Source organism: Hippoglossus hippoglossus, chromosome 19 (assembly GCF_009819705.1).
Source record: "Hippoglossus hippoglossus isolate fHipHip1 chromosome 19, fHipHip1.pri, whole genome shotgun sequence".
Taxonomy (NCBI): domain Eukaryota; kingdom Metazoa; phylum Chordata; class Actinopteri; order Pleuronectiformes; family Pleuronectidae; genus Hippoglossus; species Hippoglossus hippoglossus.
This window is the reverse complement of record NC_047169.1, coordinates 6,862,280-6,991,296: the sequence shown is the minus strand read 5'-3', so window position 1 is coordinate 6,991,296 and position 129,017 is coordinate 6,862,280. Positions and strand designations below refer to the sequence as shown.

The 129,017-nt window shown below is 41.7% G+C and overlaps 9 protein-coding genes across 21 annotated transcripts; 5 read left to right on the top strand and 4 right to left on the bottom strand.

Moving 5' to 3' along the window:
• Positions 1–8,700: 8,700 nt before the first annotated feature.
• LOC117752513 (zinc finger protein 385C-like) lies at positions 8,701–42,971 on the top strand. 4 transcript variants are annotated; one of them, XM_034569869.1, is made up of 9 exons: positions 8,701–8,977; positions 33,163–33,317; positions 34,706–34,813; positions 38,471–38,651; positions 40,152–40,520; positions 40,618–40,823; positions 41,004–41,102; positions 41,655–41,924; positions 42,000–42,971. In XM_034569869.1, the coding sequence occupies exons 1-8, from the start codon at positions 8,701–8,703 to the stop codon at positions 41,883–41,885; spliced, it is 1,626 nt and encodes a 541-aa protein (XP_034425760.1). In that variant the 3' UTR covers positions 41,886–41,924; positions 42,000–42,971. The 4 variants fall into 4 exon arrangements, with proteins under 4 accessions (XP_034425760.1, XP_034425759.1, XP_034425758.1 ...); XM_034569868.1 differs by having other exon boundaries at positions 41,655–41,927; positions 42,003–42,971; XM_034569867.1 differs by having other exon boundaries at positions 41,655–42,971.
• Positions 42,972–44,039: 1,068 nt separating this feature from the next.
• Positions 44,040–52,214, top strand: LOC117752514 (dnaJ homolog subfamily C member 7-like). Of its 4 annotated transcripts, XM_034569871.1 has the most exons (16): positions 44,051–44,148; positions 45,348–45,365; positions 46,829–46,912; positions 47,018–47,106; positions 47,483–47,607; positions 47,695–47,808; positions 48,131–48,205; positions 48,422–48,540; positions 48,661–48,814; positions 49,090–49,254; positions 49,440–49,531; positions 49,618–49,691; positions 49,781–49,927; positions 50,006–50,164; positions 50,638–50,712; positions 50,825–52,214. In XM_034569871.1, exons 1-16 carry the CDS (start codon positions 44,078–44,080, stop codon positions 50,860–50,862), a joined length of 1,599 nt encoding a protein of 532 aa, XP_034425762.1. In that variant the 5' UTR covers positions 44,051–44,077; the 3' UTR covers positions 50,863–52,214. The 4 variants fall into 4 exon arrangements, with proteins under 4 accessions (XP_034425763.1, XP_034425762.1, XP_034425764.1 ...); XM_034569872.1 differs by lacking the exon at positions 45,348–45,365 and having other exon boundaries at positions 44,040–44,148; XM_034569873.1 differs by lacking the exon at positions 46,829–46,912.
• Positions 52,215–53,426: 1,212 nt separating this feature from the next.
• On the top strand, positions 53,427–70,354 carry aclyb (ATP citrate lyase b). 3 transcript variants are annotated; one of them, XM_034569863.1, is made up of 30 exons: positions 53,434–53,598; positions 56,600–56,781; positions 56,923–57,045; positions 58,024–58,086; positions 58,442–58,632; positions 59,153–59,232; positions 59,449–59,579; positions 59,747–59,865; positions 59,980–60,116; positions 60,425–60,486; positions 60,789–60,906; positions 61,055–61,209; positions 61,527–61,620; positions 61,872–61,928; positions 63,087–63,116; positions 64,481–64,622; positions 65,130–65,298; positions 65,384–65,488; positions 65,657–65,853; positions 65,988–66,069; positions 66,163–66,273; positions 66,363–66,490; positions 66,584–66,677; positions 66,945–67,099; positions 67,216–67,366; positions 67,564–67,707; positions 67,804–67,917; positions 68,196–68,278; positions 68,786–68,862; positions 68,952–70,354. In XM_034569863.1, exons 2-30 carry the CDS (start codon positions 56,623–56,625, stop codon positions 69,044–69,046), a joined length of 3,366 nt encoding a protein of 1,121 aa, XP_034425754.1. In that variant the 5' UTR covers positions 53,434–53,598; positions 56,600–56,622; the 3' UTR covers positions 69,047–70,354. The 3 variants fall into 3 exon arrangements, with proteins under 3 accessions (XP_034425756.1, XP_034425754.1, XP_034425755.1); XM_034569864.1 differs by lacking the exon at positions 61,872–61,928 and having other exon boundaries at positions 53,435–53,598; positions 68,952–70,347; XM_034569865.1 differs by lacking the exons at positions 61,872–61,928; positions 63,087–63,116 and having other exon boundaries at positions 53,427–53,598; positions 68,952–70,352.
• A 704-nt stretch (positions 70,355–71,058) lies between these two features.
• Positions 71,059–75,531, top strand: klhl11 (kelch-like family member 11). Its single transcript, XM_034570051.1, has 2 exons — positions 71,059–71,903; positions 72,729–75,531. Exons 1-2 carry the CDS (start codon positions 71,314–71,316, stop codon positions 74,311–74,313), a joined length of 2,175 nt encoding a protein of 724 aa, XP_034425942.1. The 5' UTR covers positions 71,059–71,313; the 3' UTR covers positions 74,314–75,531.
• Positions 75,532–76,426: 895 nt separating this feature from the next.
• On the top strand, positions 76,427–81,055 carry LOC117752586 (7-methylguanosine phosphate-specific 5'-nucleotidase-like). 2 transcript variants are annotated; one of them, XR_004612105.1, is made up of 11 exons: positions 76,447–76,619; positions 77,128–77,202; positions 77,405–77,503; positions 77,611–77,680; positions 77,810–77,856; positions 77,986–78,071; positions 78,441–78,530; positions 78,963–79,125; positions 79,337–79,537; positions 79,642–80,365; positions 80,540–81,055. XR_004612105.1 is itself a non-coding variant. In XM_034570054.1 (10 exons), exons 1-10 carry the CDS (start codon positions 76,617–76,619, stop codon positions 79,756–79,758), a joined length of 951 nt encoding a protein of 316 aa, XP_034425945.1. In that variant the 5' UTR covers positions 76,427–76,616; the 3' UTR covers positions 79,759–81,055. The 2 variants fall into 2 exon arrangements, 1 of the variants encoding a protein (XP_034425945.1); XM_034570054.1 differs by having other exon boundaries at positions 76,427–76,619; positions 79,642–81,055.
• Positions 80,650–86,503, bottom strand: fkbp10b (FKBP prolyl isomerase 10b). Of its 2 annotated transcripts, XM_034570052.1 has the most exons (10): positions 86,043–86,503; positions 85,000–85,145; positions 84,181–84,370; positions 83,852–83,997; positions 83,351–83,540; positions 83,110–83,255; positions 82,635–82,824; positions 82,399–82,541; positions 82,005–82,168; positions 80,650–81,505 (listed from the first exon to the last, which is right to left on the bottom strand). In XM_034570052.1, the coding sequence occupies exons 1-10, from the start codon at positions 86,243–86,245 to the stop codon at positions 81,311–81,313; spliced, it is 1,713 nt and encodes a 570-aa protein (XP_034425943.1). In that variant the 5' UTR covers positions 86,246–86,503; the 3' UTR covers positions 80,650–81,310. The 2 variants fall into 2 exon arrangements, with proteins under 2 accessions (XP_034425943.1, XP_034425944.1); XM_034570053.1 differs by lacking the exons at positions 85,000–85,145; positions 86,043–86,503 and having other exon boundaries at positions 83,852–84,053; positions 84,181–84,320.
• A 2,272-nt stretch (positions 86,504–88,775) lies between these two features.
• adam11 (ADAM metallopeptidase domain 11) lies at positions 88,776–109,634 on the bottom strand. Of its 2 annotated transcripts, XM_034570682.1 has the most exons (27): positions 109,280–109,634; positions 108,936–109,057; positions 105,923–105,999; positions 105,217–105,283; positions 100,461–100,543; positions 100,151–100,208; positions 98,615–98,678; positions 97,750–97,889; positions 97,033–97,107; positions 96,848–96,919; positions 96,393–96,559; positions 95,690–95,774; positions 95,497–95,587; positions 95,226–95,277; positions 94,886–94,985; positions 94,630–94,701; positions 94,239–94,331; positions 94,025–94,105; positions 93,883–93,933; positions 93,718–93,781; positions 93,072–93,177; positions 92,865–92,984; positions 92,387–92,555; positions 92,160–92,274; positions 91,882–91,972; positions 90,826–90,843; positions 88,776–89,856 (listed from the first exon to the last, which is right to left on the bottom strand). In XM_034570682.1, the coding sequence occupies exons 1-27, from the start codon at positions 109,335–109,337 to the stop codon at positions 89,847–89,849; spliced, it is 2,301 nt and encodes a 766-aa protein (XP_034426573.1). In that variant the 5' UTR covers positions 109,338–109,634; the 3' UTR covers positions 88,776–89,846. The 2 variants fall into 2 exon arrangements, with proteins under 2 accessions (XP_034426573.1, XP_034426572.1); XM_034570681.1 differs by lacking the exon at positions 88,776–89,856 and having other exon boundaries at positions 90,419–90,843.
• A 1,593-nt stretch (positions 109,635–111,227) lies between these two features.
• Positions 111,228–117,299, bottom strand: dbf4b (DBF4 zinc finger B). 2 transcript variants are annotated; one of them, XM_034570744.1, is made up of 12 exons: positions 117,175–117,299; positions 116,457–116,651; positions 116,125–116,313; positions 115,904–115,954; positions 115,700–115,769; positions 115,388–115,452; positions 115,118–115,157; positions 114,959–115,004; positions 114,108–114,236; positions 113,780–113,918; positions 113,556–113,683; positions 111,228–113,438 (listed from the first exon to the last, which is right to left on the bottom strand). In XM_034570744.1, the coding sequence occupies exons 2-12, from the start codon at positions 116,598–116,600 to the stop codon at positions 112,046–112,048; spliced, it is 2,394 nt and encodes a 797-aa protein (XP_034426635.1). In that variant the 5' UTR covers positions 116,601–116,651; positions 117,175–117,299; the 3' UTR covers positions 111,228–112,045. The 2 variants fall into 2 exon arrangements, with proteins under 2 accessions (XP_034426635.1, XP_034426636.1); XM_034570745.1 differs by having other exon boundaries at positions 117,053–117,275.
• Positions 117,300–119,188: 1,889 nt separating this feature from the next.
• Positions 119,189–125,528, bottom strand: LOC117752985 (gap junction gamma-1 protein-like). Its single transcript, XM_034570746.1, has 3 exons — positions 125,232–125,528; positions 124,209–124,283; positions 119,189–120,848 (listed from the first exon to the last, which is right to left on the bottom strand). Exon 3 carries the CDS (start codon positions 120,800–120,802, stop codon positions 119,447–119,449), a length of 1,356 nt encoding a protein of 451 aa, XP_034426637.1. The 5' UTR covers positions 120,803–120,848; positions 124,209–124,283; positions 125,232–125,528; the 3' UTR covers positions 119,189–119,446.
• Positions 125,529–129,017: the final 3,489 nt, after the last annotated feature.

The window sequence follows — 129,017 nt, the reverse complement described above, 5'->3', positions numbered from 1 at the left end:
GTGTGTGTGTGTGTGTGTGTGTGTGTGTGTGTGTGTGTGTGTGTGTGTGTGTGTGTGTGTGTGTGTGTGTGTGTGTGTGTGTGTGTGTGTGTGTGTGTGTGTGTGTGTGTGTGTGTGTGTGTGTGTGTGTCCTCAGATAACAGTGGTCTAATTAAAGAGCCAGCATGTCAGAAACCTTCTCTGCCTCTTTGTTAAACATGGTACCTAATCTCCTGCTACATGGAGGTGTGTGTGTCTATGTTAGTATACGTGTGTGTGTTAGTGTGTCTATGTTAGTGTACGTGGGTGCATGTTATCTGGCGAAAGCAGCAAGGTGTCTAGAAGATGGATGCCAGACGAGAACAGACATTAGTTGGGAAACCAGCCAAGCTACCCCAGAGTGGTGGGTGGGTGGGTGTCTGTGTCTTTGTGTGTGTGTGTGTGTGCGCGTGTGTGTGTGTGCACTCACACACATGATTGTTGATTTTCACATGAATTATCAGTGCTACTGGGGCTTCACTGAGTTGCCAGAGTTATTGTTTACTAGATAATCTGAGTCTGAGTCAGCATCACGTTCTGTGCCACCAGATTTCTGTCGTACGGGAAAACTCTGATCATAACCTCTCAGTATTAATAATCAGTATTTTTCTTTTTAACAAAATAAACGAACACAGGTATTCCGCCTTAATTGTTATTTATTATTCCATCTTTATTGTTTTCAGCATTTCTGCATTATTTGATGGAGAGAGGGAGGATGACGAGCAGCAAAGCAGTGTGGGCTGAATTTAAACCCAGTCAGCCGCAGTGAGGACTCAGCCCTGCCATAGTGGTACGTGCTCTACCACATGAGCTACCAGGGCTGTCCTTTTATTTTCAATATAATCCTTGTAATAAATATAATTGGGCAAAATGACGCTTTCCCAAAAGTGAAGCCAAAGCATCTCAATTGCCCTCTGGTGGCTGGCTGCATATAGGTTATAAACCCCGCCCGCCACCTCCATGTTAGTGCCTGGGACATGGACCAAACTAAAACGTCAAAGTACATGTGAAATACATTTTTCTCATTGATATTTTAGATAGATCTTATCCAACTGATGTTTGTCCAGTACGCTTGGTTTTAATTGTCGAGTGTAAGTGTCAACAGGACCTCGCTCCTGCAGCCGTTTCCCACGATCACAGACTCTGGCTCCAAATGACGTCTTTGGCGTGTCCGTGATATTTTGCATTGTATAGTGGAATGAAATGGAGATACATGGTCCATCTTTAATCGCAGGCTACCACTGACGTTCAGAGGGTTTTCAACTGACCAGGTCAGACGTGTTTCATTATTAAAGAGTGGAGCCCTGAGTCGACTCAGAGCAAAGTAGAAGTCACTTCCTCCATCCTACATATAGTATGTGGACATATACAGTATCGTCTGTCGTTGCCCCATGTTCCCAGTACCAGATAAGAGCAAGGGAAATGTAGAGACTAAAAATATGCACCCTCTCAACAGCTCCCACTCACTTACCTAACAGAGTGAATCACCGCATTGTATGAGTGGAACATTTGCGAATGACCTTGTCATAGAGATCTGACACAACGGACACTCACGCTGTGGGATTACAGTTGTATCTATATGCTGTACACACAGTATATACAGTTTGTATATTGTGTTTGTGTTGCGTTCGGAGGGAAACAGTGTGTTTTTGAACGCTGCTGTCTTGAATCGAAGCCGTGGGTTTCTGCATTTATCCATAATTGAGCTTTCCAGGTGAGTCATGCTTCTCTTTGAGCCTCTTATCAAAGAGATCTTTGTCATCTTTACTTACACATGCACAACGGAGATAAACATCAATTCACTACCAAGAAAAGTTTTTATTTTACCACTTCCTGACAAGGCAAATTATACAAGGGTTTGTAAGTTGGTTATTTAATTACTGTTATTATTGACTAATTTATTACACAAAAACCTGCCTGCTTCTCATGGCCACATACACCAACCTCTCCACTCTGTCTACTGTGCTATAGATTGTTCTAATGATCTATTTCTATGCTGATTATTCAGATTTATTTTGTAAAATGTCAGGAAAATACAAAAGATTGTAAGTTTCACATTTTGTAATTTTTCATATTCAAATGATGTGTGTCAGACCAACACCCCCAGTCCACTGTCGTATAACAACTATAAGAAATAAATAAAACATCCTCATATTGGAGAAGGTGCAACCAGAGGATGTTTTGGTATTTTTGACTGAAATGATTAATCAATTATTGAAATATTTGCAGATTAATACAAAATGATTCCTCAGGTCTTGTCCTGTGCTTCCATATCGTAGAATACGGCTTCTTCCCCTGTTTGCCATCCCTCTAATTAACGATTCCTGCCTGCTCCCTATTACATTTTTATTTTTTTTGCCTCCCCTGACTGCTTCCCTGTTGTTGACCCCCTGCTGTGAATCAAGACAAAACCTTTTTCTGAGCCCACCTGCTCCACCGTTGCAGTCCTGTCTCTCACAGCACTTGGTCAAGGTTGGGGAAAAGGTCGTAGTCTTAAATCTTAAAAAGTCAAAACGCGACTTGGAACATCAGACGGCACTAGATAAACTTTTACACTTCCATACAAAACACAACAAACAAATGACTAGTATAGGACCCAGAGTTGTTTTTTGAGTTCCCATTACACAGTTGTCCATGATGCCTTCAGTCCCCAGAGCAACAACAGCAGGTTGAAATAATAACAGATTGTTTTGTATTGTTTGTTTTTCCACCTTCAGGGGAACAGACACACGTTCTGATGTTGCTACGACCGTAGTCATGTCTAATTACTGGAACCGGCACTAACAGTGTTACAGACCGTCAGCGACAAAAAAAAAAAACGTTGAGCATATGTGAACCTTGCTCCATGCAGCTCACCCATTGGGCTATTGTTCTGTCATCTAGCTCCTCAATGTCACAGAGAAGAATCAATACGTCATATGTCATCAGACCGTACTTCAGGGCTTCACTCACCTCCAGCTCTCTGCTGCAGACCTCACGCTGTGTGTGCTGCGCACGTTTCTGCAGCCACCGCTCTGTGAAATGTGTCTTTTTGTCCATTATTCCCCCTTTCCACACAAATTACAGCATAATTGAGCTGCAATTTATGTGGAAAAGGTTCAAATTACTCTTCACATGTGGATGTGCAGGGTTGCCTAGCGACACGGCTGTAATTGACTGGAAGACTAAAATGAATTGTGTAGGTGCTGGTGCTTTGTGTGTGGGGCATATAGTGGTTGTAAAAACAAAACGTGAAATTATTTTCTTTTTTTACATTTAGACACAGTTATTGCTTGATAAATACAGTCTATCCAGTATAAACAACAAGATTATTACTGATACTCCACCACTGCCCAGTTTTTTTCATGCCAGGCCAATCATGTAATCTGCGGCTGTCTGTTGTCGACGTAATGGAACAGTGATGACAGGTGTGGCAGCGGCGGAAACTCGTCTTGGCCTCGGCGTCTGGAGCGCAGCCATGTTTGAAAGAGCACGCGTCTTTGCCAAAAACATCCCATTAACAGGGGCCTTTCATGTAGGTGCCGCGGACCTCGGCGCACCTCTTGACACATCTGGATTAGACCAGTTCATTCCAGGACGCCACCTCGACAGAAAGTCCACAGGTTGAGGGGAATTAATAATGAGGGGAATTGAATTTTCTCCGTTTTTTAATTCATAAAGGCCAGTCTAAAAACAGGACCTGGTTCTTTGAAACATATTCTTAGGTCGTTGCCTGTGATTAATAATAACACAGCAGGCTTTAATTGTATAGAGACAGATGGCAGATTGTACAGTTAAAGAATATTACAAAAAAACCTTACATTGCACATAGCCTTTATAGTGTAATAGATAGCCTATAATGTAGCAGGGAATTAAGTGCAGTTATATATAGAGAAGTTCCATGGTGTAACGTGTCCCCTTGAGGAAATACAGGACAATAATCCACATGCTGACAAGTAATTTATCATACAATTAAGTGATTTTAAAATTGGATCGAGGTGTTTTCTTAAAAAACATGTATGTCAAAATGAAAAAGCTGTCCCTCAGCCTCAGAGTTCTTTTTGCAAACAGTTTCACACACGTGTTACTGGAGAACACGCCGATATTTTCAAAAAGCTCTCTGACAGCGTTGTTACTCCAGATAACTCTTTTCAGACGTCGCTGTGCCAAAGCTTTTCCAGCAGCAGCCCATCGTTTGTCAAAACTCGGCGATAAACAAGTTCGGGCCTCAGACGGGAAACAACAGCACATCAAGGCAGGCGGCAAATCGCTCAGATAGGCAACTTAAAGGGAAATGGGCGGAGCGTGTTTCCAGTTTTATCGCCTGCCTGTCAACTTACTGCCCACCTGGTGCTGCTGGTGGTGGTAGCTTTTATCATTTCATGCCAGATTAGCTTGAAGAAGAGCTTAATGGAAGCTTTTGAGAAGAATAATCACCTGAAAAAGTTACGAAACTACTGTATTTTGAAGTCAGCGATATAACTGAAACAACAGGTCAACATCTGTGGTTTTAAACTTTGTTCCCCTCCGAGATTTTCTTCTCGTCAAGACACCTAATCTGTGCACTACGCACTCAGGCTGGAGGTCGTCCTGGTCCTCTCTTCATTCACAGTATGTTGGACTTCACACTGTGAGGTCCCCTGGGATAAAGTACTGTTGAAGCTGACAGGTCATTTCCATGCAGCTGTGTGAGGCCGTAAAGAAAAGATGTGGAGCACGCTGTTGGCCTGAAGTTTAGAGTGATAAACAAAGACATGACACTTAAAGGCAGCTGAAAGGTTTATAGATATATAGATTTAATATCTGCTGTCTTGATTGGTCGGCTGAAGAATCATTAGTTAAAATATTTTTCGATGGCTTTTATGAGACGATCAAAAGCTAACCTCAGTATCTAGTGTTTCTTCGTTGTCCTAAGGTTTTTGGCGGTCGAGCCAACACCCGTCTCCTAGTATATGGTGTTTGTTTACGATTTCTACTTACAGTATAAAGGGCGTCAGGTCAGAGGGAGTATATAAAGCAGCCTTTACGACTTGTGCTCTATATTCTGGCTGATGAGTGCTGGTATTTAAAGAGCTGCTGTAAAACCATACACCAGCTTTCACTACCAAGACCACACCTCTACAGATATTGTGTGTAGAGATAAAGATGCTGAGTTTCTAATGCTTGAACTTTGTATAAATCTATATCTATGAATCCTCCAGTTAGCAAATGCATAGATATTAATACCAGTATATGTATACCTTCAAAATAAGATGTCCGAAACTCTTTGCAAAACATTACTTTGCACCTGCAGAACAAATTTACATTTGAACTATATTTATAAATAAGTGTAATGGGACTTAATGCAGCTTAATGAAATGAATGTTTATCACCAATGAAGGCAATTAACGGGTGATAATAATAATAATAACCTTATATAGAAACATATTACTTTTTCATATTGAGCCTTTAAACTCTGTGTGATAGCCTGGTATAATAAAAAGATCAACATGTTGATTGCAGATTAATGATAAATTCATGCAAAATGGTAACATTTGCCTTATTCAGTTCCATATAATCAAGAATTCTACTCAGTGTCGGTCACAGTGAAGGTAAACAGTTACAACCATGAGAGTTAATGACTCAGTGTTCGTTTCAACAACAACCTCTGATAAACCTCCCAGTATCATCATAGATTTAAAGGATCTGTGGTTAAGCTACACTTTGCAATACACCCTGTAGGGCTGATGAAAGGCTTTTAGTGTAGGTCCTAACTGAATGGACCCTCAGCTGCCGACTGCAGGTGCCACACTTCGCTCTGTTGGAGCACCAGTCACTTCAGCCATTTAGTCTGCAGCTCTGCAGCACAGGACTGGGTGCTGCTCCCAGCTGCCCACTCAGGTGCCAAACCGGCAGCGTAGCGCAGCGCTGGGCCGCGGTACAGAGCGCCACCAGAAACCAAACAGCTGCTGGCTGCCGGCAACCTGTTTAAAGTTGTTTGGTAATGGGTCTGTCAGCTGCCAACTCCAGCTGACCACATAAAGATGAGTAAGGGCAGCAGGACGGATGTTTCTAGTGGGATGGAGGGTTGTGGCACCGATGTACAGTTATTAGGCGTCGTCCAACAGGAGCATCTGAACAGTGCTCAACTTGGACTAAAAAACGATGGCAGAACTTTAAAGCAGCAGACTGAGGAGGATGCTACTCCCACTTCTATATGACCAACCTATTTATTTTAAGATTAATATCTGCAATTATTATCTGTATTTGTCAGAAAACCCTTCATACCCACATACACGCATGGTATGTGAGACATGTTTATTTTATAATGTATTCATGGCTGTAAACTGTCATGACTTCATTATTTTACCCCCTTAGACATTTGTGCTATATTTGATAATAATTAGCGTGTTTATTTTTGTTTCTTGGCCAAAAACGTTCATCATTGAGTATAAATGAACGTTCTCTTCCAAATTTTAAGAATTTCCTGAAACAAATCACATTCAGGAGTCTGCAATGACCTTTGACCTCCATTTCATCCTTGAGTCCACTTGGAGCTTTATTCCAAAATTTGAAGAAACTCCCTCACTGTGTTTCTTAGATATCACATTCACAACAATGGGACGGACTGAGGGACAACCCGACAACTCAATGCCTTCGGCTGAGACTGCTGCTGGCACGGAGGCACAAATATTAGTAAACCGACTTCTGGTGATTTTGTCTCCTTCCATCTCATCCCTGAAAAGAGGGAGCTTGTCGATGCAAACCGCTTCAAAGTGAGTGAGACGGCCCACACCTCGCTCTGACTGACCCCTGTCTCAACATCATCGCTGGTTTGATGGCAGACTTAACAGACTCAAGACTTTGGAGGCGAGAGAGAAAGTCTGAGCTGCTGCCAGACTGAACTGAGACATATTTGTACCTCAGACAGTCTGAGAGCAGCAGTGTATTTCTGCCTCTGCCCCGGGGCTTGTTTCTTTTTTTTACAGGAAAACAATCAATGTATCAGGATGAAAAATGGTTTCACTTGATGTATGGACTAGGAAGTGTATTGTGAAAATGCTTTGGTGACACACAGATATAAGAGGCAGTGAACTGGATGTACTAAAATGAAAAAAGCTTTGTAACAGCTCAAGTAGTAGCTGAAATAATATTTTGTTGAATGTGAATTTGTGTGTTTCAAGGTTTTTGTCTCTGTTTTACACCATTGTTGTTACAATCTTTTATTTCCTCCACCAAGGATGTTACGTTTTTATCTTATTTGTTTGGTAGTCAGCAGGATTATGTAAAAATCTACTGAACCGAGTTCCATTAAATTTTGTGGAAGGGTCCAAATAAAAAAATCCAGATCTAATAAATTTAAATGTGGTTTCATGAGGAGACTTTTTACTTAAACGTTCAATAAAAGGTTAAGTAGTTTAAATATTTTGTGACCTGCCAGATTTGTCAATTAACGATAGCCTGTTTTGCACAATTGTCTGTGTCAAACCATTTTTATAGTCAGATAAAATGAGGGCATCATTACAACCGTGTGACCCTGTAGCATTCGTGTGATTGGCTGCTACACAACGGTTGATTTCATGCCCCATTACTTCTCTGCATTTTGAAATTCAGATGAACAATTCTTCGGCACGTGTGTGTTGCGGTGAAGGTTAAGACTAACACCTGGTTGTGTTGAAAATGTTCTTCTTTCCTTCACCAGCAGTCACTCGCCCACTGTTAGACTTTACCCTCAAAAATCTGTGTTGATGGGCTGCTGCTTTGAAGTCCATGTTGCTGGTCGGAGGCTGATGGATTCCAGTGAGCACATTTCCATTACACTTTCATCTCCCCACCAGACAAATTGAATTTTTATAACAGAAAAGATTTTAAAAATAATGGCTTCTGTTGGCGGTGGTGGTGGTGGCGGCGGCGGCGGTGGTGGTGGCGGCGGTGGTGGTGGTGGGTACACTCAGCGAGGCGGAGGATAAAATGTGCAACACAATGAGGACTTAATTGATGCCATTATCATATGAACAGCACCAAAGCAACGAATTCGCTCAGACTTTCGGGGGTGACATTTCCACATTCACAGTGAAGCCCGTGCTGAGCTGCAGCTTGATTTATGCTGTCAGTCTGCCATAACCGCTCAGCCATTACAGGTATTAAGGCGGCGCGCTCTCACAAAGAAACATGTCTCTTTGTGTACCCCGGGAATCAGCTTTTATCGTCTGATTAACAGAGAGACACTGGAACAAGATACTTATCTGTTGTAACGCTGTGTTGTTTGCCTGAGAGACAGACCGCTCTCCTTTCAGCTAGTGGATGTTTTATTCGAGCCCCTTTTTTAATGGGATGTCAACGATTTTCAACACATGCGTTTGGACATGTTGAAATGTGTACGTGCAGATAAAGAACGCGGTGGCCGAAGGATAAATGAGTCCAAGTGATAAGCATCTATTTGTGTAGCTTTGAATTCTCAGTTTGCTTCAGTGAGAAATTCAGCTTTACTGTAGAAATGCATATTAAATTGCAATAAAGAAAAAGAGCAGTACTTCTCTTCTGCTGCTCTGTTGCCCCCCTGTGGAGGCATCGACAACATACACACCACACTTATAAGGGGGGGATTTATTCCTTCTATTCACATTAATTTTCAACTCTTATATTTACGTTTATTTACCCAGGTAGTCTCTTAATTAATCCTCTCTTTAATGACCTCCGTGACCTTTTTTTCTCCATCCAGATATGAAACGCCCCAAGAGCCCCGACAGTCTGGACAGCAGCCCCCCTCTCAAGAGTCAGGAGGTGCAGGAGGAGGAGGAGGAGGAGGAGGAGGAGGAGGAGGAAAAGAAGGTGGGTGCAGGGTACAGGGCCAAACGGGAGCGGCGACACAGCATCAGCAGCGCCACCATGTGTCAGGTGTGCAACATACAGCTCAACTCCAGTGCCCAGGCCCAGATCCACTACAGAGGGAAGACGCACCAGAGGAGGCTGCGGCGACTTGCAAAGGCCGTCAGCACAGGTAGGGATAAACTTGATGAGAAATAAGTCTGTCAACCAGCTAAAACTCAGGAGAGTCTTGATCATTAAACAAATTAAATCAAGTTATATATTAAAAATCAGGTTATAGGAGATGAGGCCCCACCAGTGAGACATCATCAGGACCCATGGATCATCTAAATGGGACGGGGCAGCCTTTTATTTTTATTAATTACACCTGCACCATTTGTCTGATGACAAGTTAAACTTAAACTTCTGTTGAATCCTGACAATGCAGCCTATTATTAGAGATGAACAAAGTGTTAGACCCTCACCAATGTAACTCATAACTTTGATATTTGCTGACCACACTACAAACTGCCTGAAAATGAGTTTAATCACCCACTCTGAACAAAAAGAGAACATCATGAAGTGCTTCAAATTGATGTTTACTGAGGGGCGGCTTTATCATCACTGCTTCTGTTATTTATTTTTTTATCCGCAGTGTTTTAATAAATTTTTCTTCATAGAATGTCTGTTTACGAGTGAAAGAAAGAGATTCTGTGAAATTGTTTTGTCTTCAGCATGTTCATGTGCTTTGACGTGGAAATGTCGAAAAAATCATGGACGCTGTCACCAAAATGTTTTATATATGTGTTTTTAGAACATTTGCATAATACTTGGATAGCTCCATCCAATATTTGCATAATAACTAAGAGCAAAGAAAAGGGACGAAAAAACCATAGGGACCTTTTGGTGACGTGCATTTTGACAGGGTCACATTAGAAGCTATTATTTATAATTGATTGTAGAATTATGTTAATTGGTTTATAAGTGATGACATCAGCTACTCTGCAAATTGTCGACCGTTTCCTCCGTGTTGTTGGGACTTGAGACGGCGTTCACGCGAATTTTGCCAGGGAACAAATTGTTCCAGATCATCCCGACAATATATGAACGCACAGTGACTCTCATGCTTCTTAACATCGAGACATTTTGCATATGCAGAAGATTTTACAACCTAATGATGCATAGAAAACAAAAAGATCCTAAGTTTGGAGACGAACCAAAACAGAAAAGCTGTTTCTTCCCTTTGGCATTTATTCTGCAATTTCAGTTTTTCTTCAGGCGTATTTTACAGCTATATACACAGACAAACTGCATATGACTAAAATTACAATATATCAACTTTTACCATCCAATGAAAAAATTGGACTTCTGTGTCCTCCCTGAAAACGAACACATCAGACCTACGAGCTTTCAGAAACATCTGACACCTGAGGTCTTGAATATCACGAGAGGCTGTGCTCACATGGACTCTTGGAACGCAGCATCACTCTAAACAGTTCATTCAGGTGTTTATCTATTTTGACTTGAAGCTCTCTCTCTCTCTCTCTCTCTCTCTCTCTCTCTCTCTCTCTCTCTCTCTCTCTCTCTCTCTAAGTCTCCTCAGCTGTGATCTTGTAAACGTGCACACTCGAGCAGGCGTTATGTGCTCAGAATACATTTGCCGCTCCACAACATCCCCCCCCCCCCTTCGCCGTTTCCGAGCATTTTCTGCACACCTGTTTGTACGAGAGGCCATAAATCACCTTCACTCTCCACCACCTGTCACTCTGCCGCAGTGACCAGCTTGATCAGGCAGCAAGAAAAAAAAAGCCTCTCATCAACAACCGGCCAATAAAACGACACGTTTAATGTTGATTTATGACTCTGTCCCCCTCGGTGGACTCGCCACACATATTTCCACCAGATTAGATTATTACTATATCCATTGTTTAATGTCTCCCTTATCTCGGGCCTCATTTTGTTATCGTCAGATTGTTATCGACTTCTTCGGTGTCAGATAATAGCCTGTGGGCATCATCATTCATACTTAAAAGTGCAAGGCTGATGATTTTGAACACACTTCAGTAGGAATCTGGGTCAGTGGCCGACTCCGTGGTGCAGGAACAGACACCTGTGGGAATGTTAACACTGTTCCTCCAGGTGGACGGAGGTGACTAGTGAGTGTGTGTGAGAGAGGAGACGTTTCTGAAATCACCTCACCAAGTGTTTTTCTAAAGTTATTTTACACTATTAAAGGTTTGTTGTATTCATATGATGTACACTAAGGCGGCACGCAGGCCTCACAGCGAGATGGTACCTGGTTCAAATCCCAGCTTTTCTACGTGGAGTTTCCATTTTTCTCCCCGTGTTCCCGTGGCTTTTTTTCCGGGTCTTCTTCCCACAGTCCACAGACGTGCAGACTGGGGTTAGGTCAACTGGAAACTGGAAATTGACCATAAGTATGGGAATTAATAGTTCCTCTATATGTTGGCCCTGTGATACACTGTTGACCCATTCAGGGTGTTGCCCTGGCTTTGCTTTAGCCGCGAACCTCGCAGTGTAAGCAGTATACATATATGTATTATGTTGATAATGTTATGTTAATCTTGATGAATTTTATATGTTTAGTTTGGTTATTGTCTAGTCTCACATTTTATTATATTATTCTAATGGTGTCCAATCTTCTTTCTGTTTTATTTTTTAGTTAAAAAAAATGTCCAGGTTCCAGTGACTCTTCAATCTGTCTGTCTGTCTGTCTGTCTGTCTGTCTGTCTGTCTGTCTGTCTGTCTGCAGGGTTTTGTTGTGTGCTGAATGATGTCAGTGTCTGACCGTGTCAAAACAAACTGAGAAAGAGTATATGTTTTTATTTTATTTTTCTAATGCGACCTCCATTTTGCTCCAGTTTGCTTGCAAGACAGCAGAAAGCGATTTGTTCTCTCAGATGAAACTCTGCCCAAATTTCTCTGAAACAAGGATTCTGCTGCAAACAAAGACATGTAGATATATTTGGACACAAGAAATTAACACCACCGCAACTATTTAAAATGTAGTTTTTGCAAAAAAAAGACGTCCAAATATTAGCTCTGCGTCGACATCATCATCGCTGTACACCCTCGACCTCCTGCAGGCCACAATGTCAAAGCCATCTCATCCACTAATTGATAGTTAAGATGGGACTGGCTCATTGGCAGCGAGTGTCGGTCCCTCGGGGGAAACGGCCTCTCATTTCCCCACACACGCCGGACACAGAGCGATTTTAACACCTGCCTTGTTTGAACCGGTTAAATGAACCATACAGGATTTGACCCATTTAGTTTGGGTCGTTGTGAACCTGACAATAGCTCAGACAAATTGAGCAGCAGAGCAAACAACTGGCCTGGACTTAAATTAGCCGTGCATTGGTTTATTTGGTGAAAAAATGCAACATGACCATAGACAGGACATAGAAAAAATTGCTTGTAAATTCTATTTTGAAGATTCTTCTGCCATATTCATGCTTCCAAATAAAACATTTTCAGTCCTCGAACGGGGTCTCACTAACTGGTTTCTCAGCGAGCCATTTTCCCGGTCGTCTATTTCACAGTGGAGAGGAGGAAAGGAGGACGAGCCAAGTCAATTAAGGTGACTGTTAATATAATGCAGACTGTGCTGCAGTGACACCAGCCTAATAATACCGGTTCCCTTCTCACAGCTGAACTAACTTTCCCTTTTATTTAGCTGCATGAAGTGATTGCTCAAATGAAAGTATATACGGTGGCTCTTCTGAAAAGAGAACGGGAGAAAAGCCCTTTGCTCCTCCTGCTCTCCGCACTAAGCGTCAGGACCACGGTACTGTTCAGTTCAGGGGTTGCGCTTTTTCTCGTTTTCTGTAAATTTGCTACAGTTCAGCTTCAATCGGTGACATGAAGCCAGATCCAGTGATTTATTTTCTCTGTCTTTAATATTCTCAACATTTTTATTGATTTCTCCGGGAATAATTCAGGGATTTACATTTTAAAATGAGACATATTTATGGGGACTGATATTTATGAATCTGCAGTTTGTGGATCTACAGAATTTTATTGTGGTCTCATGAGGAGACACTGCGGGCCTGGCGCTCTCCTTTATCTTCCATCATGTCCATTTCCTTTTGGAGAAACCACAACTGTCACTGGTTTGGTCATTGATAGATGGACAGATTATTCATCCTGTCGAAGACTAATAATGTGTCTTGGTATGTTCACTTCATATTTGCAGTTGTATGTGCCTGACATGGAGCAAGAGTGAGGGAAATGAGATTTGTCTTCCCTATACAGCTTTTTCTTTCCAGGCTTGGTAAAAAAAATTCAGGGGCTACTTTGCACAGTTAACACCACAGATGTTGGTGCAGACGCTCTGCCAAGAGGTGGATTAAATGACATAATTTAATCCACCTCCGGTTAAAAGTGTAACGTGACTGTACTCTGACTCGTCTTTGATTTGATTTTTCAAAGTTAGACTGCTCATACATCGGAAGTCAGAGAGTTGACCTACATTTCCTGTACCGTTTATAACAATTTCCTCTTTGAAAGAGAAAATTAAGCCTTTTTCTTCCTGCTCAAACGCTTCCCCCTCACAAATGGAAAATCTCTTGAATCTCCCGTTTACCAACATACTGTAGATGCATAGTTCCACAAAAAAAGCACCTGCAGTCGGAAATACAGTATTATTGTGTGAGCTGCAAAATAGGACATTTATCAGCTGGAGTTTGGTGCTTTCTTGACCTCGTTTCATTTGCTGTGACAGAGGCTGCAGAGAAAATGCAGCGATTTTTAAGATGTCACTCGATCTGTCATCAAGGATACGTCTGCACAGTGTGAAGTCCTGCAGAGAGAGAGAGAGAGAGCGTAATCTGGAGATGCAGACACTGGGGGGAAGGGAGGGGATGGTGGCTGGTTCTCCATTTCCAAATTTGTAATACTTCGTGGCTGCCAGGACTACAGCACCTAAATCCTGATCACCTTAAAGCACACGCCTGTTGTACAGTATTCCCAATGGCTGTGTCATCTAAACAGGTCACAGATTACTCAGGGAGCTGTACCTGGATCTTAGACTCGAGTGAAACCAGTAGAGTTCCTGCTCAGTATTCTAGATGACAGTGCGTTGGGGTTGTTTGTGAGTCATTACCCTGCATGAGAAGCAGAGTCACGTGGCCTGAGCAGTCGGTGAATGTATCTGAAGCCTTGAAAATGAACTCGAACAATGCTGGATTTATCTGGACTGGATTTTTTGAAATTGTATGTTTTTAGATGAAATAATGATTTTATAGTTGCATTCGTATCTGAAGTGTTGCTATATGCAAAGCTCTGCAGGGAGTGGACTTTGCAGAAACAGGCTTTTAAAATAATTTCCCTCTCGGTTTCTTTACTCTCTGTCTGTGATTTTCATAAGTAACTGTCATGTATTTACATGCAGAGTCTATGTTGGTGAATAGAGGTTCGCACAGCCAATGCTCAGTAGATCTGCAGCCATGATGACCGATGTGCTCGAGGCCGACTCCCTGCTCTTTCATTTGAATGCAGCAGCCGGAAATCAAGTGTAAAACTGTCAGGGTTCGTCAGTGTTGTGCTTCCACACCACACTTATTCAAGTGGACAAGGAGCCAGCTAGGAGCACACAGGGCAGACACAAGCCGTGAAACAGTGTGTGTGTGTGTGTGTGTGCGCGTGTATCTCCACAACACTTGTGACATTTAAGGCCTGGTTTTTCTATAGAGACTGTGAGAATAATTGTGTTTATTTGAAGTGATTATAGTGACTGTGGAGTGAATAACAATGCACTGAAGGCCTGGCCCCTCCCGTCGGCGGCGTTCAAGCCTCCGTGTTGCCTCCACAAATCAAAACCAATGTGCATCTGGAGCGAGTCGAGTTTTCAGATGCAGTTAAAATCGTCCTCTTCAAAAACTAAAAGCACAGCTGCCCATTTTGAAGCAAATGTCTCATGCAAATGTGAAATGACCTGAAAGCTGTAACAAGCTGCAAGAAATATAGATCATTTAAAGTAAAATTAATGTATTTATCCATGCTAAACTTAAATTATACTTATTGTATATTTATACCTTATACCTACTGTCACATTTCTGTTGAGTAGTTTTATTTTTTAGTATTTTTTTGCATAGTTCCCTTCCATGTTTACCATCTTGCAGTCTTCTCTTCTTTCCCGTCTGTGTTGGCGTTTTGCTGCGTTTCCTGGCACAGTGACGCCACCTGTTGATCAGCGGACTAGTGTGAAACCATTGGCAGGAGTATGTGTTGCATCACCTGCAGACTCATAAAAACTGCTCTATTGTACTAATATAGGACAAATACTCCCTTTGAATAGCTGGAATAGTTTTCAAACTGAAGTGAGTGGTGTAAAATTGCATTATTTCTCTTTGAAATTGAAAATGAAATGTACTTACCATAGTTTAAATACTTATTCACCTTTCATCACTGCCAACAGGATACAATGAAAGTATTGGTCCATTATGATGCATCACACCCTTTAAGCATTTCACTTATGAGCTGTGATTATCCCTGAACAATGTGTCATAGTTTGAGCTAAAGCTTTTAAAGCTGCCAGTTGTTGGACAACTGTTGCTAAGGCAGGTGTCTTTTTTTTCTGCTGCTGCATATGAATAAAAAACACAACCCCAAAACAAAATTGCTGCTGCACCAGTGAAAGAAATTATCTTGAAAGTCGAAGCTGCTGCAAATCGGCTCGAAATTCAGAATATTCTCCTCTGATCTTTTCCCAGTGGAAATGCAAAGACCATTTCTGTGCAAATTACAATGCATCTGGAGCCCTTCAAGGTAAATATGTTGCACAGAGCAGTAAAATGCTTTATTCATATATAAAAATGGCCTATTTGGATTGTGGCGGAGCGTGACGAGGAAACACGGATCCCAGACTGCAACTCCGCTCTGCAGCATCAACAGAGTAATCATGGACAGATTAGTCAGGAAAATGAGCAGACTATTAGGTGAACAATAATCTGCTCCATCTGCTCAGTTCACGGGGCAAAACAAATAAAAATACATAAATCTCTGGTGTCTCAACAATTACAACTATGATCTTAGACCTGAATAGATAACAATATGTATCTGTAGCAATGTAAATGGAAGTATATCAACAACCGACTGAATACAAACGTATATTTTGTGCGTAGTAATAAAACTGATCTGTCAAATTGAATTTATATTGTTGTGGTTTCTGTCGTCTCGTCTCATTTCACCTCATCGCGTTTCCGCTTATTTGACAACGTCCGTGAACGCTCCCTTGTTTTTTTTGTATTATCGTCCATTTCTCTTCGCAAACTTCCTCCAGACCTTTCATAACAACCCCCACACGCTGCCCCTTTAAATGTGTTCAACAAAACCTCTGAAAAACACATCTTTATACAAATGGTCTGATATGACCAGAGCTGTGTGATGACTAATGTTCAACAAATCTGAGGTGCTGTGTGTCAACTGCTGGCTTTTTAAATTCTGTCTCCATTGCTAAAAAATACTTTAAACAGTAGAATATTTTTGGCAGAAAACGAATATGTTGTCTACAAACATTTTACTGATATGTTCGGTGAAATATCTGTTAACATTTCCTCATTATATTATTAGAAAATACAGTTGTATAAACCAGTTGCCTTTTGTTTTACTTCACAACAAATTCATTTAGCAAATTTGTGGTAAGTTGATACAGTGGTGCAGCGGTTTTTGCAGGAACAAGGTTCTTGGTTCAAATCCTAGTTTATCCATGTGTGGGTTTTTTCTCAGACTACTTAAGATTTCTCCCACAGTCAAAGACATGCAGATTCATTAGACTCTAGATTTGACCATCAGAGTGAATGGGATGTTGTTTGTCTCTCTAATGGTTAGAAATGTGTGGAATATAAACGTGAATTCTATGGGACAATATTTCCTTTCTACCTCCTTCTATTGTTACACTTAACATTTACAATTAACCTCTCCTTGTCTCTGGAGGCCACAGTTTCCCTCGTGCAGGAGACGGTACACACTCACCTACTCACTTTGAATATTCAGATTTATCTTTCCCTCTTCTGGCACTGCATCCCAAAATACAACATTATAACCACTTCAGGCCCCCGCGCGAACTATTAGATATTATAAATATTTATAAATGTGGGGTGTGGAGGTCAAAATAATATGTCCTCTAAAAGTGTTATTACTAAAAAAATATTACATTTGGTTTGAACACTGAAACACATGCTGTTTGATGACGACAGCGATTATATCAGTCCCACTGAAGAAAAATTCATTTTCGCTGCAGAACTAATTATTTATAATCAAAGTGAACCTAACAATCAATGATCACAAACGCTTAACAACGCTCAATAACCTCAGTTCACGTGGCGTGTGTCATTTTAATGTGGATGGTTCACAGCTGCATTATGAGCACAAGTGTTTCAGAATGGAAACAGACTGATAAACGATGCCTATTGTTGTCATGACAGGAAGAAAATTACATTTGAGTGTCCTTAAGGGAGCAGGCAGGTGGGAACCCTGAATGGAGAAGAGTGCTGGTGGGAAAAAAAAGGAGAAGAAGTGGAAGATAAAGAAGAAGATGAAGAAGACGAAGAGGGGGAGATGTGGGATGTTCATATTGTTAATAGCCAGTCCTCTGCCAGCTCTCTCTCTCTCTCTCTCTTTCTCTCTCTCTCTCTCTCTCTCTCTCTCTCTCTCAGCTCTTCACCCTCTTTCCCTCACACTCTCTTGCTCTTTCTCTCTCTCTTAGCTCTTCACCCTCTTTCCCTCACACTCTCTTGCTCTTTCTCTCTCTCTTAGCTCTTCACCCTCTTTCCCTCACACTCTCTCTCTCTCTCTCTCGCTCTCTCTCTTTACATACGCAGAGGCATACACACGCTCGCAGCCTCTTTTCTTTCCCCGCTCCTTTTCGTGAAGGGCGCCGTGATCGGCGGAGCATGAGGCTTTTAATTGAAGCACATGTGTGTCATTCTTCAGCTGCGGCGGTTTGGTTCGCAGCCAGGATGTGTCATTGACTGAGGGAGGACTGAGGACTGAGTGCCGCTTCACCTCAAGAGTTAAAGAGAGTCAGAGTGCAAGGAGAGAGGATAGATCCAGAAGAGAGGGGGGGAGCAGGTTATGAGCGACGAGGCAGCTGCACTTTGTTGGTTTTTTTGTTGAACTTCTGTGATGGGAGATACGCAGGCAGGAGAAGCTTGATATCGGAAGAGAGCTGCAAGCGGAGGAATCACCAAACTCGTGGAGATGCTGTTCGGTAAGACTGATGTTTACTCTTACAGCATGTCAGCACCTCTTGTGTATGGGAATACAACAATAGCTGCCGTTTTGTCATCCATCTGCTTAAATGCATGCAAGTGTGTCACTGTGCGCTGTTGGACTTACCACATCTTTGCTCAAGGGCAGGTTCCGTCCTCCTGCCCATGCACCATCTGCCCCCTCTCGGTTCCCCTGCATCCTAAATGAGTCCCCGGCCTGTTTGTTTCTCTAATTGACCCCTTTATGATGGAGCCAAGTGTGGAGTTCATACAACGCCCCCCCCCCCCCCCCACCGTCCATCCCAGATGTGTCGAGCCATTTTTAAAGCCACTCAAGAACAGCCCTGATATCATTGTGTAGATTGCTGGCAATTATGTCTTTGCCTCCCGAGGGAAATATGCCCAGATTAGCTCGCATAATTGGAGCCTGTTAAAGATAAAGGCAGTGTGGGGATTTGTAGTCATTTGTAGGTTGTTGGGGTTGTTTTTTTTTTTCCAGTGAAAGGAACAAAAGGCTGATTGCATTTAGAGTTTTTTTTAATTTAGAACCACCTTAGTTTTTCCAAGTTAAACTCTTATTATATCAGCACACGTTGATGGTACGTGCAGAAGATCGACTTAGTTTGACCTCTGAATGGATACAAATTAAAGACCAAACAAGAGTTTAATCTTGATATATATGTGGAGTTAAAAACGATTAGTTAACAAAGACGAATCATCTTATTAAATATGATTTTTTTTTTCCTGCTTTATATCCTCTTTATCTAATAATTCCAGAAATCTCCTCTCTGTCTGGATGTGGAATGCATATATCTCTAGAACCATCTTATCAGCTTCACGCCTGGCAAGTGTATTGTTAAAGGCCCAAGCAGGTGCGGGGTCTAATTTGGTGCAATCTGGACACGAGATACATTCAACATTAATGGACTTTGAATAGACAGCGCTCTTTAGCAGCCACTGGGACGTGAGGTTGTCGATTTAGACAAAAGCATTTTCACGACAATGGCAAGTCTGGGGTTCTGCATACTGAGTCAGGTTTGAATGAACAGGTGAACAGCTTTTTGTGCAGCAGTGATGGTGCAGCTCCAGGGTTTTGTGGCCAGTCTTTTATTTGCCGTGCCTCAATTACTGCAGATACAGTTTCAGAAAGTAAGTTCCAACCGGCATCACCACAGGATAAACAAACAGTCCACTCCAAACAGACATGATTAGAACAGACACGGCCCTAGTGTCCTTAAATGTGAGCATGGAGGAATTTGCAGGTTGCAATGAGCAGTTTTTCCTATTTTCTGACATTTTATAGATGTTTATAGATGTTTTAGCCAAGAAAATAGTGACTATAATCCTCATTTACAGCCCAGTGTTTTGAATTTGAAATAAAAAGTAAAAATTGATTACTTATTCACTTCATTTCTAATCTTGTAGGCTCCTAATCTAAATCGCAGGTTTGAAGTACTATATGTGGTAAACATAAACATACTGATATACTTGAGAAGCTTATGGAAACACACACACAGACTCAGTGCAGCGTGAGCCTGGATAGAAATGCTAAGAAGTGTCTGTGCAGCAGCAGCAGCAGCAGCAGCTCTGGATGCTTTCTTCTTTAAATGGCAGATTAGGGAGATCAAAAGGAAACAGTTGGAGAGGAGATAACTGTAGAGTTTTGCCTGGTGGCCATGCAGCAGCTGTCCTCACCCCCCCTCACCCCTCGTCAAGGGCTCTGTTCAGGAGCTGTGCTGACAGACCATGTGCACTATTCCATTCTCTGTTCAGCATCATATGTACGAGATGTGACACCATGGGAAATGCCTTCAAAATACAAAAAAGAGAAAACTGAATTCTGAGCCATGAGGTCGACGCGTTTCTCTCTCTCTGAGTAAAAGAGGCAGTAGAAACTGGAGGCAGAAGGAAATTTCAAGAGCAGTCTACCGCGAAAAATTGGATAGAATCATCATAATGGATCACAACAGGAGCACAATAGTGCAATATATACACAGCGGGGGGCTTTGTTTGCATGTATCATAGCACATGCAGCAGTCAGCGATTGCAAAATAGAAGGCACCTACAGTACGACATGCTGAATGGTTTTAGTAATTACGTGATGCGAGGTACACAGAACAATTGCCCCTCGGTTGGAAATTAACTGCGTTCAGTGGTGTGAGACGCCGAAAATTGTGACTGCTGCCACGTCGTTGGCCCGAGTCTGGCTGGGGGTCTTTTGTAAAAAATATTTGTGTAGCGCTTTTTCAAAAAACATGAAACCCTGAATCACTCTATTGCCTGTGATGCAACAAAACACAGGATCGTAAAAAAAATGAAGAAATTAGATTTCGATTGAGACGAAACACTGATAAATATACTTGAAAGGGTAGACAAATAAACAGGGTTTGGAAAGTGAGTCTTAAACCAGGATTTAAAAACATCCACACATTAATTCATTCTGACGTTGCAGAATAATGTATTCCAAAGCTTTGGGGCACAATGTCTCCTTTAGTTTTGAGTTAAGTTGTCAGCTCCCTGTTCCCCCTCCTACATGTTTTCTGTTGCTCTCTATTCTCAACAAACAAATGCTGAAAGTATTACTTTTGATGGTAAGTTAATAGGCAGTGATTAAAATTTATATAATAACACTTATACCTCTTATACACAAAAATTAGTGGATATATGTAGTTTTTCTTTAAAATGTTTGGTTGGTACCGATAAAAAACTGCAGTTGACTTCTTTTGGAGGAATTTGCCTTTCGGATTTATTTTTTTCCCACAGTGCGTCATGTTCAATATCATGAATGAACCGAAAACTGAGAAGCTCTCATCTCGCTGCCTTGAAGCTGATGTTGCATTTTGCACGAGATAAAGTAAAAGTCGCTGTTGGTACGTTTTCCCCAAGATTTAAAAAGCATCAAGTACACAAACGAAAAGAAGCAGCATCAGCAGGAAGAAGAAAGTGGTCATCTGGGTGTCATGTTTCCATCACTGCTGATTGGAGCCGAAGCTGATAAAAACCAGTGTCTCCTGCAGAGTCATTTGAACTGGGAGTGAATGCTGTTTCTATCCATTCCCATTGAAGACAGAAGCCAGATGTTAGTGGGTGTAAGTGGGTTTTTTGACCAGGAGAAAAGTGGCTGTTTCATTCCCTTTTTGAAGCACGTGAATCTGCAGTGAACTAAAATCCTGATGGTGCTTGTGCTGAGCTCCGTTGTGTTTTGTAATAAACACAACATCCTGTAACGCAATTTGCCACCCACACGCAGAAATCATTTACTATATATCAGAGGTTAAAACACCAGGGACTCGCTTTAAATTGCAGCAAATGATCTTTGTGTGATCAGCTAAAAATAACCTGCTGCAGGTTACAGTTTACATCAGACACTTGCTTTCACAAAGCACAGTCGTGTTTCTCGTTGTTCTCAGTTTATCTACTGGTCTTCACTAAAATCTATCAAAAATATAATTTGACCATTTACCAAGAATCTTCCTATACTACGCACTAGAGGAAAGAAAACTGAAAAAGCAAAAATATGTCTCCTAAGTTTTTAGGGTGGCGAGAGATGATCCTTGTTTTCTTGTGACGTTATGGAAAATGTTTCTGGAGCCGGAAGTTCATGAGTCAGTTTAAAAGGGACCATTAATTCTCCTGTTGGGGCTCGTATTCACCATCCTCCAGCGTTAATGAGTCATTACTCTAATCAAAGGGTAATGAATATGGCACAGTATGGTTTTAATTGTAATACTGATACTGCAGATTATCTTTGAGAACAAATTTAATTAGTCTGCTGTACTTTGACTCTGCGCCGTGAGTCGGTGAGAGTATTTGAGTTTATTTGTCTCTGCGGTTGTCATCAAGTACATTCTGATGCGCCAACTTGACTTTGATTTACTTTTGTACACTTTTATATTTAAGTGAATGTACAAGCTTGTATGTAAATGACCACATATGCTCAGGAGCGCCATACTTCTGCTGGAAGGAGCCATTAGAGGATGTGGTCATAAAACGATAATCAGAGAGGCTGTGGCATTCAAACCATAATGGGCCCAAAGCGTGCCGAATAAACATTCCCACACCCTTCCCACCGCCACCGCCACCACCACCAGCCTGGACTGTTAACACAAGGGAGGCCAGGTCCATGAATTAATGCTGTCGATGCCAAATTGTGACCCTGCCATGTGCGAACCTCAGCAGAAACCCAGCCTCATGAGAACAGGCTACGTTTTTCCCGTCGTACGCCTCAAGGTTCGACGTGTTGTGCATTCGTTGATGCTTTCCTGCTCCCCACAGTTGTAAATAGTGGTTTTCTGAGTTACTGTGGCCTGTTTGTCAGCTTGAACCAGTCTCTCGTCTTCTGAGTCTTAGGATTTTCATTATTTTACTTATCTTATGTTTTATCCTATCCACAGATTTTATGTCTAACATTGTACTTCTTATGTCTTCATCCATGCTTGTGTTGTCCTCCTTTACCCTGATTGTAAAGCATTTCGGCTTAACTCGTGTTGTTTTGTGTTATGTGCTAAGTATAGACAAATCTGGTGTGAGTGGACTCGATGTGGAACTATAAACTGTGTAGTTTTGTGGTAGGGACATGTTTCCTGACCTTGTACTTAGAGCATCAAGACCAACTTATTTCACCAAACACTAGATAAATATGGCAGCTGATGTAATTTTGAGTGTGTTGTTCCAAATCTTGCATAAAACTGTTGCCCTCCTTAACCTCAGCCAGACTGACAGAGGCTGACAGCCCCAATCAGTCATTGTGAAGTGTTGACAGTGTGAGTTTGATTAGCCTCACTGGTAATGACTGTGGGGGACACACACACACACACACACACACACAAAAGCTCTGAGTGCTTACCCCCAGTATCCAAACCATGCAATACGCGCTGTGAACACCATCAGGAAAATGTCCTGAGCATTCAGAGCATGTAGGAGACAGATATAACGTCTTTGTTTAATCATAATCAGTGGAGTCTATGTGGCGACGTGATGTTATCTTACATCTAACTCCCCATGGTCATCTGTCTTCTACTCTTAATACTTAGAGTGCAACATAAGTGCCAGTACTTTCATTGGAGTGTGGCTACAGGGACGTGATGTGAGCTTTGAGAAGACTGAAGTTTGAATGGCACGATTGACGCTTTGCACTTATGATTCATCGCGACAGTAAAATCTGAATTAGAATCTTTAGAAAAACATTTGCTGTTTGACAAGCTTGGATCCCCACAGTTGTGTAATTGAGTTTAAAAGATCAAGCGCTGTTGAAAGTCGACGATCTGTGGAACAATATTTCTGTTCAAAATCATATCAAACTTCAGGCTGCACAAGTGACTGCATCGAAATGAGAGAGACATTTTTCCGAGTTTATCTTAGGACTGGAGCTGAAAGCCAAGACCCACCACGTCATTTTAACGATTTAGACACATGCCACGGATTTCTGTTATATTCTGGATTTGGCAAAAATTCCTGCAGCCTCAAGATATCGGGTGACCAGGGATCTGCTGCCATCCAGCATCAGAGTGTTCCCACCAGACTGTGAGAGGCTGATCTCAAAGACGACATTAAATGGTCCTTTAATGTGTTAGAGTTTACACCAACTGCTCAGGGGCTTTTGTGATTAAAGTGAAATCTGATTTCTTTATTTTTCCAAATAATAACCCCTGGGATAGGGGCTGGGAAAAACATTACAGAGAAATAATCTGATGGAGATGCAGAGTAGATAAGTGGCAATATTTCCCTGACTACGAGGAAAACACTGGAGAAAAGGCAGAATTGATCAAACTTTATCTTCGTTCACCGAGACACAATCTGTCCATCACTCAGAGGACATTCATATGGCCGGCGATGCCCCATGATTCATTTCCAACTGAGAGAGAAACTATTAACATGTGTCGAAGAGGTAAAAAATGTATGTGCAGCCCCACAAATACCTGGGGATGAAAATCAAATGTGACAGGTTTGACCATAGAGAAAAATAGATAATTGTGTAATGCTCTTGCATAATACCAGAATAAATTTTCAGCAACATCAATACGTCTTCACTTCCAACTAAACCTGGTCAATTTGCATCTGCTGCAGCTTTCTACAGACTTCCATAGAAAACGCACCGCTTCTAAAATTTGTTTTGCAAATGTTTCCGAACAGATAAAGTAAAGGTAGCACTTTCGGTGGTTAACACAAGATGAGCCTGCAGAGAAACAGAGGTAGAAACAGAAAGAAGAGGAAACTGAAGTCTCAACAACAGCTGTGGCCTCCACTAACTAGGAAAGTACCTGATTATTCTGCCTGCACTCTGCCCTATTCATCACAGGTCTAATTTAGTTTTTTTTATTTCTATTGTGTGCGTGTCTCCCTTTTAATTCTTTATGTATGAGTTGGTGGGTTGTGACTCATTGTCTGTATCATCACTGCAGCAGTGCACATGGAGTGATCGTTACTCCCTGATGTCGGTTCGTTGGTTTAACACTTGGGTCCAGAGGAAGAAGCAGCCGGACACATTGTCATTGACGTTCGGATGTTCACTGTACCCTGAACATTTTTACGTGACATACTGACTTTTTCTCAGCCACAATTTGCTCATGATTTCTCTGTAATCACTTTACTCCATAACTCGGAAACTAAAAGCTTTATTTCCTTGACATTTCCTGTGGATATTCACGGTCCACTAAGGCTTGAATCTGGACTCAATGAATCACCCGTCTAATGGGGAGATTGGAATAAGACGAGACATACCCAGGTTCTATGCGAATATAAGAAGTGAATCTGTATAGTTTTTACAGTTACCTGACAAGATCCAGTGTCCTTCTGGGGCCGAGTTCTGTCATAAAAAGAAAATATATTTGCTTCAGCTCAACTAAATCAGTCTAGATGGGATCCAGCCCTCTGTGGTAAAATGACTGTTTTAAATCACTACCACTGGGGAGTGGACAGTGACACCGATGCACCTTCAAACTGAAGTTGTTCACCTGTAGCTCTACCTCTGTCTGAACCCTGTAGCTACTCAAAAAACGTACCCTCTAAGTTTTGACATACGTGACATTGGATTTCCAAGTACATCCTGCGGGTCGCTGTGCCTGACCAGCTGCTGACCGAGCACATTTCCTGCGTTTTCCTAATCTCCCTCCGGAGTGGTGACAGACGATTGAAGTCAACTGTTACACGGTGGCTCAAGTGCTGCATGTGCTTCGGTTTAAGACCCAGACGTGAACGCAGGCTCGCTGAGACACAAACTGCTCGTTCTGTCAGCAAAATGCGTTCAGGTTTTGGTATTTTGCTGAAACGCTGACATAAATGAAAATGTCGTGCCTCCGATTCCGACGACGTGCCTTGAAAATCGAGCCGAAAATGCAAAACCTGCTGAAATATGCAGCTGCCAGGAGACATGACATCGCCCCCCCCCCCCCCCCCCAAAAAGTTGAATGTTGCAAATTCAAATGGACTCCATTAGGATTCAGTGCAACACACTGTCAAGGTGTGTGAGTATGATTATGTTAGCTGCAGTGAGGTATGTAAGATTGGAGTTGAGCGGTGGTGTTTGACTCTTGCACTCTATTTAGGATATTTTATATTATTAGAAGGCTCCAATCTTTCTCTGGTATGTTTTTATATGTTTCTCTTGAACTCCCAGATTAAATGGAGCAGCGTCATCAAAGGTCAAGGTTGGTTGTTTTTGAACATGTCAGATGCTAAGCTTTGATTGGACAGTTTTTTTGTTCCAGGATGCACTTTAGTAAACTCTGAAGTGACTAACTTTGAATCTTCATTTACCAGAATAATCGATTCGGAAAAACTTTGCTTATCTTAAACAAACAGGCCGAGCTCTTAAAAGCACAGTTTCTGTCCTGTTTGATAAATACACGGATGCTGGCGGCTCCTCTGTAATGTAGCCCTGATAAACATCTTTCGAGGTGCACCAGCAAATATCCTGCGACTCTCATCTCCGAGGCCACTAACGTAAGATGCTCAGCAGGCAGGAAGCCAGCCTCGCTGCAGCTCGGAGAGGAGCGCTGAGACAGAGAGCTGCTAATTACTAAGTTCATGAGGCGAATAAAGCCGCACACAGACTTCAAATATCAATAAGCGTGTGCTGCACATCTGCTGACTGCCATTCAGCAGGTCTGATTGGACTCCGTGCTTATCTCAATTCAAGCAGATGGCGGCAGTTTATTTTAAGTGGGATTGATACAGATGTGCAGGAAACACAACAAGCGCAGCTCTGTCTGAGTCGCAGTGATCGTGTATATATGCTCATTTCCCTGCAGATCGGTCTTATCTCTGTGTTTGTTTACGCACACGGTGAAAAAGATTCAGAATCGCTCCAAACAACCTTCGTGTGTTTACCAAATTTCATTTTCTGTTTACCTGCTTTCAAAAGATAACAACTTCTTTACATAATCAAGATGTGGAAATGATTGATCATTGTGAGATTAATCAAATGATGGTTGAAACATACAAAGGCTGTAACTTTCCAAATGGGGGCAGTTGTTGAATACACTGTAATTGGTGCATGTATTACTAGAAAGAATGTCTTGTGGAACCTGTGGAAATGATGTAAACAAACAGCGAGATGGCAGCCTCCTCTAAAGGTCAGGTTAATCAGATAGCATTACATTGTGTAGCTGATCTACTGTCGCACACTGGAGACCTGATGAATTTTCAATCTCTTAATTGTTTTTGGTGTAATCGTACCGTGGGGACATTAAAAGCTGCCGCTTGTGGTTTTTGAAGAGCAGACCCACACTCTTATTGACTTTATTCTTCTTTGACCAGGAGACACCTAGTCCTGGATTTCACATTGAACAAATTCAATAGAAGTTTATGGACCCTGGTGTGGAAAATGTTGAAAGTAGGACAGATTTCCGTGGGGAGCCTGATCTGGGCTGGATGGTGCCCTGCAGGTAGAAACTCTCTGGAAGCCGCCGGCTCTGCCAGCTGCAGCTGCACGAGTTTAAATAGACGCTGACAGCCAGTGGGAGAATTTGCCTGTTGGCTGCCAGTCGTGGCCTAAATGTACTTTGTCACAATAAAGATGATTTATTTAAAGACCACACAGTGCAAGGTGGGGGCAGTGTTTTTAAGCCATCATGGAAATTAGGCCTTCACTCTCCAGCCTTTTGTTTCCAATGGAGAAAGCTCAGCGGAGCCGTCAATGGCAGTTTTAATGGATGCTAATTCATCCACCAGAGCTCATCATAAATGCCTATCTCAGTGCCTGTTGTGTAAGCAATGAATGGCATCAACATTACGGCCAAAGCAGCAGCAGCGCACTAACCACTTCTGTTTTATGACTCACAGAGGCTGTGTGCGTCATGCCATTGTGGCGTGGAAAACATACCATTCAATTTTCATTATGCGACAATGTGTTTTGCAGGCTTAACAGAAAAAATACAGTCAAAGAGGCTGCATTTTTCTCGGCATTCAAATTCCACGTTCCTCAGTGCTTAATCTGGCCTATTTGATTAAACCATTTGTTATGACTGAGTGCTATTCTGCAAATAGAAAGATTAGTGTTCGTTAGAGATAGAGGGAGTGGGATTTTCTGATGGGCACCGTACACACTGAATAAAGTGTGCAGCAGTGACTTACAATGGCTTTGTCATCTATTTAATTTTTTACACATGTTATTAAGATATTTAATAACAAGAGTGAATAGTAAATTAAAATGTGATTTCATTACAGCATCTTTATTAAGTGCTAATGTCAAACATCTCAACAAACCATTAAAATGACACTGTACGTTTAGATTCACTCAATTCTACTACAACTGTTAATATTTATTAAATGAAAATTGGATTTGTTAAATAATTTAGCCTTTTTTATTCAGCCTTTTTACTTTATAGATTAGTCATCTGTAATGTTGACTGTAGGTTCTATGTTTTCAAGTTTGATATGAAATTATCATTATATTAATTATAATCTGGGTTGTATTTTGTGTTTTGTTTTACAGGAAAAAGCGAACACACAATATTCTGTATTGCAGCGTCGCAACACAATAACATTCAACACAAAGGAAAAGGGAGAAAGTGGTTGTACATTTACAAATACGTCCAGTGCATATATTCAGTGGTAAAAATAAAGATAAGTAAATACTTCTAAAGTGGAAGAAAAGCTCATTGTCCTGTGAAAAACCAGGTAAACATCAGGTGTTAAATTGAAGAAGATTCAACATCCTCTGTAGCTAAATGAAACACTTAAAACCGTATTAAACTATCTGAAAAAGCTATAAAGCTTATTACATAGCTGAAATCATGACTTTAGCTCTTAGCTCATGAAAAGTTTTTGGAGATACTGTACAGGATTAACGACAATAGTCTGAACACTACAATGTTAAATATCTTATTTAGAAGGTAAAGGTGACAAATGTGAATCTTGAGGCCAAACCTGTGGGGTTAAGTCGGAATGAGAATGAAAACTTTGATATATAACATCTATAATAATGTGAGAAAAGGAGGAAAAATCATCTGCACGTTCCTCCTGCATCTGTCCTCCTGCATCTGTCCTCCTGCATCTGTCCCCCTGCATTTTGTCTCGCTCTAGTTTCACTGACACCACAGCAGCTCTGGTCTTCGTCACTTCGCCTAAATCTGCTCTCATCCTCAAAATCCGTGGATCACCACTTAACGTATGTGGCTGGCGAAAACATTTTGGATGAGGGAAGTAATAAAAGTGATTAACACCACACATAGGAGGCTCACGGGGGGAATGTCGGTAGGTGAAATGTGACTCTACCTCCAGGACGCCATGATGTTTGAGACGGAAGACAGAGAAACTGGCTCAGACAGATAATGCTATGAAATGCATTCACCATGAAACGAGCCAAAGCAGCCTTCTCCTCTGATGCCTTCGCTCTGATTCGTCGCTATGTGAAAGCTTCTCATCCTCCCCCCCCACCCCATTTTTTCCCCTCGTTTCATGGAAAGATGCCATTTCCCTCCCTCTTTGATTGCTGTGATGTTGAGTCACCCAGAGTCTAATCCTAGACACAATAGAGATTAAGCTCCCCCTCCCGTTTTTCTTCTTCTTTTTTTTCAAGGTGCTATAATTTCTCCAGCTCATAATCTTGTATCCCTTCTCAAAGCGGAGAGGTTGGCTGCTGTGACCTACACTCCCAGCCTCCATGCAAAATCTGTCTTTCCTGCATAGAAAAAGAAAGTGAATGGAGATTAGCGAGCAGGAACTGGCTCATTTTAATATGTTGAATTTCACACATTAAGAAGGGGGAAATCAAAATTGACAAAAGCGCAATTCCCTGCTCAATTCCCTGCTTGATACACAGACGTTAATGGATTAAACTGTGTGGTTGTACGCTGCAACCTGCAGTGACTGTCATGTCCAGCTAACTGGCTTAGACCTGCACATGGAAACCCAGCCTGACTTTAGGGGCCATGGTGTTTTTTTTAGCGAATATACAAACCAAGCAATTGGAAATATGACTTCTTTTTTTTTTAAGCTGCATGATATTTTTTTGGCGGCAATATCTCAAGTGACCACTGGGACAAATTGGCAGCAAGCATTGACTGTATATAAATCAACCAATCAGGACTCAGTCTCAGTCAATCACGACGTTTCCCCCAGATTTTATAACATCAAACAACTAATTAAAACCAAACTTACTAGAAAAACATTTATATTTGTTTTCATCAGCTGTTTTTTGTTTGTTTTTTCTTGTATATGAGCTTATCTGCTTAACTAATTCCCTCCACTGGACCTTTTTCTTTAAGGTAATGGGTTCTTTAATCAAGTTCATGACTTTGACTCCATGAAGTTCTAAAAAACTAATCAAGTCCTGCTGGGTAACACATTACAAGAATGATTAAACTAATATAACCACAGCTTTAGACCAATCTTGTCGGATTCGCTGGGATAAAGCCTTCGTGACGCCCGGACACAAGCTCTCCGCTAGTCTCAGACTGATGCAGTTGTCATTTTTTTGCATCGTGCACGTTGTTCAAAAAGCAAATGCACTTTGTACTATTCACTCAGATGGTTAAACCAGGGCCCAAATTGTGGATGCAGATGAGATGGTAACTGGAGGCACAGTCCTGTCAGAAGCATGTTCCTCTGCTCGCCTGATCCACATTTACACAGACGATGGCAGTTTCTAGTTTGTTCGGTGAAAACGCAGTTAATTAAACATCTCGCTCTGCCGTGCTTTGTGAATATATGCAGAGCAGATTAATGAGATCAATTTCAGATTTGTGTGGGGGGGAATCAATGTCCCCAAAAGTCACACTGACAGGCAGATTAAGCACATCGGCCTGGAAGAGGAGGGGAAAAGAAACTGTCTCATCTGTGTCTCTCTCTCTTTTACTTTCCCCCAGTTCTCGCTGCTCCGTCATTCGCTGTTTATTCAGTGTAACACAATTCAATATACTTTATTGAGATCGGCGCTACATTAACAGTCCTGGTGGAGCATTTGAATGAAAATGGAATTCATCAAAAACAAATTCAATCAGTGAACACGTGTTGCTTTTGTGTGCGTGCGTGTGTGTGTCTTTTGCATACGTGTGTGTTTCCCAGGGAGATGTGTTGCACATTGTACATGCACGATCAAATACACAGTAATAATCATAATCACGCCTCTCATTTCATTTTCAAATCGAAATACTTGCAAAGTACCAGAGTGGCTGTAATTCCTGAATACATAAAATAAACAGTAATGTTTATTTGATGGGGATAAAAACAATTTCTTCATATTTCATATTGTTTTCCACTCTGTCTTCCCCTCGGCAGCTGTGTTCTCTTCTTCTTTCGATGGCCAGGACCCTCCTCTGTGATTCTGTATTTATCTCTGGTCACATGCATCTCCTCTTTGTAGTGAAGAGATGCGCCTGCCAATTATTATTCATGGGTTTTACTCAAATAGAAGTTGTTTCAGTGCAAGTTGTGGTTTGTTGAATCAGTTTCCTTCGTTTTTTGTAAACCTAAAATGAGAAAAACATATTTATTGTACTTTGACATTTTAGTTTGACCCATGTCCCATCCACTAGCATGGAGGAGGCAGGGTTTACGACATGTACTGCAGCTAGCCACCAGGAGGCGATGAAGATGATTTGGCTTTACTTTTGTGGAGCTGTCATGTCAACCATGTTTATATACAGTTTATATACAATCATGCTTGCTAAACATGGGAATTGTCATGCAAGCTTTTTTATTATCATGGCTCACGAAGACTTTTATTTGATATACCCAATTATACAGTATTTTCACATTTCACTTCTATTTAAGACATTGGTTTTGGATTAGTCAGATTTTTAAAATACCTTGTGGCAAGTTTTTATATCTTGCTTAGTTCCCTGCCGGAAAAAAAAAGACCCTCAGGCGTTTGTTGCTGCAGGCGATGATGTTTTCACTGTTGCTGCTGCTTTATCATCTTTTGCCTGTAGCAAACATCGGCTCACTTGCATGGAACGGTTTCATTCAACAACTCAACATCTATGATCTCTAGCTCCTTTTCATGTTCCTGCTAAAGCCATGCGCCTATATTGAGAATTCACTCTTCATTAACTACCTTAGTAGGTTGTTTTCCCCTTTTCCTCCGTTCCTGTGTCTCCGCTCAGACTTAAGAACCAGTTTGAATATGAGACCAGATTAGTAAAAAAACATGCTAATGCTCAAGGACTTCCAAACCTGCTTCTTTCCTCAGAGATAACACATGAAATCCAGAGGTGCAGATGAAGCACAGTTGGGAAATGTGTTCTCCTGTTGTGCTGAAAAAACATCTTTAGACTGCAACTCTATGATTCATTCACTGCAGTATTTGCAGAATGTATCCAGCTGTTCATGAACAATACACTTATTGATATTCTGTTTTGGTACAATAATCTGCAACAGTGTCTTATAGATATGTTTTGATAATTGCCATTTGTTTTATTCTCTTGGTCCATGTTCTTTTTTTCATTGAAACTTGTTTATTTATTTATTTTATTCACTATCTCGTGCTAAAGGAGATACACTTTTCAGAAGGGGCACATATGTAAATTATGGGTTCCTAATATATTTCCTAAATGTGCAGTTGGTGAAGCTGCCATCAATTTTATTCACTTTTTTTAATGCCAAAATATCCATCTATGATTCCTTCAGCCATCTCATCAACATCCTTTTGACAATTTCCATCCTGCTACAGCCAAACCTCCCACCCAAGTCTTTTAAATATTGTAATGTACAACAAAGATGGCTGTGTTTAATGTAATATCCTGGATTTTTCATCCACAAATTTTCTTTAACCTCATAATATTTCAAGCACTTCAAAAATTGAGTTTTAGCTTCAAAAGGCACCCGTTAAACCCACTGAACGTTAGGATAACTTGTTAAACTGGATCCAGATCCTTTGCTTATTTATATTTATGTTATTCTTCCACCAATACTTTAAGCATACACCATGCTAATGTAAGACTGAATTAATTTACATGCGAGCGCAGTGATGTTTATTTTGGGTCCAGACAAAGGTCATGCCATGGGGCTCCTTGAAGCACGAGCAGTCTAAAAGCATTTAGGGCAACTAAAATGAAGCGAGATGAGAGGTCGTGTGGAAGGAGATTTCAAAGCTAAATGTGATGGTGGGATTGATCAAAAATAAACGCTACAGAACTAATGTGTGCAAGAAGATGGAAAACTGGTGACCAAATAAGACCAAACGAAAATATGTATGTACAGTCCACCTCTCATCCTAACCCCTTATTCAAAGTCCCTTTCCTCTTTATCTAGAGAGACACATTTCCAGGATCCGAGGAGGAACCAAACCACACAATTACACACAAGTGCTGTGTTTAAAGGCCAGAGACATTTGTCAAGATAAACTATGGACTCGTGAAGCGGGAAAAGGCCACGCGAAGGCTCTCATCATTTATCCCCTGCTATTACCGAAGTCATTAAAGCTTTACTGAGTGAATCATTCACTGCGGCGATGGATCTTGAGCTCATATGCTTTGTGCTAAAATCTCTCTTTGTGTGTGTAAGGATGAGCAGCTCAGGTGGGCTCATGTGAAGAAAATCCACAAATGTGATACAACATCGTTCATTTACACACCCAATTAACAAACACAGGGCCGAGGTTGAAAAACACTGCAATTCCCTTTTAATCAGATGACAGAGAAGTTAGAGGGAACCAGTTTTCCCAGCGATGTGTTCATGTAAATGTTCTCTTCCCTTCCTGAAGGTGCACTGTCCCAGAGTCAGGTCCACCCTCTCCTGGGATCCCTGCCTCTGCCGGGTCGACCCCTCCAGGCGCAGAGTCACGCCCAGCTGGAGCACTTTCTGCCACTGAGGGTCAACGGCTCCTCGCCGCTTAGCCTCTTCCCAAACTTCAACACGGTGAGATACCGAATCAAATTGTTTGATTTTTGTCCAAACACAATTGACCATAAGCTTGCGTCATAATACGTGTGTTATAAACAGACATTATCCACAACTTGTAGCAGAATGGTAAATATTTTAGAACTTCAACGAGAAGCTCAGATGATGCATGATTTTAATTAGAAAACACAAGCAGCAGATCAGCTTCTTGTGATGTCTGAGTACCGGCGGCTGTCAACTTGAACTAAGTATAAGGCAACAATTTACAAGAGGAAACATTTTTTCATTCAATGTTGTGCTCTGAATATTTAGGGCTTGTTTTGTTTGCAAGACCAACTTCTAAGCTTTTTATTTATTTGTCTTGTTGGTTTGAGCCGTGACGCAGAAGCATGTCTTATATAATCCTCTTTATTTGACTTGGAACGTGCACTTTGTAGCCCTTGTTATATAGGAAAATATAAATGTTTCTCCTGGACTATATTGGCAGGTTGTCATATTCGCTCCAGTGGTAAACATGATCTGGACATCTCTAAGATAACACTACTCCCACACACACATGCATTTGGTCTGGTTCCGAATGGTGAAACTAATAGTGTACATTTAGTCTACATTTAGCTTTAACCCTTTATGAGACAAATCAGAGGAAAAGTACTAAACGTAGACAAGTGGGAGGCTGAGAGAAGATTCCTGTCTGACACTTAGAGGCTAAAAATAAGACTCCACCAACACGGCTGCACTGTAGGGATTACCTCCGTGAATAGAACTGATCAGAAAAGGATATTTAAAAAGTGTTAATTGAGCTGTAATTTCTCCATCTTAATATACGCCGCCGACTAAATACTAAAGTCAAAGTAATCTTCTTTCGCCAAAGTCATCCATGTTAAAACGTCACACTGTGGAACTAGAATGGCACTCGGGAGACTTCCACCAAGGCCCAAGAGTCCCCTCAAAGTCAATCAAGCTGATTGTCTTCATCAAGATCCGTGAATTATTCACTGAAGGTTTTGTGAAATGTCAAAATAGCTGTAATATGTCGGTTTATCTGGATCTGCTACAAAATTTAATTGGTTCTGGGGCAAATACATTTTACTGATGGTATTGGGAATATCTGCTGATAATAAAAAGAAATTCCAATGGCATTTGTGCCCTTGTAGGTTGTCTCTGCTTTTTTTCCTGTTTGCACAACTCCCTCAAACCAAAACATCACATATCAAATCAAATATACTTTATTGTCCCCATGGGGACATTTTTCTTGGGCCAAAGTGCTGAAAGGATGTAACTCATAAAAGATGAAAAACATAAACAGGCATTCAAACCCCAAAAACTGTGTAAAATGTGCCAGACAAAGTGCAAATTATTCAGATATGTGTATGTGTGTATGTGCGTGTGTGTGTTTTATCTCGTAGATGGACCCAGTGCAGAAGGCAGTGATCAACCATACCTTTGGCGTGACCCCCCCCAAGAAGAAACCCATCATCTCCTGTAACATCTGTCACCTGCGCTTCAACTCCACTGTGAGTCAGACGCTCGTTCAATCAGTCAGCGTGTTCTTTTTCCTGTTGGAAGGTGGGAAAACTACTTTTGACGACACAGTCGTGATTTCAGCAGAACTTAGTCATTCGTTAAATCAACCTGAGACATTTTTATATCACAACGTGAAAGGATTGTTAAATGAGCTTTATCTCACTATGAGTGTAAAACATTCTGACCCTCCTGATGCGTGTTGTGATCTTAAAGTCATCTTTTGATTATTCCTGCCGTCAGACGTCCCTGTTCTTTCTCCACATTTAATATGTTTTCATCCTAGTGGTCTGAAAACAATCTTGAAGCAGGTTATTCCTCTAATCGGTCCAATCGTACAGCTTCCTTTTTTCTTTTTAATCGACTGCTGAGTTCTTAAAAAGAAAAACCAGTCAGCTAATTCTGTGGCTTTTTTTCCTTCTTATCACGCCTCCCTTTTCAAGTTCATTTGGCTCCCGTTCCTGTGGAGTTCATTTATGCATATTAGCATTTATATTGTCAGGAGGAACCTGGCAGAATGACAATGACTCTTCTTTGTGTGCAGTCTGAAACTTGAAGGAACTAGGACACTGGCGCACACTATCCTCACTTCCTTACCTCCTCATCTCTCTCTTGCTCTGCTCTTCACTTTTGGACATACAGTCATGTTGTCAGTTTTTTTTTTTTTTTTTTTTTTTTAGCTAACAGGCTCTCTCCTCCTCCCCCCTCTGTGTTACCTGCAGCCTGACCCAGGAGGTGGATGCCAAGTTGCAGGCAGGTACCAGGTCCCAACAGGGGGCAGCACTGAGTGGCTGGAATTTGTACCCCTCAAAGAAATGTGATTTAAAGGAATAGTTCCGAATGTTTGAAGTCTGTTTGTGTTTTATACTCACTGCTTTGTGTGGTACGGAGGAATGGAAGGTGTCGCTGTCAGAGACGTCCATCTGTATTTGTCATGTTGGACATGCAGCTTCAGCTTGATATTATGAGATGAAGGAAAAACCTGATGTAACAGCAGACTATCATATTTATTTTAATGTATGTCAATGAGGAGATGTTTGGACAATCATTTTTAATGCTTCTTAAATCGGTATTACTCTCTGATTGTTCGTTATCACTTATTAACCTGAGTAGTCCCATTAGTTCTACACATGTTTAGCATCTTTTAGCTCAATCATTTGGGTTGTACTGCCTAGAACTTTACGATTGACAGTAGACAGGCGTTACAACAACAACAGCAAATACACAACATAGTGTGCGTTTGTGCCAACGTGCCATGCTAAGCCAAACAAGAGAAGTACACAGGAAATAAAATCCACAACCAGATGAACACACATTAAGTGCATCGAATGATAATGTTGATTTGACCCTAATAGAAAGCTGAAGCTGTTCGTTCAGTGTTAAGACAAAACTCGATGACTTGATGACGACTATATACACACACTATATAGTCGTACATAGGTTTCTTTTTGATAAGTGAAACCTATATGCTGCTACATGAAAAGTGTATATGGACTTGGAAATATTCAAAATGATTCCTTTTTAAAGCTGTAAACTCAGTGAACAATAGCATGAACGACTGAACTTGGTTTTTTAAGTTATTCTGCCCTTTTGTGGAGGACAGTTGTTGCTCACTGTGTGTGAAGCGTTAGGGCCTCAGTGGTGTGAGAATGCATAAAGCTGCTTGAATGAAGGTCAGCCGAGGCCCAGCAGTCCCTGGGGATTTGTGTTTAGCAGTCCTGGGATACTTTGTTTGGTTTTTTTGTTTTAAGTTACTATGGTAGAACATAGTAAACTCATACTACACTGGCATGCTGGGTAGTTATGCAGATGAGAGCGACTTCACCCTGAATGGTTAGTGTGCACTGACATTCAGCGTAGCCAAAGGGGTCGTGCACCCTTTGCTCAACCCACGGTGCTGCCCTTTCTGTTTGTGTAGCAGGCCGAGCTTTATGCAAAGTGTTGATGGGGACACTTAGGGCCCCTCCACCCTACACACACACACACACACACACACACACACACACTAAAATATCACCTACACACACTATGAGTTTGTATGTGCATTAGCAGAGGCTGCAGAGCGTGTGCTTGATAACTAGGATGGATAATTTGAGCAAATGACAAATTATCTAACGGCCTCGTGGGAAGCCAGACACTTGAAGTCTTGACACACTGATCCACACTGATTTACGATGTTGATTCAGGGAGCGCACTCGTGTCCTTCATATACAGAAAGGCACCGGTGCTGCTAAAATGTGCTCTCCAACATTTAAAGGCTGGTAATTTTTTATTTTTGACAAATCCCATGAAAAGAACAAAACCAACAGTGAATAAGTCATCCACCCTCCTTACCTTGTAAACAGATATTTAAAAATGTGTCACAAATAATCCATTAATTTTTATGAAGGACTTAATAAACTCCTGAAACAAATGAGCGCTGCCATTGATGTTCTGTTTGTATTGCTGTTTGTCTTTTAGCAGGATAATGCAAAAACTACTGAGCCACTTTTATTGAAATTTGGCTGAGGAAGAACCCATTAACTTTTGATTAATGGGGCGTATCCAGGATTTTTTATTTCACTTTCTTTAACATGGTGAGACTTCTGTGAGCATTTTGTGAATTTATCAAGAAATAACGCAGAGATCTTTATGAGAAAATCCGGCATGTGTAGAGTGCTATTATCTATGAAAAGTTCAAATCTGGAACCGATGCAGAAAATGATCTGTATGCAATATTTTTGATAAAGTGGCCAGTTAGCCTTGGTGGAGATATGCATTTCTAATTTTGAGTTGTAACAGGAGTAACTAGAACATTTATGAGGGTCTGTTTTCAGTGGTTAGGTTTATTTAATATAAACTATACTATATCAGGTTTTGACTACACAGACAATATTGGTTTGGCCTTTTAATGGGATTTTTCACAATATAAAAAAATATGTAGTGTTATATCCTTTATGACTTCTGCTTGTTCTCAAGTTGCTGAAGCCATTTGTACTTTCCATCTCTGGAGAAAAGGTCAGAGGCTTTTTTTCACAGAGGACAATGAGAAACTAAACTGTATTTGATGTGTTTCATGTAAAAATCTGAGATATGTGATGTCTGTATGGATTCCAAGATGAATGTGTTTTTGCTTCGGCTGTTTTTGTTTCACTGTTGGTGCACTTCACGTTTGCTGGACACTGATCTTCCTCTGTAGAGCACGTCTTTTATCTACAGATCCCAAATCTGAATGCATCTGTTGTCACGCTGCCACAAATGTTGTTTCTCTCGCCGCGGAAAGGCGGAGAAGTCATTTCGTGTTGCAGCATAACGGACACAGGCCATTTTGTGTCAGAACGAATCAGTGAGATGATGAGCTCAGTGGATGGTCATGAGACGCCATGAGTCCAACTGATGCTCATTTGTGCACAGCCATGACGATGGCGATGATCGAAATGGTGATGCGACTCTTCCTTCGAGTCAAACGCTTGATCGCATCATTTTTTTCCCCCTCCCAACTCCATAGAAGCATGTGAAGCCACAGAGCTGGAACAGATGGAACGATTACAGTTTACTGATTTCATGCTGTCCTTTTAATCATTTTAATTCAGTGATTCCGTGCATGTGCTGTCCATTGACTTTCCACTCTGCTTGTTCTGCTTGCGTGTATGTATCTGCGTGTGTGCTAGACCCAGGCAGAGGCCCACTACAAAGGTCACAAACATGCTCGCAAGCTAAAGGCCTTGGAGACCCAGAGGAACCGGCACAAGAACGGACACGGCCCATCCACAGCGGGAAAAGACCGAGAGAGGGGCATGATGGGAGGAGCAACGGTGCCAAGAGACCTTTCTCATATGAAAGACAAAAAAGGTTTAAATCGTAGTTTGTTTGTTTTTTAAATCACCCTCGCTCCATCCTGTGAGTAATTAGTGGTAATTGAAGCGACATAAGCAATAAGGCTTGGTTGCTGTCACTCATCTGGCTAATTACCTGTCCTGCTATCATTGGCTCTGTCAGATAGGTAATTACCCTCATCATGCAAAGACATTCTTCATGATGAGAAACCTTAAAGCACTTAAGAATAAAAATCTGGAGAATGCAGTTGGGTTTTTTTTCTCTGATGTTGGTTTTTGCTTGTAAATCAACAGCAGCTCAACACAACTTCCTCTGGCGGTTCCGTGCCCCTGTTAGAAGATTTGTTGTGACTTTGTCAGAGAGAGTAGAAAATTGTGTAGAAGAAGAGGTGGCAGCATGATGACCAGCAAACAGTTAAAGTTAAGATTTTTGTTGGTGTATTGTCACAGCTTTAAGTGTCAGAAACAGGCTCCAGCAATTTCAAGAGTGATGCTGCAGAACTGCAGATCATTTAAAAAGACTTAGAAGTCATTCAAATCCAGCTTTTATCCCCAATATTAAGCAAGGAAACTTCATAAATATGAAGAATTCTAAACAGAGTTTGGGGAATTTCTTACAGCGGCCGCATGCACATCAGAATTAATCACCACGTGTGGCTGCAGAGGGCGCTGTTGCTCAGTAAAAGTTACATGCTGTTGCTTTAAGATTGTTAAAATCCACAAATTCTCAAATACCAAAACACACGAGTGTCCTAGATGGTCAAACCTTCCCTGGAACCTTTTCCATATTCTTTATGTTCTAACTATTGAATCTTCAGCATCTTGCCTCCAAACTGTACGATTTTGACGACTCCGGTCTCTTTACTCTCTTTCTGTTATTTGTCTTTCTGCTTCTTGTTCTGACTGACGGGAAAAAAATGTGGCCATCTTCCCTTTCCTTACTCCGGTCGAGCTTTATTGATCTCCTTCTCCCATGTTCTTTCAGCACCTATCAATTTCCCTCTAACCACATAATGATAAGCTTGTTACATTCACCAGTTGCCATGGTTGTTGATTGATGGTGACAGAGGGAGCTTCAGAAGAGACAGGGAACCAACGACAGAGAGGCAGAGTGAAGAAAAATTGAGATGGCAGCGAAAAAGAGGGAACGGTCTGAATTATAGAGAGATGATAGAGCAGAGAAGAAAAATAAGTTGATGAGGGTGAGAAATGTAGAATGACAGGCTCATATGAAAGAAAGGGAACATATAAAAAATGACAGGTCAGTTATATAGAATGACGTATAAACACAGAGAGGGGAAATAATTTATATTTTAGTTTTTGCATGAATCAAGAATTCATTTTTTTCCTCCCCTCTGGCTAAACTTCCCAGCAGAATACATTTTCAGTTCAATTCATCTGGGCTTTATTTATACCCATACAGGCTGTAGACTGTATATGCTACAAGCCAGATAGATAGATAGATAGATATGGAATTGTCGTGAAGCACAACCTCTTTTTATCTCTCCGTCCTCAGGCCCAACCTTGTCTTCTCCACCTGCACAGCAGCAAACTGAAATCACCCAGGGGAGTTCACTGGCAGCCCCCCCTTCCTCTCAACCTACAGCCGTGGACTCCTTGCTCCGCTCCCCTCAGGTCTCCCCTGGCTCTCAGCTTTCTGATCTACCCTCAGAGAGTCCACCTGTGGACGGGATCAGCCTGGCCACCAGTTCAGCCCCACGCTCTGATCCTCAGGGAGGCTCCACGGGAGGTGCGGAGGAGGAGGAGGAGGTGGTGAAGGTGGATGAGGCTAAGGAGGCCAAGAGCAACAAAAACAAACCTCTCCTGTGTCCTACGTGCAAAGTGACAGTCAATTCCAGCTCCCAGTTGGATGCTCACTGTAGTGGTACGTACTATACAACACTTTATTACTTCAACATTTTTTAACCTATAAATGATTATCAATCTGACATTTCCTCCTCCTCTCTGATTGGCTGCATCAGGCTCCAAGCATAAACAGATGCTGGACGGTCAGAACAGCAGCCAGTCACAACGCAGGGTCAAGATGACATCATCGCCCAGACCCGCCAGCAGCAGAATTAAGCAGCGGATGGGCAGCAAGACCAGAGCGGTTGTTTGCGTGTCCAGCCAGCCCTTTCACTGTGAACTGTGCCAGGTGTCCGTCAACTCCGAGACACAGCTGAAGCAGGTATGTGGGTTGATCCAAATATAATTAATGTGACTAATTTTGCTGCTATTTAAACGGCCGACCACTGGTAATTAAAGAGACAGGACGGTTACCCTTTGTGTTGTACAAGGTGAAGTAATGGGCTCTTCGCCGTGTGAGTCAGAGCTGTCCTGACCGAATCGCTGCTCTGTCCCCTTTTAGCACATGAACAGCAGGAGACACAAAGAGCGTTTGGCTGGGAAGCCTGTCAAGACAAAGTTCAGCCCCTATAATAAACTACAGGCCAGTGCAATCTTAGCGGTAAGAATTTATCACACACACCATATTTGACTGTTTTTATTTTGTATATATTCTAAATGGCCCTTAAACCACATACAAACAGTACATACACATATACTCAAGTTGATATACCCACTGTTTACATAAGTTGCAGATTATGAAATGCTACTTCTCTTTTGAGTATTTTATTTGAATATGATCACGTTTGTTTGTCTGTCCCAGTTTTGTAATAACTGTGATCAATGGCTAAAGACAAATATATTAAATAAATCTTTATATCAGACTTGATAGAGGTCGAAGTGGTTCTTCTACTACGACTGCTTCAAGATGTGACCTCATCAACAACACGCACTGTGATTGGTTAAACGTGAACATGTCGGAAGCGAAACCTTGGAAAAATGTATTGCACAGCTAAATTCCGTCACTTATGTGAAAGCTTGCATTGTTTTAGATATTGCTTCGAAAAAATATTTATAACAAGTGAATTAATTGCATGGAAAAAATGTGTCTACGGTGAAAAGGCCTTTAGAGCTTTTTGTATAATTTAAATAAATCTTTTGTCTTGTGTGTCAGACTAAACTGGCCCTGCAGAAGCATCTCTGTAAGGCCCTGCCAGCAGGTTTCCTGACCAGCCCCCTCAATCCAGCTGCCTTTTGCACCATGGGGCACGGACCCTTGGCACTACGACTGCAGCCGGGCCCCACAGCCATCCTCCAGGGTCCCCTGATCAGCCCCACGCTCTTCAGGCCTGCCCCAGGACCTTTGAGGGCCACACATGCACCCATAATCTTCTCTCCTTACTAGTATTGAGCCAAAGGCCAGAGGACCCAACCGTGCCAAAGCTGGACCAAAGCCCCCCCGAGTGACAACAAGACACTATGCAGCGACAGCGAGGGCAACATGTCAGCATGTTAAGTTTGGCTGGTTCATGGGAACAGTATGCCACAATCCCCTGGTGTGGGTATCAGCGCTGACTGACCAGTGTCTTGTCTTCTTAAAAATGGACGGACCATTACTCAGCTGTTTCCTCTCGACAAGCTGTTGAGTGCATGTTCCCCCAGGGTTAGGGGAACATGGAAGCCATAATGACAAGCATCCTTTTATTTATAAGAATATAATAGACAGATACACTAGGCTGTGTAAATGTCACTAAATGTTTGTTGCCAAATTTCTTTAATTCTGAGATCTTTCTAGTCAAACGTACAATCATGTACAATATTTCATCTTTGCTTTCATGAACATATCTAAATGATGTAAATCTCCCATGGAACTGGCTACTTCCATAGAACACCCTCCAACGATAGACGTATATGATATTTATTTTAGATAAATATATACATTCTTCTTTTCTCACTTGCTCTCTGTGTTATGAGATGACAATCAACCACCACCATGATAATGATGCCAAGAATGCTTGCTTTATGGAAACCCACTACATGTAATGCATACAATGAGATGCTTTAATGTTTAAAGTTATTTAAAGTTTGAAACTTGATTTTGTTTGACATGAGCCATTATAAATAGCTCTTCAGGGGATGGTTATATGAATACGATTTTGCAACAGCTTGAGGTTGTTTGTGCAATATGGAGAGATGAACTGTTATCCAGAGTGTAATAAAAAAGAATTAACCACATTTTAAATGTGTCTGACAATATTTATCATGTTTGTTTTTTTTTGTATAAAGTTGTATTTAAAAACTGTTATTTAATTTTTCTCTCTCCCACCTGGTTGTGCTGAATCATCATAAGCAATATGTATTTTTGATGTGTCCCCTGACTAGTGTAAAATCCATGACCAGTGTAACTGCATTAATTGCAATAATGTAAATTATTATGTGTTAAAATGTCAGTACTGTATTCGATAAAAACGTATAAATGGTACTTTTTTTACACAGTTGTGATGGTTTCTTTTCTTATGAAGGCATGAATCTCTTTATATGATTATAGTTGTATTGTGTATTAGTGAACAGAACTTAATTTATAAATATATTTGTGGACAAGAATATATGAAGAACTTTAATTCAGGCAATAACTTACATTAGTAGTGTGATCATATTTTACTATAGATTACACGAAGGTCACTGACTGATTTAAATTCATTAATTTTGAGAAAATCTATATATTTTGGATCAGCTTGTAACAAGCAGCACTTTGAATGTTTTGAGGTCACAAGCCTCATATAAGTTGCACTTGTAATTGAGTATTAACGTAAAGCCTCTGAAATACTGATCACCACCTACTAACACACAACAAAAGTCATTGCGGATGTGTTCCTCACACAGGAGCATATCCCTGATTGTATAGTGCTCTAGTGCCCTCTACTGATATTCAACAAATTGTGAACAATATTAGTTGTGGCTCAGGTTGACAATCAATCAATGGCAATTTAAAAAATAGAAATTCAAACTAGATATGTTTATTATTAATGCACAAACCCTGCTTAGAATCATATTACTTTTTCATGATAGACCTAATATTTTGGGAAAGTTAATGTTAATAAAATGTCTTTATTTATTTATAGATTATTTAAAAATATTTATAAAAGCATTATTTTAGAGGTGAAGAACTGTAAATACAAATAATGATAAAAACAATTATTGAAATCCAAACATTTATTTGTATCATGGACATTAGTTGTATAAAAAATTAGCCACTGCATGTCCAAACGATATATATATATATTTTTTTTATAAAGGCTTTTGCAAGTTTAGATTTAAATATTGGGTTTAGTGTTTGGTTTACATTAATTAATTAATAAAAATTTAAAACATTTATTGATTTGTAAAAAAGAAACACATTTTTATTAAAAAAAAGAAAAGTAAAAGAAAATATATGTTATAGACGTGTGTGCGTGTATTTACTATATTCTTTACTAAATCATTTTACAGTGGCGTAGTTTATTATGACCTCCAAATATAAATAGATACATTAATTAATAGATAAATAAATGCTCTTCCGGAAGTGACGTCCGTTCCTGTTCGTCCTCTCCAGCAGAAATGGCAGCTGTTGACATCGACATGCCGGTAGATCCGGAGCCTCAGATCCGTAACCAGGAGGAGCTGGATCGGTAAATACACGACTCACTTTGTGTTTGACTGTGTTGTTCGTGTAAACCGAAAATAAACCGAGTGAATCCGACCTCTGGCTCTCGGACGAGCCTCGCAAACCACCGCGCGGTCGGTCAGCCCCGGGACCAGCTAACGATGCTAGCATGCCGGGGTTCAACCGACGGGGGCAGCGTGTTTCACCGAATCTAAATCCCGATTGTGTCTGTTCCTATAAACCACGGACGACGTCTTCACCTGAGGAAATAAACACAGCACGTCTGTGAAACTATAAATCATCGAAATTGTTTGTTATTATTGTTGTTGTTTGCTAGCGCCTCATAGGACACGTTAGCCGCGACACATGTTTAGCCACACACGTCCTAAAACCATCATATTATTTGGTTATTTAACAGGTTTGTGTGGACGTGTTTTAAACCTACACGTTACAGACGAGACAATAAATCGTTAATCCGGTTCCCTGCTGGACATTTCAGCGGTCGGTGCTTTTCCGCCTTCGAGAAACTTCTATAGCAGATAGGCAGCTAGCTAGCTAGCGAGCACCGAGCTAGCCTTTGGTACTCAACTCTTAGATAAAGTCGCAGCGGTTATATAACTTTGCATTTTGCCCCCAACATCGACAACTGGCTCAAAATATAAAAAAATAACATAACCCGATTCAGTGTAGATTTCAGTATTATCAACAGAATCGGGATTATCGTCTGGCCATTTAAGCTAGCGAATGTTTCTTTCAGTTTCCGGTGAGATGTCCGAGCTTTCATTTCACTGTAAATGTGAGGTAACACATTTGGTTTCAATTTTTTAAATATGACAATTACACGTTTAATCACACTGACAGAAGTCAATAATAAACGATGTCATCAGCGATACTATGAGAATTTTATTCAATTTAAATATGCAAAATTAATGGTTGAGAATTTCTATACATAGCTTGTTTGTGGCTTCTTTTTACATAAATGTTGCCACAAATATTAAAAGCGCCTCTGCTCAGATAATTTCTTAAAAAGATCTAAATGATAAAATAAATGTCGTGGGACATTCTTGCATGAAGTGCTTTGTTCAGTTCGCTACTGAAACAAACTAAGGTACCAGGATGAAGTAGATTCCACTGTATTTACGAATCACAATTCTGTAGATATACTGAGTCTGAGCAGGGAAATCATGATGACACTGTTTCTCCTATTCTCCTATTATCCCTCAGGGTCAGCAATGATGTACAGTGAGTAGTTTTATGTGAAGTCAAGTCAAACATGTTCTGTAGTGTTCTCTTTACTTTTCCAATTATTGGTGTTTTATAATAAAACCCAGAAACTTACGCACTACACATATTTGAATTACTGCAGATTTTTTACAAAACAAAACCTTGATTCTTGTACTATTTAAAAAGTACAACATGGTTTTACAAATTAATGGTGAACATTCACCATTTTAGTGTTATGTCCCTTTTGTAACACACCAGGGGGCTGCAAAAATAACCTGCTTCTAAGTTGTGAGTGAATTTTACTTTAATAACATGTTGATTAATTGATAATAAAGCCGTGATATCATTTAAAATTTTGTTTCGCTTGTGTATTTTTACAAAGGTAATATCAATACCACTGAAACGCAACCTTGAATGGATAGTTCACTGAAAAATGAAAATGCACTCTATCTACTGACCACTATGTCGATGGAGGGGTGGGTGAAGTGTTTGAGTCCACAAAACACTTCTGGAGTTTCAGGGATAAACAGCGTTGGAGCATAGAATCCGATAAAATTGAAGTCAATGGTGACCTCTTCTTCAGACATAATAAAACAGAAAGAAAAAAAATAACATGCCTCCACCCTGCTCGGGTGGTGTCATCCAAGTGTCCGGAAGCCCCGACATTCATATTCCACTCGAAACAAGTTCATTTACACGGTGTTTTTGGCCTTAAAGTCCACTGGAAGTGGCTAAGCTAGCAGATGTTAGCACGTCCAAGGTGAACGCACCTCATAGGAAGATATCAGTGGACTTTAAGGCTAAAAACACGGAGAAAATTAACTCATTTTGAGTCAATATGAATGTCGGGGCATGTTGTTTTTTTTCGCGTCTGAAGAAGAGATCACCTTTGACATCAATTGTATCGGATTCTGCTCCAACAACGTTTACCCCTGAGACTCCAGTAGTGTTTTGTAGACTCAAACACTTCACCCACCCCTCCAATCGGCATAGTGGTGAGTGCATTTAAATTGCAAGCTATCCCTTTTAATATTATTTAGTGTAGTTGCATTGTCACAAAAATATTGTTGATATAATCTATGCTTTCATGGTTTTATTTTTGCATTTATTATGGTCCTGGGCGGCCATTTTTTCCCCTTTCAAACACTGACTCTTAGCTGGACCCTAACTCAAAACTGTAGCACATTTTCGCCAATATGCAATTCTGTTGAATTGTCTTCTTCTGCTCCCAGCCTTAGTAAGTGATGTTATATCAGCTGAAGGAAAACACCCACTGTGATGTCTCTTATTGGTGTAGCCTGACTTAAAATGCTTTACCCCCCACACAAACAAGCAGAGCAGTAGCTTCTTCCTTGAAAGTGTGAATCAGCAGTGACCCTTTAGCACTTGGCATGTCTGACAGGACTTCAGCAGGCGAACTTCACTGCTATGTTTAGTACTGGAACTATCAGCACTGTGTGTACCCTGCTCTTCTGTCCCAGTTCCAGGTATAACACCCAGGCGAGTCCTGTCAGCCAATCTCACACTCTCGCGTCCCATCAAGAAATCCCTACATGGATAGAAATGTAAAATTGACCGGTTTCTTGCAGAATATTTTGTCTTCTTTTATATGCTTTGTTTTATCTTTTGTTAAGTACTGGCTTCATCTTTTCTGTGTCTCCTCTCTCCAGGGAGGCTGAAGGCTTCAAAGAGCAAGGGAACGCTCTCTACAGCAAGAAAGATTACTCTGAGGCTTTCAACTATTACACTAAGGCCATCGGTGAGTTAACCAGTCTTTATGGCTGGAAAGGAGTTTTTGTAGGGATTTGGTGTGGGACTAGAATAACTCATGTACATCTAGTTGCAGCCTTAGGTATGTTGTTGTACACAGCAGCCACTGAATAGTTCAAGATGAGATTTGTCAGATTTACTTTATCAGTTCATTGCCTAACAAATCAGTCAAACAAATATCATTTGGGAAATTTCTATTAGGATTTGACTCATTAACCCCCCATTTTAATGCTTTTCTCAACACACGTACATGAGGTTTTGAATATGCATTAGGAAATATCCCTGTATTATTGTTTTTATTCAAGAATTTCAATCCACATCTCCGTTTGCCTGTGTGACATGGATTCTTTTTGTTTCATCTTAAGATACTTGCCCCAAAACTGCAAGTTATTATGGCAACAGGGCAGCCACCCTCATGATGCTTAGTCGCTTTCGAGAGGCCCTTGAAGATTCCCAGCAGGCTGTGCGGCTGGATGAATCTTTCATGAAGGTCAGTTTGAACAGGCTTTCAAATGAAGAGTTTTCTTTTTCTTACACAATCTTTACAAATAAGACATTTTCCCTTTTGGTTTCACAGGGTCATCTACGTGAGGGTAAGTGCCACCTGTCTTTGGGAAATGCCATGGCAGCCAGTCGCTGCTTTCAGAAGGTTCTGGAACTTGAGCCCAGCAACAGAGAGGCCCAGCAGGAGGTGGGTGATCACCTGACTTCATAAATATTTGATTTATACACCATGCACAGTCTCTGAGTATAATTTGCATGATTCATTGTTTCTCATTAATAGAGTTAGACGGTGGTACCCTGTCATAGTCTGATTTGTTCACTACAGTTTAACAATGTTTCCTAATTTCCTTCTTATAATAACATGATTGATCTCTTATGTAGTGTTTTATGCTGCTGCTTCATTGTAGGGCTCACACACTTACACTTCAATGTACTTCTTAGGGAAACAATGACTGCATCCTCAAGAGATGACCTTTTTTTTTTCCTGTCTTTGTTTTGTCTTTTTTTAGAACAAGAATTCTGCGACTCTGTTGGACTATGAGCGGATGGCAGAATTTGGCTTTGACAAGCGGGATTTCAGAAAGGTACTTTACAGTTCTTCTTTTCAGCAAATTCTCGAAAGGATACTTCCATATCTCAGCTCATCTTAGGGTCTATGACTGTCAGTCAAACACTTTCTTTCGTACTGAAACACCAACAAGAGCTTGTTTGACTGAAAAAGCTTCAGTATTTGCATTTCTCTTCATGTAATGATGGAGCGTAATGGGTATAGTAACTCTTGTGCTCTCGTCCTGGTCCAGGTGGTGTACTGTATGGATCGGGCCTTAGCTTTGGCTTCTGCCTGCCACCGCTTTAAAATCCTCAAGGCCGAGTGTCTGGCTCTGCTGGGACGCTATCCAGAAGCTCAGTCTGTAGCAAGGTAGGAATACTTAAGCTTTTAGTATGAAGTAACTGGTGTTGGGGTCATTATTTTACAGGTTCTCCTCAAGTAGCTTACCGACTATAGTGGTGGATTTGATTCCTCAAATTTCTTTTACAGTGATATCCTGCGAATGGATTCCACAAACGCAGACGCACTCTACGTTCGAGGTCTGTGTCTCTACTATGAGGACTGCATTGACAAAGCTGTTCAGTTCTTCGTCCAGGCTCTGCGCATGGCACCTGATCATGAAAAGGCCCGACTAGCCTGCAGGGTAGGATTGTCATTTTGTGTATTTGACTAAGGTTTGTAATGAGAAACAAGGATTTTTATAGACATTATTTTGGTGTTTTGAAATCTAATGACAAATACTTGAAATAATACAAATTGCATCCAAAATTCTGCCACATGTTGTAAAGGTGATCAGTTACTGTAGGTTTGAAAGACATTGTTATCAACTTTAATTAAAGGAACCCTGAGTTTCTGACCACTAATGGTGCTTATGTAAATGTTTAAGTAACACTTGGACTTGTTCTCTTCCTAAATCAGAATGCCAAAGCCTTAAAAGCCAAGAAGGACGAGGGCAATCAGGCGTTCAAGAACTGCAGCTATGACGCTGCCTACCAACTGTACACTGAGGCCCTGACGATAGATCCCAACAACATCAAGACTAACGCTAAACTGTACTGCAATAGAGCTACGGCAGGAGCAAAGGTAAAAGGCAACACGTCTACATAAGTCTAATACGACATACTAACATGAGCTTGCCCAGTATCCTCAGAGGGCAAGGAAATGATTAAACTAGCAATTGTTTCAATAGAACTGGATCAATAATACTGATCACTTACTTAAAAATGGCTCCAATCATTTCACTGTCATTAATTCTTCCTCGTCAACAGCTGAAGAAACCAAAACAAGCCATTGATGACTGCTCCAGTGCGATCAAACTCGATGACACTTACATCAAGGCCTACTTAAGAAGAGCACAGTGGTAAGTCAACATGAGTATGTTCCACAAATGTTGCGTTCTGTTGTTCAGGATTGTGCAGTTTTTGAGTGACTTTATGTGACTTGTAGTTACACGGACACTGAGCTGTATGAAGAGGCTGTACGGGACTATGAAAAAGTTTACCAGACAGAAAAAACTGCAGGTACGCCGCTGATTCAGTTGTCTCGTTTTTATGTGGCTGGTCACATGTACACATACTTACATGGCTTGTTTTGTCTTTTATTACTGTAGATCACAAGCATCTGCTGAAAACGGCACAGCTGCAGCTGAAGAAGAGTAAAAGGAAAGATTATTACAAGGTGCTGGGGGTGGGCAAGAATGCCACAGATGATGAGATCAAAAAAGCATATCGCAAACGCGCCCTCATGCACCACCCAGGTAGACATATTTCTTTTTCCACACAGAATACCAGTTTTTGAGAATATTCAATTGGTAAATATCTGTATTGTTTCGCAGACCGCCACAGTGCAGCTTCTACAGAAGTGCAGAAAGAGGAGGAGAAGAAATTTAAGGAGGTGGGCGAAGCCTTCACTGTGCTCTCCGACCCGAAGAAGAAGGTCCGCTATGACAATGGACACGACCTGGATGACGACAACGGCGGCATGGACGGTGGAGGTAAATTTACGTTCAACCTACAGGACATGGAAGGATAGAAAAGAATAACTGAAGCATCAGCTTGGTCTTTGGGTTCATAACAAGTTTCACAGCCTTCAAACTGGAGGCAGTGAAACCAAAATGTACACATAGTCAAATACATGAAGATGTTATAGTTATGTTTATTATTGAAGGGCATATCAAAGTCACCATGTGCCATTAGTTATGAATAATGAAATTGAGCAAATGATCAAAAGATATAGTGAGCTTGCATCCAAACATTGAAAAAAGGTGAAATCACTTGTCTAAGCAACATACAATCTTCACCACTCTAAATCTTTCAAATTTAAGAAAATGTTTTCTCCGGCAACTACTTAAAAAAAGCTACCACCACCACTCTTTGTTTAGTTGAGAGATTTTGGGCATACATTTTCTATCTTATATTTCCTGAAGATGGCCATCACCAGTTAATCACTGCTTTGCTTTCTCTTCAGATTTTGATGCGAACAACATCTTCAGGGCTTTCTTCGGTGGACACGGGGGAGGATATAGTTTTGATTCCAGTCCAGGTTAGTTAGTTTCTTTCCAGTTTTTACATCTTAAGTTTTTTTGAACATGGAAGAAACAATCTGAGAAGGTTCATCATATAAACTAACCCTTTTGTTTGTTTTGTTTTTCCAGACAATGGACCTGGAAATTTCTTCTTCCAATTTGGCTAAAGTGAAGATGTGGGAAACTGCAGTTCTGATGAGGACAAAATCAAGTTGGGCCCACTGTCCCCTTGTGACGCTCTTACTCATGAGTGTCTAGAAAAATCTCCCAACTATTCTTTCTCTGAAGAGATCTCTGATTATTGCATTCTCTTAATTTGCCCCTTACATTGACGCTAACAATCATCGGAAGGGGAAATCCTGAGACTTTAGATGTGAATTAACAATGAAGATAAAGAGGTTGTGATCAGCTGATTCAGAGCATGACGGCATTGCCAAAATGATATTAAATGAAATGTAGTCTTGCAAAACTGCCTCGACTTTCCTAAAGGTGATAAGTAATAAGGAATGCTTTAGAAATATAAGCGTCATGGTTGATCATTTTTCTTTTAGAGAACATGACAAACATTTTTAAGTTTCCACTGGGTCACCCGGTATCCATTGAACAAGTCTATGTATTGGAGGAGTTCAATATCAAAACTGACCTCAGGATAGTCTGTTGAGGACAAAACTGAACTCTTGGAATGTGTGTCCAGGTTTTATTGGCTCATCTGCCAAATATAGAATCGACTTGCTGGGTTATTGTCCCTTCACCTCTTCTCCACTTTGCATTGTATATTTGACTTGAATGTAAAGCTGTTTTTGTCCATTCATATTTTTTTTTTCTCTTCAGTCTTCCCCAGTCTATTTATATTTATTGTACTGTGTATCTTAAAATGTATGCAGCAGGATGCCATCGTCTTCCTCCTTTTGTAAGAGACTCATTTGTAAATGTTTTCTGCATCATTGTCGTCACTAACAGATTGTGCAAGTTGTGTTCTTTTTTTTTTTTTTTCTGAATCGGGCCAAAATCCGCATCCACACACCTCCCAGTTTTTCTTCTGTTGAAAGCACCAGTCGCATCTGTTCGACTGTTTCATTCAAATTCAAGTGGTGCCTTACCAAAATTAGCAGATCAGTCAGTGACACCATCAAAAGCAGTAGAGCAGGCCCCGTCTTATTTGCAAATGACAACAGTCACTTTCATGCCGTTTTTTTTGTGCTCTTCAATAGGAAACCCCTTCTCTTGTCTGGTCAGTAAATTGATTTTTACCTGTAAATTCTTCATCCTGACAAATATGAGGTGCGATACGTTTCCTGTTGCCGTCGCCGTCACACCCAGCCGTCATTCACCCAAACTCGTCATGCACGTTCAGCCAGTGCAGCACTTCCCCTACTCGTTCCACCTGTTCAAAGGGACCGCGATAGTAGGTTGGAAGCTTCTTGTTATTTCGTCTGTGTATCATTTAAAAACAACTTGTCACAGTATTAACAAGACATGCTTTTCTTATAATGTAAATAAAGGCTTGTCTTTTACCGTAGTATTTGACTTTTCTCTGAAAATGTATCTTTTTTCAGTTACCAGATGTGCGACGTTGCTAATTTGAGTTGTGTATGTGTGTATATATAATATATATATATACATACATAATGAAAAATGCACAATCTACTTGAGTGTTTCTAGTCTATTCTATTTTACACTCTGAGGAAGATGTTTATTTCACTACATTGCAATTGGTTGACAACTATTGACAACTTATGAGTTACTTTGAAGGTTTTATATACAAAACATCTGATGCATTGTTTTTTAGAATTAACTACCTAACTAAATAATGTAAAGTATATAAGTTAAAATGTAAATGCACAAATAATACAATATTTAATGACATCTACTTGTAACTAAGTCACTTTTGCTTAAAGATCTGACCACATCTTCCTATAGATTTCTATACGATAACATTTATTGTAAAATGTTAACTGGAGTAATTTTTCACCAGAAATATCAGTTTTGTGCACAAGCATTTTTCTGTTTTTCTCTGAAACTGGTTTTATTTTTGTTTTGGATTTTTTATGAATGAAACACCTAAAATAGAATTTTGTAAAAAATAAGAATTTAAAATTTGTGTTTATAGTATCTTTATTCTAAGGGCTGCTCTTACTCTACAGCCTTGGTTTGATTTTTTTCTACAAATAAAACCCCAAAAATAGAATATTGAAATGCATAATGTAAAAAATTAGAAAGTGAGGATTTTTTTATTTGTATGTTTTGTACTTTTGTGACCGATGGATAATTTAATTGTTCGTTTTATGGCGTTTAATCTTATGATCTTATGATAATGCCTTGGTTTTATTTTTTTCTACAGACAAAACGCCTAAAGTTGAATTTAAAACAATAAAAAGTCAAATTAAAAAGATGAGGAATTTTTGGCTGTATGATTTGTAATTTTCTGACTGATGTTCATTTTAATGTTTACAGTTTTACATAGTTTTATTCTAACCACTGTTCTTATTATAAAGCCTTGGTTTTATTTTTTTCTACAAATGAAACGCCTAAAATAGAATTTCGAAACAAAGAAAGTGAAAATACAGAAAATGAGGAATTTTTGTGTGCACGTTTTGTAATTTTCTGAACAAGGCTTATTTGAATCTTTACAGTTTTACGGTGTTTTATTCTAACCGCTGCTCTTACTAGAAAGCCTTGGGGCGTGTCTGGCTTCTCACACGTGACCGCTCTGAGCCAATGAGCGGGCGGCAGCGACGTGTAATCGGTCGCCAGATTGTGGTGCGACCACTGGAGCGGAGGAGGAGACGACGGACGGCAGAGGACTCAACCGGGGACCAGGAGAAGCGACTCTTCAGGCGGTGGCACTTCTCTGCGGGACGAGGGTCCGCGGCTTCTGGAACAAAGCGACTCCGACCGACGAGGTGATCACTTCCGCCCCGTGTGTGTGTGTGTTTTCTAAAAGCCCGGTGTTAGCTGATAACTAGCTAGCTAGGCTACAGCGGTTAGCCCCGGTGAGTGAGTGAGTCAGGAGTCCGGGTCAGCGGATATGAGATGCTGCGAGGCTCCTGCTGCAAACACCAGCGATGACACGGGCTTTATTTAATGTCTCTTTTTAGTTTTAAGTCTTTTAAAGATGGATGTTATGCTCAATTAACTGCCTCATCACTAGCAGCGTTAATTACTCGCATGCTAACCCTAATTAGCAGCCCCTGCCTCGGGGAGCTTGTCATCTCTCCCCTCCCTGGATGTTTTCCTGCATGTGTCAATGAAATGTCCGCAAAGGTTGCTCCCTTATGCAGCCCCGTGGCTACTCGAGGCTTAAAGTTGTTGAACTTCCCCGGCAGGCAGAGCTAGCACGGGTGGGTGTGGTAGCTGCTGCTGCTGCTTACAGGGGCTCCATTCATTTAGTGCTCGCCTGACGCATGTAGATGGAGCATTGGATGGATTCCTCAAACAACAGCTGTTTCTGAAGCAGCAGCACCACATCCATCAACTCCACCACCTCCACCCACTAACCCCCTTCACCGGCCCGTGTGCTGCTGCTGCTGCTGCTCCTGCCGACTCCAAACCCAGCTTCCTTCCATCTCAGAAAGCCGCACAGTGACATTCATTTCACGGCTAGATAGTCTCAAACAATGGGCAGGACCCGTGGATTATGTGCAGGATAAATACTGGGACATCTGCCTCTGAAAGCATGGCAGGTCAGCCTGTTAAGCCAAACCCTGCAGGTTGCATGTCACAGACCCCTTTGCAGATTTAATGCATCGCGGTGCTGCAGCTTCCACAGAGCTTTGTATTTCAGAAGCTGGAATAAAACCACAATAAAATATGTTCGGTATCGCAGAGGAGATAAGATTCATGTTATCAAGCCTCACTGCTTATCACTGTTTAGTTAATGGTGGAAACCTTCAGGAGCTCCGCATCTCCTTTTAGATTAGAGCTGTAAACTTCAGGCACCACACCAAAAGAAACATGAACTACACATTAACATCTGTTTGTGTTCGCTGACGAAACATTGCCAGTGGCGTGTCTGCAGAGCAGGTCTGACAACATTGTGTGATGAATAAAACGGGAATGTCGGGGGGTCACCGGTGCAGTCTTCATCTGAGTTCATCACATGTTGTTGTTAGATTGCAAGATCTGATGGATTCTTGTTTTTGTCAGTTAATAATCTTAAGTCTACATATGATTCACTTATCATTTTGGCTTCATACCAAGGGTTTGGTGGTAGTAGTAGTATACCAAATCTTATTTACTCTGTGGTTTTGCATAATTTCTGTGCTTAGGGCCGGAACTAACCATTACTGCCTCCGCTAAGGAGGCTATGTTTTCACTTTCATTTGTTTGTTTGTTAGTTTGCAAGATTGTGTAAAAACTACAGCAACACTTTGTGGAAGGATGTGGTATGGCTCAGAGTGGAACCCATCAGTTTTTGGAGCAGATCCAGATCATGGGGCAGAGCCAGGATTTATTAATTTTTTCTTCCTTTAACGTTGCATGCATTTTTCACAGTTTACATTGATTTCACAGAGGTCTTCCACATTTAGGGGACTGATATTCCTAAGTGTGTGAAAGTATGTGCACATCCAAATAAATATGTGGATCAAGTGAATTTAAATGTGGTATAAGAGGACTGTTGGGCCTTGGCAGAGGTATGCACTCAGAGTGCCATTCTTTTTCTTATTATTGATTAATCTAACAGTTATTGATGTATCATTGATTGACGAATAATTTGAGCTCCACCTGGATCTTTGCTCTGAACACTTGCATGTGATTTTGTCGTTTTCCATTTTCTTACTATCTAATGCACAAAGGCTGGTTTGTTGAATGACGCAAGGGGACTTGAGTTGTGTGCACAGACTAGTCATGGACTTGAGGTCAGGATCTGTGACTGACTGAATGTTAGAGTATGATTGTACCTCTCATTTCAAGCTCATAAATGGTAAAAGTCCCTTTGAGGATTCACCACTGTCTCTAAAGTGTGTGTTGACAGTTTGACACTCTGTCAGTGAAATGAAAGCAGTCCACGGCTTAATTAGTAAACATGACTGAAGAGGTACAAAGGGATTTGTTTTCATTGTGGATCTCAGGTTTCTAGGTTTGGAACAAAGTCATTTAGATCAGAGTAATGAAACTGTCGTCAGTCACAAACAGGAACATTCAAACTCTGCAGTATTGTGGTTTTATCTGTACATTTTCCATATGCTTGCTTTGTTAGCAATATTAAAAAGAAATCATCTTTTAGACGAATGAGGACATTAATACACACATCTGACAAAATATGCAGTCAGGTCACTACGATGAGTTGGTAGAATTATTAAGTTTTAAAGACCAGATCATTTTCAAGTTCAGATCATAGAATTCTCTGTTTATCTGAGTTTATCAGCATCAAAACAACTGCATGAAAACTTAGTGTAGCATTGAACTCAGGCAACCATCATGAATATTTTGGTATGTGGCCGTGCAGCTGATAGAAAATGCTTTCACGCTTTATCTCTGTATTTTGTCTCTGTAAAAAATCTCAACCACTGATAAGTGTTGCTGGCAAGGCATCAGAAAGCCTTGGAAGGTCACATGGCTTGAATTCAGAAATGAAGACGAGTCACTTTTACTTTGTCAAACACGATTTTGGGACCGTTTAAACAATTTAATTCCAGCACATTTAATCAATCGCTTGTACACAATTTCTTTCTTGACACCCATTTATTGATTAAACCAAGGTCATTAAATATTGTATACATACATTTTTATCGGGCTTGATAGTAGTTCAGTCCTCGTCTTGTTCTAAAGTGACTTAGCCTGTAGTTTCATGTCGCTCCCAATGCACATGTGCTTCTTTTTTGTTTATCTTTTATCCATCATTGTGTAGATATTATCATGTTCCTCCTGTGAAATTGACCGTCCTCCTCATTCTCTCTAAAGGTCCTGTGCTAGCCAGCGCAGCCATGTCGGCGAAAGCCATCTCAGAGCAGACAGGAAAAGATTTCTTATACAAGTATATCTGCACTTCAGCGGCCGTGCAGAATCGCTTTTCCTATGCCAGAGTAACCACCGAGACTGACTGGGACAGCCTCACGCAGGAGCACCCATGGCTGCTGACAGAGGTAAAGCTGCTGTGTTTTCATTAAAATGTATTAAACACAAATGCCTGTACATGATACCAGGCAAGTTTTTGCCCGGTATCGGTTTCACGTGGCTTTTGTTTGATTTGTGGTTCATCTGTCTTCCGCTCGCTCTTCCTGTAGCGTCTCGTGGTGAAGCCAGATCAGCTCATCAAGCGGCGGGGGAAGCTTGGGCTGGTGGGCATCAACCTGGACCTGCAGGGTGTCAAGGAATGGGTCAAAAGCCACCTCATGAAAGAGACCACTGTAAGTTTACTGTACTCCCTCCTTTTTGGCACAGTGAGATTTTAGACCAAAAACAATCCAGCATTACCTTTTGAGACAATGAGGTATGATCCAAGAATTCGAGCTAAGAGTAACAGATCTAAGAGTTTATTAGATATCAACACACTTCAGAGTGGATTATATTACCATAAAGGACTATTTTACTTCTTTAGTTATTGTTTGTTGCTGTGATCTCTTGGTTAATCAGTATAAAAATGCTGTTCATGTTGCAAAGTTCACAAAGCAACCTACCAGAAATATTCACTTGGATGTATTTGATTGGCCAACACAATGTCTCCTTTTTTGTAGGGTGACTTATTATTCTTTTTTTATTCTTTTTGAAATACAACTTTATTATCCCCTGGGTAGAAATGTGGGACACGGGCAGACCTGGTAAATGTGTTGTTAAAAGCAGTTAAAATGCAAATTCATTGCATCTTGCATATATTTAGCAAACAACTCTTCAATTTGATTCACACTTATTATCTTGTAAATTACAAAAACATTTGCCCAACAGTTTGACCTTTGAGTACTGAATCACTAGTGCCCCATTTTCTTTTTTCTCAGTATATGGAGAGAACGTAAGCTATATTTCCTTGTTTTTCCCAGGACCTGTCATGTGTAGGCGCATGTTGTCTGGTTTCATAGACCACCAGCTTATGTGTAGATCTGTCTTTAGATCTGTCAGGTCAGAGGTGACGTAAAGCCAATGGAGGAGGGGGGGGGGGTCTATTCTGGTCAACCATGTATACAGACATGCATATCTGCTCTCCAAACAGGCAGAGGCCATACTTCCACTGTGGCCATTGGTTTCTTACTTTGTTTAGTGAGAGCAAGTATTAAAAAAGCAACTACCAAGATGTTTAATATGAAACTAAGACTGTCTTTTATATTTAGTAAATTTCAATGGGTTCTAGTTTAGAGCCAGAAACTAACATGTTTGGGGTTTGTCTTTAATAGGTGGGAAAGGCAAAGGGTGTGCTGAAGAACTTCCTCATTGAGCCGTTTGTTCCACACACACAGGTAATGTATTCCACCCTCCTGTGTCAAGTCTAGTATATTTGCATAGCCTTTTTAAATCCTCAGAGAGCTGCATAGACCCCACAACAACCAAGAAAATGTCAGTCCTCTAAGCAGGGCAATAAAACCTCCAGGACCAGCTTTCATAAATTATTATGTTACTTCTAGGTCACCGAGCATGTGATTAATTGGTTAATTTCTTAACATTTGTTGAGAAACGAACAAACTCAGGTGCAGCAGTATGTGTGCGTTTTTTGTTAGCAGTGAAGTGTGTGAACAGGCTCACTTAAACAAGTAAAATGTTAAAAGAACTTGTCAATCTATGATAATGTCTTTGTGTGTCCATGTATTTGACCAGGAAGAGGAGTTTTATGTGTGTATCTATGCCACACGTGAGGGCGACCATGTGCTTTTCCACCACGAGGGAGGAGTGGAGGTGGGCGACGTGGACGCCAAGGCCCAGAGGCTGATGGTTGCAGTGGACGACAAGCTGAGCGAGGAGCAAGTCAGAGATCAGCTCCTCACGCACGTTCCTGAAAATAAGAAAGAGTACGAATGCATCCTTTTTTATCCACATGGAAAGATCTATAGCATAACAGAAAGATCACAATATTGTGTTTATTTGATACTTTCAAAATGCAGACTCTGCTTCACTTCAGAGAGCCAGTTATTGTCATCGATATAAAAAGTGATAACTTGCCACTTTTACATCATATATAACACATGTATTATATCTATCTGTCAGTGGAAACCTGGTTGTGGTGGCTTTGTATATTTTCCTGCCAGGGAACTAAAGAGACTTTCTCTCTTTAGTTGTGTTCCTGTGTTGTTTGCTCTTGACCTTGAACTTTATTATCTCCCTTTTTGGATTCCACCCCACTGTGAGCAGAGAACATGCTGATCTCTCTCTTTCATACAGTTAAACTTTTCCTTCAGAGCTCTAAGCTGAGAAGGAAAATGTGAACACTGTGAATTCATCTGTGACATATTTATTTAACTTTGTGGTTCTCTATTAAGAGTTGTCTCTAATTTCCTGTTTGAACTTTTCTTCATTTTTTTCTCCATAAAGAGCCCTGTCTAGTTTTATCGTGGGTCTCTTCAACTTTTATGAGGACCTCTATTTCACCTACCTCGAGATCAACCCCCTTGGTAATTACTATGTGATGTTTTACTCAGCTCTTTGTGATTCCTACAAGCAAGATTCCGTGTTATTCTTCAGTTTTTATTAATTTGAAGGAAAAAGTTGCTAAATAAGTTTTAAAATGTCAAGTTTAAACAATCACATTTACCTCTGATAATCATAATGCTCTGTAATGTAATGTTTTAGAAAATATATCATTGAATACTTTATCTCCTATCAACCAGTTGTCACCCACAAAGGAGTGTACGTCCTCGACATGGCCGCCAAAATTGATGCCACAGCGGATTACATCTGCAAGGCTAAATGGGGTGACATTGAGTTCCCACCACCTTTTGGCAGAGAGGCATATCCTGAGGTGAGATCTGAAGAACAATAAATCAGACTTTTCAAGTTTGTGTCGTTTAAGTTGTTTTTGGGGTTATAATGTTGGGGGTATATGTTTTTGACTTTACAGATTATTTTCTTTTAATCACATGCATACCTAGTAATCTTTTATATACATATATGATTTGTCACTTGTAGGAGGCCTACATAGCAGATCTGGATTCAAAGAGCGGGGCCAGTCTGAAGCTGACCCTGCTGAACCCTAGTGGCCGGATCTGGACCATGGTGGCAGGAGGAGGAGCTTCGGTTGTGTACAGGTAGTCCATTGTTTTGCAAGATTTATGTAAGACGTTTTAGCCAACAGGAGTTAGGAAGATTTACAAACTACAATCAGGACACAGTACTGACAGTCCATCTTCTCTCTTCTTAAGTGACACCATCTGTGACTTGGGTGGAGTGGATGAGCTGGCAAACTATGGCGAATATTCTGGCGCTCCGAGCGAACAGCAGACCTACGACTATGCAAAAACCATCCTCTCGCTCATGACGCGTGAAAAACATCCTGAAGGTAAGTGCAGCCAACGCCCTCTCCAAACAACGTCAAAGAAGTTCCGAAAACTTGGCCAAAGTTGAAAGGCTGGGAGAAGGAGGTTACCAGAAAATGGACTCCCTTTAATTACCTTGGATATTTCTGTGTTTAATCATTGTTCTTCAATGTGACCTGTTCCTTCTCCTCTAGCATGTCTCCAGGTTAACTATTTGTACTTGGCCAGCAATAGACCTCAAGGCTGTCACTTCAACTATGTAAGTGGGGGTGTCAAATTTCAGTCACGGCCATACTCTTAACATGTCACCTCCTCTCTCTTTATTCTACAGGGAAAGTGCTGATCATTGGAGGAAGTATTGCCAACTTCACCAATGTAGCAGCCACATTCAAGGTGAAACGCAGTGATATATTTATCTAAGACACATTATCACATTGCCACATAGGTAGTTCCTTAGAGAAAAGCCAACACCACTGCAATAGTTTCTTTCCAAAGCTGCAGCAGCTTGTTGAGAAGCTCAGTGTGAAATTTCACATCAAATAATGTTTTTTGAAGTTTTAAATGTGTCTTAGTATGTTTGAGAAAACATGGAATCAAAGTTTCCTCTTGTTTTCTGAGATGGACAAATGCCTTAACTGTTTAAAAATGTTGATAATTTTCAAGCCTGTAGCTGACCTGCCTGTCTCTCACTTCAGGGCATTGTCAGAGCCATCAAAGACTACCAAGGTCCCCTGAAGGAGCATGAGGTCACAATCTTTGTTCGACGTGGTGGACCCAACTACCAGGAGGGGCTGAGGGTGATGGGGGAAGTTGGTGAGTGAGTTGATGCAGAGAGAGAGAGAGAGAAAGCTTTTTGGACTAAACATTACAAGAAAGATGGCGAATTTTAACTTTTTGTCTTTTTTGTGAATTTTTTGTTAAATTAGCAGAAGTTGTTAAAATTGTGTTTTTTCCTCTGCAGGAAAGACCACAGGTATTCCTATCCATGTTTTTGGTACTGAAACTCATATGACAGCCATCGTTGGAATGGCCATGGGCCACCGGCCAATCCCCAACCAGCCTCCAATGGACGCACATACCGCCAACTTCCTACTCAACGCCAGCAATAGTGCAATGGTATTTTTATTCAGTAACTTGCTTGGGAAAAATGGAATGATCTGCTGGTCATTTGCTGAAGAGCTGATTTGCTGATTTAGTGTTTAGCATTTTCGTTATTGTGAAGGCAAACTTGCTAAAGACAGAGGACAAACCAAATCGTCGTTGCAGCACCATATTATTCATTTAAGACATTTTATAAGAAAAGAGCTGTTGTCAAAAATTCATGTCTGCCTCTGCAGAATTAACAAAAATTTAAAGACACTACAATTGCTCTCCGTGAAAGACTGAAATTGTTAGTTCCATCTCAAAACATTATTTTTCTCTTTCTGCTCCAGACTCCAGCTACAACAAGGACGGCGTCGTTCTCTGAACCCAGGACACCTAATGATGCCATCCCAGCGAAAAAGTGTAAAGCAGGTCTTCCAGCAGGTATTTAAACTGTGGGACTCTCACCTCCGCTGTTTGTTGTCCGCAAGACTCCATGCGCTCATACACTTCTGCTTTTTCATTTCTCTTGCCCTCACTTCCTATATTTTCCCTCCCCCAATGCGGTCGCTGCTATTCTGCATTTTCTTTTGCTTTCTCCCTCCTCCTCATCCTCCTCCTCTTCTTCTTCTTTTTGTTTTGCTGCACAAACTGTCCTCTCACCCCCCCGTCTTTGTCATGCTTGTTTCTCTAAGACTCTCTTCATTCTATACTGTGGCCTCAGAAGAATGTGGTCACAGCCGATTGGAAAGGTAAGTGGTAGGTGTGCCATGACCTCACTGCTCGCTGCTGTCCTCACGCTCCACGTTGGTTTTCCTATTGACTCATCTCTGTAGAAAGGACTTTGACTGTGTGTGACACCTACATGAAGGGCTGTGCGATATGAACAAGAACATCCTGAAAACAGTACATATTGTTATTTGTTACTCATTCCTTATTCTCCACCGTGTAAGTTGCAGATGTTAAGTTGCAACTGCAGCTGTTATCTGCTTCCACTCATTTGCATCGGAGTCTGGATTACTTTTGCAGCTCATCCATATACTCCGTCTGTATGGTTTTTCATGATTCTTGTGGAGGTGATGAAAGCGGTTAGTGGTGTTGGAGTCTGCAGCGTAATTTGCAAAGTACTGTTTTCAGGTCCACGTCAGACTCGAACCATGTCCATGCAACAGAAGAGTAGCTCCCCTTTTAGGTACATGTTCCTCATTTTGTCTCTTCCGAGTCTTCCTGTTCAGAATGACCCCATTCTCTGTAACATTCTCTCACTTCATGTTTGTGTTGCCTTCATGCAATATCCTGCGCGAAGTGCTGTCCAAATGATGAAAAACATTGACAGAGAAGTGATTTACTGCCCAACAAAATAACCTGAAACAACAGATCTTTTTCTATTGTTACACAAAATATATCGCACAGCCCTATAAACATGTTTGCATCAACTCCAACTCTTTTCCAGGTATATTTTCCTCAGCAATAATATTTTTGTATTAATACATAAAAATAATTAAATTGTGGAAATAATCACCAAATTGAGTATATCTCCCGTTTTAGTTTTTATTGCTAAGGCTCATAAATACAAGGATCTTTATGAAAAGATTTGTTGAGTCTAGTTGTGTGCTGTTGTGTCAGAAGTTCATCTCAGGCTATTTGGGAATGAGAGTTGAATAGCGGCTTGACTTTACATTTTAGATTGCTTCTTATAGCAGCACAGTAAAGGCATGCTCTTTAGCAGCTGAGCTTTGCATGCTCTTTCCTCTGCTAGGCTTTTAATGGAGTGGTTTCAGAGATGATAACACAGTTGCCACAATGCATTGAAGTCTATTCAAAAACGATAAGGTAAAGATGAACTCATTCTTTTCTCTTTTTGTGCTTATTTTGTCACATTCTGTGTTTCCATCCCGTGGGGATCACAGAAGCACAAGCCTCTTCAGGCTGCAGCGGAGGTATGCAAGGGTGTGAAAAACCAGTCCTCTCGGTCTTCTGCCTATTTCCCCTCTGCCTTCCCATCGTTGTCTGCTCTGTGATGTTTCTCAGCAGTTTGTCCCTCCCTTTTTCCCCCTTCTGATGGTGGCTAACTCTCCTTTGGAGCTGTAAATTATATAGAAAAACTCATTGTAACAATTATCTTTTAGGAGCACATAAGGACAAAACTATCAGTTATTCTGGTTGGTTCAAATTGAGCAGTCCCACTCACAGTATTTGGTTTCTGTACAACCAGTGTCATCCTAAAATGTCACTGGACAGTTGATCGCTGTGTGCCTGAATTACTGTAGATCAGATGTAACAACAGAAGGCAGAGGAGAGGAGAGGCTTGGTAGGACTGGAACAAATGTGACGTAGTGAATAACAATAAATATTTCCAGCCACATTGTAAACTGACATTCTGCTTTCAAAACAGAGATTTGAACTTGAGTCTCCAGATGCTTTTTACTATGCCTCATATTTCAGGCTGTTGTTTTTTTATTTTTTATTCTTCCCATATGGGCTTGATTAACTCCTGAGTCATCGCAGTATCTGGACAGGGAAAAGTATTAATTCAGTTACTAGGATACAGCTGCGTCATCCGCACTCGGGGGGTTCTGTCTCTCAGACAGCCTCACATGGTGTTCGTGCTTAGCAAATGAAAAAGTAGGGTGTAGAAAAATGTCTCTTAAGAGCATTGAGCAATTTTTACAAGCCCACAGTAGAAACAGTTTCTTGAAAAACAACCTAAACATATTGGCAGAGAAGGTACTTTCGCTTCGATGAAGCCTTCACCCTCTGAGGAAGTGAAGTTGGCCAATCTATCTTATCTCACACAGTGCAACTGCACAGGCCTTGTGCAGGACTATGAGTTGTTATTGGCATGTGAGCATGGAATGGTTCTAATCGAGCTTCAGTGTGGATCATTTGGTAAAGTTTCCCCTGTACAAGTTTGAATATTAACACTGAGGTCCCAAATTAATCCTTTTAACGGTGTGAGGGGGGTCGACAAAATGTACATAAGAAGTGTGACATATTAGGTTGTGTGGCAGGTAACATACTAAATGCTTGTATGCATCAAGAAAGACGGACACGATCTGTTGTAGTTGTGTTTTCAGTGGTGAAAAGTCGTCAATCAGTTATTTTCTCTACCTCCTGTGTCTCTGTCCTCGTAACAAGATCTCTCTGTTCTCTACTTTTTTCCATCCCCATTCCTGGTGTTTATCTGAGCCAGACCTCCTTCTCTTGACTTTGATTTAATTTTTAATTTCTCTCTTCATCGCTAACTTTAATCTCTCTCTCTCTCTCTCTCTCTCGCTCTCTCTCTGCCTTCTCCTTCATGTAGCCAAAGCCACCACACTCTTCAGAAAAAACACCAAGGCCATTGTCTGGGGCATGCAGACCCGTGCTGTGCAAGGCATGATGGACTTTGACTACGTTTGCTCCCGGGAAGAACCCTCGGTGGCAGCCATGGTCTATCCCTTCACGTAGGTTCCCCAAGATCTAACCACTGCCTCAGTTTAAGGAAATTACAAGGGTCAATACATTTCTAAATTGTTACAACTGTTTATTTCAGAAAGTGTGTGTGTGTGTGTGTGTGTGTGTGTGTGTGTGTGTGTGTGTGTGTGTGTGTGTGTGTGTGTGTGTGTGTGTGTGTGTGTGTGTGTGTGTGTGTGTGTGTGTGTGTGTGTGTGTGTGTGTGTGTGTGTGTGTGTGTGTGTGTGTGTGTGTGTGTGTGAGAAACTTGTGTACTCGGAAGAAACATCTGTTTTCACAAACTAAGATGATGTAACGAACACATGGTGCTGTTCAGCCACTTTTAACTTGCAGTTCTGTTTTTTTTAATCTTGTTTTACCAATTCAAGTCTTCATATCTTTCAAGACATTTCATCTTGATAAAATGTGTTAATCTGATGCCTTCATATTCTGACAAATGATAAATTTGAAAATCTAGTCAGCTCAACTTTAGATTCCTATATTTTCCTGTTGCCCAGTGGGGATCACAAGCAGAAGTTCTATTGGGGCCACAAAGAAATCCTGGTGCCAGTCTATAAGAACATGGCCGATGCCATGAAGAAGCATCCGGATGTGGACGTCCTGATCAGTTTTGCATCTCTGCGCTCCGCATTCGACAGTACAATTGAGGGCATGCAGCACCCACAGGTAGAAAGTCATACTCTCTACTGAATAAACATGTGATTTTCAGTCAGACATTAAAATTAAGTCTTTTATTTGATTGTGTTTCCAGATTCACACTATTGCCATTATAGCTGAGGGCATCCCTGAAGCACAGACAAGAAAGTTGATCAAGATGGCTGATGAGAAAGCTGTCACGATCATTGGCCCCGCCACGGTACGCATCACACCAACTGAAACTTTTAAAGCTGGACTCTCTGCAATTTCTACAATAGACTGTAAATTTAGATGTCATTGTCTCTGTTTGTACAGATACATGTAAGCAGTATGTTACACTTGTTTTAAGTGAAAAGTTAATTTGATAAATTTATTTTCTGTTTCCCAGGTTGGTGGCATCAAGCCTGGCTGTTTTAAAATCGGCAATACAGGCGGTATGCTGGACAACATCCTGGCTTCCAAACTTTACCGTCCTGGCAGTGTGGCTTACGTGTCGCGCTCTGGGGGAATGTCCAACGAGCTGAACAACATCATCTCCCGCACCACAGACGGCGTCTATGAAGGTGTTGCCATTGGAGGAGACAGGTACAAGAACTTATTTGCACATTATTTGCTTTGGACTCCAAGACAGTTAAGAATTCAAGATGATTTTATCTTGACAACACCGAAATGTTTTGTTGTTGGAAGGACTTATGTTATGTTTTTTTCCTCTTTGCCAGATATCCAGGCTCCACGTTCATGGAGCACGTCCTTCGTTACCAGGACACTCCAGGGATTAAGATGATAATCATGCTGGGAGAGGTGGGGACAGGCTCTGCTAATGTTCGTATTTTCAGATTGACCTGTGGGTAAAGCAATTTGTCATTTTTTATATCTTTTACTCTAACAACCCAGATCGGAGGCACAGAGGAGTACAAGATCTGCCAAGGCATCACAGAGGGCAGGATAACCAAGCCTGTCGTGTGCTGGTGTATTGGAACCTGTGCCACCATGTTTGCTTCCGAGGTTTGTTGAGGAAAAAAAATTGCTGAGTATTTTGTTGTGGGGTGAGGATTTGGTGTTTTTGATTAATTTGGTTGTGCTGTCATCTTCAGGTTCAGTTTGGCCATGCAGGGGCCTGCGCCAACCAGGCTTCAGAAACGGCAGTAGCCAAGAACCAGGCTCTGAGGGACGCCGGAGCTTATGTTCCGAAGAGCTTTGATGAGCTGGGAAACGTCATCAAGTGAGAGGGTTATCACATGATCATGCAAAGTTTATCCCTGATTTGTTTTCAGGTTTTTTCACTCATGTTGTGTTTGTATATTTGATGAAACAGGACTGTTTATGATGAGCTGGTGGCCAATGGTACGATCATTCCTGCTCAGGAGGTTCCTCCCCCGACGGTACCTATGGATTACTCCTGGGCGAGGGTAAGCATCTTGATGATTAAACTACATTAAATATTTAGTTGTCGTATAGCAACTATTTAGGATGTGTAGATAGACTCATAACATAAAGAAACCTTTATGGTAAGGATTTGTTTGTTTAAGAAATCTGACCTTGGTACAGTATGTTAAGAGCTTAGCATTTTAAAGTTGAAATATAAACATGTTGGCGCTCTCTTGTGGCCAAAACTTTTAATGACGCCACTTTTACCGCAAACATAACACTTGAACTCACCGCTGGGTTTTCTCCAGGAATTGGGACTGATCCGTAAACCAGCCTCGTTCATGACGAGCATCTGTGACGAGCGAGGCCAGGAGCTCATCTACGCTGGCATGCCAATCACTGAGGTCTTTAAAGAGGAGATGGGTTTAGGAGGAGTGCTGGGCTTGCTCTGGTTCCAGCGCAGGTTAGTGTGACTACGTCAGACAGGGATCGCTTCTTTAATGGGGAAAGAAGCGATGGCTCTTTATTTTTTTTTAAGAAACTTATTTTCAGTGGAAATATCTCTGTTCTTTTGTCAAGGTTGCCGCGCTACGCCTGCCAGTTCATTGAAATGTGCCTGATGGTGACTGCGGACCACGGCCCAGCTGTGTCTGGTGCACACAACACCATTGTCTGTGCTCGTGCTGGCAAAGACCTTATCTCAAGCCTCACCTCTGGCCTACTCACCATCGTCAGTACTCACGACACAAAGACATTACACACATACGCATTCACACTGTGCCACCATCAAAATAACAGAAGTGGAAGGAATATGTACTTTTCTACCGACTAGATTTTAAACTGATTTCCCTGCACTTTGATTTTAAAAATGGTTCAAACTGACCAACATGTTTCTGTGCTGAATTGTTATGTATTGACTTATTTCAGGGGGACCGATTTGGGGGGGCTCTGGATGCAGCTGCAAAGCAGTTCAGCAAAGCATTCGACAGCGGCATGCTCCCCATGGAGTTTGTCAACAAGATGAAGAAGGACGGGAAGCTGATCATGGGCATCGGCCACAGGGTCAAATCGGTATGCAGCGCTCAGCTTTTCACAATCTCTTCTGCAGATAAGAGTTTCTTCAAGACAAAACATCCATATTAAAAATTACAGTTTCTTTGTTTTCAGATCAACAACCCGGACATGCGGGTGCAGATTCTGAAGGACTTTGTTAAGCAGAATTTCCCCTCCACCCAGCTACTCGACTACGCCCTCGATGTCGAGAAAATCACCACCTCGAAGGTACTTGTCAGTTGAATTAGCGAGAGGGAAACAAACTATATGAGGAATTTTCAAAAAGCAAAAACGCTAATGAGATGAAATGGTCTGAAAGGATGTCAGAAGCTACAATCAGGGCATTTGTAAAGGAACCTGTATATTATTCAAATGTTAGAATAAGAACATTATAATGACATACACTCATTTCAGTCCAACATCTGTAGACACAGGGTTGGCTAACTCACTGATATTCTTCTGAAATTAAGATGAATTGATTTTTGCTTTTTTTAATTTATTTTCAGAAACCCAACCTGATCCTTAATGTAGATGGTTTTATTGGTGTTGCCTTCGTGGACCTGCTCAGGACGTGTGGCGGCTTCACACGGTAAGAATGTCTGCTAGGAAACAAAAAATGTTATCACCATTGCAAATTTCAGAGTACATAAAATATATGGGCTAAGACTTTTAATGAGTATGGCAAAAACCACAACTTTGAAACCATTGAATACTTGTTTTATAACTTTTCTTTTATCTATCATTAATAGGCATAGGGTTTATATAACACTATAGTGTAGTTGTAAGCAGATATAAAGACATTTTAAATCATCCATGTAAAAATATTTTCCAGACAATTTCATCTTCTATCAAGCTATATATTATTATTTATTACAACTGTATTATATTCCAGCCTCCCACTATGGGTGTCCACAGGAGGATAATAGTTACATTACATTACTAAACATAATTATACTGTTATTTATAAAATTATTCTTAAATAAATTTGAAAAACTTTTGGATGTCAAAAGTGCATTGTCTGTGCTGTTGCTCTCTGCTTTGATCTCACGCTGACTGCCCTGTATTGTTTCTCACATGAATGTTGAACTGGTTCCAGAGATGAGGCTGACGAGTTTGTGGAGATCGGTGCACTGAATGGGATCTTTGTCCTTGGCCGCAGTATGGGCTTCATTGGTGAGTCCCATTAAGACTGAGCCATGACACCAACTGTTTAAAGTGATAAAACAAGACCAAGTGTAAGTTGTTTGTTTGTCTTGTATTAGGCCATTACCTGGACCAGAAGAGACTGAAACAGGGTTTGTACCGACACCCCTGGGACGACATCTCCTATGTTCTCCCTGAACACATGTCCATGTAAACTGCACATCAGACTGGGACGCACTTCCTGATGTGGCCGCCCGTCTCACTTGGTGTATTGGTACTCTCCAGTTATGACAACAGCTGCCTTCTGAAAAAAAAAAAAAAAAAGGCTGAGGATTCTGGAAAGTTGAACTACTCTCTGGTTGAGGGATCTGGGAAGAGGTTTTCAATCTAGTTTTTACGGAGACAAAGGGGAAGTATATTTTTAGATTTATCTTTTGACAAATTATTTAAAAAAAAGTCTGAGATGTAACTTATTCAGTTTTGAACAAAGAGCCAAACCAATGCAAATTACAGCCATTGCAGGAGCTTAAAATCTACCGGTACTTTAAAACCAAATGCTGAAGAAATCTGTTTTGCTTAGTTGGTACGAGGGGGCAGGATTCAAAGCCCATTTCAAACCTGACCCGTGTTACAGAGTCTAAGTTAAACTGCAGCTGCTGATAAGAGAAATTTGTTCAAGCTCAGCAATACTGTGGGACTTAAATACTACTTACCAAAAAAAAAATCACCTTTTTATTTTATTTTAAATATGCAGCAGTTCCCTGTTTCAAGCCACAAGAAAAGTGTGCTTACGCATGCTTTGTCTTTGAGTATTGCACCTTAGTTTAAACTCTAGCAAATGTAGACCCATGATTTATTTTCCTTTCTTCTCCACGGTTCACTCCCATTGAGAAACATCCAAAAAATAAACCAAAGTTATTTTTAGGGAGTTGTTGTCTTTGTTTAAAAGTTTAAAAACAGGCTCCGGTGGTTGTTATTACAGAGCTAATCTAGATCTGACATTTTGAGAAGGAGGTGTCGTAATGAGCTGAAGGAATTAAACACCAACTGATTTAAGTGTCACTCCACCATTGCCTTTTTTGACAACTACCCTGTTTACAAACCCTGTTATCGACAAGTGGTGGGAATTCATCAGCAGCTGTAAATTAGATGCATTCGAGACCTTTACAATAAATCCAAACCTAACCACATTTGTTGCTGTTCTGTCAGAAAACACAAACGTGTGGACACACCAGACAAAACGCTTCATGAATGAGCCCTGTGAGTCTTGGAGGGATCTTTTGGAGAGGGACCATGAAAGCAGAAATCGATTGCTCATTATAATATGTGGGATCTGTAAAAGATTTGTTCGTTGAAGTCTTGACACCAACTCAAAAGGCTTTGAAACCACCCACTTTACAGCCTGTTATGTTTGACCTTTGTTTTGCTGTTTTTATTTAACTGTGAAAAAAAATGCTTTGTTTTTGTAATAATGCTGTCATATAGTAGTATAATAATAAAACAAGTGTTGTTTAACTTTTCATTCTGGCTGCTGGTTAATGTCTGTATTTGTTGAAGGTGAAGAAGAGGGATCTGTGGACGGAGCTAATGAGACTTGCAGACTTATTTTGGTATAACCTTTTTATAAACCTACAAAAAGTCTAACCAGCCATTGAGCTGTGTGCACATTTTAATATGGCTCAAAAACAAAGAACAATACAGTAAATGTGAAAGAGCTGTTTTTATTCAGTAATACGGAGTTTGTCCATCTGCAAAACTAAACAGCCACCTATTCATTTGATTAAGTTATTGATTAAATGTTGTACAATAATCAATAACATCTGTAGTTCTAAGTCTTAAGCAGGTGGATTTTAATAGCTCATCTATAAATGATTTATTAACCATCAAGTCATTAATTACCGTTTATGAACTCTATATAACTGGGGCTTATCTGTATCACTTGATTTTAGAGTTTCTAAAATATTATAGTCTGGATAGTATATATACGGTGTCCCTGAGGTGCAAATCAAAAAGCACAACAGCAAATAAGTTTATGATTTGTTGTGTTTTGCAATTTGTTATGTTTGGTTGTTGTGTTTAGTGATTAGCTGTTAGGTTTTCTTTTTTATTTATTTGTTGTGTGTTTTGTACTTCGGGGGCCACCGTAGATGTATAACAGCCCATACATATAACTTATATAATTTAAAATAAGACGTAACAACACATTAGTCTTCAAAGCAGCACGCGCATGCGCAGAGACGGAGCCTTCACTGAAACAAAGTTTAAATCCCTCCGAAATAAAGACGCGTTAAAGGCTCGTGAGCAACGTTAAAGAACACGCGGGACTCTAATTGAGTTCGTGTGTCCGTGTTGTGTTGACAACACGCGGGTCACAATGGACCTGTTGTCTCCCGCTGACGCTCCATCAGCGGAAAAACACAAATCACCTGAAGACGGAAGTGAGCTGCAGATTTCAGTCCGGGCCGCGAACGCGCCGCATGCATGTCACTGACTGACAGTTTGTTTACGTGTGTTTTCTACGTTTGCGAGTTATTCCCCAAGATCCGTCAGAGCCTCCGGCCGCCTCTGACACTGGCTTCCTGCGGGGGTATGGCGGCGGCGGCGGTGGCGGCTGCTGCGGCTGCGGCGGAGGAGCCGGAGGACCGCGGTGACCGGAGCTGCGTTGGCGGAGCGGCGCTAACAGGTGACGGGGAACCGGAGGAGGCCGAGGAGTTCACCTGCCCGACCCACCGCTCCGGGCTCTCCCGGCGGCAGGACGAGCAGAGGAAGGCGGGGCTGTTCTGCGACGTGACGCTGGAGTTCCGCTCCGGGGGTGCGTGCGGGTCCGGAGGGGAGCGGGTCCAGACGCTGGCCGCCCACCGCTCGGTGCTGTCCGCGGCGTCGCACTACTTCACCCTGCTGCTGGGCGGACACTTCTCCGAGTCCCAGTCGGCCCGAGTGGAGCTGAAGGGCTGGAGCTCCGAGGGCGGACTGGAGCCCGAGGCTGTGAGGAGAGTGATCCAGTTCATGTACACCGGAGAGATCACGGTCTCCACCGCTAGTGTGCATGAAGTCCTGGAGCTGGCTGACAGGTGAGGTACATCTTTCTATCTGAACCGGGAAGGGACTGATGTCTGTGGATGAACGATTTCAATACAAATATAATTTATGCGTTTAATTGATTCACCCACTGAGTACTTGGGTAGAAGTATGTAGTGGGTGATACAATTAAACACAACAATGTACATGGTGAAAGTATTTCAATCTTACATTTAATCTGAATCAGAAATTGGAAGGGACTGATGTCTATGGACGAACGATTTAAATAATCATGTACATTGTCGTGTTTAATTGTATCACCCACTCCATACTTGTACCAAAGTGAGTCTGCTGGGAACAGGTGAGGCTCGTGTTGGTGTTTCGTGACCGTGCACATCGTTATTTGCCTGACTTGTTGTTTAGTGTGTCAACAATGTGCTGGTCTGACAACTCTCGTGTTCTGCTGCACCTACACCTTTGCCCTTTTTGTAAATACGCAGACACTGGTGATGTCATGATTATTGTCGTCACTACACCCAGCTTCAACCTGGGCAGAAGTTCCAGTTAAATAATATTGTATTTGTATAGCACCAAATCACAGCATCCATTATCTCAAGACCTTATGATATTAGAGAAATTCCGTGTGATAAGAGCTACCTCAAAATAACAGTAACCATCTTTGAGAAACATTGATTTAATGTGCATTTTGACTTTGTAGTTTGGTCCCATCCACTAACATGGAGGAAGCAGGGCATATGGCCTTTATTGCAGCCAGCCACCAGGGGGCGGTCGGGACTATTTGGCTTCACTTAAGGGGTGCTGTCATGTTGTCCATCTTTATTTACAGTCTGATAATTCTGACGTGTTCTCACCTCTAGGTTCCTGTTGGTGCAGCTGAAGAGCTTCTGTGGAGAGTTTCTCATGAAGAAGTTGAGCTTGTCCAACTGCGTCGCCGTGCACAGCCTCGCCCACATGTACACCCTGGACCAGCTCGCCCTGGGAGCCGCCAAGATGATTCGGAGGAACTTCCAAAATGTCATCCGCAACGAGGAATTCTTCACGCTGCCGTTTCACCTCCTGCGAACCTGGCTCTCGGACTCCGAAATCACCGTGGATTCTGAGCAGGAGCTGTTTGAGGCCGTCGTGAAATGGGTGCAGCAGAACCCGGAGGAGCGAGAGAAGCACTTTGAGGAGCTGTTCGGGCTCTTGAGGCTGTCACAGATTGCTCCCAGTGTACTGATGCAGGTGGTGAGGAAGGAGCCCTTAGTGGCAAACAGTGCGTCCTGTCAGAAGCTGGTGTCCGACACCCTCGAGGTTCAGGCTATTCACTTCGAGAGCCTCAAGTCTGCTGATTTAGAGCTCTGTGCCTCCCACATGACGGCCACCCAGCCCCGTTTTGGCCAGAACATGGACGTCATCATGGTGGTGGGTGGTGTTTCAGAAGGTGGAGAGTATCTGAGTGAGTGTGTGGGCTACTTTGTCGCAGAGGACCGCTGGGTCAACCTGCCGCACATTCACAACCACCTTGATGGACATGCTATCGCAGTCACCGACAGCCATGTTTATGTGGCGGGCTCCATGGAGCCAGGCTTCGCCAAGATGGTGGAGCGCTACAACCCCAACCTCAACAGCTGGGAGCAGGTCAGCAGCCTGAGCTCTCGCAAGCACTCCTTCGGCCTCACATGTGTCAAAGAGGTTCTCTGCAGCATCGGTGGTCACGGAAACTTCAGTCCAGGCTTTAAGGACGTCACTGTCTACGAGCCTGAGCAGGACGAGTGGCGAAATCTTGACCCAGCACCAAAAATACTACGAGATGTCAAAACGGTGAGCGTGGAGGACCGCTACGTGTACGTGATGGCCAGGACCCCTGTGGACTTGGACTTCGAGGATGGACTGAGCACCGTGACCACTTGCTACGACACAGAGAGTCACAAGTGGCAGGATGTGGACTCATTGCCGCTCATCGATAACTACTGCGTCTTTCAAATGGCCGTCGCGTCCACCAGCTTCTACCACACGGCTTCCTGTTGCCCCAAGACCTACGATGTAACACAGGAGGACGCTCAGCAGAAAATATGCATAAACATCTCCGACGACATCCTCGACAGCCTCCCTCCAGAGGTCCTCGGTATGGAAGGTGCCGCCATCTGCTACCTGGGTGAGGACGTATTCATCATTGGCGGCTGGAGGAACAGCACCAACATGGACAAGCAGTACCGCAAGGAGGTCTACCGTTACTGTGCCGAAAAGAAGCGATGGATGCTGCTGCCGCCCTTACCTCAGCCCCGTTGTCGAGCAGCGGCCTGCCACGTTCGCATCCCGTACCAGTATCTGTACGGCTGCCAGCGCTACCCCATGCCCCAGAACCTGGCTCGTCAGCGGGACCGCATGCAGCAGATGCAGCAGCTCCATCTGCGCACCCTCTCCCTGCGGAGGCAGCTGCAAACTCAGATCGAATGTTGACATTGAATCTCTATTGAAACGTTCGGACTTGCACAATACTTCTGAGGCTTTTATTCTCCGCATGGGTTTACGTGGGGCTGAAGTTCACACTGTTCAAATTGCCAAAAGAGAAAAATATAAGAAATACCAAGACAGGCTAATAAGTTTTCAGTCTTGTATATTTATTTATAACTCCAAATTAAACCATGATTTTACCCTTTTTTGCGCTGTTAAAATTGTTTCTTTTGTGTGCCGCTGGAACGAGACCATCATTTCGTGTGCAAGAAATAAGAATTAAGCAAAGCATATATTGGGGAACAGGGTGGAGTGTGATTATATAAACACATAAGCCCACATAAGCCTGCATAAGGCAATTTTGCACTAAAAACTGTTGTGTTAATGATGATTTTAAATTCCAATGAATGTGTATAAATGTGTATGATTTATTTCAGCTGGTTAAAATTGCTTTATGTGATCAGCATATCTTGAAACTTAGACCAAATATCGCCATGATAACGTGTCAAAAATATTTCTGCTTCTGATTTACATTTAAATTCTAATTTAAAATGTCGTTATGTCAGGGACTAAAGTTTGTTGAGTTCTTGGTTTGTTGGTTTTTCTGGAATCTTTGTGCTTCTTGCAGAATTTACTCTGCATTTTCCTTTGAGTGACCAAGAGCACATGTTCACACACGGACACTGAACTGCTGAAAGACTCTAAAATGTGTAAAACACTTTAAACCATGAACTTCTCTCAATGTTCTTAACTTTCTTTTATCAATGCAGTTGATTTAACTGCATTTCCTGCACTGAAAGACCCTGAATGTTAATTTAAATGTTTTCTTCTCAGTGTTGTGTGGACCAGTTGCTGAGCTCAGTGTTTCTCTGTTACTGATCAGAAACTGCTCATGTCTGTGGTATCTCCAGCCAGGCTGTCTGTAACTGTGGTCTCATTAGACATGGTGAGCCAGACACCTTTCCACTAACATACTGTGCATAATGTGAACTGGTGGATGAATGAGTTCATTCAGTTGTGGAGGCTTTGATTTTTTAGTTACTGTCACTTTCTAGAGTGAAAACGGACACGGGGAGATTTTGACAGGAATATATAGATGTCACATTTGAGGCTTCAGATTTTTGTGCCAAGTTTGATAAGAAGTGATTTTAGACTGAGTATGATTTGCCAGTGCCATGTATTCAGATGTCATGCGGCCAAGCCAAAGGTACCTTGTGACATGGTGTCATTGCAAAAGCTGTAAGTGCACAAACTCTATAAAATAAAAGTTATTGCAGTGAAATGTAGTTTGTCATCTCTGAAAAAATAATGTACCCATCTATTTATCTTATTTACACGCAGCCAAATAGACATTTTACAAGCTGATGATGAAATATATTTGTTTTGCTTTGCTTCATGATATTTGTCAGGGACTCATTAACAGTGATTTAATATATGCTAAATGCATTTAGCCAAACAGCTAATTTTCTTTCCAAGTGTCTTGAGGTGTTGATGTTGCTCAAAAGCAGACAAGTTACAATAATAAACTAGGGCTATGTTGTAGCACTAACGGGCCCGAGCACAGGCATTTTGAAGCCTGTTGCGGTTAGTGGGGAGAGCGATCAATAGGGCCTCCCACCGTTCGGTGCCAATTCAGATGTAAAGTAAACCCTCTATAATTACGACAATTGCTCCTATATATATGTTGATATGTATGTATATATGTGCTTTTTTCAAAGTTATAGATCGTGTGTGTGTGTTTTTGTGTTATAGATTCTGTCAGTACATTTCCATAGATATGTTCCCTGCACTAATAGTTTGTTTTAATGGTGTAGTTCATTTGTGCATCGCCCTGAAAAAGCCCCAAAAGGGAAATACAAATCCTTCGAAATACAATAGGGCCTCCCACCGGAGGTGCTCGGGCCCTAATTACTCAATGTCTTTATGTCACAATTTAAGATTATAGTTTTGTCAATATTTTAAGTCACAGAACATTTCTACATTTTTTACAGTACAGAATAAATTATTTCATGATTAGTAAAGAAAAATAAGACAAAATTCGACATGACTTGGATGATATGGCTATTTGTTTCTACGCTGAGGCAGTAGGAACAAATATGCGTCGGAACCATGTTCGTACGGTCCGCGTTTGCAGGGGGAACGCTGCGGGTGGGACCCACACGGAGGATGTAAACAAATCCTCCAGAGCTGTTTCTTTGTTTTTTAGCAGTTTTTTAATTATTTTTCTTAAACCAACAGCTCGTCTTTGAAAACAATGAACTGCTTGTGATGAACAGAAGTTCAGAGGAGACTCGTCACTTCGTTTGAAAATGGTAAGTTGAGGTTTTTTCATCGAAGTCGTCGTCGAGACTTGCGATTAAACTTCATTTTAGTTCATATTTAGGACGTGAAAACCAGCGGGAGTGATGAGTTTACACTCAGAAACAAGAAAGTTTTATATAACAGCTGAATAATGGTGTGAAATCTCACTGAATACACATGTTTACCTTTTTGAACCGAGCAGCTGTAAACTGCCTGAACATTAGGTCTAATTTAAAGCTAATAAAATATGTTTATAGTGACAAGCTATTTGAAATTCTCTGATAGATTGAATCAGTTTAAACTCAAGTGAATATACATTTATTATTCCGTTATTAATGGAATATTTATTCACTCTATATAGTTAATTATCTTTGGACTTTTTATGCATATCTGACTAATATAGTTTGAATTAATTAAATGGAACTGTACCAACTGAAAACTGTACAAATTTCATCAGTATTTTAAAAACCCAACTCTATAAAATTACTAAATGAGTTTTCCTCTTGGCTTCACGTGCAGATTTACCATATTCCATGGATCTACACACCGGCGCGGACTGTCCTTGCCATCTGGCACCAGCTGACCAAAACCCCGGTAAAGATTAGTGGGAGTAAAATCTCGTGAACTTTGTGTGATGATCTTGATATTAACCCAAACATGTTGCCGGTTCAATGCGTGTATTTAAGTATAAATCCTCCCTGGAGTCTTTTTTTGCCGCCATCGCTCTCCTTGTTTTCTGCTCTCTAACAGTATGAGGAAGAACATGAATTGTAAGACCGAGCTCTTTTCTGTTCAGATCCCAGAGCTGGCCAATTGCTCTGTGCTGATGAGGGAGCGCAGCAGAGTGGAGGAGACTATCCACGCCATCCAGCGAGCAGGTGCAGGCAGCCTGCAGGTCAGAGAACTGAGCGGAGGAGGGCACATTTGCATCAGAATCTCATCAGGACCGAGAACGCCACTGTGTAGTTCTGTTTTCAATTCTAAAAAGTACTGTCGTCTCAGGTCATCGCAGACTTCGACATGACGCTGACCAGATTTGCTCACAACGGCAAGAGAGTGCCCACCACCCACAGTAAGCACACGGGCCACATAGATCATCTGCATCACGATCATCAGGGTCCTGATTATTTGATGTTAACGATTTATGAATTTCTTGTGCCTTTCTGAAACTAATACAAACCTGTTTTCCTTCCATTTGCAGACATCCTGGATAGCCAGTTATTGATTAATGAAGACTGCACTAGAAAGGTAGGATTTAGGATTTGTTAGCTACTCTATAATTTTGCATATAATTCCACTATGAACAATTACACTCTGATACGTATATGTAGTTTGTCTATAAATAATTTTTCAGTATTCTATGTTGGTTTATTGCAGATGAGGAAGCTTTTGAACACCTACTATCCCATAGAGATCGATGCAAGTCTGAGTGTTGAAGAGAAGCTGCCTCTCATGGTGGAGTGGTAAGAAAACTCATAGCACTTCTGTTTAATATGTGCAGTTTGTGAACCATGTAAAATGTTCAATATTACTACTTACACTCAAAATGGTAGAAATGTTATGGAAGGACATGAAGTTCAACAAATATCAGAAGTGAAACTTATTTCTTAAGAGCAACGTTCGATCTGCAGGACTGAACATTGACTGAAAGCCAAAACAATATCTAATCTTTAAACATTCTGCTCAATAAATATGTGAAGATCAAAATGCAAAACGTTTTGTTTTTTTCCAGTAGTTTGAATCTGGAGAAGTCAGTTTCCTGTGTAGAAAATAAAAGGTCATTAAAGCTGAGGATGTTTTGGATCCTGACGTTGTCCTTGTGCTCTCGACAGGTGGACCAAAGTTCATGAGCTGCTGATTCAGCAGAGGATCAGAAAGGACATGCTCGCCCAGGCTGTGAAGGAATCCAGTGCCATGCTCAGGTAAACACAGAGTTACAGTCAAATGGAGTTTACCCAGAACACCTACAGATGTTATAAGTAACGATAGACTATATATATATATTTATTTTCCTCATGTAATTAGGACCAATTTCATATTTTCATGAGAAAACTAAAAGAGCTGAGGTCCATTTAAATAATTTTGCTGGTTAAAACTGGTCATAAAAAATGGGCATCAGTTTGATCAAATACATATTTTAACGTGAAACATTTTGTATAAGATATTTGATTTGATATATATTTCTCAATCTTAGTTCTTGTTATACTAGTTGAAGGAATCTGGAATAGTCAGTGTTTGTTTCTCGTGTGTAATATTCTTTAATTGCTTCTCAAGTTTACATTAATGCAAAACTCTCTGCTCAGATAGTCATTAGTTAATGTGTGTAATCCAATGAGGTGTGTGTGTTTGTTTAGGGACGGCTCCAAGGTGTTTTTTGAGCGTCTGGCAGAGCAGCAGGTTCCTCTGTTGATCCTCTCGGCCGGCGTCGGAGACGTCCTGGAGGAAGTGATCCGACAGAACCACGTTTTCCATCCCAACGTCCACGTCGTCTCTAACTACATGGACTTTGACCAAACTGTGAGTTGGACCATGGCTGCCTCCACATGCATTTTATCACATGTTCACTATTGTACCAATACTTTTTTTCCTCATCAGTTTATTGATTTCAGGGTATGAAAAAATATCTGAATGATACCAGAGACCAAACAAACCACTATAGATACAGTGCACATGAGCAAATAAGGCTTAAATTCAACTTCAGTCTCTTAAACACTGTCTTGTTGTTAAGGGCGTCCTTCAAGCCTTCAAAGGTCAACTCATCCACACGTTCAACAAGAGGGAAGGTGCTCTGTCACACGCCGCCGGCCTCAGGGAGCTGCAGGGTCGACCCAACGTGCTGCTGCTGGGAGACTCGCTGGGAGACCTGACCATGGCTGACGGGGTGTCCGAGCCCCAGAACGTCCTGACCATCGGCTTCCTGAACGACCAGGTCTGACCACAGTGCATGGACTACTGTTGGGTGACTGTGCTGGGATCAGTTGTAGACAGTTGATTGATTGATTGACACTGGGTATTTCATCGTTTGTCTTTCAGGTAGAAGAGAGGAAAGAGTCGTACATCAACTCCTTTGACATCGTGCTGGTGAAAGACGAGACGATGGACGTTCCGAACGCCATCCTCAGATATATTACCTCATGGAGAGACAAGTGAGACACACAGACGGACATGTTCGCTCCATTTACAGTGTTGCAAGCTGGACAATCGCACATCATGATCATAACTTACCTCAAACGAGACCTCAAAACGGACCTTTTCACTTCGGTCTCCCCTGAAGGGGATAATGGTGCAAATCACGCACAGTCTGTACTGTTTCTAATCTGTTACATTTACATGTTTTAACTTGAATCTGCTTAAAAAACACCTCACAACCAAAGTCCAAATGTTAAAAATATCTTAAATAGGTCTTTAATTATTGACCTACTTTTGTAGAATTTCTGATTTACTTCAGTTTTGCAGCCAAATCAGATTTACTCTCTTACAGCTGTTTACTTTCTTACGTTCTACTTTCTTTTAACACTGTGAATGCCTGATGCTCCAGGCTATCGTCCCTTTACTTGCAGGGGATTCTGGGATGTGTGTGTTCATTACAAGTGTTTTTCAGCTGAATTTCTGGCTGCTGCATAGAAAAACTTAATGTTGAGCTAGCTGCACTTTACTATGGGTGTAATAATTATGATTTAGAAGACAATATGGAGATGGACAAGCTTGTAAGTTTGCTCCGCTCCATTTTTAAGATGCATTTTTTAATTCAACACAAGTTGGGATTTTCTCCCAGTAAACAGCAAAGTTGCAGGAACATTCAAAATCAAATCCATGAATTAAATTTTTTATGCTGCCTCTCAAAACTATTTTCCTTGGTGGAGATGTTTCTTTATTTCCTCATCTTCTTAAAAAAAAACTGCACATTCACGTCTGAGTGTTTTATGCAGAGTTGCAGCCTTTCTTGTCACATTGTCACCAGACACACTCCTGTGTGATCCCCCTGATTGGAATAAATCATGAATACGCCACTTATTGGTGATAGAAATACAACCAAAGCTGTTTAGCAGTTTCATAAGACACTTTATTTCAGATTTGGAAGTGAGATTTTTACCATCAGAACCAGTGATAACATCTGTCCATACAATCTTCTTGGCAAAACCTGTTACTTACCCACAGTGCAACTCTAACTGCTTACGGCTCAACCAGAGGTTTAATGTGTCTCACTGTAATGATCAAAGACCTGTGAACAAATGGGTGTACTTCTCATATAGATTTTACTCTGGATCTTTCACCCAAAATTTAAGGAATATTTATTTTGATGTGCAGCTTTATAAAGCTTTTTTTTAAACCACATGTTGTCTAACCTCTGTGATAAATAAACAGCCTATGTGATTATTTTAAGTTAACAGTCATAGAAGAACTGGAACAATGTTGTTTTCTTACATTTTAATTCACGTGAATTCAGGAAAATTAAAAAGGTGCTTGTTCAGTTTTCTGGAATCCAACTCTCAAACAAAAACACTCATACAACACAAAACTCTGCAAAAAGATCACTTGCACTTTGTTCTTGTCATTTCAAAAACTGTCCAACAATAAAACCTGTTTGGGAAAAGTCTCTCGTTGATGTTCTTCTTTTTTTTTTTTTACTTTTTTTTTTTTTTTAAAAGGTGTTGGTATCTCCCTGAGAGAGTATGTAAAAAAAGATCTGTCCTCCTCCTCATCACAGCTCCTCGTGCTTCATATCTTCCCGCTCCTTGTCCTCCTCCACCTTCAGTTTCAGCTCGTCGGCCGTGATCACTCCGTCTTTATTTCGGTCCTGGTTTTCAAACATGTCGACAACGACCTGCTCCATAGTCAGACCGGGCTTGATACGACCTTTGCCCTCGGCGACCTGCAGCTTGATGAACTCCCCAAACTAGAAACAGTCAAAGAGGAATATGAACGGATTAATAACAGTGTGAAGGTAATTCATTCGATCTTTTGTCTTTTTTTTCCCCACTGGAAATCATGTGAATGTGGTGCATAGAAAAATTAATAAATAGATAAAACAACAACATAAAACTGAAAAAACAATATTTGAAATTTTAAAATAAATTGATCTGAAAACATTGAATCTGTAACTGAAACTGAAAAATAGATATTTATCCGAAAAATATCAGAGTTGAACATCTACTGTGCATTTCCATGACGACTGGGCAGCTTCTTCTGCTGTTGAAGATCATTTGATTCGAACTGTCAACCTCTGTTTTCAGGGTCAGGAATGAAGTTTAATATTAAATCTTTAAATTAATTTTATTAGCCTATGTTTTTGTAGGACAATGAAAGAAAAGGCCCCATGTCATTGCTGACACCACCACCAGATGTCACCAAAGTAAGGACGTCCTCTGGCGATCACACACTCAGCTGCTGCCTACCTCTTCCTGTGGAACCTCCTCGTTCTTGTTGGCGTCCAGAGCTTCGAACAGGTTTGCAGGAGTGTGTGCGAGCCACACGAACAGGTAACCAGGGGGGACTCCCTTCTCGAAGCTCACCAGCTCAATTTCAAAGACCAGCACAGCGCTGCCCGGCACACCAGTGGCTGACAGACGAAAAGTAAGAGAGACACGGTTTAGGTTTGGCTTTAACTCCATTAAAGAGTGTGTGTGCAGCTTGTTCATAGATTTTGTGTTATATAACTGGTAGTAATCCCCTCAACAAGTGCAATTGTAGCTTGATAAATGTAAAAATAATAATCAAACCATCTTTCTTCTGATTAAAAAAGTACAATGTGTGTGGTCGGTTGTCATGAAGGCGAAGTTTTAGTCTCACCTCCTTTCTCTCCGTGGCCGAGGTGGGGGGGCACCGTCACCACCCTCCTCTCCCCCAGGCACATGCCGCGCAGACCGCTGTCCAGCCCGTCGATCACTTTTTCTGCGCCCAGCACCGCGTCCTGAAGGTTCTCATAGCTGTGTCTGAGGGCAGTGATAGATTATGCATTCGTCAAAATGAAAGTGGACATGTGGTGTTTTACGCTGCAGCCGAGAGTGTGCGTCTGCCGGACTCACGAGGAAAAGAGCAGCGTGCCGTCCATCAGCGAGCAGTTGTAGTTATAGCGGACGAGGTCGTTCTCCGCCGTGGTGTCGTTACACACTTCGGGTTTGTGGGTGACCTGGATGTTCACTGTGTCGTTGGGGTTGTGGAAGTCGATGACGTGGACGTCAAAGACGAGCACGGCAGAGGGAGGGATGATGTTACCTGGAAGGATCACAGAAAATGTTTAATTTACAACAAAGAAACGTGAGAAGGCAAGAGAAACAAATGTTTATTTTTTCTAAATGCTTATCAAAACCTTGATTTTCTTAGTTTTTATAATCACTTTATTCTTTTAAAGCACTTTGAAATTCAAGATGTCAACGGCTTTGTGTCAGTGGACCTGTGTCAAATGAATCAAGTGTTATAATTAAATGTAGTTTTAAAGTTCATTTGTGGGTTTTTTTTAAGAGTTTGCGACACGCTGCAGTAAAGGATGCTCAAACTTACCAGCTCCTTGCTCTCCGTACGCCAGGTGTGGAGGGATGATGACCCTCCTCTTCTCCCCGACGCAGACTCCCACCAGGCCCTGGTCCATGCCTGCGATCACGTACCCCATCCCGATGTAGGTGTTGTATGTGTTGTTCCTCTGGTAGCTGTGGCACAGGCAGGTTTCAATTAAATTACTTTTTAATCCCCAAAATAATTACTGCTGACTCCATTCTGATCATCTTCACTGTCTGAGTCTCACCTGGTATCAAAGGTGCGTCCGTCCAGGAAGGTGCCGTTATAGTGGTAGCGGATGTAATCCCCGATGACGGACTTGCGAGTGCACGACTCAGGAACCACCTGGTTCTCATAAGTGATGTTGTCCTTCGAGTTATGAATGTCCACCAACAGGACGTCAAACACCAGCGTCGCCTGGGAGGGGATCTCTGTGCCTGGTGAACAGAAAGCAGAGAATTTAAAAACTTAACAAATGTACAAACTTAACAAAATATAGATCAAAACATATTTGATCTATATTTTAGTGCATACTAAACAGACTAACTTTCTGTTTACGTTGTCAGTTTCACACCAAAACACACTCAGTGTGTGTGTGTGTATCTTTAAGGCCAAACAAATGTGTAAAAGTATTTTCTGTGATATGTGAGATGTATTTTATGGATGAGATGTGATTTGGGGTATTTGCCTGTTGCAACACTTTTATTTTAACCAACTCGTTCTCTTCCTTCCCGTCTACTGTACTCACCGGATCCCTTCTCTCCGTAGGCTTTAAATGGTGGGATGACGATATGTCTGATCTCTCCCACACACATGCCCATCAGGCCCTCGTCCATGCCCTTGACCAGCCAACCCTCGCCCACTAAGGTGTTGTGGGTCTGCTTCCTGTTGTAGCTACGTAGGGCTCATACAAGCGCATTGTCAAACACAACCTCACACAGACAACACACCTGGATGACACAATACAAAAACACACGAGCTGTCATTCAGACGAGGGCTTCGTTTCAGAGAGAGAAACACAAACACTGTATTGTTTCATAAAAAGTCAATAACCGATCACAGACACTCGAAAATCACCTGGATTCAAAGACGCTGCCGTCGAGCAGGGTGCCGTTGAAGTGGTAACGCACGAAGTCGGTGCGCATCACAGAGCGTTTGCAGTCTTTGGGGGTGGTGACGGTTTTGGTGACGACCAGGTCGGCCTTGTTCCACACATCCAACAGATGGATCTCAAACACCAGGGTGGTGTCGGGAGGAACCACGTCACCTGAAGATAACAATCATCAATATAATATAACATCGGTACAAAATTATATATGAGCAAAAGCTTTGAAAATCTTGAAATTTAAACTTTCAATGAAACATCTTATTTCCTCAAGTGATGCCAAAGTGTAAACAGGATGTTAGGACAGGCTACAAAACGCCTGCATTGCTCTGAATTGATTTGTATCTACTGGTGCTCAATGAAGTTTTATTTCCTTATTTTGACAATATTTTATGTGCCTTTTATTGTGAAGGACTTTGTGATCTGATCTATAAAAGTGCTGTTCAAGTAAAACATGTAAAGTCTTACTTCCTTAAATGACTTTTTAAAGTTAAATAATAACATCTTATTTTGTTATCAGTTCTTTTTCATGACATGTTGAACAGAAATGTGCAAATCCATCACTAGACCTGAAACATGAACAGGGCTGGATTAGCCCACTAGGCGGCCCAAGGGCAGAAATGAGGGGTGGGCCCCTCCTTAAACAAACCATTCAAACTCTGAAGTGCTGTGGCCTCAGTTTGTGCAAGAAAACAAATGTAAAATTTGTACTTTGAACGTACAAAAGCCTATTTAAGTTAATTGTTTTTATGACTGAAGCATGTTGAAATAAATGGGACATTTTGTCTTACCTGCGCCGGTGCTGCCGTAGGCCAGGTGAGGTGGGACGGTGATGCTCCTGCGCTCGTTCACACACATGCCCTGCAGGCCTTTATCTATACCAGCGATGAGTCGACCTTCTCCTAACAGACCCACCTTAGCTGCTCCTCTCTGGTGGCTGGAAGAGGAAAAAAGGATATTATTATTATTATTTTTATTAATTGGTTCTGCTATCTTTAATAGCACCATTATATCTACAAGTGTGACTATTCTTGTTTTCTTAAAGCTCCACTGTGTAGGATTTAGGTGAAAAGGATCTATTGGCAGAAATTGAAAATAAAATAATCCCTTATGTGTTTTCTTTACCCTGGAATGAGCCTTATATTTACTTTGGGTCCTCTCTACGGAGGGGGCCATGTTTTTTACAGTAGCCCAGACAAGACAAACTAAACCCCTTTTGAGTATTCATGACAAGTGAAGGGGGAGGGTGACGTGAGGGGTATTCAACTGCAAACATGCGACTTCACCACTAGGTGTCATTACATTCCACACACCGAGCCTTTAATAGAAGGCAGTCAGACAGAGGTTAAATGATAAAACTGTATTCTATTTTTTACAATTATTCTTTTTTCTCTCCGGCTCTATTCTCTCCCCACATTGAGTCTGGTTCTTAAAAACGTTTCTCCATATCATAAAAAAGTTTTTTTTATTCATCCACATTCACCAACTATTTGCTCCATTGGCTTCCTCCGTAGTTTTCTACGGTCTCGTCCTCATCAAAAAGTGCCTGGAGATGATGTATGTTGTAATTTGGAAAATTTAAATTGAGTTGAATTGAAAGTCGTAGTAAAAAAAAGTGCATCTGCGGGGCACGTAGGTCTTTCCACCCTTTTCAGCTGCAAACTTGTTTTAACGTGTGAATCATTATCGTGTCAGCGTATCTATCCTGCTTTAAACGCCGCTGCTGCAGCCTCGGGCTGGGGTCTGGTCCCACGCAGGCCTCCGTGCAGCGGAATGCGAGCAAACCGAGCTAAAATAAAAAAATCAAAGCATCGAGATTTTCACTTTAACTCACCTGGAATCAAACGTTTTCCCGTCGACGAACGTGGCGTTGTAGTGGTAGCGCACGAAATCCCCTTCCTTCGCCTCCCGGCTGCAGACTTTGGGGGTGAAGGATTTGTCCACGACTACATCTCCCAACACGGGACTGGGGTTACTCTCCACCGAGGAGGACCACGTACAGAGCAGGACAACGACGAGGCAGCAGCAGGAAAACATCCTCACACACTGGGAAAAACTTGAATGAGTTAAGAGTCGAATCAGATAAAGTTAAGTTAGGAGGCTGCGGCTGTGTGCGCTCTTTACGCACGAGTGAGGATGTGTCTGTGGCGCAGGGCAGCGGCGTCTGGAGCCTGTAAACGTGGACAATCTCCAGGTTAGTGTGCGTGAGGACGTTTTTTTCTCTTTTTCCAACCAGAGGGAAGGGTGGAGGGGCTGTTGAATGTGGGACGCGCCTCCGTCAAACTCCCCGCAGTGAGAAGAGAGCATCACTTCCGTTACAATCACGAAATGAAAAAACCCACACGTTTCATTTCGGCCACGTTGAGAAGGAGCAGAGTGACAATAGTTCTTCCAACTTTTTTTCCAACTCTGCTCCTCATTGGTTTATAGTTTTGGCGAAACACAGAAACTCAGATCAGCAGAATCTGTGCCTCAGTTTAAAAGCAGTTAAAACTCCACTGTATAGATGATCATTTGTTATAGTTATCTTTTTATTTTACTTTTCTATCTTTGCTTTTCTATTTTATTTTTGGAAACACCTTGCCACTCTGGTTTTGAAAGGTGCAATAGAAATAAAGTTTATTATTATTATTATTATTATTATTATTATTATCTTTCAATAGATCTTAAAACATAATTTCATACAAGTGCTTTTACATTTCATTCGTTTTACATAGTTCTACTTTTTTTCTTTTATTTCACATCTGTTATTAATTTCACTTTTAAAATTTGAAAAAAGTTTTTAAAAGTTCTATATAAACAAAATTGATTATTATTACCATCATCATAACTGTGACACTGCCTTTTCTAGAACAGGGATATAATGGAGTGTGTGTGGTTTCTTTTGTAATAAATAGATAATAAATTCAGATTTTATTATAGAGCAGAAATTCAAAACAATTTTTTTTTTGCTTTTGTTTAACTCACACTATTAAAACTTGTCATTCTTCCGCTTTTATTTTGGAAGAGGATGTTGCTCCAGCACAGCTGTACACAGCTGCAAGGGGGGGAGGGGGATGAGGAGGAGAGGAGGGAGGAGAGGAGAGGAGGGAGGAGCGGCTCTCTCTGGAACAGCCTCCGAGCCGTAAAGTGTCCTGGGACCTCAAGGCTCTAAGCTTTTTCATTAATGCCGTGAAGTCTAGACAAGAGGGTCTTTACTTTGTCCCAGAACTACAAGTGGAACTACAAGTACAGGAGCCTGCAGGACACATTTAAAAAGAGATACAGTAGATGGATGGATGGATGGATAGATAGATAGATAGATAGATAGATAGATAGATAGAAGGATAGAAGTATAGATAGATAGATAAAAGGATAGAAGGATAGATAGAAGGATAGATAGATAGATAAAAGGATCGAAGGATAGATAGAAGGATAGATAGATAGATAAAAGGATCGAAGGATAGATAGAAGGATAGATAAAAGGATCGAAGGATAGATAGAAGGATAGATAAAAGGATCGAAGGATAGATAGAAGGATAGATAGATAGATAGATAGATAGATAGATAGATAGATAGATAGATAGATAGATAGATTCAGTATGTGACATTGCTGCAAAAATCAATCAAATCTGCAATTTCTTTTCTGAAAAAAACAACTAAACTGAAAACCAAGAAAAAGAACAAATATCAAAAGATGAGAAAGTTTGTGTTCCTCTCTCTCTCTCTCTCTCTTTCTCTCTGTTGAATGATGACACAGTCACTGGTATTCACATAGGTTTTAATATGTATTTTTGAATATACAGTAATAGAGTATTTACATTGATATTCTTTACTGTGAGACTATAGACAGTGTTGACTTCCATGAATTTGATGAGTCTAACTACAACGAGTGATCTCAAACACAGCGAAACCTGAGCTTTCAGCCAAGAGTCCTTGAGTAACTTTGAATTCAGAGAACAAGGAGAGGTCCGAGTGGGATTAAAGGGAAACACAGACATTACAATTTAGTTTCGATGTTGTTTAATTTCTTCTGCTTCACTTATCTTCTTCAGTGAGGAATGTTATTGAGCTTCGTTCCTTTAACAAGCTAGATTTCGGAGACTTTCACTGAAGAGGTCTGACGTAGACTTTAACTCAGACATGTTCCTCTCATGCTCCTGTGGGTTAAACTGGCAGTGTAACTTGGATCATCTCTTCTGGCATCTGTGCTATTTGCCGCAGTTTTGAGTTTTTTAATTGTTACTGGTGAAACGAAGCTTCTCACGTATATAAAATATCTGCAGGAGTCAAATCCTCTGAACCTGATATGAGACCTGATAGGAGCAGAGAGGATAGAATGAGACAGTGGTGCACATAAAGGCTGCAGAAGTTTAATGTTTTGTCTTAAGGGAGACGAGTTTTGTTTGTAGGAATTAAACTTTATAATGTTTTTCCTTTCAGATGTGTATTGCATATTAAATGATTTGTTGAGCCAGGATTTAACGTTTTCAATTAGAAAAAGGCGTATTTGGATTAAACTGAGTAGAGAATTGAGTAGCAGCTTCATAGTCGTCTTTGAAATATGCTCTGCAACGCACGTCTTGTTTTTGCAGGTCCAAATAATCCGTCATTTAGCCAAGAGCGATGTTAGAAAGACTCAGATGAGCTCCGACGTCCTTAAAACGTAAAAACTGCAAAGATGTGAATCCTCTCTCGCTGATTAAAGTTTTTTCGGGCTGAGAGGCAGGAGGAGTTTTCTTGTGCTTCAGCGGCAGTGAGTCACTGCTTTCTACACGAGTCAACCTTATGATACACTATGTACATCAGCACCCATGTTCGGCATACATGTATGCGTATTGTTGTTATATGGATTACTATCATACAGCGGGGGTTAAACATTCGGTGTGTACATGTGCAACTTCTCTATCCGACCTGGCTGCGGTAACGTCATCAGCACAGAGATTGGACCGGAACAAGCTTCCTCGCAGGTTTGAGCTACACATTCTCACATTGATGCATATTATGTTGAAGCGTCGACACCACAGTGATAATGAAACACAGCATCAGAGGGGAAATTATGGCTATTACCATGGAATGTAAAGTCCTAACACACAAAAATAACCCTCATCTACAGAGATTAAAGCTCAACATTCACTATTCTGTATATTTATACACTTCTATTGCAGTAAGGGTCACACTCCTGAGGAGAGGGGATCGTTTTTCTCCATGAGGTTAAATACATCAACTGTGTAACAACAGAACGCTTAATTTAAAAAGTCCAGAAGCAGGAGAAGGACGCGGCCTTCCTCCGTGAACATCACTGAAGGGGCAAAAAGCAGGAGAACAGTCAATACGGCAGAAAAAGGAGCTGTAACCAGAGCGAGGGAAAAGAAAAGCGAAAAGAGGAGTAAACTAAGGGCGAGGTGTCCGAGACAAAAACATTCAGATCTGTGGGAATGTGCCCCTCAGGGTTTCTGTCCCTAAGCCCCTCCCCCAAAAAGCAACCAGGAAGAAAATACTGATGGAGAGAGCTTCAGCAGAGTCAGAGAGAGGGAGATTAAAAGGTCTGATGGCTCGTAGGTGGAAGACATATTTTTTGTGTTTTGTTTTTGTCTCCTCGGAGCGGACTGGACACAGTGTAAAGGAAGACAGGACAGCGGAGAGATGTGACTCACACTCATGAAGATCTGGAAAGAGAAGAGGGAAGAAGAGGAGAAGATAAAGACTAAAGAATCAGATAGAACAAACTCAGCAGCTAGAATCAACTGACTGATGCCACAAAAGACTGTTATCATTACAGATGTTATTTCAACTATATATCATTAAAATTATATAGTTGTGTGTCTTGTTTTATATACATTTTTTAAAGCTTTTTCTCTCATTTTAGAAACTGGAACCGTCAATAATTGACTGATTGATTTATCAATGAATCCTTGAGGTTCTAATGCAAATAGCAAAGAAAATAAAAACAGTTATGATAAGAAGAAGAGAAAGAGGGAGAAGGTGAGGAAGGAGGAGAAGGAGGAGAAGTAGAGGGAGGAGAAGAAAAAGGAGGAAGAAAGGGAGAAGGAAGAGAAGGAGAAGTGGAAGATTGAGGAGAAGAAGAAGGAGGAAGAGGAAGAGGAGATGGAAGAAGGCGAAGATGAAGAACAAGGTCTTCAATCAAGTTTTTTTTAATCTTTGAGGCTCTAATGCAGATGGATCAGAAAACAATAATAATCATAATCATAAAATAACTGAAAATGAAAAACTTATAAGAAATGTTCACCTTTTATTATTATGAAACTTATGAAATGAACATTACAAAGTCAACACTGCAGCTATTTTCTATAAATGGCAGCCAAGTCAATACGGGACATGCAGTAAAAATACTAATGAAGAAAACTTGAATATGCACTGAAATAAAATTATGATGAGTGAAGTTGTATAATGCACAGACTGCTGTATATAAATGCTGTGTGATGTGAATGTATTGGAATAAAAAATGTGTGAAAGATGAATAAAAATACATTTGAGTGCAACAAAGTGTATGAGTCTGAATGAGGTGTGTGATCAGAGGATAAAGAAGCAGAGGATTCTTATAAAACAAAGATGGCCTGGACATGAAGAATGGGGATGATATTTTTGGGGATCAGGATTGAAAGGCGGGGTCGTACCTTCCTCTTCGGATGTTTCTGGATCCGCGACGAGGCAGAAACAAGACGGAGACAGAAAAGACAGGACAAGTGAAGTAGAAAGACGAGTAACACCACCATGTTCTTTCTTTTATGTGAGTCGGATGTAGCGTGAGAAATAAACATGCAGTGAACCCGAGGCCTTGAAAAGCGAAGCAGTAAACGGAGGCATCACCTCCCTCCCTCACCCTCTGTTTACAGCCAGACACTAGTGAGGAACTCAGCAGGCACATTTGATGTTATCATACAAGCTGCTTCAAGATAACAGCATGTTTTGTTTGCTTGCATGCTGCAGGCGTGTCTCAGCAGAGCTTGCATGAGAGAGAAAAGAAAAGAAACCTGGATAATAAAGCGTCTTCATCCGCTGTATTTATCTGATTATTTCACTGCATCACTATCAGTGTCTGTGTATGAAGATGGCCGACATGACGGATCCCCAAAAGTGAAGCCAAAGCATTTCAATTGGCCGCTGGAGGTCGGCTGCAGCACAGGCCTCCTCCACGTTAGTGGATGAGACAGGGACCAAACCAAAAATGGCAAAATACACATCAAATAAATTTCTCTCAAAGGTGGTGTCTCTCATTTTAGTTAGTTCTAATCCAACTGGGGTGATTTTGTTGATTTTTCTGTGAAGTTTGGTTTTGATTAGTTATTTGATGCTATAAAAAAAGGAACGAAACATCATGATTGACAGCTATGACCTTTGTGACCTCGCTACTGGGGCTCCGTCACCGATCGCTACTGAGCCCATTCTGACAATTTAAGGACCTGCCATTAAATCAAATAAATACAATACATACACACTATGTTGGTTATGCAGCACAGTTTAGCAGCCTAAAGTACAAACGTTATAAGAACTAGCATCTCTTCCACAGATGGACAAATTATCGATATTGATAATGAACCTGTGACGGTCTCCGGTCGTTAGTGTGGATCAAGCAGCAAGCAGAGAGCAGCATTCAGCAGCGAGCCGCAGGCACGTGTGTTAGAGAGCAACACAGCAGGCACACACAGACGGAGGCATGCCACAGCTCTTACTTAAATCCCCAGCCAGTCCCCCCCAGGACTATCGCTGCCACCAGAATTGCACCAGCAACCGAACCTATTATGATATTGGTGCCACTGGGACCTGTGGGAGAGAAGGAGTCAGCCGGTGAGGAAAACAAACAGCACTCTGAGGCCTTGACACATTGTAAAAGTTTCATTTAATCACATTCAGTAAACTCCAGTCTAATCTGTACTATTTATTATATATCATAACACTTTATTTAGTTTAAGATGACAGTGTGTGGAGGTAAACTGCTCAGTGTTCTCACCTTTGTATTTTTCCGGGCCGTCTGGCGGGGTGGGGATGGGGAGTGGGTCGAAGACGCTGCAGTCCTTCCCCGTGAAGTCGACATCACAGATGCACTTCACCTCGTTGCTGCACGTCTGCGGCGCGAGGAGGAGAAACACGAGGGGGAGAGTTTATCTCTGCAAGCAAACCTGTGGAGGTCACAGAAAAACAAACAGAGCCAAATCTCGATAACGGAGACGGACTCACTCCGTGGTGGGAGCAGATGCGTGAGGACGAGGAGCCCGGGCAGGTGCTCAGGTTGAAGGTGGTGACGGGGAGGCAGCGGCGCTCCAGACACATCATGTTCGGCCCGCATGGCGTCCCGTCCTCCACGTAGCCCAGGTCCAAACCGTCATCCAGCACAGCATGGCCTCCCCTGCACGTAAAAGTGATTATTTCTTTATCAACATTACGTCAAGTTATATTTGAACGTAGTTGCCATCACATAATCTTGTATGTACTGTATCCATGTGAGGTGATGTTTAAATCACATACAAGCATCAGGATCAGTTCAGGAATCGATGAATCCCTCAGTATTATCTCATCACATTTGTCATTAACTTAAACAAATATGTAGGAAAAGACATGGTCAAATATAAGTAGATATCTGTCACTCTTTCTCTGACAACTAAAACAAAAATACAAGATCTACAACATAAACCCACTAAGCTCCCAGATGCCTCACCTGCAGTCCAGGTATCGGTTCTGATGGTGGATGGTCAGACTCGTGAGCTTCCCCTGCAGCTCGCCAAACCTCGGCTTCTCCGTCAGATTGGTGCACAGCAGCAAACCGCACAGCACGTCTCTGGTGGAGGCAGAAGATGCAACAATATAGCTCAAAAATTCAGAGCACGCACATGAGGTGTTTACGTAGTTTATAGTGTTCACTCACTGCTTGTTGCACTGCACCCATCCCTGACCAGTGGAGTCTGGGCCACAGTTTCCTTTCTCTGTTCCCTCAGAGTTCAGCTTCTCATAGCAGAACCTGTCGGCCGAGTCTGAGAGAAGAGGAAACTTTCAGTGAGCTCAAAAATGTGGATTAAAATTAATTTATAACCCCAATGTCTGAATGAAAAAGGGCTTCTTGCAAAAACACCTCAAATGCTTGGAACAGTCTTTAACATTTTAATTTTTCCCACAGCCATGGAATTCCTGTTCTAATCCTCAGCAGGTCATGCAACATTGAGAAACCGGAAAGCCACTCAGCAGAGCGCATATCTCCACCAAGGCCAAACACTCAATAAAGCTGCACCAGATTCCACACAACCAGATTTCTTTTCATCAAGCTCCATGAATGAATCCCTAGGAAAACGGTGAAAATGTTGAAAAACAGCTAAACTATCTCACTATGTTACAGAAAGTGAAAAGAAATCCTGGATCCGCCCCGAAATGCAATGGGTTCAGCCCTGTCACATACCACATCCTTCCACTAAGTTCCGTGGGTATTTGCTCAGTTGCTTTGTGTAAACTTAACAAACAAATAAACCCACAAACAAACAGCCAGGGGGGGGGGAAATAACAGTCAATATTAAACCTACTGTAGCCCCACAAATTCCTGCACTGGCCATCTCTGGTCTTACAGCGGCCTCCATAGCAGCGACCCTGAGGAGGAAGAGGAGGAGGAGGGTGGTTATTATATGATAATAGACAGTATGAGAAGAATATTTAACTATATACATATTATAAACATAGTATGTCTTTACCTGGCCAGCATCACACATGTAGCCATCCAGCTTGTGGACATTATGAGGACACTGAAAGAGAAGGAAGCTCATCTGTCCATTCAGAGTCACGGTGGGTCTCAGATTTCTCTATTTTCAAAACATTCTCTAAAGCTTCTCCTACCTGGCTGGAGTCTCCTGTGCAGCTCTCGGGAATGTCGCAGTCGTTGACGGCTTCGCGGCACGTCGCTCCTCTCAGCTCGTACTGTCGCCAAAAATCACAGAAGAAGAGAGAAAACATGGATGAAGAAAAACAGCCTACACCAGATATGGAACTGACTACGTGAGATAGGAGGAGTCGATCGTTTAATGTGTTGTGACGTGTGAGAGCAGTTCACCTTACACTCCCTGCAGCAGAGCCCATTGCTGCACATGGCATTGTGGGTAAGTGTACACTTCTTACAGCAGTTGGCTCCACTCCGAGCACAGTCCTACAGGACAGGGAGGGATTACAACACATTTATAGATCATCAGTGTTCTGCATCGAGGCTTCTCTGATTCCTGAACTCACACAACTGACGGCACACACAGGAAATTAATAGTGGAGCAATAAATACAACATAGAAATGAATCAGCAGGAGCTTTTAGAGGAATAAAGACCCCTGATAGTTCTCAGTTTAGACGTCTATTAGGAGCATTTCCTTCATAAATCACAACAGTATCTGATGTGACAGTAGGTGAATGTGTAGTATGTTTCATTAAGCCATTAGTTAATTGGAGTTTACTCACCACCAGTGATCCACAGTCACATTCCTCTCCTTGCTCTACATATCCATTGCCGCACTCTGGTGGATCAAACAGCTGTTGATTAAAACACAAAATGTATCTTTAAGGTTGGAGGGTTTGCTTTGATTATTTATAAAACATTGAAATAAATAAACTCAAGATATTCAGCATGAATCTCATAATAACCTGTTTTTCTTTCATTTATCACCGTTCAAGTGAGTAACCCTCCCCTCTCTGAAACTACCTGATGGTGTCTCACCTTGCTGGGCTTGTTGAAGAGGCAGCTGCCTCCTCCCTGTTGGAGGAAGCGCAGGTACTCGTCTATGCTGCAGCGGGAAAACTTCCTCGGCAGGTAGTAGCTGATTGACAAAGAAAACGTAAAAAACTAAATTCAATAAAAGGGGTCAGGTACTGATTGTCCTTAAATCTGTCATTACATTGCAGATCATTAGCCGGATGGCAGACATATGCAGGAAAGGAAAAAAATAAACTTTTGATTCTTCACGGTCACATGTTTTATAATTAATAAAAGTGACTTGATGTGATTTATGTCCATCTTTGCTTGGTCACTGATTGATTTATTGTAAACGAGTTCATACCCTGTATCCTCCATGATGCAGCCCAGCCATGGATCTGGACACCTGCAGTCTCCTGGACACACACACACACACACACACACACACACACACACACACACACACACACACACACACACACACACACACACACACACACACACACACACACACACACACACACACACACACACACACACACACACACACACACACACACACACAAAGGTGATACTGACTTCTCGCCACTTGAGGGAGCTGTTAGTACAGTAAGTGAGTAATACTTTGCTCTTACCTGCGGCCGATCGCTCCTTGTTCCTCAGCATCCCGATGTTCTGGCCCAGACTCTGACACAGCGTGATGGCCATGGGCCCCACGCTGCCAAACTGAAAACACATAAACAAAACAAGTAAAGATACACTGGGACGAAAAAGAGCAAACTAGACAGACTTAAAGACTTTTTACACCATAAGAGGCACATGTCTCACCTCATTGATGCCTCCACCCCTGGTGAGGGAGCAGATGCCCTCAACATACGCCGCCTCACTGCGGCTGCCCATGAACGTCCTCCCTCTGTCGTGAAGACATGGGGGAAAGTTACAAAGATGGTAAGAGGAAATGGAGGAGAAGAAGAAGGGGGAGGAGGCAGACATGAAGGACAAGATGGAAGAAGAGGTGAAGGAGAAGGAGGAGAAGGAGAAAGAAACAGACGACAGAGGAGGAAGGGAGAAGGGAGAACAAGTTGAGGAAGGAAGAAGATCATGAGAGAGGGAAGAGGATCAGTTGTAGGATGAGGAGAATAAGAAGAGGTGGAAGAGAATGAGAAAGAAAATGAGGAGTAGAAAGAGGGGGAGGAGGGAGGTTGCGTTAAGGAAAGACAAGAAAAGATGAAAAAAAGAGAGAGAAGGAGATAGAAGGATGTGGATGGCAGGGAAAAAGGGATGAGGAGGATAAGACGGAGGAGAAGGAGAGGAAAAAGAGATGAAGGAATTGGATGGGGAGGAGAAGACGGTAGAGAAGAAAGCGAAAAACGAGTAGAAGAAGAAAGAGGACAAGGTGAAAGAGGCGCAGTGGGAAAAGGAGAAGAGGGAAGAGAAGAGAAGCAGGAAGTGATGGATAAGGAGGAGGTATCAGAGGAGGAAGAGAGGGAGGAGGAGAATAAAAAGAGAGAGATTAACAGACTGAACCTACGAGAAGAGGTGCACAGCGTCGCAGCGTTCCTTGATGCTCTCCTTCCTGTACTTCATGAAGTCGCGCAGGGTGAGCAAGGCATCGTCGCCGATGGAGACCCTGTTTTCAGACGACCACGTTTCCATGGAGACCAGGACGATGCGCGTGTTCAGCTGCTCCTTGTAAATCTGGACACATCAAAGGAGGGAAATCATGCGCATGAATTATGCAGCAGGTGAGGAGGAGAGCGCAAAAACACATGGGTGATTTATTTTATTATGTTATCTGGTGTCCAGTCGTCAGACAGCGGCAGGAGACAACTGATAAAGACAGACATTCTGATAAACGACCTCCTTTAACACAAGACCAGACCTGAGAAGGTTAGAAATGACTTTTGGCTTCATTTGTGGATAGTAGGAGGACGTGGAGACGCGTCGTCCATCTTTAAATAAAGTCTATGTTGTAAAACCACTCACCGCATCGGCCATGTTCACCACCGCTTTGGCAAAATTCTTTGTCTGAGTGGTCGAGCGACGGAGCTGCACAAACTAACAAAAGCAGAGGAGAAACTATTTTAAAAATCTATTTTTGAATGAGTACAACTAACTATTTATAATATTTGTGCCACATTTACAGAAGTACGGTGATGGAAAGGACGCACCAGTTCATGGTCGTTCACCACCATCAGCTCGATGTACTTGGTCTCGGTCTGGACGGTGCGCTGGCCTCGCCGCACCTGGAGGAGGAAAATGAAATCCACACAGCCTGAGTCCAGTGTCATAATAACCTTCACACAGGACAAACAGTCACACAACTATACACACACAAACCCAGCAGGTGAAACCATTACTCACACACTGATACAAACAAGTGCTGATGCCAGGGAAACTCTAGTCTTTGTCCCTGAGAAGGAGACACAACTTGGAGACCATGACTTGACCTTCTATGTAAAGTGCCTTGAGATAATGTATATTATGTATATTGTGATTTGGCGCTATACAAATACAATTTAATTGAACAGTCACAAATCCATTAAACAGAAAATATTTACCAGTTTCCTTTGGTAGGCCGTCCCTGCCTCATAAATCGTACATATCGTATTTTCCATCAGAAATGAATCCAGTGTCATTATAAGCTTAATTTTCTCCGGTTTCAAAAAGCACATCTCTGTCTCTCTTTTTTTAAACATGGAAGCTGAGACAAGCTGTGAGCGAGTGTGTCGAGATTTGGCCTCAGACAGACGTCTCCATAAAATATTAATTGTGTTTGCATATCTCAACACTCTCCTCAATGCATGCGACAACTTCCTGGCAGGTCATCTGCACGCATGAGAACACGGAGGTGTGTGCCGGGAGGACGAGGCGGCATGAAAACTGACTTGTCTTTTAGAGCGTCTCAGTGTTCCTGCTACGACAGGCTCCTCTTCCTCAGACCAGGCGTCTTCATCCCTCAGCTCTCGGTCTCCTCCACCGTGGCCATCTGGCTGCCCCCCAGGCCCTGTGCTGTTCACAGAGCACCCTGACACACACACACACACACACACACAACACACACAGACACACACACACACACACAGATGTATGGAGAAACACAGACTAAGTTAGAGTGAGATAGAAAAGTGGCCAGTCATCAGTCGGGGATGGATGTAACATGTATTTTAGTCCACTAATCTGCGGGAGAAATCAATATCACACAGCCACCGGAGAAGAGGAGAGGAAAGGGGAGAGCATAACAGGCTAAATGGAGAGAGAGAGAGAGAGAGAGAGAGAGAGAGAGAGAGAGAGAGAGAGAGAAAGAGAGAGAGAGAAAGAGAGAGGTGAGGAGGTGAGGAGGTGAGGAGGCAGGGAGGGTAACAGGAAGGAGGTGAATCAAGAGAGTGTCAGAGACAGAGAGGAGAGACAGAAGAGATACTGCCAAATGAGACGTTTAGCAAGGTCAAGAAGGGCAGCGAGACAACCTGAGGAGGACATCATACTCTGCAGTGTGTGTGTGTGTGTGTGTGTGTGTCTGTGTGTGTGTGTGTGTGTGTGTCTGTGTGTGTGTGTGTGTGTGTGTGTGTGTTTGTCATCCTGCCAGGTCTCCTCAAAGTCTCAGGTTAATGTCTTTACCTACAGATGAGCTTATTAATACAAATATGTATCACATCACAAAGTTTAACCAGATATGCCTCTTTTCTTTATCACCACCTCAGGAGGAATGGAAACAGTGTGTAAACTTTCCTGTTCTCAAAGCGGAGGCCCTACCTGGACAGGGAGGGGGGAAGAGGTCGATGTCCGGCATGCGATGCACAATGTGGTCATTATTCTCCTGAAGGGCATCAGGAACAAACACAAGAGACGCACAGAGAGAAAGAGACAGTGGGAAAAGGGTTTAAAAGTTAAGTTGTCACATGAATTTAAAGTTTAAAAAAATGTTTTTGAGCTTATTTTCTGAGCTGTTTGCTTTAAATGCCGACTCAGACCAACCCAAAGTAGATTTATGTATTTAAAAAAAAACTATATATATCAAAGCAGAAAAATAAACTTTTTAAAAGTATTATCTAGGATAAAAAACTGCTGGAATTTAAGATTTTACACATCAAGGGTCAACAGAAGAGTCGGTTTTAGTTGCGTGCATAGACTGTATATAAAGATGGACAATGTGACTGCTCCCCAAAAGTGAAGCCAAAGTGTCTCAATTGCCCCCTGGTGGCTACTGCACAGACTCCAAATTACATATTTGGCTCAAGATGGCACCGATTATATCTGTGGATAATTTGGCTTCACATCTGGATAGTGAGAAATAAGTGGAGAGGTGTTTTCCATCTTTATACACAGTCTGTGGTTATTCACTATTAATGAATGAGAAATACAAAATAACACCAAAAGTTGGTCATCAAGTCAGATTGGAATCCGACTTTGCCCTTTAAAAAGGTGAACCAGGCTTTAACCAATAGAAGTGAAAAATTACAAAACTCCTTCCTGACGAACGTGCAGGAAACTATTCATCTGAACAAGCTGTGATCTCCTCAGACAAAAGGAAAAACATGCTTTTAAAATAATACCGGCCCTGAAATGATTTTCTACTCATCCTGAACTTAAAAGCTTCTCTGTCTGAGAAGTGCTGCCGTGTCCTCTGAGCTACAGGCGGATCAACGGGAGAGAAAAGTGCTGCGGTGCATAATTAATCAGTCGCCGGGCTGTCATAATGGCCAAAACACTACTGGACGCTGTGGAACACTGGAGCTGGGGATAAATACTTTATGAAAATGACCCATCTGAGATAGAGCAGCGAGGAGAGAGACAGACAGAGAGTGAGGTGAGTTTGAAGATGAGCTGCTATTGATCCATCTCTCCAGTCTATGTAATTGAGCTGCACTTCGCCTGCTGTGGGTCTTAATGGGAAAAAATGCTCAGCCATTTCTTTTCTCTCCTCTCAAATCAAATCTGAACAATTTTTTTGAAAGATCTGAAAAAGCAACTTAAACCTTTTGTTCATTATTCATTTATACGTGTCGTTACTCTGTCTGACAGGTGATGTCTCAGTTTAGATATGAGACAGGAGGTGTGTTTCAGTGATGGTGGATTGTGTGTCAACTGAATATTTTCCATACGGCAACTCACAGGTAGAGTAACACTGTCTGGATTAGCCGAGATTCACAAGGTGAGACCTGAATGTATTATTTTGGCCACTTTGACAGATTGGTGCCAGTTTTTTTCCAGAACATTTTTCACACGACCTTGCTGCAGCCAGGGAAACAAGATAAGTGCACGATCCGCTCCACTGACGTCCTGACTCACCTCTCCACTGCCAACAGGTTCAATCCCATAAGAGAAGCTTCCGTCAGAAAACATCCCTCTGAAAATACAAAGCAGAGGAAGGTTACGATGTGCGCTGGCAGTGATGGACGTTATGAAAGAGGATAATAGTTTTTAGGTTTAAAAAAAATGGCTTTAAATCCCAGTAGTGACCCTTAATCATCGTAGTGTCCCATTTTGTGTGTTTCTGTCCTATTTCTCGGCTTCTGACTGTATTTGTTTTGCAAACGTAGTAGGGACAGTCTGAGGAGATTGATGTGTTTTCAGGTGAAGCGACAGGGTTCAGACTCACCTCAGACCGTGGCAGGTGGACACAGCCGCCCAGGAGCCGGGCAGCCCACGCACTCGCCCGTGGTAATAGCAGTGCTCTCCCCCCTGTCAATCAAATCATAGGTGACAGTGAGACACCAAACCCACCATCGTTCAGTAACACGTCCACATCGAGGTTTCAGGGAGTGAAACCAACACCGACTTGTGAGCCCCTGGATGTGGCTGATCTCCTAACCTCTACGTGAACACAGAGTAGGTGTACACTGTCAGTCCGGGGCCTATAGGGCCACCTGGTGGGTGGACTGAAGGGTATCGGTGACTAGTGTTCGACTCCGGGGGAAAACCTACACCTGCAGAGGCTGCGGATGAGTTGGGTTTCAGCAAAGAAAAGCTGCGTGTGTGTGAGTGATGGAGAGATTAATTAAAGTGCAGGAAGGCCATGGGTCAAATGGGAGAAACTTAGTGACGTGATCTGGTTTCAATGGAAGGTAAGTGTGTGTACAATGTGAGTTAAATCCCGACTCTAACATGAAACAACACAGTTTATATCAATATATCTGTGTCAGTATACAGTTTCATGTGTAAACTAATTGTAGTGGAGAGTGCATTATATTCATATTAGATGTGCTAATATTCCAGGAATTTATAATTGAACTTTGTCAAACTTGAAGGACAAGGAAGAGACAGGTTTTAAAAGGGCAGAAAGAAAATCAATGCAGCAACGGCTGAGATGCATCCTGGCTTTCAGATCCTACACTTCCCAGCATGCAACTTGATAGTATCTTTCACCCGACTGTCTCTGGCTGGTAAATGCCCACGTACTTAAAACTTCATGCCCCCCCATTATGACTCGTGATTTCTGTTGGTCACCAAAACTATTCCAGCGACATCGATTAACTCTGGTTTTAAGACATTACAAACATTTTGAATGCTGACCTTCAAGGTGGAATAATAAATTGCCACTTTAGCATTGGATACAATAAACTGTGCTAGTGTGTCAGTATCAGTTGCAGTTGGGAGAAATGCATCGAGGTGTTACCCGTGCACACGGCTTCCAGATACCTTGACCTGATTATTCATATTCCCCCTGAGAGGCTCCAGCAAGATGATCATGTTTGGGATATAGTGTTTCCACGCTGCGTCTCACAGTACAGGAATGATCAGATTACGACAGTGAGAGAGGAGACTTTACCGCTGTCAGACACGCTACACCGCCACGTGTGTTCAACTATCGAAAGTTGTTGAAAAGAGAATAAAGTGTGCGCGGTGGAGAGAGTTGCATTCAGGAGATAATTATAATAATCAGGCACGTCTCATCTACGTGAACGGAGAATACAGTACCACCACATACTTGATACATGAATGTTTGTGAGTGTGTGTGTGAGGGTCAGTTTCAGGTGTTGGTAATGAACCCCAATAATGTCATGTCTGCCACCTGAGACTGCTGTTGTCTGGCACGACTAATAGACCAAAATGAAAAGAGGCAACAGGGAGCTGCTGTTCTTTACGCATCGCCAACCTTTACTCCGAGCTGCAACTCAAAGCTGGAAAATGTAAAAATCTAGCCGAGTCATCCACAAACATGAAAAAGTTATTTTCCTCACGCCTTTTGCAATGCATTCAGGCATCTGCTCTGAGGCGGACTAAATCACACATAGTCGCCCAGACTCCTGTTGAAGAGCGGCCTCACACTAGTCAAACTAAGTCGTGAGGAGAAGCAAACAAAATTTCCACCAACCAAGATGGTAAATTCCTTCCAGTACAAAAAATGGGATAAAGGTTTAAATCAATTCAAAGCGATATAATCACAGAGAATCTTAAAGGTTCACTGTGTAGAACTTAGGGACACCTAGTGGTGAGTTTTCATGTTGCAGCTGAATACCCCTCACCTCACTCTCCCCTTCCAAACATGAAAGAGAACTTGTAGATATAAAGGGCTCATTCTAGGGTGAAGAAAAGAACAATCCGTACAATTTAGATCATTACACACCCGTGAAAACATCACTAGGATTATTTTATATTCAATTTCTGTCCATAGATCCCTTTCACCTAAATCCTACACACTGGACCTTTAAATATCAATTAAAAACTACTTTAATTTAGTCCAGGTATTCTTTTAATGACGCATTTCTATATTCAGCATCAGTTGATTCGTTCAGGAAGAAAAGGGACTTTCATTAGTCATCTAGTCGAGTTAGACAGGCCACAGCACTTAGCCCCGGGCAGGATCATAAATAAATAAAAGGTAGGATTACAGGGCTAAATGGAGGAAATCAAATTGCCTGACACAGCAGACACACACCGACTGTGAGGGAGTTTTCAGACGAGATGCTTCACCGAACGGGCTTCGTCATTAAATATCATCAGTGCCACTCGGGCAGGGACGTTACATCAGAGCTAGATGACGAGATGAATGAAATAAAAAACTGCTGGCACCCACAAATGGAGGCGAACGAACAGTCGAGATCAAATTTGACATGATCAACTTTAACGGAATTAGACAAGGGGGGAGTTTAACCCCTTTGACCCTGCATTGCTGGAGAGGAGTGGGGGAGGAAAGTGACAGGAACTAAGAAAGGCATCGATCAAGAATATTTTACATCCTCAATAAGCTATAGAAGGATTGTTATTCGTGAGTGAGAAGAGAATTCATTTAATTTAGATGCGGGTCGGGATCAGAGGGCGGATCCAGAGTTTGTTATTTTTTATTTTATTAATTTCTCCAGATCTGGTGAAATTTGGTGTTGATCCACATAATGATCCTGATTTTGTGAATCAAATAATGTATTTTTAATCTTGACTCAGTTACTTTAACACATATTCCTTTCAACTATATTAGAGAAGGTATATGTTGTCTGCTTCCTGTGTGCATGAATATACAATAGGGACATAAAACCAATCAGCCTTGGTGGGGGTATGTGCTCTCAGTATTGTATCGATCACGGTGTCAAGAACTCAAACAAGTGATGTCTTCCCCGTTGACATCTTGTATGTTATGTGCAGATTACGATACCGGATCAATAGTTGCATTGCGCACAGAGTCATGGGGCATGTGTGATGGCAGGGGATGAAAAACGAGAAAAATCAAAGAGACAAGCATTTCAGCGGGACGCAGACTAATACATGAAACAGCTCCCATCAATTTGATCCCGTCCTCGTCCCTTTACGCAGTTCCTCTTTCAGTCGTGTGCCATTGGGATTCAATCCAAACATGACAGTCACCAGCTCAGTGCAATGGCACAGATCCACGGGGACCAATAACAGAGTGACACACAAAGGGGGAATTTATTGGCAGGTCAATAAAACTAAATAAATCACGATGGAGATGGTGTTGGTGCAGGATGGGGGGGGGGGCTGTTATCGATCGAGCTCTGAAATAAATTTATCACCGATCCTTTTAGAGAATAATAAAATTGTCTTCCTGTGTATAACCCTTTATTTTACATAATCTATATCCATGTTCGAGATGAGATGAGATGATTTATTGTTTTTTGTTATTATACAGAGACATCAGTAACAGATTCATCTTCTTATGCAGAGTATTATATATATTTCTTATATGGAATAATGATCAAGCATGTTTCTGAAGGTCATGTCACAAGGTGGTGTTAAGATTTGGATTATTGTTTCTGGAAATGGACATGATTTCAATTCCCCTCACGACACGAAAAAGCAGAACCACGCTGCTGCTGCTGCTGCTGCTGCTGCTGCTGGCTGCTGGTTACCACGGCAACCATCTACTGATTGGTCAGGTGGTCTTTGGTAAAGAAAAGGGGGGATTGAAAGAGGGAGAGAGAGCAATGGCGAGAAAGAGACGGAGAGACGAAAAGGACAGAGGCTGAAATATAGAGCAGAGGACACAAGACGGAAAGTGACGGTCTCCCAGATGGTGATGACAGTCGATCTGTCGGCATTAACTGGCCATTACAGAGAGGAGAACGTTGGTCTGAATCATTTTTGGAGACACATCTCTCAGGATTCAGGACGAGGTGAGGATTCAAAAGGCGAAGGAAACCAGAGTGTGGGCTAAAAATCAACTGGAATCAGCTAGTAAGTGAACACAAGGTGCAGTTTCAAGGTACACAATCTTACAAGCCCATTAATAAGCACACTGTCCAATTTATTGAATCCACATGAACCCTGAATGTAATCCAGCACTGTTCCATGTCATAGACTTTATATAAAGATGGACAACTTCTCTCTACTTCCTCCAATTATTAGAAAATGAAGCCAAAAAATCCTGGCATACGAACGCTGCACGCCATCTTGCGTATTTGGTGCCAGAGTCTGGATGATGGAGCCGTGGTAAGGAGGTCCTGTTGATACATGCGTTCGACCGATCGTGAGTCAGTCTTAGTTGTCAATCCAGACCACGTTGTTTTTTTTGTTTGGTCCGTGTCCCAGCAATCTAACATGGAGGAGATTGGGTTTGTGACCTATACTGCAGTCAGCCACCAGGGGGGCGAATAAGACGCTTCGGCTTCACTTTTGGGCAGCAGTAACGTCGTCCATCTTTATATACAGTCTATGCTCTATGCCAAGAAATAGTTACTCACAAGGTTTTTTTTTCCAGATTAATTCCCGGAAATTTGTTAATTAGTGAGCTTTCTATTTGCTGGTTATCCTATTTTGTACCTTTTGGACAGAGCCACGCTGCAGTTCCCTATTTACCGAACAAGCATGAGAGTGCGGTCAATTTCATCCACTAACCCCTGGCGAGAAAGCAAATAAGCATAATTTCTATAATGGTAAAACAAGCTCTATAATGGAAGTCCTACCATATTCTCTGAGGGCTGCCCATCGTCGTCATAGTGACGCTCCACATAGTCTGTAGACAGGAGATCGCTGGAGAGAAGAGAAGGAAAATAATCATTGTAACGTTAAGTTTCCGTACCTCCATTAGACAAGAGCACCGTGAGACTATTAAAGGGATATTTAACAGAAAAAAAATCATCATTGTAAATACAGCACCAGTCTGGATCAACAAATGGCTCGAAAGTAAAACTAAAATGTGTGAAGATTCATTTCTTCTAAGTGCTTATCCAGCCAGAGAGAGGTGTGACATTAATGTAGTCCATTAGAGGAAAAGATGTATGGAGCAAGAAGATGGGGGAGGGGAGGTGTACAGTGTTGTTTCGCCCACAGTCGACAGAGACAGATGATAAAGATCAGAGTAAGAGTAGTAGGAGTGAGGTTTCTTTATTTTCCCACATGGGGAAATTTATTGTGCAACAAGAGTTCACAAAGAGACAAAAACACAGACAACCACAACAACAGCATCCACAATAAAAACACATTTCGGCGAGTACAGGGAAATGGAAAATCCCTACCACTTACAAATATGCAAAACAGATGCCCATTTTCGAGAATATGCAATTGCGCAAAACAAAAACAGTGTGCGTGTCAGTACAGTTCTGTCCGTGACGGCTGAGACCACTGAGGTGCCGCTTTCTGGCTCTGTGGCGAGGGATGTGTTTCACTTACTGGTTGAGTTCCAGGTCAAGGACGAAGGATGCGCCGAACGCCTCCACCAGGAAGCTGCACTGGGCCAGATGGACCGGCTGAGGGAGAGATGGAGAAAGGGAAAGGATTTTTATTTGGATCTGCAGCAGATTTGACTGCCTGATTTGTTCCATGAAGTATTCTCTGAGAAATTAAGGAAAATGTTGGAATACACCCTATCTTAAAAGTTAAATATTGTGAAAAATCGGATTTGCACGAAATTTAATTTGTTCTTCCTTGGGGTCTGAAAGTTGTTGAGCAGGTTTTGCATAATCCTGCTAAAAACCAAAACTAACCAAACTTAAGTCTGAATTGAATCCTATATTAAATATGTCCATCTGATGTCCATTCACTTTAGTCTATAGGAGCACAGAGGGAAATCTATGGTTCAGCTCAAGCTAAACTAGCATAAAGAAGTTATGTCTCTGGGATTTGACTTGATCAAGAGCTTGATGAGTTAAATGAGGGAACATGACTTCCAGCAGAAGAGAAACAGAGAATAAATAAAGTATTTTGAACGTCTAACATCTAACTTTTAGAGAAGTACACCGCGAATCCCTAATTAACATTCCTGCATCGTTGGCCCCCGTCGGTGACTCAAACAAATGACTCACTAATTTGTCAAGTATTTCATGCTTTGACTAGAATTGTGAATAAGAAGAAAAAATGTGACATAATGTGATGAGGGGAGAGCGGAGGAGGGAAGAAAAGTGATGGATGTTCATTATGGAATAATTTGACAGCGTGAATCGAGAACAAAGCAACAAAGGAGTTGGGTGATAAGGGGCCGTCCTCCGCCGGTGACCTCTCCCTGAGGGCGACACAGCCCTCGGGCTTTTTGGATGAAACTCTGCGTTGGGGCTCATCGGCTCAGTCTAACCTTGTTCCAAGGTGAACCCCATCCTCATTACAAGACAGAGCTCTGTGGTGGATCCCAGCAGTGGGTTACTTAAAGGCCAGCAGCAAGGAAGGTCTCATTAGCATTACCATGCACTCTCTGCAAACCTCTTAGTATCAGCCTAAACCTCCACACGGTCCATATACTGGACATTAAATAAAAACCACAATGTGAGCAGAGATAAGAAAACTGCACCAGATCTCTTTTTTTATCGTCTTGTATTTTTTCCTTTTAACAAGAAATCATAAATATTTAAATTCTGCCTATAATTCAGGCAATGCAGCATCTCAGCTCAAGACACTGAATCATAAGCTGATTTCAGACATGAACCATGGACACAATTTCCCAAGGAGTTTGTCTTTCCCTAATGATGAATGTAGGTTCGGGTTAGATGAGTTCACAACGACAGGTAAATGTCTGGAACACTCTGGTGAGGGGTAGAACTTCCCCGACGCCCGATCTTGCGATGCTTACGAAAGTGAAAAATAATTCCTGGATCCTCCATCTGATCCACAAAAATGTAAGAGATTCTTCTCTGACCCAAACTGCACCCTTCCACCAAGTGTCATGGTGATCTCATAATCTCCTTGGTGGAGGAAACAAAGAGCTGAAAGACACTGATGGATTTGTAGCTGTAAGCAACACGTTTCACATTACACCCAATCATTTGATCCATTATTAAAATAAAAATATTAAGCAGCTTTAAATCTGACCTGGGTCTTTTATTGCCGTTCTATGGTTGTGACACAGCCATTTGGTCCAAATATCAGTGTTCACTTGACATGACAATCCATATAAAGCCAATCTTTCAATACTCTAAATATCTAATCCACACAGACGATAATCCTTGTATTCGTGGGTGAGATTTCTTTTAAATGTGTGGTTTACACTAACATCCTCCAGTCTCAGGTAAGATGGAGAGGTCACGAGACAACCTGCTTACCACAGAGGGCAGCTCAAGGTCCGAGCCGTGTCATATCCACTGACAGATAGTGTTTTATAGTGAAGGTAATGAGAGAGGACAAGTAGAGGTATGAAATATAATCTAACAGGGTGGAGAGGTGGAGCAGACGGCAGAGGTGAGGGCTGGGCTGAGGGTTTTTTTTCCTGCCGTGCTCCAGCCTGAGATATCTGGGCATCGTGAGGAGGTGTCACATGGTGATGAAGGGGTGACACACACACCTGACCTCATAAAAGGTGAAGCAGAGAAAAGGTTATCAGCTCTCTTATGGTACATGTTTGATACCATTGTCTCTGTTTTCCTTTAATATGTATTTATATCTATTACACGATTTATTTCTCCCATTGTATTCTCATAGATATTGTTGTTTGCATATTGTTCTTGTTTTATTTTATGGTTATAGAGTGGGAGTTGGAAAAATCATATTAGGAACCAAACAGGAACATACAGTATAATTTATATTTTGATATGTGGCAGTTACAGCCAGATTAATATGGATATTTGGTGACTGATGCTGATATTCACGTTTGATAAGATGTCGTTACAAAACTCTTATGACAAGGAAATGTAATTGAAGCTTTATTTCACCATAAACAGTATTATAAATGACTATAAATAAAAAGAAAACACAATTCCAACCAACTATTTAGAGCATTAGGAAAAAACATAAACATTATTTATGCAGATAAAAGTTTTCATATCTGTGCATATCAGTAAATATTGAGGCCAGTACAGATTTCTATATCCGCTGATTTAGGGCCAAGATAAACTATCTTTGAGAGGAAGCAACTAAATATGTAAATTGGTAATGCTGTAGAAAAAAGAAAAGAGGAATATATCTCCTCAAATATTTCATCATTTAGATATAAAAAGACACAACTTCTATAATCTCTCCACCTCAGCACCTGCTTTGATTGAACAAATTGAAGATTCACTGATCAGGATGAAGAGTTTAAGTGGTTGGAGACTTTGGGGGGGGGGGGGGGGTGCGAGAATCCTCTTCATCTCATTTTGTATGAAGCAACTCAGCCATTTTTCAGAGGGCGAATGAATCCAGATGTTTAAAGCCCCCTTCACTATACACGAAGGAAGCCCATGTACTGTTGACACCAGTCACAGGTGCGGCTAACACTCACCTGTACCCCGGTGGTGTGGTTCCTGACCCGGGTGTCCAGGCGGCTGTGGAGCAGCTCCTCCGGGGAGCGGATCTGTTGCAGCAGCCGCTTGGGCTGAACGAGCTCCCGTGCGGGCGGCAGATCTGCAGAGGGACACCGGGGAGGATCAGTGCACTGCAGGGTGGATCTGACTGGATGTTAAAACGTATTATTTCTGGCGTTTTGAGCCGATGAAGAGACGCTTGTTGACGCCGATGCAACAACCACACGGAGCCTGTTGTTGTGTCGAGCGGCCGCAATAACACGAAAAGACGCAGAAAACGTGCAGCTTCCTCCGGGTCGAGCTGAGCCCTGGAGCCTCTTACCTGTCGCGGCGCACCGTGCACACACTGCGGCGAACAGCAGGCATCCCACGGCGAGCATGGTGCTCACATAGTCCCTGTGATTTCTCCTCCGGGGCTGCTCCGTTAAGTGAACCGAGGGGAGCCGGGAGCGGAGCTGCTGCTGCGGCGGCGGCGGGGCTGTCGATCGCGGTGAGAACAAACACAACAGCGGGGGTCCGTCCAGCGCGGAGCCCGCATCTCTCACCTCCCTCTCCGCCTGCAGCGAGTGGAAGCTCCCGTTGATGAAGCTCCTGCGCTCGGATCCAGCTGCGCGGTGTGTGTCGGTGTCAACGAGCTCCACCGCTGTCTCTCTCCCTCTCTCCCTTTCAATCACACACACACACACACACATACACACACCCACACACATACGTCTCTCTATAGTTGTGAGGACACTCATTGGCATACTGCATTCCCCAGCCCCTTAGCCAAACCTTAACCATCAAAACTAACCCTAACCCAAACCTAACCCCTAATTCTAACCCTAACATCTACCATAACAAGCATTTGAATTTCTGAGGACCAGCCAAAATATCCCCACAATGATTGTATTGAACCAAAATTAGCCCTCATAATTATAGAAAGAAATGCACACACACGCACACGTTTGTACATCTACATGTATCTTAGTGAGGAAACTCATTGGCATAATGTATTCTGTAGCCCCTAACTTTAACCACCCAAACTAAAAGCCTAACCCTAAAACCAAGTCTTAACCCTCAAACAGCCCTTTGAAAAAGTGAGGGCCTGCCAAAATTTTCTAACTTTCCAAAAATGTCCTCACTCTGTAGGGACTATGCTCAAAATGATCCTCACAAATAAGTACAAGGACAAACACACACTCCTGTGTTCCTGGAGGCTGCAAGGAGTCGTTTATCTTGGTCCAAAGAGCACGTGGGGGTCGACAGGCCCACCTCTGATTTAAAAACTAAACTGAAAAAACTGTATTTTATCTTCCCATGTGTAATATCTTCATGTAAAATAAACGACTATTTCTTTAACTCCTTTAAATTAATCGGATGAAGCTCGTAAATCGTTTTTTCCTTTTAAATATGACCCAACTGAGGTTTATAACAGAATAACCGCCAAACCAGTGCAGTTTCATTCTTCATACACTCTTCTCCAGATTCATGAGGTCACTATGACCTTTAACATCTTACCAGTTCATCGTTGAGTCCAAGTGAACATTTGTACCAAATTTGAGGAAAATCCCCCTCAGAGGCTTTCTTGAGATATCGTGTTCAGAAACATTGGATAGAAAGATGAAAATGTAACGACTCCTCCGGCCTCTTGCACAAAGTCATAAACTCTTTATCAACATTTTATCAACAGTCATGAACATGAATATCAGTGAGCAGCAGTCTGACCCTGGTGACTTGTGGTGAATGTTTTTCTCCCATTCTCCTCCCCGATCCACTGACTCCTTGTTTCAGAGGATGACCAACAAGCTTGAGATTTTTTGAACAATGTATCATTTGAAAATACATCTGATTCTCTGCTCCAGACACCCTCAGCAGACGTACTTCCCCACACTCCCCTCTACTTATCAACAAAGTCTCTTCAGTACACAACAGCCGTGAAGTCTGCAAAGTTAAAGGGTGGTGTTGTTCTCCCTGCTCCTGTGACAAGCAGCTGTGCTTTTGTCCAGTGCTGCTCACAACAAAGGATCCTGTCAGTCCAACAAATCTAGAAAGTTAAGAGGTTACGCAACACGGCACCGAGATTAGATATCAAATATTGTCGGTGTCAGCCGGACGCTGGGATGATGAGCCAAACAGAACACATCGACCTCGCTGTTGCCCTTGCTCCATCCTTGCCTCCCTTACTCTAGGAGCACCATCAGCATTTATTTAAAAAGGAAGAAATATGTTCAGCACAGCCGCACAGTTCCTGAAGCAACAACTTGTTCTGAAACACGCAGCAGGAAATGTTTAAGGTTAAAAACATTTATTTAAAAACACCGCACAAGATTTCACTTCACATTTTCCCCCATGAGCACTGGGTGAGATTTCTTGGTGACATTCGATTTGAGTTCTGTCTGCAATGATGAGCTGCGGCGAGTCTTTAATGGCACGTGACCTTAAATTTCACAAACCGAGAAGTGAAGATAAAAAAGCTCCTGTAGCTGCAGTGCACTACAGCGGAACAGGTTCTTTGGCCCACCTTCAGAAGGGAGGAAAAGTCGTTTCACATTAATCCGACAGTTTGTCTTGCACCTCGTGCGAGGCCTCCCCTCCACCAACGCCTCCTCTCGCCCCTTTGACCATCTACGCTGGTGCAATCGGGATCTGATCCAGATGCAGCACTTACAGTAATTGAGTAATGCCCCCATTCAGAAAAGCCTCATTAAATTCTCAGTACCACCGTGTGTTCCCGGACATAGCTGCTGAAACACCGCAGTCAGCACAATATACAGAAACTGCTTGGGTCCTGTGCACAAGGAGAATTACAGGTTGAGAGTAAGCATGATAATGGAAGCTCTTTAAATGCATGCGAGGATGCAGCATCCACTATGCATCTACTACAACCAATAATACAAATGTGCATGACCTAAAAACAGTTGAGCGTTACCTTTTAGTTTGCACTAAATTATAAATATTTATTGAATGTACACGTCAGTGGTTTATTTTGAAGGGCTTAAGTGCTGCACATTGTTCCTCGAGGTGGAATAAGCAGCTGCAGAGTCCAACACTTACTGCTCCCAGTGGTGGTTCTTCTAGTTTTCTGGAACAATCACCAAATTAATAGTCAGTGCTGAACTTGAACAATCTGTATCACAGTCCTGGAAAACACTGATGGGTCCATTTCCTCTCCACACAGTGAGGTCGTTGGGGTCGCCGGCTGGAGGGCCGTGTGCAGACGTGACTCGTAGCTGGTGTCTTGCATCCACGTGCACGGCTTATGGAGGACCTCCTTGTCGACCTCGCAGCTCTGCTCAGAGGGCAAAAGAGGTGTCGCCGAGGTCGGGCCCAGCCGTGACAGCAGGTCACAGTCCCAGTCAGAGTCAGATGACGATGGAGAGAGCGCAGCCAAGTCAGGGATGAGGGCCGACTCGATGCACACTGAGGTAGAGTGCGATAGTGAAAAGGTCTTTGTTTTTGAAGGAGTTGTTACACGTGCATTATTATGACCCCAAATGTCAGTTTGACTTGGTTCCCATGGTAAATTCTGCACAGTGGGAACACAAAATGTTGTTAAGTCAAGTTCTTCCACAGTGCATGAAGACACCTGTTGTCGAGGACACTGTGTTATCTGACAAGCGGCCTTGTCAAATAATGAATACCCCCCACACTTTGCCATAATGTCACGTTCTGGTTTTATAGATATAAACCCTTGTTCAGTCCAGTTACATTTCCCTGTAATCCTACTCCTTTTGCTGCGGTTACATTCAGGGCTGGCTGATCGACAGCGTTTTTTGGGGTTTGGAGCTGTAGCTGACTGTCGAGGCAATGACTGGGATCGACATGACACCAGTTTATCACACACCAAACCACTGCCAGAAAATATGATCCCACTGAATGCTAAACAACCATCTTCCACCTCTGCATTTGTCTCAGCTGCAGTGGAAGGGAGGGAGATGGTGATGGGAACTGTGACAGCTGAGACAGACTCCGAAAAACTCTCTGCAGTATCCCTTTCACTAACTTCCAGAGTTTCCTCTGCGATGTACTGTTGAGGACTGAGGACAGGCGGCTCGGAGTACGGGCTGTGCAGCTCCATAATGCAGGAAGGGATTTGAGGGCTGAGGACTGGGGGCAGAGAGTAAGGGTCAACGGATGGAGTATCAGGGGTATCAGGGCAAGGGGATGGCTGCTGGCTGGGTGAGGCGTGGTTTTGTGGTTTAACATCCAATAGAGGCATGACGGGGCTCAAAGCGTGGGGCTGGATATCCGGGAACTGGCACTCAGTAGGAGTGAAAGACTGGATGTCAGCAGGTGGTGTGGCTGGACTTGCGATGGGAAACAGAACTCCTAGTGATGGGCAGCCAGGGTCAATGGTAAGACGACCCGCAGTAGAATTGGAGATGTGGGTTATGGACAATGAACTTTGTCTGCGCAGGGCCTGAATGGCACGTTCCGTCTCGCCATCAGTGAGAGGCTCCAGTTCACAGACATCCTGGATGAGCTGCAGACTTGGTGGTCTAGGAGGAAGATGTGAAAAATAGTAAAAATATAGAAAAACACTGTTTTTCTAGTGAAAAACCAAATAGCAAAAGTATCACTGCATTCCAACATTACTAAGTAATCATCGAACTCACTCTGTTTCTTCTGCTTGTTCAGGTGGACTAGGGTTGAATCCTGGGAGCATTTCAGCCACAAGTTGATCAACCACAGTGTAGTTGGAGGGATCCAGCACAAACATACGGTGCTGATCAGACTGTAAGTGCTGCAAAGACCCGATCAAAGATTATGTTAAAGACTGTGCACACGATGTTTGCAAATCTATCAAATACTAATAAGAAAAGACTCAAAAGATTTCCACCTCCTCCAGGTTAGTGAAGGGTTGATGACAGCATTCGCAGTATGCTGTTTCCTTTTTGCGCGGACGCCACGGTGCAGGGTTACAGGTGAGCGCCGGTTGGGATTTGTCCTGAATGCTGCTTTCAACTTTTTTCGTCTCCCTGATTAACAAAGAATAAACAACAATTGTGAAAAATCAGTTTCTAGTATTACAGACCTTCTTTTTTTTATATACAGCATTTAACATTCTATATGTTTTCTTTTATAATTCAAATCAGTCAGGAATCAAACTAGAAACTTAAAAATTGTCTATAGCTCTGAAATATCAACTCCGGCACAGCTGAACAAACCTTGTTTTACTTTCTCCTTCTTCAGTCGGATTTTCAAATCGAGGAGGAGGAATATCGAAGGGACTGAATCGGCCCAAGTAGCAAAGCGATGGGAAGGTCGTAGACTGCATATGCAGGGGTTTGTATTTCCTGGTTAGATGACAAAAAGACAGAATTTAGTAAGTAAAATAAAAAGAATTAAAAAAGACTGCCTATTTGAATACATACATAATATTATTATGACTATGATTATTATCAAACTCTCACATGGGTATGATTTCATACTTTGCAACTCTGCTAATGAGAGAACACATGAGATTGACCCCAGCTGCACTGCTGTTCAACCCTTTCAGATGTCATGGGTTCAGTTTCTCATTGCCAGGGTCTAAACATTAGCCAGAGCACTTCAATTAACTGAAATGAGAGGGCAAATGAAAAGACCTGTTCGCACAGAGCGAGATCCCCTGGAGGAACTGGCAGTGAAGCCTGCAAAGTCTCATCAAGCAGACATCGTATCCGCTGGAGCACAAGGCTCCTGGGGAGCCGCATCCACTGGAGGGCAGGGGGCCTCGTCACATTACATGATAGGACTTCTTAACAGGTTCAATTAGGAAAATCTCCTGGGCTGAAATGCAAACCGCCACAACTAGCACCCAGTGGGGTATGATGGGTAGAAACAGAGACAGTAGTTTCACTGTCACTACGCTTCAACTGCAAAAAAAAGGAATTGAATCTGATACTAAACAACCACTACATGGACTGAGGCAGACCTAAAACACAATTTCTCCTCTATAACTTTGCACTTGAATTCAAGTCCCACTCTTTTCTTGGGAGAAAATAAACAAACAGAAACTTCACTGACTGAAACTCACCTGCTGGAGTCTTCGATTTTCAGGTATGGAGTTCTTAGAGCTGCAGCTGTGTGCCGGGGGAAGAGGAGGGGAACAGAAAAAAAACAATAACATTACTTCAAACACCTACACCAACAGAAATCAGAATATTTGGAAAATAAACACAAAACATAAACCAACCTTTGACAACATGAGAACCTGGTTGTTTGGGGTAAGTCCGCTGCATTAAAAAAAGGAAAGTTTAAGGACTCATTAATATTAAAGAATAAATGCAGATGTGCATTATGGCATAGTAGTTTTTATATTACTTATTCATGCCTCCTTTTCATGGAAGCTGATTTAATTGAACGCCCATCTTTAAGACCTTCTTTTATCGATTCACTTACTTTACTTACTTGATTTCTTTATATTGAACTGTTGTGTCTGGGTGTTTTTTAAGTGAAATCTTACCTCAGGTCTCCTGTGCTTCACGTTGAAACTCTCTCGAGTCAGTTGTTTCAGATACAAAATCACATCTGACACCACATTAAGGAACAGTACAAACACTGTTCTGTGCTTTAAGAATGTGACAGTTCTGTGTTGGTACACAGCAGAATTCTTCAGCCTCTATTAGTAAGACACCCAGTGAGAACAAAAACACTTGGATGGTGCCACCTGCTGTGAGAAGGGCCTCACAGCACTACATATGTGAACACAGACATTTTACTCTCTAATGTCAAATCCCTCTGTGGTTATATTCATGTTTTTTTTTAAAAAGGATACCATCCACAAACAAAATCTTCACTCCCCACGATCGGGCACTGGCCAGAACACTGTTCCCCTGCAGTCGCTCCTACAACAAAGAATCATTAGAATCAAAATAACAAACTACGTCACTCTTCAGTATAATATCAACAATACCCAGAAAAAAAGGTTAAAGCCTGAAGATCTACTAGATTAAAACATGTTTTGGCGACATTGACTTACATTGTTGCGAATGGCCTTTTCAAGCAGAGCTTTCCCCCGGCTGCCACAAGCCTGAAAACACAAATACATGCAGGGTTTAGTGTTAAACAGCAGCACTTTAGGTGTTCAATTGTTTTTCATTCGCGATTATCAGCTTAAGTATTGAATTTTAACACTCCTGTGAGCCTGATCAGTGACTGTAAAAAGGTTTTGGACACATATATGTGCCTGATGTTCAGTACCATCGGTCGAGGAGTTACTGGTTGCTGTTTCTCGCTGATGAGGACACTCTGACTCTTGGGTTTTTGTTGGGTTTCTTCATTTGTTCCCTTCTCCCGTCCCTTGGTCACCACGCTCCTCTCCTCTTGGAGACCCTCTTGGCTTCCAGTCACAACAAAGCTCACATCCTTGTGTAGGAAACTCTCGATTCTCTTCAGCAGGAGGAAAAAACAGACATTGACTCATTAGTTTCTACTTTAATGTTGAAAAGTTGAACTTGGTTTAGAAACCAATACGAGTTGGGATGCTGTCAGATTGGTCATTTCATTTGATCCGACAGGTGTCACAAGCTCACCCCTCCTAAAAGAGATATGGCCTCCAAAAGCAGAGCTGTTGCGCGTTTCTTCAAATTGTCCAAATAGAAGTTCTTCCCCTCCAGCTTCTTGTCCCCAGGACACAGTTTTCCCAGAAGGCCTCTCTCCTCTGCATACTGCTGCATGATCCTGGGGCAGAGAAGGAGCTCACAGCTTTACTGTAAAGCACCAGGATCCTGTGTAAACAAGAGGAAAACAGCATTAACGAACAAAATATTCATTAAATGGTAAAACTGACCTGCAAAGACAGACAGGATGGTTCAAAGTAGCAGGATTTACAATTCTATAACATTTTATATAAACATTTCACAATAAGAGCCTGATATTAAGAGTCTAGCAACACTTATAAACAGCAGATTTTCTATACAAGTAACTTAATAAAGTGAAAGTAAAACAAGAGTCCTAATCAAGTTTAAATGTCGACTTCTCAAAAGGTAAGATTGACTTAAGGGTTTTCTCCAAATTGATGAAGTTGTGCAGGAAACACACGCAGCGTGACAACAGCACAACACGCACTAGCTCTGCACCTCGCTCTGGAGCTAACACACTTAGCTGCGGCTGGTTAGCATTAGCCCACCTATGCTAGCTGGGCTTTCCTCCACAAAATATGGCGTTTGGCTGCTTCGTTACGGGGATCGATCGTCTGGGGGGGAAAGCTTCCACGTTGTCCGAATGGGGGGGGAACCACAATGCACGTACGTCGTGTGACTTTTCCGAGGAGCTGCGCCAGAGAATCGGTGGCAAATGGTTCATGAATAGGTGGAGGAGCAACCGCCGCTTTTTTAAAAACACTGGAGACGTCAACGTAAAGTGCGGGTCACATCCGGTACGACGCTGCGTTCAGGGAGCTCGTCGCATCGGATCTGCGCGGCTGAATGTTTGGGGGGGGGGGGGGGTTATTCCACCAATAGTGATGCTTCGAGAGCGATTAATAAAGTGAGATAAAAGTAAAGTTGAGTCTACGTCTTGTGCAAGTCATTTTTTAAATTAACGTACTTTCTTCAAGTCAAATTCACGCTATAGTTGTGCGTTTTACATGAGGTTGTAACAGTACATTGAACGCAGCACAAAGTCAGCGCTGGCCTTTGATCAGTGTTTCATTTATTTATTCAGATTAATTTATTAGTTAATCAACATTAATTCAATCATAGGATTTATCATTAATTAAGATTGATTAATTAATCTATTTACTTATTAACTATTTTAACGACGTTCTCTTTTATTTTAATACCTGAATTAATCACTTTTTTTTTCCTTTCATGAAATCATTTCTATAGTAATAAAAGTGACTTTTATTCTACACACGTTCATACTTTTGTCATTTAGGACCTGAAAATTAGATGAACATGTCAGCTAAAACGGATAAAATGTGAGCAAGAGTTTGAACTATATGCAATATGCCTAAAAAACATAAATCAGACAAGCCTCTAATCATAGGCATATACTCAGTTCTGGTGTGTATGGGTTGCACTATTGTTTTCCAAAAGAATGTGTATCCAGCTGCGACTTCCCTGTCAGTTTCAACACTTGAGATGGTTATCAAGTGTGATTCATTCTGACTCAGTGACAGAGATGGTTAAACAATGGAACAAGAATAGGTTGTTGTGTGACTGAGCCATGTTTTACTTCTCTCTCAAATAAATATAATTATATTAGATTGCTCCTTCAACAGGGGGTAAAATGTGATAATTAAACCAATTAAATAATTGATAGTTTATAAATAATTATCTGGAAGAAAAAAAACATGGATAATGTAAATACTCAGCCTCACTCAAGAAAAAAAAACGTATCCTCCCTGCCCAGCAGAGGGCAGTGTGCCTGTACACACAGTCATCCCTCTGAAGAAAGTGGCACCTTCAATTGTCTCTACTTATCATCTGTGATCCATATGTTGAAATGGATTAAATAAATTAATTTGTTTAAGGTTTTACAACCTTTCATGACTACAACATTGTCAAAATGTGAGACAAATATAAAGTCTTTATTCAAAACATGCACTCTTTTGTTCATAAAAATACTTTTGACAAAATTAAACAACGGCTGGGCTTCATGGCATTTCAATGTGAAAATCTGAAAGTGAAAGTATGTATCAATAACAAGGAAGTTTTCATACAAATAAAAAAAATACAAAAAAACCCCAGGCCAGATGCCAGATTAAAGAAAGGTTGAGAAAACCTTCATGGCACAAACATCACGTGTCTAAACAAAAATACTACGAACAACAAATTAAGGTCATTAACCTTTGCCTAACATCCATTGAACAATATATTAAAGAGAAAACAAGAAAAACTGTCAATTTAGCCAATGACTACATACATCGTTTTTTCTTCATAGCGTTGAAAACGATGAGTTTGGTGAAAATAAAGATAGGATTTTGCATTTCTGCTTTAACACCTGGACAGTCATGAAAACTAGCCACATAAAGCAGGCTCCTGTTGTCAGTTCGTAGTGATGAGCACATTTTGTAAAAAATCATTATTGAACAATTGAACAGGAAGTGATGCAGAGTCAGTGGGAAGCAGCTCTTTGGCTGTTTACATAAGGCACCATAGGTTTCAGCAAAGCTGCCTCTGCACTTTATATCCATACTAAATTTAAGTCGACATGAACATCCTCCAGAGAGACATTAAACAAAATGTAATCCTGAAAATAAAATAAAATTGTATAGCACAAGCTGATACTTGTTAAAACCCAATTTTTATTTACATCATAATGCAATAGACTTGCATTTAATGTGCAATTTATCATCAGTATGGATGTCTAGGTTTTGTTTTTATTGGACAGATCTTCAGTGGGCTGGTACAGGGTGGTTCTAATTTTCACTTACTATTTAAATTGCCTGAATATCATTGAAAATAATGTAAAGTAGCTCCCCCCTCTTTTTTTAATACAATTTAATACAAGATATACAGATGTAAATATGTGTTGATCTGAGGAGTTTAAAAACAAACAAAAAGTCACAGCCTGTCCTTCAGATCCACTCGGAACCCTTCACCACTCCGTATTTGCTGTTACTACTGGTGCTGCTGCTGCCTATGTCGGCCTCTGCCTTGCTGGAGGCGTGTTTGTAGACCTGCTGGTGTTTACGATCGCGGTGAGGAATGCTGTGGTTATTATTATTGTGGCTCTGAAGGTGCTGGTAGGCCGGACTCTCGGCCTCCTGCACTTTCTGAGCACATCTGGAGGCATCCTCCATCCCCTCTCTGCCCAAGTTGTCATCATTTATGGAGTACTGCTGTCGCTCCTCTTGGGCATTGTTCACGTGGTTCTGTCGGCATACCATCTTAGCATTAGCAAGGTCGGTGATGGGCAGTGGTTTGTCGTGGCTCTTTGTAGATACCATAGTAGGCTTGATGGCGATGTTGTACCCTGGTGGATCTGATGCTGCGTTCCAAGAATAAGGGTAGCTGTTGTAATCCCTTCTGCCCAATCCGGCGTCTTTCAGAGCTCCATGATCCTTTGACAGTCCGTACAACTCTCCATCGGGGAGCTGCACCTGGCGGGTGCGTACAATCTCACAGATGGTGCCGATGCCCAAGTGAAGCATCTCCCATACATTGAGAGCCAGACAGAGCACGGAGACGACATACATGATGAGGAGAAAGATAGTTTTCTCAGTGGGGCGAGACACAAAGCAGTCCACACTGTGAGGGCAGGGAAGGTCAGAGCACATGTAGGTCGGAGGTACTGCAAATCCATACAGGACGTACTGTCCGCACAGGAACGCCACCTCCAGCGAAGAGCGGGCCAAGAGCTGAAACACGTAAATACGCATTAGCCCATCTTCTTTGATACGCTGGCGTCCATCATGCCGCGCCTTGGCCTTTACTTGTTCTTCACCACTGTTTCCTTTTGCTGCACCATCGCTCACCACCTCTGTCATTTCATAGATCATCGGGTCTTCCTCTTGGTCGTCCTCAGCCTCTTCAATACCTCTATGCTGCACTCTGCCCCCAAGGTAATGCTTCTGGGGTTTCCTCCGTGATAATCCATTCACTCCCCCACCGCCAGCCCGCTCCTCTGCCCGAGCAATCTTGTTGACCGCGTAGCCCAGGTACATGAGTGAAGGCGTGGCCACCAGGATGATTTGGAAGACCCAGAAGCGGACGTGCGAGAGCGGAGCGAAGGCGTCGTAGCAGACGTTCTCGCAGCCCGGTTGACCCGTGTTGCAGACGAACTTGCTCTGCTCATCATAGTAGATGGACTCTCCTCCTACAGCCGTCAGCACAATGCGGAAAACAACGAGGACGGTGAGCCAGATCTTGCCCACAAACGTGGAGTGGTTGTGGATTTCTTCCAGCAGACGAGTCAGGAAACTCCAGCTCATGGTAGTGGCACAGAAGCTACAGCAACATACACCTCCTGTTACTCACCTGTGGAGAGAGCAGAAATGGTTTACCTCTTAACTACTATCCACATTGATATTCACAATTTATTTAGGTCTCCTGACAGTAAAATACCAGTAAAAGACCAGAACAATATCTGGTTAGAACAATTCAGTTTTGACGAGTGGGCTGATGGGATGTATGGGATGTAGCGGTTGCCTTTTTCAAAGTGTAGCCTCCTCTAGCTTTTCCAGGGTTACCAAGCCTAGCATTAACAGAATATGAAATGTACAGAGAAAATTGGAAAGGATTATAGGCCCTACTGAAATTGTAATGATTATTATTATTTTTATAAATTATTATAAAAAAGTGCATTTCCCACAGTAGCAATAGCCTCATACGCGAGTAGCTGTGCTCTTAAGCTCGTGTTTAAACATTACCACAATATGGGAAAGTAATGACGACAATGGGATGTCTATTGTTCATCGAATTCCCCTGAGCCTTTAATTTTACAGTAGGTCATAACAACATCTGACTGTCCAGATGTTGTAAAAGTCATATTTCCCCACTCGTGCCAATCTAAAGTATTATTGACATAATCAGTGCATTTAACTCTCTGTTATATTTGAGTAATTACAACAATCAAAAAAGGTTGTTCGGGGGGGGTTATTAATCTTATTGCAAAGCTATGGCAACTACAAATTATAGTGCAATGTAATAAAATACTATATCTTTTATCAATAGCACTCAGCGGAAAGGGTTTCTCAGGACAACATGACCAGCTGCTGCTAACACCAGAGTTAACAATGTTCCTCACTGTGTGAAGAAAAAAAATCCAGACTGTCTCATTAAGAGTCACGAGCCCTTTAAAACTGCACATCTGGCCCAGTTGTGTAACGTACTATTTGGAGACCGAGTAGCACAGCTATCAACACCCAAACAAGAGTCTATAGCGAAGGGCGAGAAATTGGGAACACTCCCTTCTTCAGGTCATCAGCAAAGTCCATCACTAAGACTAAGTAAAGCCAATTTAAGTGCCTGCCATTTATTCATGCTTTTTTGGTCATAAAACTATATGGATAGTTATAGAATCCATGGTTGCCTTCACAATAACATGTACAAAATGCAAATTTAGGTCAAATGGTAGCGATTTGCACAAGACCGCAGAGACCTGTCAGAAACAAGAGGGGTTAGGTGATTTCTCTGACAGCGTGATGGTCATTCTGTTTCGTTGTGTGTGTTTGTTTCGTTTTAACTGATGTTAATTTCAACATTGTGTGGATGATTCAGTCATTTTATTCACCAACCTATTACAGATTTGACACAACTAGCAGAGGTCCCCTTGGGCAAGCAACATTCCCAACATTAGTGTATTGGGACAGGAAATCGGGGCTTCATCCTCCCAGCACAGACACAATAAATATAGATTGACGGGGTTTCTCCACTTCCTTTCATTGTACAAAAATGTAGTAAAAATATCTAATAGACGGGCTGTCGTCTTTCACTTTTGGCTTCATTTGGAGCCAGAGACTGCACAGTAGAGTCACAGACACACACAGGCTCAACCAACTGCCAGTCAACCTTCCAGTTATTGTAGCATCATATAACTAAACTAAACAAATCAAAATCAATCTTATCAGATACACAAACACTCGAACGTACCTTTCAGTTTTGTTTCTCTCTTGTTAAAACATGCAGCAAACCAGAGCCTGCCCTCAACAAACAACTCAAATCTGTTATAAACCACACAGACACTACATGTTTTTGCATTAAACCACTTAGTACATGTCCATAGCGAAGGTTGATGGCAGTGCCACACTGAAAGCCAGAAGTTGGTACCGTGCCCTATCTCCAGATGTCTTCCAGCCTCACCTCAGACCAACAACCTCCAGTTTCCTACGGTGCTAGTAAATGAACTATTTGAGGAGTGTTAAAGAGTTAAAAGAGCAGCCACCCATGTACATGCATATCTGTGAAGGCTCCAGGCTGTGAATTTGAAGGCCTGCGGTTTCCTTCGAAGCAGTTAAAGTGATGCTCCACCCAACATCTATCTTTTGAGTATGAAACGCTTACCCACTATTAACTTGAAAGGCAACTGTAAAATGTTTGTAGTTTGCTGACACTGCACTTGTTTTTGTTAGTATTTTTAGGAGAGTTTTTTTTTCTTGATTACACACAGTACACCGTAGAAAGCTGATGATGGAAAAAGGGGGAATGAGAGGAGAGAATGACCCACAGGAGAGGTGCCGGGCTGGATTAATACCAGGTACACTATGAACACATAGTCAAAGTGGACACAAATGCCATGACATACGAACATAGTCAAGGTACAATAGCTTTGATGTGGTGATCCAGGGACACAATAACCTTTAAGACACTGCCAGTAAGTGCTAACATAAAACATTAAGTGTGCGGCTTAAGTCCTACATCATGCACCACGTCTGTGTCACGCTAAGCAGTTTGTCAGGAAAACCTTTAAACCCTAAATTTATATATCTAATTATATAGAATCATTCCCTTGGAAATCTGTGATAATGTAAAAAAAGAAGAAGCCCTATCTTGCAATTTTAAAGATACTGATAAAAAGAAAAAAATCCTGCCCTTATCTATATCCTTGGCAGAGAAAAATAACAATGATGATGGCAGCAGCAAGCGGAACATATCTCTATCTTTAAATCCAGCCCTGATCCAGTCATCACCACATTTCTTTCACATCCTGGCCAACGTACTGGAATAAAATAATGTGCCAAGACGTAAAGTTACAAAAAGTACTGCGCGTGTACTTTACCCAAACTTACAATTCAGCATTTATCTGTATAACTCTGACAACTGCTTTAGACATGAAGCCTGCAGGATATCTTAAGGTCACTTTGTGAGTCACACACTCACAACATGTCAAAACACACACAGATCATGCAGTATGTATAACAGGATTTGATTTGGACACACGCCTCGAGCAAAGACAGCTTCTTTGTCCACCTGCAGAAAGTCAACACTATAACTGGAAAACTTAGTGGAGAGAACAACCAGAGGGGCCACTGGACAATTACCGCCCGAGCGCATCTTAGTTGTATGTAATTTTACAGTGGAAGTAAACACCATCCCTTTAATGTTAGTGTTTGATTTGATTACAAGGAGATTTCTTACTTATTACTTATGCAAATGATAGTAATAAATTGCTTGTAAAATCTGTTTATTATCTAACACACACACATATGTACACATAAAGGTCTGTGGACAAGACATAGTAATTTTATGAACAGCTGACTCCTATTTTACAGCAACACTGTTCCTGCTGCTCCTCCTCCTCCCTCTCAACCTCTTCAACTAATCTCAATAATAAATTTTAAAAAGCTGTAAATCTCAGTGTTCTTATAGCTAATGAACTTCACTCATAATTCTTATTACCTCTTCTTGTTCTATTCTTCCGATCCTTCTTGTTTCACCGGCCCAAATTTGGAGCAATTTCAAACCCCTATGTGCCTGTAAAGTGAACAGAGATAACACGAGAAACAAATCAGTTTTATCAAATTGCTCACAGCTTGTATAGCTGGTAATATAGGTGTGAATTCACAGAATAATTGTGTTTTTAAAAGCTTTTACTTTAAGAGTGTACTTTGTCGAGTTATTATCGCTTATTATATCCTTTTTTTCATTTACTGCAGATAAAAAGGTAAACACAAAACCATTTTTTTTCAAAGGCGGCACAGCTTTTTCCAAATAAATAACTCAGAAAGAAAATCATGCAAAACCTGGATCCACGTTAAATTATTAGATCAAGATTAAAATAAAACCCCAATATAAATTAACTCTACTGTGATATAGCTCACTGTCAAGATAAATTATTCTCTAAAGGCACTAATAAGATAATCTGATCATATAGATACTAATTATCATTTAATTAAAAAACTTTGGGTTAAACCTTTTGGGGGAAACATCAAGTTTGTATTCATTAGATTGTAATAAACAATCAATTTTAAAATAAATCAATGACAGATTGATTGAAACCGGAAATAGAAGGTTAAGACCCTTGAATTCCCTGAAAACTGAATAATGCACTTACAGCTTTTTTAAGTTAACTGGCAAAGTTACAAAGAGAATATGGTCAGTGAGTTTTAACCTTGATGAACTAGGATGCTGAGTAATTCTTATAAATAATTTAACAGAACACACATCACACAATGTGAACTTAACACTCAACAACAACACACCTAGCAAAGCTAACCTTCAGGTAAACGAACCTACAGGTAAATGTTGGTTAGAACCAACAAGCTAACTCAACGAACTTAGCACGAGCTCACAAATTCCTCCTAACTGACCTGGAAACAGATTTATCCCGTTGTTTTGATTTGTTTTTCCTCCACAGTTTTCCAGTAGTTCGTGTTTTTAAATAAAATGTCCATTAGTGACAGGAGACCACCATTAACTCACCCAGCCTCACCACAGCCGTATCCTCGCCTCCCTCAGACCCACATCTGGAGCCTCTCCCGTCCGCCAGACAAGAGCCGGATGCACGTTGGGAATTCACCAGTCATCCGGTGACACACGGTGGAAATCTTCATCGCCGAATTACAGCCAACGGAACAGGGGTCTCGCCCACGGGTGGAAATATCCCGCGAGGTTTCGGGCAAGTGAAGTTCTCCCCGGTTGAAGTAGTGAAATGTAGTTTTGATCACGGAGACTGGACTGAGAAGGTGGACACACAGAGAGAGAGAGAGAGAGAGAGAGAGAGAGAGAGAGAGAGAGAGAGAGAGAAAAGGGGGGGGGGGGGGAGAGAGAGAGAGAGAGAGAGCTGGGTTTGAGTGAGTGGAGGAAGAAGATAAACTGAGTGAGGCAGAGGAGGGTGTGTGTAGGGGGGGCGTGTGTGTGTGTGTGTGTGTGTGTGTGTGTGTGTGTGTGTGCTACTCATGTTGTGAGGACCTAAATCTTGTCTTCCTCATTGGGACAAAAATGTGAATCATTGCAATTTTAAGATGAAGACGTGTTTTCTGGTGAAGGGTTTAGGTCAGGTTAAGGCTGGGAAAGTAGTAGATATGGTTGATGTTATGGTTAAGCTATGTGAGTTGTGGTTAGGTTTAGGTTGGGGTCAGGGTTAGGTAAGTAGTGACTATAGTTGAGGCTATGGGTAAGTTATGTGAGTTGTGGTTAGGTTATTTAAGGTTTAGGGTTAGGTTAGGTTTAGGTTGGGGTCAGGGTAATTGTTAGGTAAGTAGTAACTATGGTTAAAGTTATGGGTAACCATAGTTATGTGAGTTGTGGTTAGGTTACATTTAGGGTTAGGCATGAATTGGTCGTGGTTAAGGCTAGTGATAAGGTTTTGTTTGGCTGTTCACAACGAATGGAAGCCAATGTGAAGTCCTAATAAGGATGGCTGGACAAATATGTGTGTGTGTGTGTGTGTGTGTGTGTGTGTGTGTGTGTGATTTTCATAGCACCATAAGGCACAATTCCCCGTTTTGAAATTGTTGAATAATAACTGTTAAATGTCGTGATCCTGCTTTACCAAGCGTCTGCATCAGGCAAATTACTTTTATATACATTACTTGTATCCAATTAATACAAATCATGGGGACATATGATGTTTTTAATATATTTAAATTACGACTGCAGTTTTTTCTTCATATCGTTTTTAAAAAAAAACTTTAGTCAGGGTCACGTACAAGTAGCATGACCTCAAATCAATAACTCACTCTTGTTTCTTTCTGTCTTCATCACTGGCTGCACATACAAGGAAGCTTGAATACAAGGAAGAGGCATAGTTTTTTAAATAAAAGTTCCCCACGAAGACGCATTGCACAGCCACTGACCAAACAGGTTCTATAGACATACTTCTGAGGATTGTAGTTATCATCTTGATCTTCTTCACACTTTCATTGTAAGATTATGATCATTTAGCCTCCCCAGACGGATCAGATACACATGTGCTGCTTTGTCAACAAAGCTCTGGATTGCAATGGATTATGGTTTGTAGCTTCCACTGCAGCGGAGCATGTCGGAGACGCCATCATCTACACACCTTTCAGTGTCAGATCGTTACGGTTCACTGCAAACTATCTGGTTCCCTCCAGTTCCTTCTAGTCCTGGCTGCACGAACAGTAACAAGGGCTTTGTGAAAAGGGCAAAGACGAGAGTTTTCAGACAAACACATACTTTATATTTACCACATTGTTTTCTTTAAGCCGAGCCTGACACTGAACAGACACCAAGAGTTTGTCTCATCTTCTTCCACCACGCTTTGGATACTGACCGTGGATCTGTGAAACTTTTTGTTTTTTAGCCTTCTGCTTTCACACAATGCACTCAACACCCCGCCTTAAAGGGATGCTCCACCAACACTACACATAAAAGGTCACTCGTCATGGAGAATACCACTCGGCTTGTTAAAAAGAGCTGTATTATGTCATCTGCCGCTCTGATGGGAGCTTTCTAGAAGCCTTAAAAAAATTACCCTCTTGATATAATCAGTCTGAGTACACAGTTGGGGTGTGAAATTTAAAAGATGAGGACAGTTAACAGGCATGGAACCTCAAGGAAACTCATTTTTAGAATCATGCAAGTGCAAAACTAAATCGCAAGCAATGCCCTTTTAATAACACAAATGGCCACTTTTGCAAAAACATGTTGCTCTGATATATCTCAGCTGCTTATTCTACCTTGTAGGCCCCACGAGATGCCCCTCAAGGTAAAACATTTCATAAGATCCCACAATGCATGGCCTCTTCTCAGTTTTCGTCACACTGCTGCAGCTTCAGCAGATAACGCATTAATACACCGAAGCCTCTCATGTAACAATGAGGTTCATTCGAGATATTGAACATCTTCAAGGACATGCAGACACAATTCAAACATTGTGTTTCTCCTGGGGCTGCAGAAAAAAATGAAATAAGCCAAAGAGTCTCAGTTTTATCTTTACTGTTCATCTCAAGGACCTTAGACAATTGTGAGCTCAGACACTCCCCTCTTCTACTCCCCTCTCCATCTGTTGCTGCCTTTTGGTGGAGCGCCACCGCTCAAAGCTATTACTCTGACTTTTGGCTGGCATTGTATCCCTAAACTATCAGCAGGAGAATCAAACACACAGGAGTGGAAACACTTACAGCCCTAATCAGCCTGAGAGCGTTTTGGCATAGGAAGCATGCATCCTAATTCAGAGTGACCTCTTACAAGCCTGAAGTCCCTTAATTGAGTTAACTTTCACCTCGGAATGAGTAATTGAATGGAGGAAAATCAATGGGGTTATCCATAAAGCCAATCATCGGATAGGCCTGGCAATTTAAAGCGTTTCAACAGCAGAGTGTGTGTACTGTTATTGGTGTGGGAGTGCCTGCATCAGCTGCTATCTGGATATTGACGGGAAGCAACAACACGAGTAAGACCCTCAAATACAATTCGTCATCGTTCTCCACAGGCTGATGTTAATTGGGTTTTCCATCCATTCACTTACCTGCAGAGGTCATTGGAAATTGGGTCTGGCAGCAAGTTATCTTTTGCCTATTTGACTATAATAGACACAGCATGTACTCTTTTCCTTAACAACGTCAGGCTCACTTTGATCTAAATTGAAGGATCAATCCCGGTCGGATCAATTGAGCTGAGCGTTGTAGATGCTAACAGACAGGTTTTCAGAAGAGTGATGGCTGATGTTGGAAAGAGAAGAGGTGGACGAAAGCAGAGGGAGTGAAGGCCTCGATTGACTATATGTTCTTCCAATCACCAATCACTTCTCCCTGCTGAAAAAATACTGCAAGGCTTTTTTCAAATCAAATGCATCAAAAAGTAAACCATGCAGAACCTCAGATCTACTTAAAATTATTAGATCAAGAGTTTACAAAAGAACATAAGATAATCGACGACAACAAAGGCTTTGGATTCACCGGAGGGAACGAATAAACGGAGAAAGATGAAATCAGATGTGGAGAGAGAACAATGCAGACGTGATTGGATGCGGACACCTGGATTATGTTTGTCTGAACTGACGGACGTGAAAGAAGAAAGGGAGGAGAGGTTACGTAGAGGTCGTTGGAGGCTGAATGGGCCCGAATTCGACTTTGTTCCTCACAAGTTAAAAACCTGAATCAACATATTTACTGTCTGACGTCGGCGGCATCTCAAACTCACATGACGACACGGAGCACGCACCACGTCATCTCCATCACCACAGCCTGGAGCCTCTGCTGTCACATACTCCCTGAGAGTGGTTACGTGACTTCAAGCCAG

What these genes read in the sequence shown, in the direction of transcription:
- LOC117752513 (XM_034569869.1), top strand. Translation starts at nt 8,701, where the DNA reads ATGAAACGCCCCAAGAGCCCCGACAGTCTGGACAGCAGCCCCCCTCTC. An exon ending in GTTGGATGCTCACTGTAGTG is followed by an intron (nt 40,521 to 40,617) that starts GTACGTACTATA and finishes TGGCTGCATCAG; the next exon opens with GCTCCAAGCATAAACAGATG. An exon ending in AGGCCAGTGCAATCTTAGCG is followed by an intron (nt 41,103 to 41,654) that starts GTAAGAATTTAT and finishes CTTGTGTGTCAG; the next exon opens with ACTAAACTGGCCCTGCAGAA.
- LOC117752514 (XM_034569871.1), top strand. Translation starts at nt 44,078, where the DNA reads ATGGCAGCTGTTGACATCGACATGCCGGTAGATCCGGAGCCTCAGATC. An exon ending in ACAGAGAGGCCCAGCAGGAG is followed by an intron (nt 47,809 to 48,130) that starts GTGGGTGATCAC and finishes GTCTTTTTTTAG; the next exon opens with AACAAGAATTCTGCGACTCT. An exon ending in CGGCGGCATGGACGGTGGAG is followed by an intron (nt 50,165 to 50,637) that starts GTAAATTTACGT and finishes CTTTCTCTTCAG; the next exon opens with ATTTTGATGCGAACAACATC.
- aclyb (XM_034569863.1), top strand. Translation starts at nt 56,623, where the DNA reads ATGTCGGCGAAAGCCATCTCAGAGCAGACAGGAAAAGATTTCTTATAC. An exon ending in GCGTGAAAAACATCCTGAAG is followed by an intron (nt 60,117 to 60,424) that starts GTAAGTGCAGCC and finishes TTTATTCTACAG; the next exon opens with GGAAAGTGCTGATCATTGGA. An exon ending in ACGCCAGCAATAGTGCAATG is followed by an intron (nt 61,210 to 61,526) that starts GTATTTTTATTC and finishes TTTCTGCTCCAG; the next exon opens with ACTCCAGCTACAACAAGGAC.
- klhl11 (XM_034570051.1), top strand. Translation starts at nt 71,314, where the DNA reads ATGTCACTGACTGACAGTTTGTTTACGTGTGTTTTCTACGTTTGCGAG. An exon ending in GTCCTGGAGCTGGCTGACAG is followed by an intron (nt 71,904 to 72,728) that starts GTGAGGTACATC and finishes TCTCACCTCTAG; the next exon opens with GTTCCTGTTGGTGCAGCTGA.
- LOC117752586 (XM_034570054.1), top strand. An exon ending in GAGAGTGCCCACCACCCACA is followed by an intron (nt 77,681 to 77,809) that starts GTAAGCACACGG and finishes TTCCATTTGCAG; the next exon opens with ACATCCTGGATAGCCAGTTA. An exon ending in GAATCCAGTGCCATGCTCAG is followed by an intron (nt 78,531 to 78,962) that starts GTAAACACAGAG and finishes GTGTTTGTTTAG; the next exon opens with GGACGGCTCCAAGGTGTTTT.
- fkbp10b (XM_034570052.1), bottom strand. Translation starts at nt 86,245, where the DNA reads ATGTTTTCCTGCTGCTGCCTCGTCGTTGTCCTGCTCTGTACGTGGTCC. An exon ending in GGGAAAACGTTTGATTCCAG is followed by an intron (nt 85,146 to 86,042) that starts GTGAGTTAAAGT and finishes TTCCTCTTCCAG; the next exon opens with CCACCAGAGAGGAGCAGCTA. An exon ending in GGACGCACCTTTGATACCAG is followed by an intron (nt 83,256 to 83,350) that starts GTGAGACTCAGA and finishes CCTGTGCCACAG; the next exon opens with CTACCAGAGGAACAACACAT.
- adam11 (XM_034570681.1), bottom strand. Translation starts at nt 109,337, where the DNA reads ATGCTCGCCGTGGGATGCCTGCTGTTCGCCGCAGTGTGTGCACGGTGC. An exon ending in TCTGCTGCAGGGAGTGTAAG is followed by an intron (nt 94,106 to 94,238) that starts GTGAACTGCTCT and finishes TTTTGGCGACAG; the next exon opens with TACGAGCTGAGAGGAGCGAC. An exon ending in AACCGATACCTGGACTGCAG is followed by an intron (nt 92,556 to 92,864) that starts GTGAGGCATCTG and finishes TTTTACGTGCAG; the next exon opens with GGGAGGCCATGCTGTGCTGG.
- dbf4b (XM_034570744.1), bottom strand. Translation starts at nt 116,600, where the DNA reads ATGCAGCAGTATGCAGAGGAGAGAGGCCTTCTGGGAAAACTGTGTCCT. An exon ending in CCATATCTCTTTTAGGAGGG is followed by an intron (nt 116,314 to 116,456) that starts GTGAGCTTGTGA and finishes CTCCTGCTGAAG; the next exon opens with AGAATCGAGAGTTTCCTACA. An exon ending in GAAGATTTTGTTTGTGGATG is followed by an intron (nt 115,453 to 115,699) that starts GTATCCTTTTTA and finishes ATGTGGTGTCAG; the next exon opens with ATGTGATTTTGTATCTGAAA.
- LOC117752985 (XM_034570746.1), bottom strand. Translation starts at nt 120,802, where the DNA reads ATGAGCTGGAGTTTCCTGACTCGTCTGCTGGAAGAAATCCACAACCAC.